We start from the raw sequence: 144,179 nt of genomic DNA on the forward strand, positions 1-144,179 counted from the left end.
AGACTCCCCCACCTGCCCGTATCATCGATGACCATCCGGCATACACTGTCCGAAGACAACTGGATGTGCGCCGTAGGGGCAGGGGTCTCCAATACCTGGTAGACTGGGAAGGGTGTGGTCCAGAAGAGCGTTCTTCATCCTAGACCCATCCCTCATCCAAGATTTTCATCGGGAACATCCAGACCGGCCTGGAGCATCGCCTGGCAGCTCCCGTTGAGGGAGGGGAGATGTCATGGTCCCTTCGGGCAATCGCCCACCTGGCTATTTTCCTCAGGAATTGGGCCTCAGTCACCTCGTTTAGTTCCCAATCATTCCCAGGTTCCACTAACTACAAACACCTGCTTTCCAGCAGCAAATGCAGTCTAAAAGCCCTGTGAGCACAACAAGGAGCTGCCAGTACGTTGGTCAACTCCGGTGTGAGTAACCTCGCTTCATGGTTCTTAGGACTACCAGTTCTAGGTGTAGCATCGCTCTTGGATACCGACTCCATTAATAACGACTCCCGACTCTGCCTCCGCATCCGTGTTCTGCACTTGGGTTCATCCACCGAGTAACACTCTTGCCTCGCTTTCACTCTTTCTCTATCTGAACAACTTTTTATACGATATTTTTGTCTAACTTACCTTAATTTTTAATCTTGTCTCTCCTGTGTGTTTTATTAGTTGTCTCCTGTTGTTTATGTAAAAGCTTTCCAATCCTCTCACTTCCCACTGTTTTCTTCCTATATTATATGACCCCACTTTTGCTTTGATCAAATACAGCAGAAAATCTGTCGATGTTGGAAATCCAAGCAACACATTCACAAAACACTGGAGGAAACCAGGAGACCAGGCAGCATATAAGGGAAATAGTAAACAGTCGACGTTTCGGACCAAGACCCTTCATCAGGACAGGGGAAAAATAAAGATGAGACGTCAGAGGAAGAAATGTGGGGGTGAAAGGGGTGGAAGAAGCGGTAAGTGATAGGTGAAACTGGGAGGGGGGATTAGTGAAGGATAAAACTCCTTAGGATAGAATTTCCTTCACGATTCTCGAAAGATCATTGCTAATGCCTCCACATCACTTCAGCTGCCTCTTTCAGGTCTCTGGGGTGTACATCATCTGGTCCAGGTGACCTATTTACCTTCAGACCATTTGCTTCCCAACAACCTTCTCCCGAGTAACGTGATTTTACACATTCTGACCACTGACATCTGGGACTTCCATATTCCTGTCAGCATCTTCGACAGATAAGAGTGATGTACAAGACTTATTCGGTTCACCTGCCATCACCTTGCACTCCCACCACATTACTACCTCTCCAGCATCATTTTTTAGTGGTTTGATATCCACTTTCGCCTCTCTTTTACACTATATGTACCTGAAGAAAAATTTGGTATCCTCTTTATTACTGGCTAGCTCACCTATGTATTCCATCTTTTACTTCTTAATTATTTTAGTTGCATTGTGTTGGTTTTTAAAAGCTTCCCAATCCACTAACTTCCTAGTAATTTTTGCTCTATGCCTTTTCGTTGTTTTTTATGCAGTCTCTGGTTTCTCTTATCTGCCACGGTTTTGTCACCTTACCTTTACAATTCTACTTCCTCTTTGTGATGTGTAAATCCCCTGCCTTCCGAATTGCTTCCAGAAATTTCAGCCACTGCTGCTCGGTTTTCATCCGTACCCAAGTTCTTTACAAATCAGTTTTGACCAATTTTTTCTTTTATGCCTCTCTAATTCTCTTTATTCCACATCTGACTTTAGCTTCTCCTTCTCTAATGTCAGGGTGAATTTGATCATATTAAGATCACTTGTCTTTAAGAGCTCTTTCAACTTCAGTGACCTAATTAATTCAGGTTCATTACAACACCCAATCCAGAATAGCTGATCCCCATCTGGGCTCAAGCACGAACTGCTCTAAAAAAGCATCTTGTAGGGATTCAAGGAATTCCTCCTCTGAGACCAACACCATCCTAATTTTCCTAATCACCTGGATGACAATTCCCCATGACTAGTGTAACATTGCCCTTTTGGTACGCATTTTCCATCTCCCAGTGTAACTTGTGGACCACATACTTACTACTGTTTGGAGGTCTCTATACAATTCCCATGAGGGTTTTTTTTTACATTTGCAGTTCTTTAATTCTACCCACAGATTCTGCACTTTCCAACCCTATGCCGCCTCTTTCTAATGATTCTATTTAATATTTTACCAACAAAGCCACACAACCCCACTACCAGCTTGTTCTTAGCTTGTTCTTACAGTAAACAGGTAGGGATCTGGGAAACAAGAGGACCTGCAAACACAAAGTACACTGCAGATGCTGTGGTCAAATCAAGACGTACAAACAAGCTGGATGAACTCAGCAGGTCGAGCAGCATCCGTTGAAAGAAGCAGTCAAAAAGAGGACCTACAGATGTTAGAAATCTAGAGAACATTACACAAAGTGCTGCAGGAGCTCAGCATGTCAAGCATCATCTATGGATGGGAATCAACATTTTGGGCCAAGACCATTCATCGGGGCTCTTGATTCCCACGTATGTGGAAAACCAACAAGAATAGAAAGTAGTGGAAATAGAAAAACCCTTTGACAAAATTTAGTTCAAGGCTTTAAAAAAATGCAAAACAGAGCTCAATAGTTAACAAATACAACAGAGGCAATACGAACTTTCATCAATACCGACATTAACTTTTTTAATAAAAATATATTTGTCCCATTTCATCAGTAAAATTTACAAAGATAAATAAGAATTTCAGAAAAGTCTATTGGCTTTTTTATAACCACTAGACTAACACTACCTTGGACAGAAGGAGGAAGAGAAATAACACACATGAAAAAAAAAATCACACAAGAGTCAGATAAAACTAAGTATATATTTTCATCAAAAATGAACAGGATTCAGTACTCCATGTGTGTATATGCAATTGTGATAAGTAACACAGACCAGGAAACTTCAATGTGAGGCCCACTCAGAAAAATTAATTATCACTATGGAAGGAAACATCAACCACTGGAATGAGAATGACCCTCCATGGGAGACATCTCAACGATCTGAGCAGATGAGATGTTCACAAGGAAGCATCGAGCACCTGACTGAGAGTTGGAGACCTCTTCCCAGAAACAGAGGGGTCCCTTGCAGAAAAACAGGACAAAGTAGTTAACAAAAGTAAGAAAAAAAAATCAAAAATACATTAAATACGACAAACAAGGCAATAAGTACAGAAAATGCCAAGAGAAACCAGACACAATCCAACACATTCCAGGATCCTGCAGCAGTTTAACTCAATCTGATTACTTACAAAGCAACAAACAAGTGGCAAATATCATTCACCAAAATCTTGCTTTAAAATACCAACTCATGAATGCCCTCCATCACTTCAGAAAGGCATCATGAATTCCAGCCTGATGCAGTTTTAGAGCCAAAATCTTACAAATTATATGATAATCAATACATTATTTCACATAGGACAATCCATAATAAACATCCGGATATAACATTACAAGATAAACAAGCAGGAACAACTTCTTCAATAGATAAAACCATTCCCAACACACACATGTTCTTCGACCAGTAGAGCACCTCACCACAGGTGTTGCTTGTGCCATCAGTCAGACAAACAAAAGATTTTCTCTGTCAATCAGCATCGAAATGTTTCCACTCTGTCATTTGTAGCCACGTCCCGCTGCTGATTCCCTTCTCCTCATCATACGTTCTTACCCCGACCATCCTCCAGTACACCAAAATCTGCCCTGTGCGGACCCGCCTCCGGTTTCTGACCTTGCTCAGTTGAACATCCAATTAATGGTTTCCATTCTGATTTCAGTCTTTAGAGGAGAGTGGTGTTTTATAACAACCCTGTAGAAGCAGGGAAAAGCCCTGAATAAGGAGGTTAACTACCAATGTCATTCTCTATCAGCGCAGAGATTTGAGGGGTGAAGAACATGTCAGGCAGAACTGCAGTCAGCTTAACTTCTTCAGTCTGCAGAAAATGCAAAGGAAACCTCTTCAGCCACAGGGTGGTGACTGTTTGGAATCCATCACCACAGGGAGAGGGAGAGATGAACAATAGGGGAGGATTTAAAAGGACTGCCCTGGAGCAGAATCACTGGCAGGGTCCAGCCGGCCTGAGTTGACTCTCTACTGTACACAAGGTGTGTTATAAATTCACTAAGTACCGGAAACCAAGTTTAAAATAGAACTGATTTGTTTGCCTCAGATCCAGAACATTAAACTCCAGTCCCATTAAAGGTGAATGTGCAGCAGAAGAAACTCCCCCCAAGTCCAGTGACCAGGGTGCAGAACTGGGAGTGGTGAGCAGCAGCAATAATTGCAGAGTTCAGCACCGACAGTCACTCTCGCAATTGCATTCAGCAACGGTGATGGACAAATATCCAGCATGCAGCTTATTGAAACTTTCTCCCTAGTGTGAATCCGGTAGTGTGTCACAATGTTAGATTACTGAGTGAATCCATTCCCACATTCGCAGCTGGCGAACGGCCTCTCCACAGTGTGAACTCAATGATGCACATTTGGTGGAGATTGCTGAGAGAATCTTTTCCCAAAGCCTGATTGGCCTCTACCCAGTGTGAACTTGCTGCTGTCTGAGTAGATAAGCTGACTGAATGAATCACTTCCCAAACTCACAGCACGTGAATGGTCTCTCCCCAGTGTGAACTGACTGGTGTCTCAGTAGATGAGATGACCGAGTGAATCCCTTCCCACAGTCTGAGCAGGTGAACAGCCTCTCCCCAGTGTGAACTCGTTGGTGACTCTGTAGGGTGGATGACTGAGTGAAAGTCTTCCCACAGACTGAGCAGGTGAACAGCCTCTCCCTTGCATGAACTGACTGGTGTCTCCGTAGGTGAAATAATAAAGTGAATCCTTTCCCACAGTCTGAGCAGGTGAACGACTTCTCCCCAGTGTGAAATCGCTGGTGTCTATGAAGGTCGGATGATCGATGGAATCCCTTCCCACAGTCTGAGCAGGTGAATGGTCGCTCCCCAGTGTGAACTGACTGGTGTGCCAGCAGATCAGATGACCGAGCAAATCCTTTCCCACATTCACAGCAGGTGAATGGCCTCACCCCAGTGTGAACTCGCTGGTGTATCAGTAGATCAGATGACCGAGCGAATCCCCTCCCACATTCACAGCAGGTGAACGGCCTTTCCCCAGTGTGAACTCGCTGGTGTGCCAGCAGATCACATGACCGAGTGAATCCCTTCCCACAGTCTGAGCAAATGAATGGCCATACTCCCGTGTGAACTGACTGGTGTGCCAATAGGGAGGATGATCGAGTGAATCCTTTCCCACACACTGAGCAGGTGAACAGCCACTCCCCAGTGTGAACTGACTGGTGTGCCAATAGGGAGGATGACTGAGTGAATCCCTTCCCACAGTCTGAGCAGGTGAACGGCCTCTCTTCAGTGTGAACTCGCTGATGTACCTTCAGTTTAGATGAGCATTTGAATCCCTTCCCACAGTCTGAGCAGGTGAACGGCCGCTCCCCGGTGTGAACTCGCTGGTGTGCCATTCGGTCAGATATGGCCTAGTGAATCCTTCCCCACAATTTCAGCAGATGACCAGCCTCTGCTCAATGTGAACTGATTGGTGTGCCCATAGCTGGAAAGATCGTCTGAATCCCTTCTCACACACAGAACAGGTGAATAGCCTTGTCCCGCGGGGTGTGAACTTGCTGATGTACCTTTAGTTGATATGAACGAGTGATTCCATTCCCAGACTGAACAGGTGAATTTTACCTGTGTAAAATAACGGGCGTACCAATCGGTCAGATGATAAAGTGAATCCCTCCCCACAGTCTGAGCAGGAAGGATGATTGAGGGAATCCCTTGCTCCACTTCTTAAATATCTGGACAGAGACAGCAAAACTGATGTGTTTTGTTTGAATTCCCATAGATTCCTTGTCATTTTTAACCTGTAAAAGGATTTACAAAATCCATCAGTGTGTGAAGGACATTTCAGATGAGATCACATTAGTTACCAAGGTGTGATCTGACATCACACTGTTACAGTGAGGTTCAACCCAAGTTGCAGAGAGAAATCATCTTGTAACTGGGCACATGGTTGGTGTCTGGAATGACCATCAAATTCTCTGATACTCTTCCAGTCTCTACAAGAATGGGGCATTTCTACCTTCTCCAATCAGTGAATTGGCTCAGTTTGACTCTCTCCATTGGTGTTATTCCCTGTTCCCACTGAGCTGCATGGGAGCCTGGCCCCACAGGAACTGAAGCACTCTCACACAAATACCCTTTGTTGACGTGCAGCTGGGATTTTCTTTTATATACTGTTAACTTAAAGTGCCACAGTTTTAACGCCATGTAAATATCTCCTACTCAGATGTATGGTTGGTCTGCACAGCTGTTAAAAGGAATTAGTGTGAATATTAGTATTATTTAAGATTCTTGTCACAGTCATAGAAAGATTCAGACACATTGGCCCATCTCGTTGGTGCCAAGCTATTTACGCTTTCCACTCCCATACCCCTACCATCCAGGTACCTATACCGACCTCTAACATGGTGCAATCGTGCAACCACAACATGGCCTCTGGTTGTGGTCCCACCCCATCTCAGTGGAAAAACCCAGCTTGCATTTACCCCAACTATGTCCCTCAAAACTGTGGTATACCTCCATCAGATATCCCCTCACTCTTCTACTTTCCAAGGAATAAAGTCCAGTCCAGTTCAATGTTTCCTTCTAACCCAAGTCCTCCAGACCTGACAACATCCTTGTGAATTTTCTCTGAACTCTTTCAACCTCTTTTACATCTTTCCTGTAGGTTGGTGATCAAAACTGCGCACAATACTCCAAATCAGGCCTCACCAATGTCTTGTACAACGTCAACATAACATCCGTCTATTGTTGACAGTACTTGAGTTTATGAAGGCCAATGGGCCAAAATCTTTCTCTCTATACCTTTTGAATTGTGACACCACTTTCAGTGAAATATAGACTTGTATTCCCCGATTCCTTTCCTCTACAAGACTCCTCAGTGCCCAACCAGTCACTGTATAAGACCTACACTGGTAGGTCCTACCAAAGTGCAACACCTCACACTTGTCTGCATTAAATTCCATTTTCCATTTCTCAAACCATCTTTCCAGCTGGTGCAGTTCGCACTGCAAGCCATGATAGCCGGCTCACAGTCCGCTAAACTCCCAGACTTGGTGTGATCCACATATTTGCTGATTCAGCTAACCACACTATCATCCAGATTACTGATATAGATGACAAACAACAACACATCCCACACTGATCCCTATGGCACACCACTAGTCACAGGCCTCCATTCAGATAGGCAACCATCTGCTACCACACTCTGGCTTCTCCCAAAGACAGTGTCTCATCCAATTTACTATCTCATCTTGAATGCTGAATGTCTGAAACTTCTTGACCAACCTCCAATGTGAGACTTTGCCAAGTGGCTTGCTAAAGTCCATGTAGACAACATCAGCAGCCTTGCCTTCATCCACTTTCCTGATAACTTCCTCGTGAGACTCTATAAGGTTGGTTAGACATGACCTACCCTGCACAAAGCTATGCTATCTATCCTTAATCAGTCCACATCTATACAAAAACTTGTATATCGAGTTCCTGCACTTACGTTCCATTAACTTTCCCACCACTGATGACAAGCTCACCAATGTACAATTTCTTAGTTTAACTTTAGAGGCTTTCTTGAACAGCAGAACAACATTGGCTGTCCTCCAATCCTCCAGTATCTCATCTGTCACTAAGGATGATTTAAATATCTGTGCTTGGGCTCCGACAATTTCTGCACTTGTCTTCCACAGAGTCCCAGGGAACAACTTATTAGGCCCTGGGGATTGATCCACACCAATTTACCTTAAGACAGCAAACACCTCCACCTCTGTAATCTGTACAGGGTCCATGAAGTTGATGCTGCTTTGCCTCACTTCTGCAGACTCTGTGTCCATCTCCTGAGTAAATACGGATGTAAAACTACTATTTAAAACCTCCCCCATCTACTTTGTCTCCCGTACAGATTAGCATTCTGATCACCCAGAGTGGGCATGTTTCTGCAGTTGCTGGAAAACTGCGACGCACACACACACACAATGCTGAAGGAGCTCTGCAGTTCAGGCAGCAACTAAACAGAGGAGTACACAATCCAGACATGCTGAAGGGGCTCGGCTAAAATGCTGTCCATTTATTCCTCTCCACATTTGCTGCCTGATTTGCTGATTATCTGCAATATTTTGTAGAAATTAACCAATTTGTTTTTCAATTAACCAGTTTCCAAATGTTTCTCATCTTTTATTCATAGCCAGATCCTGCTGGTCTGATTCCTCTTCCCTCCTCCCGCTCAAAACCTCCAGACCCCATCTTTTTCTGGAGCCCCAAAGCCCTGACTGGTGCTGGCAACTCTTTGGTTTCTGACTCTGCTCCATCGAAGATTCACTCGCTAGTCTGCTGTCAGACTTGAGAGATGCATTGCAACAACCCAGCTGTCTGACGCCCAGTCCTTTGAAATGAATGAAAATGGTTTAAGGTGCTTGAAGTGGTAGAGGCAGATACAATAGGGTCTGTTAAGAGAATCTTAGATAGGTTCATGGAACTTGGAAAATTAGAGGGCTCTGCGGTAGGGTAATTCTAGGCAGTTTCTAGAGTAGGGTACATGGTCGGCACAAGATTGTGGGCTGAAGGGCCTGTAATTTTTCTGCAGATTTCTATGATTCTATGAAATTCAAGGGAAGTCTCTTCTCCCACGGAGTAGAGACTATTTGCAACAGAGAGTATGAGAGAGAAACGGCAGATGTACACTTTAAAATACTGATATGGAACAGAAACATGGACTGGGACCAGATGGATTGAGTGGCCTCTCTAGTGTACATTGTGAGTGTAGTAGAGAGTGAGCGTAATATTAAACACCCGTCTAGTTTAAGGCTAACATCAGCAGAACAGACTCCTCCAATGCTCAGTGACCAGGGTTCAGTCCTGGTTGCGATGAGCAGCTGAAAGAACTGTAGAATCTGACAGTAACAGTCCCTCATGAACCTGCAGCTGCCTTCAGTCACCGTGATGGTTAAACATTTAACACAGAACTGATTTGAACTTCCTCCCTGATGTGAAGTTGCTGGTATTGCCGCAGCTGGGATGACTGAGTAAATCTCTTTGCTCACTCCGGACAGAAATGTGGCCTCTATTTATTGTGAACTCACTGGAACAACACAAGATGGGTTAACTGAATGAGTCTCTTCACAGACACGGAGCAGGTGAACGGTCGCTTCCGGGTGCGAAGCTGTTGGTGTATCTGCGATGGCCGATTGAATCCCTTCCAAAATGAGAGCCAGTGAATGACATCACACTGCTATCAACGCCATAGGATATTTCAGGTTTTTTCACTTATTGATTTCAGCGTGCTGTGTGTGTCGGAATGCCTGTATCTATTCAGTAAATCTAATTTGCATGGTTATTCTGTGATATTATATCCGGACGGGATCATGTATCGTCCTATCTATAATAACGGATCGGTAGCAATGCAATTGTTTGACTCCGACTCTAAAACTGGATCAAGCTTGTATTGATTGTCATCTATAGTATCTTTCATGATCGTCTCTTAAAGCAGGATTTTGGTGAAAGCTGCTTGCCACTTGATGGCGCTGTGTAAGCAATCAAACGGCATATTCTGCTTTAGAGCCCCGAGAGAGGCACAACACTTCGTCTTGAGTTTGTGACTCTTTTAATGTGCATTTTTGTTGTTTCTGTGTCAACCGCCTGGTCCTGTATTGACACAAGGAACTACGCAGTTTCTGGGAAGAGGTCTCCAGCTTTGAGCCTGACGTTGGACGCTCACCTCCTTTGCTCACATCGTGGGGATCTCATCCATGGACGATTATGCTCATCTATTGGCTAACTCTTTCTTCTATAGCAGTGTTTCCCAGCCTATTTTAGCCCTAGTGCCGCAAGTCAAGGCGAAATGCCGAGCACCCTCGTTGCTAATCCCCAACGACGTCTGTTAGGTTGGTAAGGTCGGACGAGATCGCCAAGTGTCAGACCCGTTGTGACGACGAATGCTCAAGGCCTGCAGCGCGATGCTTCTTCCTTTATTCCAGTGCCACATCCTTTTTGGAAGTACCTGCTCTACTAACGGTCGATCAGGTCTGATATCGCAAGTTAGAGGCAGCATTGCCCCGCCAGGAATCTCGAATGCCCCCCACCCCCGGCGAGTGCTATTTGCTCCTAAAGCCATCTTAGGACACGTAACTGCCCCCAGAGGGAATCACTGTTCCATTGTGATAATTCCTTCATCTTTCTGGGTTGAGCTTTCATTTCAGTTCAGAATAGCACACGCTCGCAGCGTGTTGAATCCTGCTTTTGTTGATGCAAATACATCCTTAGAAGAGTTACTGTGAGTGGGACAGAGGAAATGCAACTCCCTCAACACTGAGTGTGTGCAGCTCCCTCAACATCTTGCTCCTTCCTCTCTCCATAGTGCGCTCACCAGATCTGTCACTTCCTTTCTCCCTACCCCTCCCTCCTCTCAATCCTCAGCACACATTCCTCTCTGCTTCTCTCCTCCATCTACTCTCACTCTCCCTTTCCTGCTCTCCACTCTTATCTTATTAATACCTCTCCCACTTCCTCACCTCCCTCTCTTACTCTTCTCATCCCAACTTCCTCTCACTCTCACTTCTCTACTCCACTTTCTGTCTACAAACCACACCCCACCTTTACAGACCAACCCGGATCCTCGGCCCATGTTCACTCCATAATAGCACCTTTCAATGTGCAAGTGACGGCGGAACTTACTGGCATTTGGAGTTGGATGAAGCAGAGGAGGGAAAGAAAGAGACAGAGAGACAGAGGAAGAGGGAGAAGGAGAGAAGGGAAAGTGGGAAAGGGAGAGATAGAGAGAGTGGGGGGAGAGAGAGAGAAGAGAGAACAGGCTGAGTGGTGGTATTGAAAGAGAGGGAGAGAGAATCGAGAGACAGTAGGAGTGTTAGCGAGACAGACTGAGGAGAGATGAGAGGGAAGTGGCGGAGGCAAGAAACAGGGGAGAGAGATGGTGGCGACAACCAGTGAGGGGAGAGAATGGCGGGGAGATGGATGTGGGTGAGAAATAAACAAGGAGCGAGTGAGGGGGCAGAAGGAGGCGTGGGAGACAATGACTGAGGAGAGAGATTGGAGGGAATAGTGGAGGGAAGAGAGATGGGGAGTTAAACTGGGATAGAAACCAGGGATTGAGCCGGTGGAGATATACGAGGGAAAGGGACGGGCCTTTTGATATCTCTGTGGATCAGTGAGAGAGAAACTGACAGGATCAAAAAGGGCCACTCATTTTAAATGCAGACATATGGAATTTTCTAAAATTCTAAATCTTCCATGTAAATTCCTTTAGGATCAATGAAGTGTTTATCTATCTGAGTGTAGGTGGGTGGCTGGGTACATTTGAGCTGGAGATACAGGGGGAAGGGCACAGAAGCATAGATCAGACACGGCCATGCTGAATAAACATGATATCGTAAGACTTCCTCCTCATCTGAATTGATTTCCCTGTAGTCTGAGGGTGTATCCCTGGACCTGGGCTCCGTATTATGGAAAACATCCTCTCCATATCCTCTCTGTCTCGGCTTTACAGTATTTGGGAACCCCGCCCCCGCAACTCTACACCCCGCCCATAATTCTAAACTCCAGCAGGAACAGCACAGAGACATCAAATACCATGAGCTGTAGTCTTGTTAAGCAGCTTCAGCTGCAGCACCTTGTTCAGAATCATCTGAAAATCCAAACAAACAACACACACCACCTTTCTCATTTCACCAAAGAATTCTGAGTGATCTGTCTGGAAAGATTTTTCCTGAGGCCGACTTTGGCTGTACCGGGGAGGAATGAAAAGGACTGTCATGGAACAGAATCAGTGGCAGGGTCCAGCTGGCCAGAGTTGACTCTCTACTGTACACTAGGTGTGTTATAAATTCACTTAAGTACCAGAGACAGAGTTTAAAATAGAACTGATTTATTTGTCTCAGATCCAGAATATTAAACTCCAGTCCCATTAAAGGTGAATGTACAGCAGAAGAAACTCCTCCCATGCCCAGTGACCAGGGTGAAGAACTGGGTGTGGTGAGCAGCAGCAATAATTGCAGAGTTCAGCACCGACAGTCAGTCTCGAAATTGCATTCAGCAACGGTGATGGACAAATATCCAACATGCAGCTTATTGAAACTTTCTCCCCAGTGTGAACCCGGTAGAGTGTCACAAGTGTAACATGCTGCAAGGTTTCACTGCTAATGTAATGGCCTCTCTGTAATGTTTCACTGCTGAGGTAATGGTTTCTCTGTAGCAGCAATGTTTAGGTTAAGCCTGGAGATAACAGGGTTTTGGAGTGTGGGGCTATCCAACGAGAGAAACGTTCTTTCTTGTGAGTCTGGAAGAGGGAATTTATGGTCTTTCGCTAGGGAGAGATGAGAAGACACGAATGGAGAGAGCGGGCCATTCTTCTTTGTTTACTTACCTAATCCTGTAGTCAAAGTCAGAATTATAAAGCTCAATCCTTTAATCGTATATTGTGTACTGTTTGTAATTTCAGGGAACTGATTTGTAACAGGGGACACATCACACAGCATCCACCCGAACGAGATCTCACAAGTTTGGCCAGCCTGTGGGGATATCACCCCCTACATTAAGCTGCTAGCCGAAGCGAGAGTTACATAAGCCGAGATGACTAAGTGAATCGCTTCCCACAATCACAGCAGGAGAATAGCTACTCTCCAGTGTGAACCCAATGATGCACATTTGATGGAGATGGCTGAGAGAAACTCTTCCCAATGTCTGAGCAGGTGATCAGCCTCTACCCAGTGTGAACTCGCTGGTGTCTCTGTAGTTGAGATGACCAAGTGAATCCCTTCCCGCAGTCCGAGCAGGTGAACGGCTGCTCCCTGGTGTGAATGCGCTTGTGTGCCATTAGGGTGGATGACTCAGTGAATCCCTTCCCACAGTCTGAGCAGGTGAACGGCCTCTCTCCAGTGTGAACTCGCTGATGTACCTTCAGTTTAGATGACCGAGTGAATCCCTTCCCACAGTCCGAGCAGGTGAACGGCCTCTCGCCAGTGTGAACTCGCTGATGTACCTTCAGTATAGATGACCGAGTGAATCCCTTCCCACAGTCTGAGCAGGTGAACTGCCTCTCTCCAGTGTGAACTCGCTGATGTACCATCAGCTGAGATGAACAAGGGAATCCCTTCCCACAGTCTGAGCAGGTGAACGGCCTCTCTCCAGTGTGAACTCGCTGATGTACCATCAGTTGAGATGAGCAAGGGAATCCCTTCCCACAGTCTGAGCAGGTGAATGGCCTCTCGCCAGTGTGAACTTGCTGATGTACCTTAAGGTTAGATGAGCAAATGAATCCCTCCCCGCAGTGTGAGCAGGTGAACGGCCGCTCCCTTGTGTGAACTCGATGGTGAGCCATTAGGTCAGACGACCGAATGAATCCCTTCCCACAGTCTGAGCAGGTGAATGGCCTCTCGCCAGTGTGAACTTGCTGATGTGTTTTCAGGTTAGATAACTGATTGAATCCCTTCCCACAGTCCGAGCAGGTGAACGGCTGCTCCCCGGTGTGAACTCGCTGGTGTTTCATTAGGGAGGATGACTGAGTGAATCCTGTCCCACAGTCTGTGCAGGTGAATGGCTTCTCCCCAGTGTGAACTCGCTGGTGTACCTTCAGTTGAGATGACTGAGTGAATCCCTTCCCACAGTCTGAGCAGGTGAACGGCCTCTCTCTAGTGTGAACTCGCTGGTGCACCATTAGGGCAGATGACCGAGTGAATCCCTTTCCACAGTCTGAGCAGGTGAACGGCCTCTCTCCAGTGTGAACTCGCTGATGTACCTTCAGGTTAGATGACTGAGTGAATCCCCTCCCACAGTCTGAGCAGGTGAATGGCCTCTCTCCAGTGTGAACTGACTTGTGTACCAGTAGTTTAGATGACTGAGTGAATCCCTTCCCACAGTCTAAACAGGTGAACGGCCTCTCCCCAATGTGAACTCGCAGATGAGCCATTAGGTCAGATAAGCAAGTGAATCCCGTCCCTCGGTCTGAGCAGTTGAATGGCCACTCACCGGTGTGAACTCACTGGTGAGTCATAATGTCAGATGACAGAGTGAATTTTTCCCTACAAATTCAGCAGATGACCAAATTCTGCCCAGTGTGAACTGACTGGTGTGTCCACAGGTGGGAAGACCGACTGGATCCCTTCTCACACACAGAACAGGTGAATGGCCTTGTCCCAGTGTGAAGTTGCTGATGTACCTTCAGTTGAGATGTCCGACTGAATCCATTCCCACTGTCTGAGCAGGTGAATGGATTCCCCCATGTAAAATGACGCGGTGCCAGTTAGTCAGATGATCGAGTGAATCCCTCCCCACAGTCTGAGCAGGAAGGAAGATGAAGTGAATCCCTTGCTCCACTTCTTAAATATCTGGTCAGAGGCAGCAAAACTGGTGTGATCTGTTTGAGATTCCAGTAGACAAAATCCTGGTCATTTTCAACCTGTAAAAAGATTTACAAAATCCATCAATTGGTGTAGGACAACATTTCAGATGAGATTACTTGACTTGTCAAGGTGTGATATTACTTCTCTGATGCTCCTCCTGTCTCTATGAGAATGGGGCATTTCTGCCATCCCCAATCTGTAACCTGGCTCAGTTTGACTCTCTCCATTGGTATTATTCCCTGTTCCCACTGAGCTGCATGGGTGCCTGGCCCCACAGTAACTGAAACACTCTCACGCATTCCATGCACCCACCACTCTCTGTGTAAAAAAACTAACCCCTGATATCCCCTCAGTATCTATTTCCCAGCACCTTAAAACTATGCCCCACATGTTAGCCACTTTAGACCTGGGGAAGAAAGCCTCTGGCTATCCACACGATCAATGCCCCTCATCATCTTTTCACCTAAAATATGCTCTAAACATAAACAAGGGAATCATACATTGCTTTGAAGTTTTGTTAGAAGTATACCAAATGATTAGGGTACAGATAAGGTAAATGCAAGGAGCATTTTTCACTGAGGTTGGATGCGGTGATAACCAGAGGTCATGGGTAAGTAGGGTAGGTGAAAATTTAACAGAAACATTTGGAAAAGCTCTTCACTGAAATGGTTGTGTGAGTGTGGAATGAGATGTCAGCACAAGTGGTGAATATGAGCTCGGTTTCACCATTTCAAAGAAGTTTGGATGGGAGCCTAGATGGTAGGGGTATGGAGGGCGATGGTCCTGAAGCAGGTAGTTGCATTTGACAGCTTAAATGTTTTTTCAGCATTGACTAGATGGGCCAAATAGCCTGTTTCTGTACTGAACTTCTCCATGTTTCTATGACAGAGAAGCTGGACAAACTTGTTTGGAAGGGAAAAGGTAGGAGTGACAACGGAGCAGCAATGGCTGGAGTTTCTGGGAGCAATTCAGGAAATGAGTGATCGATACATCCCAAAGAAGTGGAAGTATTGGAAAGGCAGGAGGACACAACCATGGCTGAAATGAAAAGCCAAAGCCAACATAAAAGTCAAAGAGAGGGCAAACAAAAGAGAAAAATTATTGGGAAGCTTTTGGAAACCAACAGAAGACAACTAAAAAAAAGTCAGATGAAATCAGTGCATGGAATCATGATATTGTAGACATTAATGTGACTTGGTAGCACCCAACAGTCTGAGGCATTTAGAGGAATAACATATCCAGGGCCTCAATATCTCTTAAAAACCAAGGTTCCCTGCACCAGTTACCATTCAACCTTTATTTTGGCAGGCACATACAAACTCCACACCCTCAAAATTTCACTTCTGAAGGCCTCCCACTTACCAAGTACTCCTTTGCCAGAAAACAGCCTGTCCCAAGCCACACTTGTCAGATCCTTTCTGATACCACAAAATTGACCTTTCTCCAATTGAGAATCTCAGCCCGTGATCCAGACCGCTTTTTTTCCATATTTACCTTGAATCTCATGGCATTATGATCACTAATTTCTGTCACCAGCTCTGGATCATTTCCTAACAGCTTATTGCACACTTCTACGTCGGGAATTCTATGTACTGATTAACGGCACATTTGACAAACTTTACCTCATCCAGTCCTTTTACAGTATGGGAGTCCCAGACAATATTTGGAAAGTTAAAATCACTTACTGAGACAACCTTTGTTTCTTGGCAAGGTCTGCGATCTCTCTGGAAATTTGTTCTTCTAAATCCCTCAGACTGTTGGGTGCAACCAAGTCCCAGTAATGGCTACAATATCATAATGCCCTGTCCTCAGCTCATCTGGCTTTCCTACAATGCTTCTTGGATTGTGATATACACAGCTCAGCACGTTCATCGCACCATGCTCAACCATTTGATTGCTGACTCTGTCTGAGGTCTGAACAACATCTGAGTGGTGTCAAGAAAACAAACTCTCCCTCATTATCACAAAAACAAAGGAGCTGGTTGTGGAGGACAGGAGGAATGGAGGCAGACTAACCCCTATTGACGTCAATGGACCTGGGGTTAAGATGGTGAACAGCTTTAAGTTTCTCAACATAAACATTGCCAAGGATCTCAACTGGTCCGTACATACCAGCTGTGTTTTCACCTCAGATGGTTGAAGAAGTTTGGTTTGGGCCCCAAATCCTAAGAGCTTTCTACAGGGAGACAATTGAAAGCATCCTGACTGGCTGCATCACTGCCTGGTACGGGAACTGTACTTCCCTTAATTGCAGGAACCTGCAGAGAGTGGTGCAGACAGCCCAGTGCATCTGTAGATGTGAGCTTCCCATGATTGGTGGAAAAGAATAAAGTGAACTTGTGAAAAAGATAAGGTAATGAACTGATTGTGGTGTGGTTATTGATCCGGCGAATTTAAGTTTACACCGTAAAAAGTATTCCATTTGGATACATCACACCTTTGTACAGCTACTCTCTTCTGTTGACTTCAAGAAATAGCAGAAAACTGGGGACTTCGCAGAGCACATCATGGAAACAAGCCTCCCCTCCATGGACTCGCTCTATACTTCCTGCTGTCTCAGTAAATCAGGCAACATAATTAAAGATTCCCAGAACTCCAGACCAGACATTCTCAATTCTCAACCACCCATCGTGTCAAAGATAAATGAAAACATAAAAACAGAAAACGTACCACCAGGCCTAGGGACATTTTCCATTCTGCTGTTATAAGCAAACTGAATATTACTCAGCTTCCTTCTTGCATTGATAGGGATATATCATGAATATGATATGTAATAAGAAACATTGGCTGCACTTCGGCAAGTTGTATCAGTGGAATGGAGTCAATGAAAAAATGCCCACCCACAATGAGAGGTCGTGACAGATCTGGATCTCACTCCCTTGTCTGAATGGAATAAAGATTAAACTGCACAACCATGAGAAACAAACCCACAGACGTCAGACACCAGTGTAGAAAACCCATGCATGACAGCAGGCATGTGGAGGGGGGAGGGAAGGGGAGGGGATAGGATTTTTGGTTCCATGGCTCTCTTCCAGGGAAGGTGGGACCTGTACAGAAGGGACCACAACAAGAGAGAAGGTTCTTTGGAAGCTGAAGATCTGAAGGCAGATAAGTCACCTGGACCTGATGGTTTACACCCACAGTTCTGAAAGATGTGGCTGGAGAGATTGTGCAGGCATTACTAATGATCTTTCAAGAATTACTAAATTCAGAAATGGCTCTGAAAGACTGGAACATTGCAAAAGCCACTCCACTCTTCAAGAAGGGAGAGAGGCAGAAGAAAGGAAACTATAGGCCACTTAGTCTGACAGTGGTTTGAAAGATGTTGGAGTCGATTGTTAAGGATGTGAGTTCGGGGTACTTGGAGGCACAAGATAAAATAGGCCAGAGTCAGCATTGTTTCCTCAAGGGAAAATCTTGCCCGATGAACTTAGTGGAATGCTTTGAGAAATAATAAGCAGGGTAGACAAAGGAGAATTGGTTGACATTGTGCACTTGGATTTTCAGACCTTTGACAAGGTGCCACACACGAGGCTCCTTAACGAGCTCTGAGCCTGGTTGGGCGGCGATGAGGAAGGAGCTGATCTCGGGTTTACATTGTTATGTGTGATGAGAAAACCATGGGGAGATGGGGTCCAGAGTTGGCCCCCCGTGAACTATGCTGCTAACGAGAGGGAGAGATAAAGAGGAGGAGAGGCGCCATGCTGCACATGCTGATAATGAGAGAGACACAAGGATTTAAAATTATGGCTTCTTCGCTGATTGTTGACTTTACTCCCAAGGACTTTGCCTGCTTGTGTGAATCCTTGCTGACACAGCAGAGTGATGCCAGGTGCCTGCTGAGACAGGAGGGAGTGGCCAGATTGATGGACATGATCAGCTGATGGATGGCTGGAACCCCGGCTGGGGAGATAAAAGACGAGTCTGCTGAGACAAAGGCAGACACGCCACTGGACACTGAATGAGTGTTGTGCACCCACAGGAAGGTGGGGGCTTGGAGGATCGATTCGGGGGAATCGGTCCAAAGCTCTCAGTGTGTAAAAGCAGGCCAGTGGGGGCTTGTGTGTGTGTCCATTCTCATCTGGGTGACAAGTCCAGCACTGAAGAACGGTCTAGCCGGGAACGGAAGGGTCATAATTGATGACCACAACAGTACAAAGGAACAAGAACACAATGGATGGTTTGCCTGCTGATTCCGCTCATCTCTCGTTCGCTCTCTCTCTCTCTCTCCAATGTCACAACAGCAACTACCTCAACCCAAACTGAACTGAACTCTGCATTATCTGAAGACTATTCATTTACCCCTAGACTACGATAGAGCTCGGTTTTGATTCTTATTTCTACACTTCTGTATTTATCATTGCTAACCTGTTTTATATGTATATTTGCATTTTTGATACTGTATTACTTCATTTATTAATAAACACCTATAGTTAAAGTACCACCAGACTCCAACATGTCATTCCATTTCTCCTGGCTTGGTTACCCAGTAACGGGGTATGTGACAACGCAAATCGAAGGTCGGTTGCGAGGGAAAGGGTCGGGATGGAGCCAGACGGCTGGACAGTCTAGGCCTGGAAAGTAGGATCAGTTAGTTGTGGTTCCCCAGCAGTGAGAGTGGATGTTGGTGACATGAATCTGTTTGTGTGTACGGGTGTGGGGTAAATGGTGGGAAAGTTGTGGGGCTACTGGCCGGTGGAGGGAGGTTGGGGATGTGGGTTATCGGACACAGTGTGACCCGGGAGGAAGGGTCCGAGGGCAGATTACGTTGTGAGCAAGGGAGGATCTGGTCCATTGCATCAGACAGCTTTCAGGAAGCAACAAATATCTCTTTATATTAATCACTTTCTAATCTTGCTGCAACCATTGTGTTTGTCACAGAGCCCAGAGTCTGGAAACAGCTCGATGGTAGGAAGCAGATGGTGATGATGGGAGGCTGTTTATTAGAGTCAAGGCCCGTGCCTCCTGGAGCTTCCCAGGGTAACACCCATTGCTACTTGTCATCTATGTCAATAATCTGGTTGAGAATGTACAGGGTATGGGTAGTGAGTCTGCAGCAAGTAATTGCAAACAATTACTTCTTTTTGCAAGATAGTAAATATAAACACCCCTCTTTCCCTCTCCACACTCAGAACCGACCAAAACCTAATTCAGAAGTTGTAAGCTCTTCAAATGAGCAAACACTGAGGGAATGTGTGTGAGTTTAAAGAGCCGTGCTACTGACAGCACATTAGCAGATCTGGAGTGATTGCAACTGGGTCTGATAGAGGCATAACTGGTATTTCTGGGCACATTCAGCTCACTCCAATCATTCCCTACCTTCCTTTGTACAGTTATGTGAAGCCTAAAGGACCAGTGTTTGAGTAAATGAGACTCACCAAACTTTCTCCTGACTGAATCACTGGAAACTAAAACTCAGAAGGGTTTCTCTCCAGTCGGTGTTCTCAGTCCTCGGGCTGGTTCACGTGTTGCTGTTCCCTCGTCTTCAGTTGTGGTTTGCTTCCAGTTGTGGGTTTTTCTTCCAATAAATCTCTCACCCCAGGTGTAACTGTAACATGAGATATAAAGGAGCATGTTAACAATACAAAGGAGAACAAAATATTTCTGCTCACTGAAATCTAAAAACTGAAGACAAATATAATGATCCCACTGAACAAATCTGTCCCTGCCACATCACAAAACCTGATATGGGATAGGAAGGAGTCATCGTTCTGTCATGGTAAGACATAAGACGTAGGGACGGAATTGGGTGATTCGATCCATCGAGTCTGCTCCATCACTCAACCATGGCTGAGATTTATTCCAACACCATATTCCTGCCTTCCTCCTGGTACCCTGATGATACTTAGCAATCATGAGTATATTAATCTCTGTCATAAATATACCCAAATGGCAGCCTCAAACAACATCTGTGGCAACAAATTCCACGGATCAGCCATCTTTTGGCTGAAGAAATTTTTCTCATCTCAGTTTTAAGGGGAAGCATCTTTACTCTGACACTGTGCTGTCAATCGCAAACTTTCCATGTCCACTGTATCCAGGCTTTTCAGCATTTGGTAGGTTTACTTCACCATACATCCCTCCACCACCCCCACCATCCCGCATCACCATCCATCCGCGGACGGTGGGCACACACCACGTGATCATGCGTCCAAAGCGGAGGGCGGAGCAGATCTGCGGCGCACAGCCTCACGTGACCTGTTGGCGGGAGTTACATTTCAATTCTGCGGAAATAGACAGCCTGGGCTCCTGGTTTGGATCGTTTAATGCAGATTCAGTGAAGCCGACAAATTTCTGACGAGCCCAGATAACTGGGTACTAAATGAGAAATTGACCCTCGGTTCGGAGCTGATGGCCAACATCGGATCTCCCCGCTCGGGATCGCTCTCAGTACTCACCGATGGGAAAGTGATATCTTCGGCCCGCAGACAGTGATCCCGACCCCCGGCTCCCCACCCAGGAGGCGGGAACCCTTTGCCGATCCCGGAACAGATGTACTGCGGAAGCGAGCACGCCGCCCACCTGTAGACTGTGAGCATGCGCGAAGTAATTGTTGCATCATCAGGAGGGCGGGGCCTCGGACGCAGTCGCCCAGATACTGCCCATCTGCGGTTAAATGGCAGGGGCAAACGATATCAAGTGACCTGTGGGGGTCTCCCACCCCCAGACAAAGATCCAGCTACCCATCACCCTGTAAAGAAGCAAACGCTGTTCACATCGCCCCTCACCCTAAATGAGTTAGACATTTCAACCCGCAGGAAAAAATATATCGTCTGTCCACTGTATCTATTCCTCTCGTAATCTTATCAACGTCCATCCAGTCTCACCCCAGCCTGCGCCGCTCTGGAGTAAACAACACAAGTTTGTTCAACCTCTCGTTATAGCTCATGGCCTCTACTCCAGGCTATATCCTGGTAAACCTCTTCCACACCCTCTCCAAAGCCCCGACATCCTTCCGAGAATGGGGGCGCCCAGAACTGTCAGAAACACTCTAGATGTGGCCTAACTAGTTTTATAAAGCTGTGTTACGAACTGTAACGTTTGAGAAACGAACCAGCAGCAATAGAGTTCACACTGGAGTCTGGTTTTGATGTTAAACCATTTCTTTGTTAGTATCTACTTACAGTAACTTAACGAAATAAAGGAAAGGTAACAGTGTTATGTGTAAATATAACTCCCAAACTATCGAGCCTGAGGCAACAAAGCTTAGAGTCTTGAGATGGTAAAGTAGGAAAGTTCAGTAATCCCCGGAATAAATGATGGGAGAGAGATATTTGTAATCCAGGGTGAAACGTAGAGAAAAGGCCGTTACTTCGAAATAACCATCGTCGAAGTTCTTATCAGTTGAATCTGTCCATATACGAGTTATCAGCGAAAGTGACCTGTCACAGGAATACCGTCTACCAGGGATTACCACACAACATACCCAGGCAAGGGTTAACACAAAATATTCCACAACCCACTCCTATGGATTATACGAAGTGACAGCCACACACATTCGTTGTGGTTCCGTGTACCGATGATCAACCCACTCTTGTGGGCACAGGAGAGTTCCAAGCCTCAGCTGCGACAAACTGAAGCGATCAGCTTTTCCAGACTCTCTCTCTCTCTCTCTCTTTAGATTGGCCGACTGCCTGTCTGCAGATCGCTCTCTCTCTCTCTCATGATTAATCCACAGTTAGCGCCGTCAGCCTGTGCATGACGTCATAGTCCCGCCTCCTCACGCCGGCGCTCTTAAAGAAACAGTCACAGTACGACCGCAGGCTCGAAACAGCTGCAACACAACTTCCCGACTTTTGAACTCAATGCTTCAACTAATAAAGACAACCATGCCCTTTGCCTTCTTAACCACCCGATCAATCTGTGCAGTCTCTTTCAGAGAGCGATGAACTTGGAGTCTGAGATCCCTCTGATCATCAACACCGTTCAGGGTTTTGCATTTAACAGTGTGCTGTCTCTTTACATTCGACCTACCGAGCTGCCGAGATGATCATCACTGATCAAATCTCACTGAGATTTCTCAGGTCCTGTTGAATTTATTGCCAAGTGCACAAGTACGGGAAGGTACAGGTACAGAGAAACACTGAATTGTGGCAGCATCACAGGCAAGTACATTCAGATAACACACGGAACACAGATTATACGATTCTCTGTCAGTAACAATCTATAATCTATAAACATGTCATTAACCGTATTTTATATACAGTACATTCTGCCATGATCCACATTAAAATGTGCAATAACGGACTTGAACATGTTGAATTTGGTCACTGTTTCTATTCCTCTTGTAATCCACAACCAGCTCCTTTATTTTTGTCACAGTGAGGGAGAGGTTGTTTTCTTGACGCCACTGTGTCGGGGTGATGACTTCTTCTCTGTCGGCTGCCTCATTATTATTTGAGATTAGTCCAGTCAGTGTCGTGTCGTCAGCAAATTAGCAGATTGGAGCTGTGGGTGGCGACACAAGTCATGAGACGAAAGGAGGGGGCCAAGGAGACAACCCTGTGGGGTATGTGTGCTGAGGGTCAGAGAGACAGAGGTGAGGGATCCCACTCTTAACACCTGCTGGCGATCTGACAGGAAGTCCAGGATCCAGCTACACAAGGCAGGGTGAAGGCCGAGGTCTCTGAGCTTCTTGTCGATACTTCACGCCTTCGTATGGCTACTGCTCTGCTCGTGACTGCAAGGAACTGCAGAGAACTTTGGAGAGCGGAGAACATCAGAGAAACAAGCCTCCCCTCCATGGATTCTTCCTACACTTCCCCTGCCTCGGAAAAGCAGGCCATGTACTCAAAGATCCTCACAACCTGGACATTCTTGCTGCAAACACGCTCCCCCATCGGGGAAGAGATACAAAAGCTTTAAAGCGCCTACCACCAGGCTCAAGGTCGGCTTCCTGTCTGCGGTTATAAGCCAAATGAATGATAAAATGGACTCGAGCTCACAATGTAACTCGACGTGACCCTGCACCATATGTCTATCTGCACTGCACTTTCTCTGCAGCCATAATGCTTTGTTACAGTTATTGTCTTGTCGTATATCAACTCAATGTACTGTCGTAATGTACTGATCTGTGTGGCTGGTACGTCAGGCAAGCTATTCACTGTAGCTCAGTACGTGATAAGAATAAACAAATACCCCATTTTAATTGTGTGGAAATATTAGACAGACTGAGCTTCTGCTTTGGAACCTCAGAAGGAAACTTAACTGAACTGTTGTCATTTCTGAGGAATGCAAATAATTAGAAAAGGCTTCAATCTCGCATTACAATCTGCGGTAACTGGGATCAGGTGACCGGTGGTGGGTCTCCCATATCAATATCAGAATCAGCTTTAATAGCACCGGCATATGTCATGAAATTCGTTGTCTCTGCAGCAGCAGGAGAACTTAATTCATAACAATAGATGTTAACAGCTATGAATTACAAAAAATATTCACATTAAGTCGTTAAATGATATAAGTAGTGCAAAAATAAAAATAAATATGTAATAAACGTTTAATTGTGTGGAAATTCTGGAGCAGAGCTTAAGTAAACTGTACACATTTATGAGGAGCTCAGAAAAATAGAAAAGGCTGTATTCTCATATGAATAGTTCATATAACCAGAACTATTGGCTGCTCTTTGACAGGGCGAAACAGTGGAAAAGACAATAAGACCATAAAATATTGGAGCAGTAGTTGGCCATTCGGCCCAACAATTCTGCTCCGCCATTCAATCATGGGCTGATCCAATTCATCCAGTCAACCCCACTCCCCTGCCATCACCCCATAACCTTTGATGCGCTGGCTAATCAATAACCTATTTATCTCTACCTTAAATACACACAATGACTTGGCTCCACAGCCACTCGTGACAACAAATTCCACACATTTACCACACACTGATTTAAGTAATTTATCCGTATCTCTGTTCTAAATGGACGTCCTTTAATTCAGCAGTCATGCCCTCTTGTCCTAGAATCCCCTACCATGGGAAACCAGCTTTGCCATATCTAATCTGTTCAGACCTTTTAATATTGAGAATATTTCTATGATATCCCCATTATTCTCCTGAAATCCAGGGAATACAGCCCAACGGAATCATTCCCGTGAATTTTCTCTGAACCCTCTCTAATGTCAGTATGATGATGTGGCATCCGTCGGTCTCGAGAGACCATGGATCTGCGCCTGGAGAGTTTTGATTCAGCTGCTGATGGTGGTGCAGCGTCTGTTGTGGCTGTACAGGCCCACACGGGAGTGACAGTCTCGGTTGCAGCGATTGCATTTGAAGACGCTCTCCTCCAATGTTGCCGTGTTGTTGTCTTTTCGGCGAGCGCGCTTTTCCTCGGCGGCAAGCCTCAGTTTCTCTCCTCCGCGCTCCAGCCCTCTGTGTAGTTCTCGTCTCCAGCGTGAGCGATCGTTCGCGACGTCTTCCCATCTCTTGACGTCCAGGTCCGTATAATGTCAATATATCATTTCTAAAATTAGGATCCCAAAACTGCACACAATAGTCTGCGTGATATTACGAGTGCCTTAAAGAGACTCACCATCGCATCCCTGTTCTTATATTCTATACCTCTAGAAATGAATGCCAGCATTGCATTTGCGTTCGTCACCACCGACTCAAACTGGAAGTTAACCTTTAGGGTATCTTGCAGAAGGACTTCCAAGTCCACTTGTATCTCTGCGTTTATAATTCTCTCCCCATCTAAACAGTTGTCCGTCCGTTTATTTCTTACACCAATTTAGATAGATAGATAGATAGATAGATACTTTATTCATCCCCATGGGGAAATTCAACATTTTTTCCAATGTCCCATACACTTATTGTAGCAAAACTAATTACATCCAATTCTTAACTCAGTAAAAATATGATATGCATCTAAATCACTCTCTCAAAAAAGCATTAATAATAGCTTTTAAAAAGTTCTTAAGTAGTTTACTTAAATACATTGAGTCCGGCACTTTAACATATCTTACTCCTGGCGGTTGAATTGTAAAGCCGAATGGCATTGGGGAGTATTGATCTCTTCATCCTGTCTAAGGAGCATTGCATCGATAGCAACCTGTCATTGAAACTGCTTCTCTGTCTCTGGATGGTGCTATGTAGAGGATGTTCAGGGTTTTCCATAATTGACCGTAGCCTACTCAGCGCCCTTCGCTCTGCTACCGATGTTATACTCTCCAGTACTTTGCCCACGACAGAGCCCGCCTTCCTTACCAGCTTATTAAGACGTGAGGCGTCCGTCTTCTTAATGCTGCCTCCCCAACACGCCACCACAAAGAAGAGGGCGCTCTCCACAACTGACCTATAGAACATCTTCAGCATCTTACTACAAACATTGAATGACGCCAACCTTCTAAGGAAGTACAGTCGACTCTGTGCCTTCCTGCACAAGGCATCTGTGTTGGCAGTCCAGTCTAGCTTCTCGTCTAACTGTACTCCCAGATACTTGTAGGTCTTAACCTGCTCCACACATTCTCCATTAATGATCACTGGCTCCATATGAGGCCTGGATCTCCTAAAGTCCACCAGCATCTCCTTGGTCTTGGTGATATTGAGACGCAGGTAGTTTGAGTTGCACCATATCGCAAAGTCCTGTATCAGTTTCCTATACTCCTCCTCCTGTCCATTCCTGACACACCCCACTATGGCCGTGTCATCAGCGAACTTCTGCACATGGCAGGACTCCGAGTTATATTGGAAGTCTGATGTGTACAGGGTGAACAGGACCGGAGAGAGCACGGTCCCCTGCGGCGCTCCTGTGCTGCTGACCACCGTGTCAGACCTACAGTCTCCCAACCGCACATACTGAGGTCTATCTGTCAAGTAGTCCACTATCCAATCCACCATGTGAGAGTCTACTCCCATCTCCGTTAGTTTGTGCCTTAATATCTTGGGCTGGATGGTGTTAAAGGCACTAGAGAAGTCCAGGAATGTAATCCTCACAGCACCACTGACCCCATCTAGGTGAGAGAGGGATTTGTGCAGCAAATACGTGATAGCATCCTCCACTCCCACCTTCTCCTTATACGCAAAATGATGAGGATCCCGGGCGTGCCTGGTTTGTGGCCTCAGATTCTGTATTATCAGCCGCTCCATGGTCTTCATCACGTGCGACGTCAAGGCAACAGGTCTGAAGTCATTCAACTCCTTTGGTTGTGGTTCCTTCGGCACCGGGACAATACAGGATGTTTTCCACTGTCTGGGTACTCTTCTCTGCTCCAGGCTCATGTTGAAGATGCGCTGTAGTGGTTCTCCCAGCTCAGTCGCACAGGCCCTCAGTAATCGTGGGGATACTCCATCCGGTCCAGCCGCCTTGCTGGTACAGATCTTCCTCAGTTGACCTTCCACCTGTGCAGCCGTAATCCTGGGCGTGGGCAAGGTCTCCTGTGAGTGGCTATTTTCCTGTGAGGGAAGTAAGAGGGAGGACGACTAGAAAGACAAGCTTGGTGTGGAGTTCTGCGGTGAGGATGAGATTGTGTTGTCGAACCTATTGAAGAAGTTGTTCAGCTGGTTCGCTTTCTCCACATCTCCACTTATGTTTGCCCCCCGCTTTGCACCGCATCCGGTTTAGTACACTTTACAACTTAGTATTTCATTTGCCACTTCTTTGCCCGTTCCCCTAAACTATCTAAGTATCTCTGCAGGCTCTCCGTTTCCTCAACACTACCCGCTCCTCCACCTATCTTGGTATCATCGGCAAATTTAGCCACAAGTCCATTAATGCCATAGTCCAAATCATTGACATACATCGTAAATTTCTTAATTCAGCCTACAGCGACCTTCCAATCCTATGTCATCTAATTCCAATGATTTAATATTAATTTTTGTACTCAGGGCCACACCACTTCCTGTGCCCACTAACCTATCTTTCTGATACACCTTGTATCCTTGGACGTTCAGTTCCCAATGCCAGACATTCTTTAGCCAAGTTTCACAGATGGCCACAGCGTCAAATTTGCCAATCCTGAATTTGAAGATCGTCCATTTTATTCCTTATGCTGCGTGCATTCAAATACAACACTCTCAGTCCAGCATTTGTTGCTTTCTGTTTTAATTGCCCCATGACTCTATTGCCCTGTAACTCATTCCACTGGCTTTGATTAAGCTTTATTAAGCTTATTAACAGGCTTTATTAAGCCTGTTCTTTCTAAAATCTCTGTTGCACGCCATCATTGATTTATTTCTGTTTTCCCCTTCCTCAGCCCAATCACTCCGGTTCCCATCTCTCTGTCAAATTCGTTTAAACCCTCACTAACAGCTTTATGAAATCTGCCCGCCAGGATATTGGACCGCTTTGTGTTCAGGTGTAACCCGTCCATTTTGTACCAGTCGTACCTCCCCCGGAAGAGGCTCCAATTATCCAGGAATCTGAAGCCCTGCCCCCTACACAAGTCTCTCAGCCACACATTAATACGCCTGATCATGCTATTCTTTCATCGCTGACACGTGGCGCAGACAGCAATCCTGAGATTACTACCCCAGAGGCCCACAGGGGTCTGAGTTGGCAACGTTTCTGTTTACGTTCTATGTCAATGCATCAGATAACAGTATTGATGGCCCTGTGGCCAAATCTACAAACTAAGTCAAATATTGAAAGGCCTGGATAGAGAGGTTGTGGAGGGCTATAGTATCTGGTTATCACAATGCCATAAATACAACTGAAGTGTACAAACGGTAGGCTTGCTCCGCGGCTGGAGATTCTAAATTGGAGAATGGCGCTTTATTCACAAAATCCTCATAGCCCACAGTGACTGTGTACTGATCCCAGCAATGGGACCCGCCACTGCAGCCCCACAGTGCACTATGTACTGATTGCAAAGCTATGAAATTGCATGTGAATAGCCTCCCCTCCCCCAACTCCACTCGTTCTGCGTCACCAGCAGACTGGGACATCTCACATCTCGCTGCCTCCGCCAGGACATTAAACTGTGAACAACTGTGGTCAGGGACTGATCTCTGGGGTACTCCAAACGCTACCTCCTTCCAGTCTGAAAACGACCCACTCATCCAGACACACACTACCGGCAGTTTATCGATCTCCAACGAAAAAGCCTAATCACCTACTCCTGAGGGTCAATACCATTGCTGCCTCTGACTTTACCACCGTCAAATGCCAGGAGGGACACAATAATCAGAAAGTCTCTAGTCGCAGCCGTGTAAATAAAATGTGATCTCAGTGAGTGTGTGGCGCATGCTCAGAATGCGAAGGGGACATACAAACTGAGCCAAGTCACAGACTGATGAAGGGGAGGAATGATCCATTTTGATACAGAGAGGGAAGCGGGGAGTTTGATATTGACCCTGATGCCGGAACTGTGGTCAGTTAGAAGATGAAGTCTTGTTCCTCCAAATTGTTTTCAGCTGTGACAGTGTTTTTACCAGAAGGCACCATGGAGACTAAAATTATCTGAGTTGAAATGTTGTCCACCGACTGGCGTGCTTTGTAAACTTTTAACAGTGTGGAAATCTTAATAAGCTGATAAGGAAGGCGGGCTCTGTCGTGGGCAAAGTACTGGAGAGTTTAACATCGGTAGCTGAGCGAAGGGCGCTGAGTAGGCTACGGTCAATTATGGAAAACCCTGAACATCCTCTACATAGCACCATCCAGAGACAGAGAAGCAGTTTCAGCGACAGGTTACTGTCGATGCAATGCTCCTCAGACAGGATGAAGAGGTCAATACTCCCCAATGCCATTAGGCTTTACAATTCAACTGCCAGGACTTAAGAACTTTTTAAAGCTATTATTAATGCTTTTTGAGCTAGTGATTTAGATGCATATCATATTATTACTGAGTTAAGTATTGTATGTAATGAGTTTTTGCTACAACAAGTGTATGGGACATTGGAAAAAAATGTTGAATTTCCCCATGGGGATGAATAAAGTATCTATCTATCTATCTATCTATCTATCTATCTCTAAGGAATTCTGTATGGGAATCACAAACACAACAGCACGTCAGTTCACCAGCACTTGAATGCCACCGATCCTTGAATGCGGAGGCGGAGATGTTGGAGAACAGCGCCCCGAAGGAGAGCCCGAACACGTGTCCATGTCCGTGATCTGATCTGATACATTGCCACGGCGTTGATAGCAGTGAGAAGCCATTCGCTGGCTTTCATTTTGGAAGCGATTCAGTCGGCCATCTCAGATTCACTAACAGCCTTGCACTGGGAAGTGGCCGTTCACCTGCTCCGTGTGTGTGAAGAGACTCATTCAGTTAACCCACCGTGTGATGCTCCGGTGAGTTCACAATAAATAGAGGCCACATTTCTGTCCGGAGTGAGTAAAGAATTTTACTCAATCGTCCCAGCTGCCGCAATGCCAGCAACTTCACATCAGGGAGGAAGTTCTAATCAGCTCCGTGTTAAATGTTTAACCATCACGGCGACTGAAGGCAGCTGCAGGTTCATGAGGGACTGTTACTGTCAGATTCTGCAGTTCTTGCGGCTGCTCATCGCACCCAGGACTGAACCCTGGTCACTGAGCATTGGAGTAGTCTGTTCTGCTGATGTTTACCTTAAACTGGACTGATGTTTAATATTGTGGATCTGTGAATGATAAATCGGTTCTGTATCAAATCATGTGTCTCAGGTACTTTATGTCTCTACCACACTCACAATGTACTCTAGAGAGGCCACTCGGCCCATCTGGTCCCTGCCCATGTTTCTGTTCCTTATCACTATATCCAAATCTATTCTTGCCGTTCACCTCTCTCTCTCCCTGTGATAATAGGTTACAACTAGTCACCACTCCATCAGAGAAGAGATGTTCCTTGACTTTCAGAGAATCGCTTAAATCTACAACACACTACATGCCCTTCAACCCACAATGTTGTGCCAACCATTTAACCTACTCTAGAAACTGCCTAGAATTATCCTGCTGCATTCCCATCTATTTTTCTAGGCTCTATGTACCAATCTTAGAATCTCTTAAAATACCCTATTTTATTCGCCTCTACCACCGTCGCTGGCAGTGCATTCCGCACACCCACCACTCTTTGTGTAAAAAAAATTACCTGACTTCTCCCGTGCAACGACTTCCAAGCACCTTAAAACCATGCCCACTCGTGTTAGCCATTTCCGTCCCGGGAAAAAGCGTGTGGCTATCCACACGATCAATGCCTCTCATCATCTTATACACCTGCATGAATTCCCTGCATGATTTTCTCCAGACTAAATAAGGCGATGAGCTCACTGTGGTTTTGACGTTCCCCAGGGCTCCGGACTAAGGTGGTTAAACTCATTCTTCCCCGCTTTTTTTCAAAGTTTTGGGTCATTTTCACTAATCTCAATGGACTGTGCCTCAGACAGCTGGGTTGTTGCAATGCACCTCTAAAGTCTGACAGCAGATTAGCGAGTGAATCTTCGATGGAGCAGAGTCAGAAACCAAAGAGTTGGGCTTTGGGGCTCAGAGATGGGGCCTAGAGTTTACAAGGAAGGGGAAGAAGTGGAATCACACCAGCAGGATGTGGCTACAAATGAAAGATCAGAAACATTTGAAAACTGGTTGATAGATAAAAAAAAGTTGGTTAATTTTGCAAAATACTGGTGGAAATTAACAGATCAGGCAGCAAATGTGGAGAGGAATAAATAGACGTTTCGGCAGACCCCCTTCAGCATGTCTAGACTGTGTACTCCTCTGCTTTAGCTGCTTCCTGAACTGCAGAGTTCCTCCAGCATTTTGTGTGTATGCCTCTCTTTATTTCCAGCAACAGCAGAATCTCTTGTGTTTTCAATCTGCAAATGCTTTTTGGCATTAGACACGCAGGAAAGTTGCTGATTTTAAATTATTGTTTATGGGAGCTGCTTTCTGCGTTAAAAGAGCTGCAGAGTTTTCTACACAAAATAATAACTGAGGTATGAACATGGAACCAGAGCTTGTAGAAACTTTTAATGGAACCGTGATCACCCAGAATGCGATGCGTTCCATTTTTCGCCGTCGCTGAAGCACCGATCGAATGCGCAGGCGTTAGGGATATGGATGCTCCCGATTATTACGCATGCGCGCTGTAAACAAAGGCCTCGGTTAACCGGCTCCAGGTAAGAGAGGATTTTCGGTCTAAATTTTTTCAACACCGAATTCGGGGCCATTGCTGTGACCTCCGGACACTGAGGTCCGTTATCCCGGGACAGTCCTGCTCTTGACTTCCTCTCTCTCAGCCCGACGATCCCCACACGGGCCCCGGGGAGCTTCTCGCTGATGAGGGAAGACAGAGTTGATCTCCAGTTATCTGAGTGCAAGGATTAGGAACTCGGAGAAAGGGACCTCCAATCACAAACAAGAGAAAATGTGCAGAAATTGAAAACCCAAGCAACACATACAAAATGCTGGAAGAACTCAGCATTAGTACTATTTTCCATAGATGCTGACTGGCCTGCTGAGTTCCTCCAGCATTTTGTGTGTGTTGCTTGTTCTACCTCCTTTTGTTCTGAACTTTTCTGCCGGTGAGAACATGTTTTGACCCATTCTCTTTGGGTACAAAATGATATCAAACACCTTTGCCCTGGGCAAGAAGGAGCTTTCACATCACGAATGTGCCAGACTTCAATGAGATAGAAAACTGCCCTTCCCTTCATATTCATTGGCATTGCCATCAACGAGTTCACCATCGTTAGGCCGAGGGTTCAGGGGAAATATTTTTGTACAATACAGAAATTGTTGTTACCTGTGTGTATTATGGCAATGCAAAAGTTGCTGGAGAATTTGCTAAGTGGCAAGAAGTGGAGTGATACTTGGAAATCTGACTTTTTAAAGCATTTAGCAAGCAAATCAGATATGAATGGTGAGCAAAAGCTGGAGTGAGAAAATCCCTCATAACCCTCTACAGTCCTGCTACATAAGTTGTGTGAGAGTGAAGATGAACTTGATCAAACCCAAAGGATATCAAAGTTCTAATTAACTGTGATTTGCTAGCATTTAAAATAAATCCCTCTCTATTTTAAATTCAGTGTACACATGTTGTTGTCACTGGGTAAAAATTGCACAGCACAAGATTTTTTGGCACACTGGTCATTACAAATTAGATGGGACATTGGTGGGAAAGTGGGGAGACTTCCAGTGTCCTTGACACCCTCACCTACAAGATGTGCATCCAACTGTAGCTTGTAGCCCTGCACGTTAGGGAGCTGAATATGGATGAATTCCAGGTCATCTGGAAGTCGAAGGGGGTTTTAGACAAGACATGAAGAGAGGTGAGTTGCACCCAAGGTGCAGGACACAGGAAACTGGGTGAGAGTTAGGAAGGTGAATGAGGTTAAATAGCCATCACAGAGTGCTGTTCTGGTCATCACAAACAACACCAAATAGACCACATTAAAAACGGTAAGGGGGGATTACCTTGCAGAGGAATGTCAAAGGACTGATAGGGGATTAGTTAGTTTGGGAATTAAAACCAGCAGAGGTCTAATATCCTCGTAGTAAAGCTTGCTAGTGCCAGTGTGTGGTGGGGGAGGTTGTGTGGTTAATCTAAAGTTGCAGAGGGATTGGAGTCAGAATCCAGAACAGATAGTGGAGAGGGAGTATTGAATTGATTTATATCCTTCATATACATGGGGAGTGGAAATCTGTACATTACTTCTCCATCTAAATGTGCAATATGTAATATATAGTAATTATAGTAAGGACAGTCAATACAATTGTATCAGCACGAATCAATCAGTCTGATGAGCTGGTGGAAGGAGCTGACTTGGAGCCTGTTGAACCTGGTTTTTATGCTGTGGTACCGTTTCTCAGATGGTAGCAGCTGGAACAGTTTGTAGTTGGGGCGACTCGTGACCCCAGTGATCCTTCGGGCCTTTATGCACACCTGTCTTTGTAAATGTCTGAACAGTGGGAAATCCACATCCACAGATGTGCTGGGCTGTCCGTACCACTCTCTGCAGAGTCCTGTGATTGAGGGAAGTACAGTTACTATAGCAGGCAGTCAGGATGCTCTCAATTGTGCCCCTGTAGAAAGTTTTTAGGATATGGGACTCCATACCAAACCCTCTGAGGTGAAAGAGGCGCACAGCCACATACCACACGGCCGGTATGTACAGACCACATGAGACCCTCGGTGATGTTTATGCCAAGGAACTTAAAGCTGTTCACCCTCTCAACCCCAGATCCATTGATGCCAAAAGGGGTTAGCCTGTATCCATTCCTCCTGTCCTCACAACCAGTTCCCTTGTTTTTGTGACATTGAGGGAGAGGTTGCTTTCTTGACACCCAGACAGATGTTGTTCAGACAAAGTCAGCAGTCAAATGGTTGAGCATGGTGTGATGAATGTGCTGAGCTGTGCGGATCACAATGCTGGAAGCATCATAGGAAAGCCAGATGTGCTCAGGACAGGGAATTGTGATATTGTCGCCATTACTGGAACTTGGTTGCATGTAACAGTCTGAGGGATTTAGAGAAACAAATGTGTAGAGAGATTGCAGACGGTGCCAAGAAACAAATTTTGACATGGTAAGCAATTTTAACTTAACAAATATTGACTGGGACTCCCATACTGTAAAAGGACTAGCTGGGGTAGAATTTGTCAAATGTGTCCTTAATCAGCACGTAGAATTCCCAGCATAGAAGTTTGCCATAAGCTATTAGGGAATGATCCAGGGCTAGTGACAGCAATTAGCGTATGGGAACACTTTGTATCTAGTGATCATAATGCCATCAGATTCCAAGTAAATATAGAAAAAGAGAGGTCTGGAACACAGGCTAAAATTCTAAATTGGAGCAAGGTCAATTTTGATGGTATCAGAACGGGTCTAAGAAGTGTGGACTGGGACAGGATGTTTTCTGTGGAAGGAGTACTTGGGAAATGGGCGTCCTTCAGTAGTGGAATTTTCAAGGTGTGGAGTTTGTATGAGCTTGCCAAGTTAAAAGTTGAAAGCTAACTGGTGCAGGGAATATCGTTTTTCAGACAGACAGACAAACATACTTTATTGATCCCAACGGAAATTGGGTTTTGTTACAGTTGCACCAACCAAGAATAGAGTAGACATATAGCAAAGTAAAACCAGAAATAATTAAATATTAATAAGTAAATTATGCCAAGTGGAAATAAGTCTAGGACCAGCGTATTGGCTCAGAGTGTCTGACACTCCGAGGGAGGAGTTGTAAAGTTTGATGGCCATAGGCAGGAATGATTTCCTTCACTGGCCTTGTGAATGAGTTTGTTAATTCTGTTGGTGTCTGCTACCCTCAGCCTGTTCCCTCCAGCAGACAACAGCAAACATGATAGCACTGGCAATCACAGACTCGTAGAAGATATTCAAGAATTATTGAGGCCCTGGATATTTTATTCCTCTAAATGTCTCAGATCATTAGGTGCAACCAAGACTCAGTAATGACTACAAATCATAATTCAATGCCCTGAGCATACCTGATCTTTTTTCAGTTGTCTTCTGTTGGTTTCTAAAAACTTTCCAATAGTTGTTGTTCTATTATTTGCCCTCTCTTTGGCTTTTGCATTGGCTTTGGCTTCTCATTTCTGCCATGGTTGTGTCCTCCCACCTGTCCAATGCTTCCACTTCTTTGGAAGTGGGTGAGGCTATACGTGCTTTACATTCTGGTAAGACCTCAGGACCTGATGGCTTTCCTGGGGAGTTTTATAAAACTTTCACTATGTTACTTACACCTTATTTTTGTCCTCTGTTTTATCAGAGTCCTTTAAATCAGGTAAACTCCCACAATCTTTCTATGAAGCTTTTATTTCTCTTATTCTTAAAAAAAAATGAAAATCCAGCTGGATGTTCTTAATAAGGACCAATTTCTTTATTAAATGTTGATGCAAAAATTTTATCCAAAATCTTAACTCAAAGACTTGAAAATATTCTACCATCTATTATATCACATGCCCAGACAGGATTTATTAAAAATCGTTACTCACATTTTAATATACGTTGGTTATTGAATGTTATATACTCACCATCCAAAAAAATTCCAGAGTGTATATTATCCTTGGATGCAGAAAAAGTCTTTGACAGGACTGAGTGGAATTATCTTTTTCAGACCTTAGAAAAGTTTAATTTTGGGCCTAATTTTATTCGTTGGGTTAAATTAATTTACTTGTCTCCTACCACTCAGGTTATTACTAACTCCCAAATTTCTAAGACCTTTAAATTACAGCGGGGAACTAGACAAGTATGTCCTCTTTGTCCTTTACTTTTTGCTTTAGCTGTCGAACCCTTAGCAATAGCACTTCGAGAATCTAAGGACATTTCTGGTCCTTAGACCAGAAGGACAATCTAAGGGAAGGTATGTCTCATAAAATTTCATTATACGCTGATTATATTTTACTTTTTATCTCTAGCACTGAAACTTCTTTACATTTAGTTCTTTCTTTAATTTCCCAGTTTAGTTCTTTTTCAGGATATAAGCTGCACCTACATAAAAGTGAGTTATTTCCTTTAAATGACCTAATATCATCAAATGCCAAATTTCCGTTTAAAGTTGTTACAAGTCAATTTACATATCGAGGTGTAACAATTACTAAAAACTTCAAGAATTTATTCAAAGAAAACTTAAACCCCTCATTGAATTACCGGTATGTGAAAAAGACGCTTTCTTTATTCCTAATTGGCCAAATTAATTTGATTAAAATGAAGATCCTTCCTAAATTTTTTATATCTTTTTCAGGCCTTACCTATTTTTGTTCCTAAGACTTACTTTGATTCTTTAGATGCAGATTTAACCTCTTATATTTGGAATAATAAACAAGCTCGTTTAAGTAAAGTTTATTTACAAAGATATAAAGAGATGGGTGGATTAGCCCTACCCAACTTTAGGTTTTACTATTGGGCTTTCTGGTCCTATTATATTTATCATAAAGATTGCCCATCATGGGTCTCTTTAGAAGTTAATTCTGTAAAAAATTCCTCTATTGTCTCTCTTCTTGGATCATATTCTTCTTTTTCAGCAAATAAAACAACAGGTAACATAATTGTTAAGCAAACTTTAAGGATATGGTCTCAATTTAGAAATTTTTTTGGTTTAACAAATTTTTCATTATCACCTCCCATTCTCCTTAATTATTTTTTTATCCCTTCCATGACTGATAAAGTCTTTAAAGATTGGGATGTATCGATCACTCAGCTCCCGAATTGCTCCCAGAAACTCCAGCCACCCGTTATTCCTACCAGTTTCCCCTTCCAATCAAGTTTGGCCAGTTTCTCTGTCATAGGGACATGGAGAAGTTCCGTGAAACAGGCCATTCGGCCCATCCAGAAAGTGCTGAAAATATTTAAAATCTCTAATGCAACGTCCTGCACCGGGACCACAGCCCTCCGTACCCTTACCGTCCAGTTACCTATCCAAACTTCTCTTAAATAGTGAAATTGAGCTGGCAGGAACCACTTGTGCTGTCACGACCATTTCAGTGAAGAGATTTTCCACATGTTCCCCGTGACTTTTCACTTTCCCCACTTACCAATGACCTCTGGTTGTCATCCTACCCAACCTCAGTGCAAAAAGCCTGCTTGTATTTACCCTATGTATACCCTCCTAATATTCTATGCCTCTAACAAATCCTCAAAGCACTGTATAATTTCCTTATTTACGTTTAGAGCCTTGTTTAGGTGCATAAGATGATGAGGGGCATTGATCATGTAGATAGGCAGAGGCTTTTTCCCAGGGCTGGAATGGCTAACACAAGGGGACAGAGTTTTAGGTTGCTTGAAAATGTGTACCAAGGGGATGTCAGGGGTAAGTTTTTCCACACAGAGAGTGGAATGCACTGCCAGCATCGGTGGTGGAGGTGGATACAATAGGTTCTTTTAACAGGCTCTTAGACAGGTGCACGGAGCTTAGAAAAATTGAGGGCTATGCGTTGGGGAAATTCCAGGCAGTTTCCAGAGTAGGTTACATGGTCGGCACAACTTTGTGGGCTGAAGGGTCTGTAATATGTTGTAGATTTCTCTGTTCTATGTTAAACAGCGAAACATAGAAAACCTACAGCACAATACAGACCCCTTGGCCCACAAAGTTGTGCTGTACATGTCCCTCCCTTAGAAATTCTTAGGCTTAGCTATAGCCCTCTATTTTACTAAGCTCCATGTACCAATCTAAAAGCCTCTTAAAAGACCCTATCATATCTTCTTCCTCCACTGTTGCCGTCAGCCCATTCCACGCAGTCACTACTCTCTGAGTAAAAAATTTACCCCTGATATCTCCTCTGTACCTACTCCCCAGGACCTTAAACCTGTGTCCTCTTGTGGCAACCATTTCAGCCCTGGGAAAAAAGCCTCTGACTATCCACATGATCAATTCCTCTCATCATCTTGTACACCTCTATTAGGTCATCTTCACTCCAAGGAGAAAAGGCCGAGTTCACTCAGCCTATTCTCATAAGGCAGGGGTGTCAAACTCATTGTAGGTCACGGGCCGGATTGAGCAAAATGCAGCTTCATGCGGGCCGGATCAGTCGGACGCGTGCGAACGCAGCTTTCGTTGCCTCCGTTTTTTCAGCCTGCTCTCATGTGTCTCAGTCTCTGCTATAACTACAAAGTGTTTCACTTTACAAATTCCATTTCTTATGAAGAAGACTGCCGAATAAACACTAAAAATCCTGAAAACCTGGTACCTGAATAAACTCAGCATTAGCCATATCATACACCATAGGCGCTTCGATTACTGGGGCCAGCTTTAATAGTAATTAGATATTATCTCGCGGGCCAAAGATAATTCCACCGTGGGCTGGATTTGGCCCGCGGGCCTTGAGTTTGACATATATTTCATAAGGCATGCTCTCCAATCCAGGCAACATCCTTGTAAATCTCCTCTGCACCCTTTCTATGGTTTCCACATCCTTCCTGTAGTGAGGTGACCAGAACTGAGCACAGTACACCAAGTAGGGTCTGACCAGAGTCCTATATAGCTGTAACATTACCTCTCGGCTCCTAAATTCAATCCCACGATTGATGAAGGCCAATACACCATATGCCTTCTTAACCACAGAGACAACCTGTGCAGCTGCTTTGAGCGTCCTATGGACTCGGACCCCAAGATCCCTCTGATCCTCCACACTGCCAAGAGTCTTACCATTAATACTATATCCTGCCATCATATTGGACCTGAAAAAATGAATCACTTCACACTTTTCTGGGTTGAACTCCATCTACCACTTCTCAGCCCAGTTTGTATCCTATCAATGTCCCACTGTAACCTCTGACAGCCCTCCACACTATCCACAACACCTCCAACCTTTGTGTCATCAGCAAACTTACTAACCCATTCCTCCACTTCATCATCCAGGTCATTTATAAAAATCACTAAGAGTAAGAGTCCAAACAGATACCTGAGTTACTCCACTGGTCACCGACCTCCATGCAGAATATGACCCATCTACAACCACTCTTTGCCTTGTGTCATTCATTGTAAAACGTTGTAGACTTCTATGTTCTATGTTAAACAGCGAAAAATCATTGTCTGTTCTTCAGTCCTTTGGTACCTCCCCCTGTCACCAAGGATGATTTAATTGTCTCTGCTCGGGCCCCAACAATCTCTGCACTTGCCTCCCATAGATTCCGAGGGAGCACCTTGTCATACTTTGGAGATTTATCCACCCTAATCTGCCTCAGGATAGCAAACATCTCCTTTTATCTATACAGGGTCCACAATTTTAATGCCACTTTCCCACACTCACATAGACCCTGTGTCCATCTCCTGAGTAAACAGAGATGAAAAAGATATTTAACATCTCCCCCATCTGCTTTGGTTCCACACGTGGATTGCCATTCCGGTCTTCCAGAGGACCAACTTTGTGCCTTGCAATCTCTTGGGTCTTAATCTATCTCTAGAATCCCTGAGGATTATCCTTCATCTTTTCTGTGAGGGCAACCTCATTCATGCCTTCTTTTATCCATCCTGATTTATTTCTTATGTGTTCTCTTGCATTCCTTAAACTCCTTAAAAACCTACCTGATATCCCTGTTATGCAACTCCATTTTGTGCTTCACCAGGCTCTCAATATCTCTTGAAATCCAAGGTTCTCTACAGTTTCTATCTTTACCTTTTATTCTGACAAGCACATACCCACTTTGTACTTTCAAAATTTCACTTTGAAGGACTCCCATTTACCAAGCACACCTTTGCCATAAAGCAGCCTGTCCCAGTCCACATTTGCCAGATCCTAGTGTCATAATTCCTATGTTGATCCATGCCCTCAACACATCCACCTTTCCTACAATGCTCCTTGTATTGAGATATACAGGGTTCAGCATATTCACTGCATCATGCTCAATGTTTTTCATTCCTGACTTTGTCTGAGGTTTGAGCAACACCTGTCTCCACAAGCCCTCCACTATCTGTTCTGTTATTCAGGCTCCTATTCCCCCTGAGACTTTAGTTTAAACATCCATCCCCTACCCCCACCTCCCACCATGCATCATTAACACCCCTTTGGCTTTCCTATCCCAGATCAATAAAAAGGAGGTGTATACCAGGTACAGGCAAATAGGAACAAATGGGGTACAGGAAATTCAAGTGAACACTTATGAAAGAAATAAAAGAAGGTATGAGGTTGTCCCAGCAGACAAGGTGAAGGAGAATCCGGGGGGATTTTGCAAATACGTTAAGAGCAAAAAGATTGCAAGGGAAAAAAATATAATCCTCCGGAAGTTCAGAAAGGTAATCCATATGAAGAGACAAAATATATGGGGGAGATTTTCGATTTTTTTGCATTTGTATTTACTCAGGAGATGGACACAGTCTATAGAAGTGAGGCAAACCAGCATCAACTCCATGGACCCTGTACAGATCACAGAGGTGGAGATGTTTGCCGTCTGAAGGCAAATTACCATGGATAAATCCCCAGGGTCTGACAAGTTGTTCCCTGGGACTCTGTGGAAGACAAGTACAGAAATTGTCAGGGCTCAAGCACAGATATTTGAATCATCCTTAGTGACGGGTGAGGTACTGGAGGATTGGAGGACAGCCAATGTTGTTCTGCTGTTCCAGAAAGGCTCTAAAAATAAACGAGAAAATTGTACATTGGTGACCTTGACATCAGTAATAGGAAAGTTATTGGAACGTATGTGCAGGAACCGGATATATAAGTATTTGGATAGATGTGGACAGATTAAGGATAGATAGCATAGCTTTGTGCATGGTAGGTCATGTCTAACCAATCTTATAGAGTCTCTCAAGGAAGTTATCAGGAAAGTGGATGAAGGCAAGGCAGTGGATGTTGCCTACTTGGACTTTAGCAAGGCACTAATGGGGGTGAGTCAGAAAGGTTCAGTTACTCAGCATTCAAGTTAAGATAGTAAATTGGATGAGACACTGACTTTGGGAGAAGCCAGAGTGTGGTAGCAGATGGTTGCCTCTCTGACTGGAGGCTTGTGCCGAGTGGTGTGCCATAGGGATCAGTGCTGGATCTGTTGTTGTTTGTCATCTATATCAGTAATCTGGATGATAACATGGTTAGCTGAATCAGCAAATTTGTGGATGACACCAAGACTGGGGGTGTAGTGGACAGCGAGGAAGACTGTCATGGCTTGCCGTGTGATCTGGACCAGCTCGGAAAAATGGGTTGAGAAACGGAAAATGGAATTTAATGGAGACAAGTGTGAGGTGTTGTATTTGGTAGGACCTATGTCTTACACAGTGACTGGTAGGGCTCTGAGGAGTGCTCCAGACGAAAGTGATTTGGGAATACAGGTCCATAATTCACTGAAAATGGTGTCACAGTTCAATGGGAATAGAAAGAAAGATTTTGCCACATTGGCCTTCATAAACCAAAGTACTGAGTACAGTAGACGGATGTTATGTTGACATTGGTGAGGCCTAATTTGGAGTATTGTGTGCAGTTTTGGTCACCAATCTACAGGAAGGTGTAAAAGAGGTTAAAAGAGTTGAGAGAAAATTCACAAGGATGTTGCCAGGTCTGGAGGACTTGGGTTATAAGGAGCGATTGAACAGGTCTGTGCTTTATTCCTTGAAACGGAGAAGATTGAGGGGAGATTTGATAAAGGTATACCAAAATTATGAGGGGTATAAATAGGGTAAATACAAGCTGGCTTTTACCACTGAGATGGGGTGGGACTACAACTAGAGGCCATGGGTTAAGGGTGAAAGGTGAAACGTTAAGGGGAACATGAGGGGAAACTTCTTCACGCAGACTGTCATCCGGGTGTGGAATGAGCCAACAGCCCAACTGGTGCATGCAAGCTCGATTTCAACATTTAAGAGGTTTGTATAGGTACCTGGAGGCCAGGTGTACAGGAGTGGGCAGTTTATATAGTTCAACACAAACTGGATGGGCCAAAAAGTCTGTTTCTGTGTTGTACTTTTCTATGACTGTGACAAGAACCTGAAATAATACTAATATTTACTCTAATTCCTTTTAACAGCTGTGCAGACCAACCATACATCTGAGTAGGAGATATTTACATGGCATTAAAACTGTGGCACTTTAAATTAAAAGTACATTAAAAAAAATCCCAGCTGCACTTTGACAAGGCTATTTGTGTGAGAGTGTTTCAGTTACTGTGGGGCCAGGCACCCATACAGCTCAGTGGGAACAGGGAATAATACCAATGGAGAGAGTCAAACTGAGCCAGGGCACAGATTGGAGATGGCAGAAATGCCCCATTCTTATAGAGACAGGAAGGGCTGGTCATTCCAGATACCAGCACTGTGCCCAGTTAGAAGATGATTTCTCTCTCCAACTTGGGTTGAACTTCACTGTAACAGTGTGATTATCCGATCACACGTGAGCAACTAAAATGATCTCATCTGAAATGTTGTACTTCACCCATTGATGGATTTTGTAAATTTTTTTACAGGTTAAAAATGACAAGGAGTTTGTCTACGGGAATCTCAAACACAACACACCAGTTTCGCTGTCTCTGTCTAGATATTTAAGAAGTGGAGCAAGGGATTCACTCGATCATCCTTCCTGCTCAGACTGTGGGGAGGGATTCACTCAGTCATCTGACCGACTGGCACACCTGTTATTTTACAAGGGGAGAGGTCATTCACCTGCTCAGACAGTGGGAATGGATTCAGTCGGACATCTCAACTGAAGGTACATCAGCAAGTTCACACTGGGACAAGGCCATTCACCTGTTCTGTGGGTGAGAAGGGATTCAGTCGGTCATCCCACTTGTGGACACACCAGACAGTTCACATTGGTCTGGTCATCTGCTGAATCTGTGGGGAAGGATTCTCTCGGTCATCTGACCTAATGGCTCAGCAACGAGTTCACACCGGGGAGTGGCCATTCACCTGCTCGGACTGTGGGAAGAGATTCACTGAATCATCTAAATTGAAGGTACATCAACGAGTTCACACCGGGGAGAGGCCATTCACCTGCTCAGACTGTGGGAAGGGATTCACTCGATCATCTCACCTACTGCAACATCAGTTAGTTCACACTGCAGAGAGGGATTTCACCTGCTCAGATTGTGGGAAGAGATTCAGTCACTCTTCCACCCTACAGAGACACCAGTCAGTTCACACCAGGGAGAGGCCGTTCACCTGCTCAGTCTGTGGGAAGAGATTCACTCAGTCATTCCACCTGCAGAGACACCAGCAAGTTCACACTAGGGAAAAGCCTTTCACCTGCTCAGACTGTGGGAAGGGATTCACTCGGTCATCTCACCTACTGCGACATCAGTTAGTTCACACTGCAGAGAGGGATTTCACCTGCTCAGATTGTGGGAAGAGATTCACTCGCTCTTCCACTCTGCAGAGACACCAGTCAGTTCACACCAGGGAGAGGCCGTTCACCTGCTCAGACTGTGGAAAGGGATTCACTCGGTCATCTGATCTGCTGACTCACGAGCGAGTTCACACCGGGGAGAGGCCATTCACCTGCTTTGAATGTGAGAAGGGATTTGCTCGGTCATCTGATCTACTGAGTCACCAGCGAGTTCACACTGGGGAGAGACCATTCACCTGCTTAGTCTGTGGGAAGGGGTTCCATCAATCATCTAACCTTCATAGACACCAGTTAGTTCACACTGGGGTGAAGCCGTTCACCTGCTCAGACTGTGGGAAGGGATTCACTCAGTCATCCAATCTACAAAGACACCAGCAAGTTCACTTTGGGTAAAGGACGATCTCCTGCTGAGACACTGGGAAGAGTTTTTCTCATCCATCTCCATCAAATGTGCGTCATTGGGTTCACACTGGGGAGAGGCTGTTTACCTGCTGTGAATGTGGAAAGGGATTCACTCAGTAATCTAACCTTGTGACACACTACTGGGTTCACACTGGGGAGAAAGTTTCAATAAGCTTCATGCTGGATATTTGTCCATCACCGTTGCAGAATGTAATTTCGAGAGTGACTGTCGGTGCTGAACTCTGCAATTATTGCTGTTGCTCACCACATCCAGTTCTGCACCCTGGTCACTGGGCATGAGAGGAGTTCCTTCTGCTGCAAATTCACCTTTAATGGGACTGGATCTGAGACAAATAAATCAGTTCTATTTTAAACTCTGTCTCCGGTACTTAGTGCATTTATAACACACCTAGTGTACAGTAGAGAGTCAACTCAGCCCAGCTGGACCCTGCCAGTGATTCAGTCCCATGACAGTCTATTTAAATCCTCCCCTTTTGTTCATCTCTCACTCTCCCTCTGGTGATGGGTACAAACAGTCATCATCTGTGGGTGAAGAGGTTTTCCTTGAATTTTCTGCAAACTGAAGAAGTCGAGCTGATTGCAGTGCTGTCTGAAATGTTCTTCGCCCCTCAAATCTCTGGGCTGAGGAAGAATGACATTGGTAGTTAACCTCCTTAATCACAACTAATTTCCACATTACGGGTCATTTTCCCTGCTTCTAAAGGGTTGTTAGAGAACATCACTGTCCTCAAAAGTCTGAAAACAGAATGGGAAACCATCACTTGTATGTTCAACGGAGCAGGGTCAGAAACCAGAGGCAGGTCTGCACAGGGCAGAGTTTGGGGCTCTGAGCAATGGTCGGGGTACGAACGTATGATGAGGAGAAGGGTATCAGCAGCGGGGTGTGGCAACAAATGTCAGAGTAACAACATTTGGAAGCTGTTTGACAGAGACGATCACTTGATTGTCTGACTGATGACACCAACAATGCCTGTGGTGAGGTTCTCCACAGGTTGAGGAACACGTGTGTGTTGGGAATGGTTTTGTCTATTGAGGGAGTTGTTCCCGTTTGTTTATCCTGCAATATGATATCCGGATGGTTATTATGGACTGTCCTATTAGAAATAATGTACTGATTATCATATAATTTGTATGATCTTGACTCTAAAACTGGGTCTGGCTTGAATTTATGGTGCCTTTATTCAGTTATGGAGGGCATTCATGAGTTTTTATTTTTAAACAATGTTTTGGTGAATGGTATTTGCCACTTGATTGTACCTTTGTAAGTAATCAGATTGAGTTAAACTGCTGCAGGATCCTGGAATGTGTTGAATTGTGTCTGGTTTCTCTTGGCATTTTCTGCACTTACTGCCTTGTTTGTTTGTATTTCATGTATTTTCGTTGTTTTTCCCCCTTTTGTTAAACACCTTGTCCTGTATTTCTGCAAGAAACCCCTGGGTTTCTGGGACGAGGTCTCCAACTCTCAGTCAGGTGCATGGTGCTTCCTTGTCACCATCTCATCTGCTCAGATTGTCGGGATGTCTCCCATGGAGGGTCATACTCATTCCACTGGTTAATGTTTTCTTCCAGAGTGGTGATTTATTTTTCTGGTTTGGCCTCTCATTTAAGTTTTCTGGTCTGTATTTCTTATCATGATTGCATATAGACACATGGAGTGCTGAATCCTGTTCATTTTTGATGAAAATATATACTTAAAAGTTTTACCTGACTGTTGTCTGATTTTTTTCATGTGTGTTGTTCCTCTTCCGCCTTGTATCCAAGGTAGTGTTAATCTAAATGTGTCACTCCTGATGAAGGGTTTCAGCCCGAAACATCGTCACTACCTACTCCCATAGATGCTATCTGGCCTGCTGAGTTCTGCCAGCATTTTGTGTTTTTATTTATTTCCAGCATCTGCAGATTCACCCGTATCTGAGTGTGAATAGACTTTTCTAAAGTTCTTATTTATCTTTGTAAATTCTACTGATTGAAATGGGACCAAGATATTTTTATTAAAAAATGTCAATGTCGGTATTGATGAAAGTGTTTATTGCCTTTGTTGTATTTGTTAACTATTGAGCTCTGTTTGGCAGAATTTTTAAGTCTTGAACTACATTCTGTCAAAGGCTTTCCCTATTTCGCACTACTTTCTATTGTCTTTGCTTGTTGGTATTCCAGATATTTGGGTATCAAGAGTCTCGATAAAGGGTCTTGGCCCGAAATGTCGATTCCCATCCATAGATGTTGCCTAACATGCTGAGCTCCTCCAACACTTTGTGTGTAGTTCTCTAGATTTCCAGCATCTGCGGGTCCTCTTGTTTCACAGATAATTATATGTTTCTTGAAATAACAAGCTGGTAGTGGGGTTGTGTGGCTGTGTTGGTAAAATATTAAATAAAATCATTAGAAAGAGGTGGCATAGTGTTGGCAGGTGTAGAATCTGTGGGTAGAATAAAGGAACTGCAAATGTAAAAAAAAAGTCCCTAATGGGAATTGTATAGAGACCTCCGAACAGTAGCAAGTATGTGGTCCACAAATTACATAGAAAATGTGTGCCAAAAGGACAATGATACAATAGTCATGGGGGACTGTCATGCAGGTGATTAGGAAAATTAGGATGGTGTTGGTTTCAAGAGGAGGAATTCCTAGAATGCCTACAGGATGCTTTTTAGAGCAGCTCGTGGTTGAGCCTACTTGGGGATCAGCTATTCTGGATTGGGTGTTGTAATGATCTGGAAACTCTCAGGGCACTTAAGTTCAAAGAACACTTAGGGGCAAGTGATCTTAATGTGATGAAATTTACCCTGACATAAGAGAAGGAGAAGTTAAAGTCAGATGTGGTATTCAGAGAATTAGAGAGGCTTGAGAGAAAAAATGGTCAACATTGATTTGAGAAGAACGCAGGCAAGGATGAAAACAGAGCAGCAATGGCTGGAATTTCTGGAAGTAATTCGGAAGGCACAGGATATACACAGTGGCATGCTGAAGTTTGGGCATCCCTGGTCAAAATTTCTGTTACTGTGAATAGTTAAGTGAGTAAAAGATGACCTGATTTCCAGAAGGCATAAAGTTAAAGATGACACATCTCTTTAATGGTTTAAGCAAGATTGCTTTTCTTATTTCCATCTTTTACAGTTTCAAAATAACAAAAAAGGAAAAGGGCCAGAAGCAAATGTTTGGGCACTCTCATGGTCAGTACTTAGTAACACCCACTTAGCGATGTTTTATAGTGTGTAAGTGCTTTCTGTGGCCAGCTAAGTGTCTTTCAATTCGTTTTTGTGAATTTCTGGGTTCAGTTATTAGCAGCAAAACACTGACAGCAGAAATTACAGATCAAAATATTATAAGAGTCACAGAGCCCAGCAGTACCAAAACAGGCCCTTCGGCCCTTCTAGTCAATGCTGACCTGTTTTTTGTTGTTAATGCCTGGTTCCAACTATCTGCCCCAGAGCCTACATACACCTCCCATCCATGTCCTCACTCAAATTTCTCTTTCGTGTCTAAATCGAACCCACATCCAACACTTCTACTGGCAGCTCATTCCACTCTGACCAAACTGTGAGTGAAGAATTCCCCTTCAGGTTCCCCGAAAATAATTCACTTTCACCCTGAACCGATGTCCAATGTCAGGGTGAGAGGGCAGACAGTAAGGGCAGGGGGTGGTCAAGTGCGGAGAGGGAAACAGAGCGGAGAATTTATACTTAATATCTTCCAGAAAAACTAATTGTTTGAACTTACTGGCTATAACCCTACTATCCATGTCCTGTACGTTCTCAACCTAATTTTTGATCTAGATGACAAGTAGCAATGTTCAAAGTTCAAATTACATTTCATTATCAGCGTACACATTTGTCACCACATACGACCCTGAGATTTTTTTTCCTACAGGAACACTTGGCAAATCTATAGAATAGTAACAGGATGACACAATGAAAGATCAAGTAGAGCATAGAATTCAACAAACTGTGCAAATGAAAATATAATTAAATATCAATGAATAATGAAAGCAATGGGTGTAACCCTGGGGAACCTCACTAGGCCCGGGCCTTGAGTCCAATAAACAGCCTCCCACCATCACTCTCTGCTTCCTACCATCAAGCCAACTGTGCATCCAGTTAGCCAGCTCTCCCTGGATCCCATGTGATCTAACTTTCCACAGCAACTTCCCATGCTGAACCTTAGCAGAGGCCTCATTGATGCCCATATCGGCCTCGATCCTGGGACAGAGGTGTCACAGATCAAAATGCACAGATTTAAGCAGAGGATGAAGAGGTTTAGAGGGATCTGAGGAAGAGATTTTTCACTCAGAGGGTAGTTGAAATCTGGAACGCACTGTCCGAGGTGGTGATAGAGGCAGGTCCCTTCACAACATTTACAAAGTGGATGAGCATTGAAACTGCTGAGATACAGTCGGCTATGAACCAAGTGCTGATAAATGGGACCAGTGTAGACAGTGAGTGGATGGTCAGAACGGGTATGGCCGGCCAAAAGCCTGTTTCCGTACTGTGTGACCCTCTACTCTGGACACACTAAATTAACAATGGTGGCACCACAAGGGATTGATTTCAAAATCCCACACCCCTGTCCAACCTGAAATAAACCAGACTGCACCCCTTTGTCGCCACTGCAAGTATCTGTTTCTCTCAAAGTAACATAAATTGCACACTTCTGCTGAACAACTGGCAATTGATGAAGTTCCTGTGTCTTCTTCCATTAATATTGCTTCCTCACAGCAAAACTAACCCTCTCACTGTGACAGAATCAGTGACTAAATCTGCCCCCAAACACTGTGCTTTCATCCCTGCACATTGTGACTGGAACCATCTCACTGAGGGTCTGATGGAGACACAATGCCTGCCCCTGCTTCTGACATTTTAAATACCCCCAGAATGGTTTTCTGATTCAGTCTGAAGGTGATGGTACATTCAGCTCATCATCAGACCTGACAAACCATGTCTTCCCACAGCTGGTCCCACCTGTTGGTGTGTCCTCTTTCCTCCACCTCCGGCGAAGCTGCATCTCCACACAAACTCCTCACTTGAGACGACAGTCTGTACCCGTGCCACAGGAAATCACATCACTGTCACTATTCCAGCTGCCACCATCCCGGAAGTGGTACCGCAACATAAAAGGCCGGACCGACAGGCTCTGGGACAGCTTCTTCACCAGGACATCAGACTGATGAACGCATGCTGATTTGAGTGTACTCTATATTACATTGTCGGTTTTATTTATTATAAACTATTATAAGTTACTATCATTGCACGTTGCACATTTCGATGGAGACATAACGTAAAGATTTTTACTCTTCATGGATGTAAGAAATAAAGTCAATTCAATTCAATTCCTGATTCTGTGTCTGACCTACTCGCCTCTGGGTATCCTCCGTCAAGAAGCTTCTTCCTCAGTCACCACCTGTGAGATTACACACAAAAAACAATCAAAACGATCTATTAGACAGCTCCTGTACACCTCCACCCCTGAACATGTTTAAACTCTCTCCTCAGCCCCTTCCCTATTACCTTTCCCATTCAGACTCCCGATGTGCCAGCAGATCTCATAGGAGGCTGTACAAACCCGTGACCTTCTCTGATGTACAATTCAGTGACCTCGTTCCCTATCCGCACTCGCAGCCCATGACGACTGTCCTAGATTCTGGGGCTCTGTAACACACAATGTTGTAACACGTAATCATGTTAGTAGCGAGATTGGACAGTCATTAAAATGTTTGTTGTTTCCTGAAAAGACGCGAGCTAAGCTGTCTGATCCAATTCACCAGATCCCGCCTTGTTTACAGCTTACTTCGTCTCGGGACCCGGACCCACACTCCATTCATAATCTCTACCCACACACAGACAGAGCCGTCCCTTCACACCAAACCCCTCGGAGAACCACAAGGAATTGATCCCACAGCCGGGGCTCGGTCGCAAAGTCAAAACCGGGGCTGAGGAGAGCCTGGAGCCTCCAGTCGAGACAAAACCACACTGCCCACTCAGTCAACAACTGGACACAGGACTTTACATCACACAGCACCGGATTCAGTGCTGAAACCCTAATTTAATTTTGTTGTTCCACATCGTACGAAACAAAAGGTGTTTTAAAATTGAAGCGCTCCCCCTGACGTGACGTCACACAGGAGCCCCCACGCGCCTGACGTCACCCACGGTCTCCTCATACCTGCATCTGCTGTCACGAGCACGGTGCCTTACGTCACACACGCGCTGCTGTGCTCGAGCTTTTTCGGTTTAACGGCTGAGCAATTAAGCAAGAGCCAACGCCCCCGTCCCCGAACAGTCAACGGAGGAATTGAATTGATTGCAGAGCTGCGCTATTCCCATTGGTGCGAAGTGATGTCAATCACTGGTTACACCCAATAGTGAAGGCGGACCAGCCGAGCGGGCGTTGAGCCGTCTGCGGCTGCAGCTCGAACTGCACGTTAAAGCGGAATGAATTTCAAAGAAAATGTCCCGCTTTTTGATTTATATCTATTTCCATCCGAGGAAAGTTGGGGGCGTTTCTGAAGCGTCTCCGACAGCCGGAGTCTGAGGAGTAGTAGGAGACCACACGATCCGTCGCTTGATGCCGCTTCCCCGTGGAGGGATCAGACATAAAAAGTGAGGAGAGGCGGGATTTTATTGAAAGGATGAAGATGGTGAGACGGGTCGGACAGGATGTTTGTCCCGGTGGGGACAGGAGGGGCTGATCTGTGGAAATGTCTGAGCCCACGGTGGTGTCGATCAGAGGGATTCACCACATTGGGGGGCAAACACCGGCAGACTGTTGCCCTGCAAGCGGGGCCAATGGTCCGAGGCAAAGTGACAATTATTTGGGATTTGTTGAGACTGTCCCTGGAATATGGTGTAAAATCCCGCTCCCCATACAAACACGGGTTATACAGACCAAAGAACAAACTGCCGGAGGAACTCAGTGGGTCGGGCAGCATCTGTGGAGGGAAATGGACCGTCAACATTTCGGGCCGAGACCCTCCCTCTGGACTGAGAGTGGACGGGAAATAGTCAGAGAAAAGAGGTGAGGGGTGGGGATGGGGCAAGAACTGGGGAGTGAGAGGTGGATCCAGCTGAGGGGGGAAGTGGGGTTGGAAATAGTGACAGGGGTGGGAGTTGAGTGTTTGGCGAAACACGGGGCTACAGAAGATGGAAATTAATTCCATATAGGATTACCAAAGTTTTCAGAGAGTATTTGTTACAGAGAGTGCGATGAAGATTCACCAGACTGATCCCTGGAGTGGTGGGTCATCAGATGGAGAAAGATCAAATGCGATAACCCTTTCATTTAGAGAATCGAGGACTGAGAGGTGAACACATTGAAATGAACAACATCATTACCGGTTGCACCAGGGATCCCAGTCTCTGGAAAAGTGGGTGGGCTGTCTGGGACTGAGATGAGGGGAAATGTCTCCACTCCACGGGTTGTGAATGTCTGTAAATCCCCACCACACAGGGCTGTGAAGACTTGGTGACTGTCCTCACATAAAACTGAGGCTGGCAGGTGTGTGGAGACCGAAGGGATCGAGGAAATGAGGATCGGGGAGGAACGTGTGGCTGAGATGGGACAGCAGCCGTCATCTTGTTGATGGTTAGAGGGGCTGAGTGTCCCACCTGTTTCTCACTTGATGTCTCAGTGTTCCTGTCCAGTGAGGCCTGAGGAATGTGAATAGAAATTAGTGTTTATAAACATAGACTGATTTAAATGAAACCTGCACATTCCCTGTGTGGTCTGAATTGTGTGCTTGACCGGGATGGAAATCGAAACTCTAACTCCGAGAACTCTGTGACCTGGCGGTGTAGGGAAAGGGATTGGTTAAGATACGGAGGGAAAAAGTTAAATACGTATCCGGTGTACGTATGAAAATAGGATAGGGAAATAATGAAATGATGTGGGAAATGTGGCGGTGGATTGGGCAGCGTGTGAGGAGAGGAGCAGAGACTCCGGGTCACGTGGGAGACACAAAGTCACGTGACCATGTTTCACTGCGGATCCGCAGCACATTTTTTTTAAAGCTATTATTAATGCTTTTTGAGTTAGTGATTTAGATGCATATCATATTATTACTGAGTTAAGTATTGTATGTACAACAAATGTATGGGACATTGGAAAAAATGTTGAATTTCCCCATGGGGATGAATAAAGTATCTATCTATCTATCTATCTATCATTTGGGTTTGTTTCTGAGGCCCCGCCCACTGCCCGATGACGCTATTACAGATCGCGCATGCTCCGTTGTTTTTCGTTCTTTGTGGAAGCGGGTCGGCGGAGGGATCGGGATCGAGAGGGGTCCTCCACCCCTAGGGCGTGGAGCCAGGAACGGATTATTCTCTGCGGGGCAACACCAACAATTTCCCTTCGGTGAGTACTGAAGCCGGTCCCGAGCGGGGAGGTCTGACGTCGGGCAGTGAGTTAAACTCAAACAAGAGAAAATCTGCAGATTCTGGAAATGCGAGCAACGCGCACAAAATGCTGGAGGAACTCAGCAGTCCGGGTAACAGCTAGGAAAAGAGTACAGTCAACGTTACCGGCCGAAACCCTTCGGCGGGACTGGAGAATAAAAGATGGTGGGTGGGGGGCGGAGAGAAGCACAAGGCGATCGGTGAAACTTCAAGGGGGAGGGGATGAACTTCCCCGAACTGGCGGCCTCGCCTCGCTTCCTTCACAGAATCTGCCGGGGTCGGTCCGGGTTGTAAGACCTTCACACCGACCCGTCTGAGATGAGCCGCCGCTCAGCGCCTGTTGCTCTGGTCCTGTTAGCAGGATGACGTTAAAAGTATTTCTATCTCTTTACTGACGGAGAATTGTATAACTTATGTTCTGTGTTATCTGAATGTACTTGCCTGTGATGCTACTACAAGTCAGTGTTTCTCCGTACTTGTGCACTTGACATCAAATTCAGCAGGACCTGAGAAATCTCAGTGAGATTTGATCAGTGATGATCATCTTGGCAGCTCGGTAGGTCGAATGTACGAGACAGTATACTGTTAAATGCAAAACCCTGAACAGTGTTGATGATCAGAGGGATCTCAGACTCCAAGTTCATCGCTCCCTGAAAGAGACTGCACAGATTGATCGGGTGGTTAAGAAGGCAAATGGCATGGTTGTCTTTATTAGTTGAAGCATTGAGTTCAAATGTCGGGAAGTTGTGTTGCAGCTTTATAAAACTAGTTAGAACACATCTGGTCGCCCTCATTTTCGGAAGGATGTCAGGGCTTTGGAGAAGGTGAAGAAGAGGTTTACCAGGATATTGCCTGGATTAGAGGGCATGAGCTATAATGAGAAGTTGGACAAAATTGTGTTGTTTTCTCCGGAGCTGTGCTGGCTGGAGTGAGACTGGATAGACGTTTATAAGATTACCAGAGGATTAGAAAGGCAGCGTCCATTATTAAGGACCTCCAGCACCCAGGGTTTGCCCTTTTCTCAATGTTAGTATCAGATAGAGAGGTACAGAAGCTTGAAGGCACACACTCAGTGATTCAGGAACAGTTTCTTCTCCTCTACCATCCGATTACTAAATGGACGTTGAACCCCTAAACACTACCTCACTTTTAAAATATATAGTTTTTCTGTTTCTTGCACGATTTTAAATCTATTCACAGAAACATACAAAACCTACAGCACAATACAGGCCCTTTGGCCCACAAAGTTGTGCCGACATGTCCCGACCTTGGACATTTCTAAAGTTACCCATAGCCCTCTAGTTTTCTAAGCGAGTTTTTCTTTTTTTCTCTGATGTCTCCAGGTACCTATCCAAAAGTCTCTTAAAAGACCCTATCGTATCCGCCTCCACCACTATTGCCAGCAGCCCATTCCACACACTCACCACTCTCTGAGTAAAAGACTTGTCCCTGACATCCCTCTGTACCTATTCCCCAGCACCTTAAACCTGTGCCCTCTTGTGGCAACAATTTCAGCCCCAGGTAAAAGCCCCTGACTATCCACACGATCAATACCACTCATTACTTTATGCACTTCTGTCAGGTCACCTCTCATCCTCTGTCGCTCCAAGGAGAAAAGGTCGAGTTCACTCAACCTTTTTCCATCAGGCATGCTCCCCAATCCAGGTAACATCCTTATAAATCTCCTCTGCACCCTTTCTAAGGCTTCCACATCATTCCTGTAGTGAGGCGACCAGAACTGAGCACAGAGGGGTGTATCAAGGGTCCTATATAGCTGTGACTTTACCTCTCATCTCCTGAATTCAATCCCACGATTGATGAAGGTCGATACACTGTATACCGCCTTAACCACAGTGTCAATCTGCATAGCAGCTTTGAGTATCCTATGGACTCAGACCCCAAGATCCCTCTGATCCTCCGCACTGCCAAGTCTTACCGTTAATGCTATATTCTGCCATCATGTTTGACTTTACAAAATGAATCACTTTACACTTAACTGGGTTGAACTCTATTTGCCAGTTCACAGCCCAGCCGTAACCTCTGACAGCCCTCAACACTATCCACAACACCCCCAACCATTGTGTCGTCAGCAGATTTACTAACCATCCCTCACTTCCTCATCTAGGTCATTTATAAACATCACGATGAGCAAGTGTCCCAGATATACATATACTGCATATATGTCAAACTCAAGGCCCGCGGGCCAAATCCGGCCCGCGGTGGAATTATCTTTGGCCCGCGAGATAATATCTAATTACTATTAAAGCTGGCCCCAGTAATCGAAGCGCCTACCGCGTATGATATCGCTAATGCTGAGTTTATTCAGGTACCAGGTTTTCAGGGTTTTTAGTGTTTATTCGGCAGTCTTCTTCATAAGAAACGGAATTTGTAAAGTGAAACACTTTGTAGTTATAGCAGAGACTGAGACACATGAGAGCAGGCTGAAAAAACGGAGGCAACAAAAGCTGCGTTCGCACGCGTCCGACTGATCCGGCCCGCATGAAGCTGCATTTTGTTCAATCCGGCCCGTGACCTAAAATGAGTTTGACACCCCTGATACTGTAACTGATCTAGTTATTTATTTATATTGTTTCATTTTGTGTTTTCTTCTCTTCTGTATTATGCATTGCATTGAACTGCTGCTGCAAATTTAACACATTTCATGACACATGCCGGTGATAATAAACCTGATTCTGATTCTGAGAGGCACATTCAGACAGTTCAGAGGTAATGTACTGTAAACAGAGTACAATTTGTCCGTAAATGTTTGAAAATGTTTTTTTTTTCTGTGCACTTCTCTCACCGAATCACCTACTGCAAGTTCTAATCTGTGATTAAGACAGTGCGAAATTGTCACATCAGGGTAATGTTCCTTGAGAATTGTAGCAACACCAGATTTGACACTATGCATTACACTCACTCCGTCACTAGCAAAAGCTACAAGGTTCTGTTTCAGGTAAGAGTCATCAAACGCATGGTTATTGAGACAGTTCAATAGATGCTTAGCAATAGTTACAGCTTTCTGATCAGGCAGTTCAATTAGATCTAAAAACATAAAATGGGGACCACCTGCCTTATCACTTTCACATTTCAAACCACCTGCCTTATCACTTTCACATTTCAAATAATCTATTAGGGTGGTCTTAATGCTTGTTGATTCATCCATGAGAACAGAAAATTTGACATTTATCTGCTTGATATACTGGCAAATTTTCTTTTTCATGTTAATGGCCACAGTTAAAATGCAGAAGTTTACACACATTGTAGCCAATTACATTTAAACTCAGTTTTTCACAATTCCTGACATTTAATCCTAGAAAACATTCCCTGTATTAGGTCAGTTAGCATCACTATTTTAAGAATGTGAAATGTCATAATAATAGTAGAGGGTGTAAAAGAGGTTTACAGGATAATGTCTAGATTAGAGTACATGAGCTATAACGAGAGGTTGGACAAACTTGTGTTGTTTTCTCCAGTTACCCGGGCTCATCAAAAATGTGTAGACTTCTCTTCATTTGCATTCAGTGATCCAAACCAGGAGTCCGGGCTGTCTATTTCCGCAGAATTGAAAAGGAAGTCCCGCCAGCAGGTCACTTGAGGCTTTTTACCGCAGATCTGGCCTGCCCTCTGTTTTGTGATGCAAGATCACGTGGTGTGTTTGTACAGTCCCCGGATGGGTGGTGATGCTTCCTCTGTGTTGTGTTGGGACATCTGATGTTGGCCACTGAGTCCCGTTAACTTCCCTCAACTGGCCTCGCTTCCTTCAGCTTTATGGCTGTTGTTTCTCCCCAGTTGTGGTGGGTGAGAAAGAAGAACGTCCCAGGTTGTGGGGATCTTTGATTTCACTGCCTGCTTTACCGAGGGACTGGGAGGCCTAGGGGGGAGAATGGTTTCTGTGATGTGCTGATCCAAAGGTCTCTGTAGTTCCTCGCAGTCACGGGCAGAGCAGTTACCATGCAAAACCTGAACTGTTCAGATGGGAAAGTTTCTATGGTGTGTTGATAAAAATGTGGTGAGGGTCAAAGTATATATGGCAAAGTTCTTGTTGTTTGTTCTAACTTTGTCATTTTAGAATCTTTCATAAGGTAGTGTATGCTGTTAATTCAGTATCTGTGTATTGATCACTGATTGTCCTTGATCCCTTCTCCCACCTGGTTCCATCTGCTCATTCCCTGCCTATCTTGTTCAACCTCTGTCCAGTCTCCTCACTCCTGCTTCAGTGATATACATCAACCATCTGGGTCAACCTCGGTCCACCCTGTATCCCACCTCCGCAATGTTATATATCAGCAATCTTTCTTTTAACCTTTGTCTTCATTGTGAAGTGTTCTTTTGCACCTTTGGCCTTGCTGAGTTATTTCCAGATTGGTTTTTGTTAGCTGGAATGACAGAGGGTCATCAGGTACCAGTTGTGTTGTGCATTGGTGTGGAGGTGCCAGTTTTTGAATAATGACTGGCTGACACACTATAGCATTTTACTGGCAGCAAGGAGTACTGGGAGAGTTGGTGCTTGGGCTATAATCCTGCGATTGGCATTCCAGGCATATGGAACTGTTGGTGTTTTGGCTTTGACTTTGGTTAGTGCTTCTACAGATGGGGCTGGATGCTCGTCCTTCTGCAATGAAGAAGATATCTCGAGAAGCTGGACATTGGTTGTGGGGAAATCCCGGATTGCACTACCCAGTCTGAGATGTGCTGACGATGTGTGAGACTCTGAGGGTGGGTAAGTGGCAGGTTCAGCTGTGTGACTCTGTGAGGTTGGATATCACAGTTTTAGATCCAAGTAAAATGCCCTTGGGGATCAACCTGTCAGACAGTGGGAATCAAACAGAAACTCAAGATACTGGACATCTGTACTAAAAACTGAAAATATTTGAAGCCATTCTCATGAAACGTTATTAACCTGAATTGCAAGGATTGTTCCTCTCCCCACAGCTGTTCCTTACCTGCTGAGTGTTTCTGGTAATTCCAGCTTCTGTTTATTACATTCACCCTGGAATGGTTTATATTTCCTGAAATGGACCTGTTTGAACCTGGAAATGGAAATGGCTCGTTCTGTGATGGTAGAAGAGTGAAGAAAGCACAACTTTCCCTGTAAATTATCCTAGTACCAATTTGTCTCTTATTCCTGGAAATGTGTGCAGTACAGTTATTGCTAACAAGGTTTGCAAGAATAATATCAGCAATGATTGGCTTTATGTATGAGGAGCATTTGATGGTTCTGGACCTGTGCTCATTCGAGTTCAGAGGGACAGTGGGGGTGGTGGAGGGATGTATGGTTAAGTAAACCTACCGAATGCTGAAAAGCCTGGATACAGTGGACATGGAGAGGATGTTTCCATTAGACAGATAATCTGTGATCTGATAGCACAGTCTCGAAATAGAGATGTTTCTCTTTAAAACTGAGATGTGAAAAAATATTTGGCCAAAGAATGTCTGATCTGTGGAATTTGTTGCCACAAAGGATGGTTGAGGCTGCCATTTGGGTATGTTTATGAGAGAGATTAATATATTGATGATTGCTAAGTCACTTCAGGGTCACAGTGGGAAGGCAGGAATATGGTGTTGGAATAAAAATCAGCCATGGTTGAGTGGTTGGGCAGACCAGATGGACTGAATCACCTAATTCTGTTCTGGTGTCTTATGTCTAACCATGACTGAATGATGGCTCCTTCTTATCCCTTATCGTTTTGTGACGTGTGAGCGGCAATAAAAGATTGTTCATTGAGATCATTCTATCTGCCTTCAATGTTTACATTTCAGTGAATTTTGCTCTTAGTAACATTAAGCAGAAATGTTTGGTTCTCCTTTTTATTGTTATTGTTAACTTTATCTTCCATGTTAACGTTAGACCTACGGTGAGAGATTTATTGGCAGAAAAACTCCAAATAGAAGCAAACCACGACTGAAGACAAGGTAACATCAACAAGCGAACCTGCCCGAGGATTGTGAGCATCAACTGGAGAGAATCCATCTGACTCAGAGATTCCAGTCAGGAGAAAGTTTGGTGAGTCTCATTTACTCAATCACTGGTCCTTTAGAGATTGCATACCTGTTCAAGGGAAGGTAGGAAATAGTTGGAGTGAAACTGAATGTGCCCAGAAGAACCAGTTATGCCTCTGTCAGATCCAGTTGCAATCACTCCAGGTCTGGTAATGTGCTTCCAGCAGCCCAGTCCTTTAAAACCACTCCCATTCTGTGGAGGGCGAATCCAGATAAAGTCACTCAGAAACTGTATAAATACAAACTCTTTACTCCAAGCACCCAGGGCTTACTCAGTTAGACGCTCAAACAGGAACAGTCTATGACTGTTACCGCTCAATCCACTAACTGACTAACAATTCCCCTTACACCACAGATATATCCGTCCGGATACTCCCCACACAAGACAGGCTGGAGCCAAAGTTATTTACTACGTGACAGCCCCTAAAGACTATTTACAAAATAGTCATAATGGCTTACACACACAGACCAGACTGTAGCTGTCCTATCTCTACGCATGTGCTGAAGGAGATAACCATCTTGAACCCCTTGCTAGCTTACCTCAAGAAGAAATATGGCTCAGCATGGCTTAGCACATCTGTTGATCATCAGCAGTTTCTTTCTTGTTTAACAGGCTGCTCTTGTTTAACAAAGTGTTAACCCTTTTACATACATTATCATTCCCTCCGTTTGATCATTATGTACAACTATTGGGCCATAATGCAATATCATGCCCGACATATTACCTAACAGGTCTTCAACCCTTTGGTGAACCCCTGTAAATCCTGCCCTACTTTCTGGATGCTGTCAATCTCCCTGGCAGTGTGCTCAGAGAGGGATGTAATGTTAGTAGACTCATCAGGGATATAGGTGCAGCATTCTGTGTCAATAATAACACAGGTTCCCCCTTTCTCAGCAAAGATAAACTCTAAAGCCAAATGATTCTGTAGGACTGTTTGCCGGATTGCAATCATTTCAGTGGATATTTCTGTTACTTGGGCCTGTGTTTCTGTCAGGGCCCCTGCAGTATTGTGGCCGGCTCCTCAAGTGCTGTAGCCAAATTGATTATCTTTGGTGAATTCCTGGCTACTCCATAGGAGAGAAAAGTGATCATCCAAAATCACTCAGTCTCAGTTATTCCTCTCCGCTGCTGGGCACCTGCAAGTCTGGCTAGGATGCATGCTTCCCAGTCTAGAAAGTTGTGTTTGGTGGGGGCCTGAGGTACCATCCCTCAGAACACTGACAGCCACAGTCATCTCTGACTGGACCACAGTTCCTCACCTCACTTCCACGGGTATCATTTGTGAAAGCCCAGGCTGAGAGTTCCTCACTCTGGTTGTGCGGGATTACTAACATTGGAATCATAGTTTTACCATGCTGTGGAATTTTGACACAAACCCAGCAGGACCCTAGTTCTACCTGTTTGGCATCGGTGTGACAGAGAGACAGAAAGGTGTTAACATGGGGGGCCCCGGATGTTGAGGTGAGCCCTCTCAAAGACATAAACACGAACACCATAATCAACCAATACATTTTCCTTTAGTCCGAGAGAGTCCTTCTACTCAGTTCCTTCAGTAACACATTTGTAGTCTGTTCGATGTATCCACTGAGATTGCTCTTCAGTCTCAGAGCCGTGGAGTGGTCAGTAACACCTGATATGGTTGTCTCCACAGAGGTGCGAGTTTCCCACAATCCCAGTTCTTGATCAGGACAATATTCCTAGGTCCTATGGTGGGATAGTCACTCCTCTGTGCAGGGTAGTTCTCTTCCTTGTAAGCCTGTTGTACCTGTGAATGTAATGCTTGGAGAATCTTGGTTGGTTGGCATATATATTTCCCCATCACTTCCCCACAGGTATGCAGATCCAATTTTGCTGGTAGACTTTCTGGGAGCAATGGTACACAAGTCCCCAGAGTGTCCTCATGGGCTGTCCATAAATGATTTCAGCTGGTGACAACCCTGTTTTCCCTTGTGGGGTAACCCTCATGTAGAATAGGCTAGCAGTATGATCTTCAACTGAGTGAGTCCAGTCTCCAGATGTTGGTTTGGCTAATTTACTCTTCAGAGTGCCATTGGTTCTTTCCACTATGCCAGTGGCCCATGGGAGTTGTACACAGTGGAATTGTTGCTCGATAGCTAGTTTGTTACATATCTCTTCATTTACTTTCGCCACAAAGCGTGGGCCATTGTCAGAGCTCAGCATCTGCGGCATGCCATACCTGGGAGTTATTTCCCATAATAATACCTTCACAACAGTCATAGCAGTATTATTGGTAGTTGGAATAGCTACAATCCATCTACTAAACACATCTATAATAACTAAGCAGTATCTATAGCAATGTACTCTAGGCAATTCAATAAAATCAACTTGTAGACACGAAAAAGGTCCACCTGTCAAGGGAGTCGTACCCAGTGTGCAGGGTACAGTTTACCAACCATTCCCTGCTTTCCCAGATGTGTACAATTACATATATTATCAACTAATATTGGTAAAAGCTGTGTAGGAACACATACCTATCCCGCTGGGGTGATCCAAAAACCTAGTTCAGGGTCTTTCTGGCACCCCATCTCGGACCACAGTTTGCGCTCCGCCTCAGAGGCGTCCCCTGAAAAGTACGTACCTCCCATATGTCTGGCAAACCCTTTCTGCTTAAGTCACGGAAGGTTGATTGACTGGAACCCTTGTTTCGTCCAGGTGTAAGCGAGGAACCCTAGGGTTTTGGCTTGAACCCAGGACAAACCCAAACGGTGGTATGGGGAACCACCAGTCCTTTCTGTTGCCAAAGGAAATCCGGAACTTTGGCCAGAAATGCACTGCCCTCTCTTCCTTTAACCTCTCCGAACACCGTGACTGGGTTCTAACGGCCCTCGAGGGGTGCATAGTATTGGCTTACCTCAGTTGAGCACCCCATAAGGTCGTACCACAGAGTCAAATGATAGTTGGCCGCTGCCAGAAGGGGTTCAAACGCAGTGGAGTCCAGATTAAGTGCCCACCACTGGGTGGTCAGAAACTAGGGAAGATGTCGGGTGTTCGCTAGTTCCAGGGTGATACCCTTGTCCGTGCATAGAATCTCGAGTTTCAAAGGATAGAGCATGCTTTTTCCTGGTGGATTACACCCCCGACTGATGGTGACTGTAAGTGAAACCTCACGTCGGTTCTCCTGGAATTCCACCTGTAGTGGCTGTGTATGTGAATTCGTACGTTCCGTGCCTTCGAACCCAGACAGACTGATTGTAGCGTCTGATACCTGGAATCCCTTTTCCGATACTATTTCCTGATTGAGAGTGTTTGTGGTTGCCCCACATCAATCAGAAACAGAATTGGAATTCCAGCAACTTGCAATATTACATTGGGCTCTTCCTGCTGGGTGGTAATCACGGTAGGAAGCATCATTGATTGTCAATTTCTAAACAGGTTGTTGCCCCCACCTGTCCCTTGGTAGGTTTTTGTTCCCATTTCTGATCCTCAAATATAGCCCGCTCACGTCCTTCTTCCCACTGAACATATTTGCCTTTAATATTAGTTCCCTTCGGGATTGATCAGGATTCGAAAGTTGTGTCCCAATAATTTGTCCAGGCTCATCACATTTGATTTCAGTCATTGTCTTGACAATCCATATTATTTGTTTCAATCATGTTGGCTAACTTCATTGGTAAGCGTTGGAGCAGTAAGGCATTAAACTGAGGGGACGGATTTCCACCATTAAAGGCTTGATCTCCTGCGAAAGTGCCGTAGCAGGCCACAAGTCACTCCTGATGGTCCTGATTCCCCAGGCTAAAGTTTGCATTCAAGTACTTTAGTGATGTTTACAGGTTGCTGGAGAGCCCTTTTGAAGGCTTGAATAATCTGGTCTGTCTGTTCATTCTCATTATGGTTTCCCATCTGTAACTCCTGATAGGTTTGGTATCTCAATTCTGCCTTCCATTTCCGCCCCTCATCAGCTGAGAGAATCATGCAGCAGAGACCGAATAATTCTTGCGGGGTGGTATTACACATTTGTATAGTACTGTGGACACACTGAACAAACTGTGTTGGTTTTTCTTTTCTATCTGGGGGCTGATTCATGATCATTATCATTTCTTGAGGCTTCCAGGGTGCAATCACAGGAATGACTGAGGGCTGTCCCTCCTTCTCGTGGATTGGGCAGCATTCAGGTGGGCAATTGTCTTTGTAGAGCCATTAACTCTGGAGTTTTTTGGATTCTTCCCTCCCTGTCTCGGAGTAATCCTTGGTATTCCCTTTCTGGATCTCAGGGTGTAGGGACCGCCCCTTCCCCATGCCGCTGTTTTACCCGGGTGGCCACCATATCTGAGTACTGGGAGGATTGGGGTTCGGGGGCACTGGCAAGGTGGAGGAGTACGGTGGGTGCCCGCTCCTCATCATAGTCACTGTCCTCAAAGAGGGTCGGTATGCCAGACACGAGGAAATCTGCAGATGCTGGAAATTCAAGAAACACACACAAAATGCTGGTGGAACGCAGCAGGCCAGGCAGTATCTATTGGGAGAAGCACTGTTGATGTTTCCCGCCGAGACCCTTCGTCAGGACAGCCAGACGGGTTCGGGATCCCTTGTTTCCCTATCAGTTTGAACTTCAGACTGACTTTCCAGCCCTGCTGTCCTATCTAGACCGGCTCTGGTTTGCTTATGTTGTTTTTCCTGCTCTTGTTTTTGGTGCCCATCCACCTATTCACGTTCTGCTGTTAGCGTCTCTCAACCTTTGGCCTTCTGCAGTACATACCTCTATCCCTTTGTCACATGCATTATTCCACCAACTTGCTAATAATATACTGTTCCACTTTGCATCTGCCTTTTCTTCCATTCCCTTTTCAACAATTTCCACTTCTTTCCACAGTTCCTTTTTCCATATCAAATTTACTGCCTGTTCTCATGAGGTAATATTGCTGGTTCCTCCGCCACATTTTCCCCCAAATTTCGCAAATCATTTTCCTTGTCTGGTAAACTCTCACACATATTGTGTAGGGCTGCTCCTGGCCCACTCGTATCAATCGACTGCAATTGACCCATGTTCTCTATCTATTTTACCCGGCACAAAGCCTCCTGCTCAATTAGCAATCGGATAAATTTACTTGACTTGCACTTCCTGCCCACTTAATAAATTTACCCGGCTGGAACCTCCTGCACAATTGATACATTTACCTGGCACATCTTCCTCCTGCCCACCTCATAAAATTTACCCAGTACTGCCTCCTGCCCATTTAGTAAAATTTACCTGATACCGTGTCCTTTCCACTTCATAAAATGTTGCCTACTTTATAGGAGTCTTCCAATAGATTCTACCCAATCCTGTCAAGGTATGTGATTAGCCTTGGGCGAGGGACTAATGGAGAGCAACAAAATGTAATATACTTATTGGGTGACAGACAGATGTTCATTCCTGTCCTTATCAGTGAGTCCTCCTCTCTTTATTCAAACGAGGATACAATGTATAATGTTATCAACTCTCAGTGTGTTTCTCTGCAAGTTGCAGTGAACTGGTAGTGAGCCTGTCTTGTTCATCATCGTCATCATCGATGAAGACCTCGACGCCATTATGATGATGATGGTGTCGAGACTAGAGCATGATTTGGATTTAAGTGAAGGAGAGTTGCGCAGTGTCAGCCTCACTCTGTCTTCCCAATTCCCATCTGGATCCAGTGGCAAGACAAGAGTTGAGATGACTGGAGATGAGAGTAGGCACAGTGGATGACCAGGATGTCTTCTGTGTCTTGTCCTAGTCTACAGGTTCCACAATGTGTGCAGAGACCGCCTTTTTGACTGTTGGACCTTCCATTGGTCTCGTACCCTCAATCCGCCAGAGTCTGTCTTCACTCCCTATCCCACTGTGCATTTGAGACCCGTCGGCTACCCTCACCTGGTTTAGCTGGCTTGTTGTAGCCATTGCCCGGGGTGTAGCCACTGTCGCTTGCAAACAGCTTTGGGGAGCCACAGGTGAGATCTGAGTGCCAGGTGGGGACGAAAGATGGGCTAACCACCTTGAAAAGAACGTGACATGTTCCCCCACCAGAGGTGTTTCCTCTCCCTGAAACCCCATACACCCCAATGATCCTGTCTTAGCTAACTGCTGAAGACAGAGTTTACATCAGTTCAAAAATTCCAATTCAGTCCAATTATTCTTTGTAACCAGAAGTTACATTGGTTCAAAATGATTTTGATATATCCTCAATTCCTCAGGAGGGTTCAAGGGAAATATTTATGTCCGTTTAGAAACTGGTGTTACCTGTGTGTATTGTGGCGATGCAAAATTTACTGGAGAATTTGCAAGTGGGAGGAAGAGGAGTGATACTTGGAAATCTGACTTTTGAAAGCATAATTTAGCAAGCAAACCACATGGACAAAGTGCAAAAGCTCTGTTAAGAAAATATTTCATTACCAGTTACAAGCCTGGGGAACAGAACAAGAAGGGGACTAATATCTTAGTGGTAAGGCTTGCTAGAGCTAGTGTGGGAGTGGGGGTGATGTGGTTAATATAAGTTGTAGGGGAAATGGGAGCCAGAATGACAGAACAGATAGTGGAGAGGGTGAATTGAATTGACTTTATTACATACATCCTTCATGAACATGAGGGATCGAAACCTTTACATTATGTCTCCGTCTAAATGTGCAATGTGTAAATTATAATAGTTTGTACATAGGACAGTCAATATAACATAGAAATGCAACAGTATCAGCATGAATTAATCAGTCTGATCACCTGGTTGAAGATGATGTCCTGGAGCCTGTTGGTCCTTTTGCTGTGGTACCGTTTCCTGGATGGTAGCAGCTGGATCAGTTTGTGGTTGTGGTGAATTGGGTCCTCAATATACTTTGGGCCACTTTTAAACAACTATATCTGTAAATGTCCTGAATCATGGGAAGTTCACATCTACAGATGTGCTGGGCTGTCTGCACCACTCTCTGCAGGTTCCTGTGATTAAGGGAAGTACAGTTCAGATACCAGGCAGTGATGCAGCCAGTCAGGATGCTCTCAATTGTCTCCCTGCAGAAAGCTCTTAGGATTTGAGGCCCATACAAAACTTCTTCAACCATCTGAGGTGAAAAAGGGGTTGCTATACTCTTTTCACAACACAGCCAGTATATACAGACAATATGAGATCCTTGGTGATGTTTGTGCTGAGGATCTAAAAGCTATTTACCCTCTCAACCTCAGATCCATTGATGTAAATAGGGGCTAGCTTTTCTCCATTTCTCCTGTAATCCACAATCAGCTCCTTTTTTTTTTGTGCCAATGAGGGAGAGTTTGTTTTCTTGACACCAGTCAGATGTTGTTCAGACCTTAGACAGAGTCAGCAATCAAATGGTTGAGCATGGTGCGATGAATGTGCTGAGCTGTGTATATCACAATGCAAGAAGCATCGTAGGAAAGCCAGATGAGCTCAGGACAGGGAATTATGATATTGCAGCCATTACTGGGACTTGTTTGCACCCAACAGTCTGAAGGATTTAGAGGAACAAATTTGTAGAGAGATCGCAGACTATGCCAAGAAACAAAGATTGATTCAGTAAGTGATTTTAACTTTCCATATATTGACTGGGTCTCCCATAATGTAAAAGGACTAGATGGGGTAGAGTTTGTCAAATGTGCCCTGGATTATTATGTAGAATTCCCGATGTAGGAGCGTGCAATAAGCTGTTAGGAAATGATCCAGGGCTGGTGAAAGAAATTAGTGATCATAGTGACGTAAGATTCAAAGTAAATATGGAAAAAGAGAGGTCTGGCCAACGGAATGAGATTCTAAATTGGAGGAAGGTCAATTGTGTGTTGCAAGGACGTGGCGATGGATTGAACCCAAGTGCTGAACACGGGTGCAAAGGCCGAGGAGGGAGACGCTGTCGTTGTAGCGAGCGTGGAAAGGGTTCCAAGGGGGTTTTACCCGGAGTCTTGCTCTTGGTAGATAATTGAGGAACAAGGTTAGACTTAGAACTGATAGTACTAAACACCATGGAGCGAGGTTACTCGTACACGAGTCGACCAACGAATTGGCACCTTCTAATAGTGGTCACAGGATACTTATACTACTCTGGTTGATCGAATGTAGGTGTTTGTAATTATTGGATCCTGGGAATAGATTGGGAACTGAACGAGGTGTTAAAGGCCCAATTTCTGAGTAAGACAGCCAGGTGCCAGAAGGGACCATGACAGTACCCACCCCCTCAATGCGAGCCTCCCGGCAATACTCCATGCCTGTCTGGATGGTCCCGATGGAAGTCCTGGATGAGGGAAGGGTCTAGGATGAAGGAGTGGGGGACCCATGAACACTCTTCAGGACCGTACCCTTCCCAGTCCACCAGGTATTGGAGGCCCCTGCCCCAACGGCACACATCTAGCAGTTGTCGGACGGTGTATGCCGGATGGTTGTCGATGAGCCTGGCTGAGAGGGAGGAGTCTCAGCTGGGGGAAAGAAATGGCTGACAGATACTGGTTTTAACTGAGACAACATGAAAGGTTGGGCGAATACGCATGGGCTTTGGCAGCCTGAGGTGGAATGCTGTGGGATTGATAATCCTTTCGACCTTGAATGTTCCCAGGAAGCTGGGGGCGAGTTTCCTAGGTTCACGTTTGAGCGGGATGTCCTTGGAGGAAAGCCAGACCATCTGCGCTGATTAGTACTCCGGTGCTGGAGTTCAGTGTCGGTTGGCCGTTCTCTTATTCCTATTGGTTGATCTGAGTAGGGCCGTGCGAGTCTCCTCCCAAACCTTCCGGCACCGATCAACATGGTCCCGAACCAACGGTACAACGATCTCTAAGCGGGGAACAGCGGGGGTTGGTACCCAAGGGAGCACTCGAACGGGGGCCTCCCAATGGCAGAGCTCACCAGGGAGTTGTGGGCGTACTGAACCCACGGGAGATGGTCGCTCCACGTTGATGGGTGGTTTGCCATTACACAGCGTAACATCGCCTCCAGGTCTTGGTTGACCCGTTCCGTCTGCCCTTTCATCTGGGGCTGGAAGCCGGATGACAGGCTGACCATTGCACCTAAGGCTTGACAGAAGGCCTTCCATACCTGTGAGATGACTGGGGCCGTTGATCGGAGATGCTGTCTGCAGGGATTCCGTGGAGGCCGAAGACATGGTGGACGAGCAGATCTGTGGTTTCTTGAGAGGATGGGAGTTTAGGGAGGGCCACAAAGTGCACCGCCTTGGAGAATCGGTCTACCATGGTGAGGACAGTTGTGTTTCTGTAGGAAGGGGGTAGACCGGTGATGAAGTCTAGGGTGATGTGCGACCAGGGACAGGGTGAGGATGAAGTAGACCCGCCGGTGGTCGATGAGAGGCCATTCCCCGGGCACAGATGGGAGGAGCCGAGACATAAGAGTGGGTGTCCCCCTCCATGGACGGCCACCAAAAGTACCTCCTCAGGAGAGCCAGGGTCCACTCTCTCCCGGGGTGGCAGGCAAACCAGGATGTGTGCTCCCATTGAAGGACCTGGGGCCTGACGGAGGCGGGCACGTACAGGCGATCGCCGGGTTCACTTCCAGGATCGGGGTTGTCCCACTGGGCTTCTCTTACTTTCGCGTCAATCTCCCAGGAGAGGGTGACCACCACGCAGGTTGGAGGGAGGATCGTCTTGGGACTGGAGGTGTTCTCCTTGGAGTCATGCTGGCGGGATAGCGTGTTCGGCTTCCCGTTGTTGGATCCTGGACGGTACGTGAGGACAAACTGGAACCGTCCAGAAAACAATGACCAACGGGCCTGATGGGAGTTCAATCGCTTGGCGGTCTTAATGTACTCCAGGTTCTTATGGTCCGTCCATACCACAAACGAGTGTTCTGCCCCCTCCAACCAGTGCCTCCATTCTTCCAGTGCTAATTTGACCGCCAGTAGTTCCCGATTCCCCACATCGTAATTCCGCTCGGCGGGAGACGGTCGGCGAGAGTAGGAGGCGCAGGGGTGAAGCTTTTCGTCCGAACTTGGGATACGACTGCTGCTGCCCCGGAGTCGGAGGTGTCCACCTCCACGCTGAATTGACAGGATGGGTCTGGATGAACCAGAATGGGGGCAGTGGTGAAATGCCCCTTCAGGTTTGTGAATGCTGAGTCTGCTTCGGAGCCCCAGCAAAACGGTGTGGTAGGTGAGGTAAGCTGGGTAAGGGGAGCCGCCACCTGACTTTAGTTTCTAATGAACCGGTGATAGAAGTTCACAAACCCCAGGAACCGCTGAAGTTGCTTGCAGTCCGTGGGTTTGGGCCACTCCGCCACAGCCCGGATCTTCTCGGGATCAGCTCTCACCTGTCCCCTCTCGATGACGTACCCTAGGAAGCTGACTGAGGGGACGTGGAATTCGCATTTCTCCACCTTTATGAATCATTTATTCTCCCACAGCCTCTGCAGGACTTGACGGACGTGGCGCACGTGATGATGGGGCTTGCTGGAAAAGATCAGGATGTCTTCCAGGTAAACAAACACGAAGCGGTTAATGAAGTCTCTTCGTACATCATTAATCAAGGCTTGAAAAACTGCAGGGGCATTGCTGAGGCCAAAAGGCAGAACTAAGTACTCAAAGTGGTCTAAAGGGGTATTGAAAACCATCTTCCACTCGTCTCCCTCCCTTATCCGGACCAAATGGTAGGCGTTTCAGAGGTCCAGCTTCGAGAAGATGGTGGCTCCGTGAAGTGGCTCGAACGCAAAACTTATAAGAGGCAGTGGGTACTTGTTCTTAATGGTGATATGATTTAGGCCTCAGTAGTCGATGCAGGGACGGAGAGAGCCATCTTTCTTCCCCATAAAGAAGAACCCTGCACCCCCTGGGGAGGATGAGGGTTGAATAATGCCCGCCTCGAGAGATTCACTATGTAACATTCCATTGATTGCTTCTCTGGCCGGGGCAAGTTATATAGGCGACTGGTGGGTAGCGGGGCCCCCGGGAGAAGGTCAATTGCACAATCGTATGGGTGGTGCCGGGGCAGGGAAAGGGCCCGCTGTTTACTGAACATCTGTCCTAAGTCATGGTACTCCTTGGGGATGCGGGACAAGTCAAGGGGTTCCAAAACAGGTGGTGTCACGGTAGCTTCTCTGGGAGACAGGGCCGACCTCAGACAGTTGGTATGGCAGGATGGGCTCCATTTGGCTATCCTCCCGGTAGACCAGTCAATACAGGGATTGTGTTGGTTCATCCATGGGTATCCTAGGACTACTGGGGCTTGAGGTGATTGAATGAGGCTGAATCGTACTTCCTCCCGATGGTTGCCGGATAGAATTAAGGGCAGTGGGTCACCCGAGGCAGCAGATTTCTGTCCAGAGCCCGGGCCTCCGGGGGGGGTGGTTAATGGCTCGCGGGGTATTCCGGCATGGGCGGCTATCTCTTCGTCCAGCAGGTTGCTCTCAGCACCGGAATCCACCAAAGTAGATAGGTATAGGGACAATTGTTGGCAGCTCACCGTTGCTGGAACCTGCATCCGAGTCTGGGAGGCTGAGGGGAGTGTCGTCGGACCCACCAGAACAGTAGGAGCGGGAGCTCTGTGAGCAGCGGTGAGGGAGAGAGGTTAGGGCTGGTTGGAGAAGGTAAGGTGGACCGTGGGGTGGCCCGACGAACGGGGTAACCGGTCTTCTCTCTCAAACGTTCGATAATCTAATCCGATGGCTAGCCAGATCAGAGAGTCCAGACCGTCCGTGACATCCCTCGTGGCCAACTCATCCTTTATCTGATCTGAGAGGCCCTGTCGAAACACCTCTCGTAGGGCCTCGTCATTCACCCGGAGTCTGCGGTCAATGTCAATGGAATACTTGGCTGTACTTTGGGAAGCCTGGTGAAGAGTATGCAGCCGTCTTGCGGCATCCTTGCCGTGAATGGATTGTTGGAAAACCCTCCTCATTTCTGCAATAGAGGAGGAGTAAGAGGAACAAACTTCCGGCCGGTTATCCGACACTGTGGTTGCCCAAGCCGAGGCATCCCCTCGTAGCAGCCCCATGATGTACGCGATCTTCGATTTGTCGGAAGCGTGGGTACGTGGCTGCAGCTCGAAAACCAGGGAGCATTGTAGCAGGAAGGCCCAGCACCTCCCTAGGTCCCCGGTGTCGGGTTCAGGCTCAGGCACAGACATTTCTCGAGGGGATGGGGTTGCGGACTCCGAGGGCGAAGCCGTCCCGAGCGGTGCAGTTTGGGTAGCTGGGGTTCTTGGAGGGGGTGGGGAGGCAAAAGCGGAGACCCAGTCCATTCGTTTAGTCACCTTCTGCACATTCATGGTCAGCGTCCGAAGGATGCCTGTGGTCTCCCGAAGTAGGTGGTCGTGGGCACCCAACAGGTAGCCCAGGCTGGTCAGGGCCTCTTGTATGGGATCCGTGTCTGCCGGGTTCATCGTGGCCAGTTCGTTCTGTCGCAAGGACGTGGCGCTGGATTCAACCCAAGTGCTGAACACGGGCGCGGAGGCCGAGGAGGGAGATGCTGCCGTCGTAGCGAACGTGGGAAGGGTTTCAAGGGGGGTTTTACCCGGAGTCTTGGTCTTGGTAGATAATTCAGGAACAAGGTTTGACTGAGAACTGATAGTCCTAAACACCATGGAGTGAGATTACTCGTACACGAGTCGACCAACGAATTGGCACCTTCTAATAGTGGTCACAGGGTTCTTATACTACTCTGGTTGATCGAATGCAGGTGTTCGTAATTATTGGAACCTGGGAATAGATTGGGAACTAAACCAGGATTTAAAGGCCCAATTTCTGAGTAAGACAGCCAGGTGTCAGGCGGGACCATGACATTGTGATGGTATTAGAAAAGATTTGATGTGTGGTTTGGGACAGGTTGTTTTCTGGCAAAGGAGTACTTGCTAAGTTGAAGGCCTTCAGAAGTGAAATTTTGAGGGTGTAAAGTTTGTATGTGCCTGTCACAATAAAAGTTGAAAGGTGACGGTTGCTGGGTACCTTCATTTTCAAGAGATATTGAGACCCCAGCTATTTTGTTCCTCTAAATGCCTCAGACTGCTGGTTGCTACCAAGACTCATTAATGACTACAATATCAGAATTCCATGCTCTGTGCTCATCTGACTTTTTAAAATCATCTTCTATTGGTTTCTAAAAGCTTCCCAATAGTTTTTGCTCTTTTGTTTGTCCTCTCTTTTGCTTTTATGTGGGCTTTGGCTTCTCATTCAGCCATGACTGTGTCCTCCTGCCTTTCCAATGCTTTCACTTCTTTGGGATGTATCGATCACTCAGGTCCTGAATAGATCCCAGAAACTCCAGCCATCTCTGCTCCATTGTCACTCCTACCTTTTCCCTTCCAAACAAGCTTGACCAGCTTTGTCATAGAATCATGGAGAAGTTCGGTTTGGAAATAGGCTATTTGGCCCATCTAGTCAATGCTGAAAAAACATTTAGGCTGTCTAATGCATCTACCTGCACCGGGACTATCACCCTCCTACCCCTGCCATCCAGGCTCCCATCCAAACTTCTTTTAAATGGTGTGTTACGGATTCAGCAACAATAAATATATGAGTGAGGCAGGGTTTTTATAACAAACAAAACGTTTATTAAACACTGAAAAACAAACCCCCAAAAGTAAACAAACAACTAACGTAACCCGAAGTCAGCTGCTGTGCGGCAGCTTAAACAGTTCTTAAAGCGATGAAGCTTAAGCAGTTCTTAAAGCGATGTTGCACAAACAGTTCTTCAAAGTAGTATTGCAAAAGTTCAAAATGCTTGCAATCCATTTAAGGAGAGACTTAACGATTTAAATTCTCTTTCACGTCATGTTCCTGCGATTCCCAGTCGAATTATACTTTTCCCACGAAGAATTTACGAAGCTGGAAAATGAAATGGCTTAAAGGCACTGACCTTTCCTTTACAACACTGTACTCAATCCTTTCTGCTATTTCACAAGGATTAACACGAACACAGTCAACGAATTCCTTCCGAATAAGCATCAAACAAGGTCGAACCTGTTTTACCGTGAAAATAGACTTTCCTCGATCTTTTAACTCCCGAACTCCGATCTTCACTCTCCACTGATTCTCAACTAGCAGTATTATAAAGAAACTGCTGGCAATGACCTTTTAAACTTTAGGCATTAAATAAAACTCCACCTTCCAACTAAATTGCATCATAACATTAAATCATGCAGGGGGGCATGAAGTCAGCATGGCAAATCTAGCCACGAACTGCCTCTCCTCACAGGGTGGGGTCCTCCTCTTATACCCTGTAAAAAAAAACTGTCACATGACCTCTACTGGCGGGAAAATGACGTCACTCCACCATCACAAGACCATTACCTCAAGTCCAGTATAGTTTCAACACCAGTCACGTGACAAGTACACCACTGTCACGTGTCATGGGTACGTAACAGGTGAAACCGAGCTCATATTCACCACTTGTGCTGGCATCTCATTCTGCACATTCACAACCATTTAATTGAAGATCTTTTCCAAATGTTCCCGTTAAGTTTTCACCTTCCCCACCTACCCATAACCTCTGGTTGGCATCCCGCACAACCTCAGTGGAAAAAAACTATTTGCATGTACCTATCTATACCTTCATAATTTTGTATACTTGAAACAAATCCTCAAAGTGATGTATAATTTCCTTGTTTATGTTTCGAGCCTTTTTGAGGTGTATAAGATGATGAGGGGCATTGATCCTTCGTGCTTAAGGTATTTACCTTTGTATACACCTTTGTATTTAAGGTGTTTGGAAATACATACCGAAGGGATGTCAGGGTTAAGCTTTTTTAGACAGAGTGTGGTTGGTGCGTGGAGAATATTTCAGTTCCTGTGGGACCAGGCATCTATGCAGCTCAGTGGGAACAGGGAAAAATATCAATGGAGAGAGTCAAACTGAGCCTGGTCACAGATTGGTGATGGCAGAAATGATCTCATCTGAAATGTTGCCCTACACCCATTGATGGATTTTATAAATCTTTTTACAGGTTAAAATGACAATGAAGTTGTCTCCGGGAATCTCGAAGACAACACGCCAGTTTTGCTGTCTCTATCCAGATATTTAAAAAGTGGAGCATGGGATTCAGTCGATCATCCTTCCTGCTCAGACTGTGAGGAGGGATTCTCTCATTCACCTGACCGACTGGCACACCCGTCATTTTACAGAGGGGAAAGGCCATTCACCTACTCAGACAGTGGGAATGGATTCACTCGGTCATCTCAACTGAAAGTACATCAGCACGTTCACACTGGGCAAGGCTATTGACCTATTCTGTGTGTGAGAAGGGATTCAGCAAGTCTTCCTACCTGTGGACACACCAGTCAGTTCACACTGGGCAGAGGCTGGTCAGCTGCTGAATTTGTGGGGAAGGATTCACTCAGTCATCTGACCTAATGGCTCACCGGAGAGTTCACACTGGGGAGAGGCCGTTCACCTGCTCGGACTGTGGGAAGGGATTCAATTCCTCATCCCAACTGAAGGTACATCAGCGAGTTCACACTGGGGAGAGGCCATTCACCTGCTCAGACTGTGGGAAGGGATTCACTCAGTCATCCCAACTGAAGATACATCTGCGAGTTCACACTGGGGAGAGGCCATTCACCTGCTCGGACTGTGGGAAGGGATTCTCTTGCTCATCCCAACTGAAGGTACATCAGAGAGTTCACACTGGGGAGAGGCCGTTCACTTGCTCAGTCTGTGGGAAGGGATTCACTCAGTCATCCCAAATGAAGATACATCTGCAAGTTCACACTAGAGGGAGGCCATTCACCTGCTCAGACTGTGGGAAGGGATTCACTCGATCATCTAACCTGAAGGTACATCAGCGAGTTCACACTGGGGAGAGGCCGTTCACATGCTCAGACTGTGGGAAGGGATTCACACAGTCATCCCATCTATTAGCACATCAGTCAGTTCACAGTGGGGAGTGGCTATTCACCTGCTCAGTCTGTGGGAAGGGATTCACTTTCTCATCACACCTGAAGATACATCAGCGAGTTCACTCAGGGGAGAGGCCATTCACCTGCTCAGAGTGTGGGAAGGGATTCACTTTGTCAGCTCAGTTACTGAGACACCAGTCAGTTCACACTAGGGAGAGGACATTCACCTGCTCAGACTGTGGGAAGGAATTCACTCAATCATCTGATCTACAGATGCACCAGCGAGTTCACACTGGGGAGAGGCCATTCACCTGCTCAGTCTGTGGGAAGGGATTCACCCAGTCATCTCATCTGAAGGTACATCAGCGAGTTCACACTGGAGAGAGGCCATTCACCTGCTCAGACTGTGGGAAGGGATTCACTCAGTCATGCCACCTAATGTCTCACCAGCGAGTTCACACTGGGGTGAGGCCAGTCATTTGCTCAGACTGCGGGAAGGGATTCACTTGCTCATCTCAACTGAAGGTACATCAGCGAGTTCACACTGGGGAGAGGCCGTTCACCTGCTCAGACTGTGGGAAGGGATTCACTCAGTCATCCCAACTGAAGGTACATCAGAGAGTTCACACTAGGGAGAGGCCGTTTACCTGCTCAGACTGTGGGAAGGGATTCACTTGCTCATCCACCCTACGGAGACACCAGTCAGTTCACACTGGGGAGAGGCAGTTCACCTGTTCAGACTGTGGGAAGGGATTTACTCAGTCATCTGACCTAATGTTTCACCAGCGAGTTCACACTGAGGAGCGGCCGTTCACCTGCTCAGACTGTGGGAAGGGATTCACTCGCTCATCTGAACTGAAGGTACATCAGCGAGTTCACACCGGGGAAAGGCCGTTCACCTGCTCAGTCTGTGAGAAGGGGTTCACTCAATCATCCCAACTGAAGGTACATCAGCGAGTTCACACTCGGGAGAAGCCATTTACCTGCTTAGACTGTGGGAAGAGATTCACTTATTCATCCACCCTACTGAGACACCAGTCAGTTCACACTGGTTAGAGGCTATTCACCTGCTCAGTTTGTGGGAAGGGATTCACTCAATCATCTAAACTAAAGGTACATCAGCGAGTTCACACTGAGGAGAGGCAGTTCATCTGCTCAGATTGTGGGAAAGGATTCACTTGCTCATGTAAATTGAAGGTACATCAGTGAGGTCACACCGGGGAGAGGCCGTTCACCTGCTCAGACTGTGGGAAGAGATTCACTTATTCATCCACCCTACTGAGACACCAGTCAGTTCACACTGGTTAGAGGCTATTCACCTGCTCAGTTTGTGGGAAGGGATTCACTCAATCATCTAAACTAAAGGTACATCAGCGAGTTCACACTGAGGAGAGGCAGTTCATCTGCTCAGATTGTGGCAAAGGATTCACTTGCTCATGTAAATTGAAGGTACATCAGTGAGGTCACACCAGGGAGAGGTCGTTCACCTGCTCAGACTGTGGGAAGCCATTCACTCAGTCATCTAACCTTATGTAACTCTCACTTCAGCTAGCAGCTTAATAATGGGGGTGATTGCCCCCCCCCCCCCCCCCCCCCGAGCCTGGCCAAACTTAAGAAATCTCATTTGGGTGGATTCTGCTTGATGTGTCCCCTGCTACAAATCAGTACCCCGAAACAACAAACAGTACACAATATGTGATTAAACGATTGGGCTTTTAAATCTTACTTTGACTTTAGGGTTAGTAAAGAAAATGAAAATAAAAGAAAAAGGGCCCAGTCTCTCCATTCACATCTTCTCATCTCTCCCTGGCAAAAGACCACGAAAATCTCTCTTCCAGACTCACAAGAAAGAACAACATTTCTGTCATTGGATAGCCCCACACTCCAAAACCCTGTTATGTCTAGTCATACCCTAAACATTGCTGCTGCAGTGAAACCATTACCTCAGCAGTGAAACATTACCAAGAGGCCATTACATTAGCAGTGAAACCATACAGTATGTTACACTTGTGACACACTACCATGTTCACACTGGGAAGGAAGTTTCATAAGCTTCATGCTGGATATTTGTCCATCAGCATTGCTGAATGCAATTTCGAGAGTGACTGTCAGTGCTGAACTCTGCAATTATTGCTGTTGCTCACCACACCCAATTCTGCACCCTGGTCACTGGGCATGTGTGGAGTTTCTTCTGCTGCATATTCCAATTTAATGTGACTGGAGTTTAATATTCTGGATCTCAGACAAATAAATCAGTTTATTTTAAACTCTGCCTCTGGTTTTTGTTTAATTTATAACACACCTAGTGTATAGTGGAGAGTTAACTCAGGCCGGCTGGACCCCGTCAGTTATTCTGTTCCTTGACAGTCCATTTAAATCCTCCCCTGTTGTTCCCTTTCGCTCTCCCTGTTATGATAGGTTCCAAACAGTCACCACTCTGTTGGTGAAGAAGTTTCCCTTGATTTTTCTTTCTTTCTTTTTACAGTTTTTATTCAGAAGAAGAAAAAACAAGACTTACAGAGTGCAACACATAGATACATCTCAACATGAAGTGTGTACATTCATATATTGTAATAAAATGCTATAGCACATCACATACCACTCCGTAATCAAAAACTTAAAGATAAGTCATACATAATAAAAGAAACTTTTATGTACAAAAAATCAACGCCCTACCAACTACCAAAGAAAAAAGCTGATAGATGATAATGGATAATTAGAAAAAAACATATTCGCTTAAGAAGAAAAGATAGAAATATACATAAAAGTTGTGCACTTTTAAGCTTTATAAATTGGAAAAATATTTAAGGAAAGGTCCCCAGATATCATAAAAAGCTTGTTTCGAATTTAAGGCTGAGCAGTGGATCTTCCTTAAATTTAAAGAAGACATAATATCACGTAGCCATTGAAGATGTGTAGGAGGGGAAGACTCCTTCCATTTAAGCACGATTGCTCTCCTTGCTAAAAGAGAGGTAAAAACTAAAACCTGTAGATTAAAAGTAAAGGTATATCTTCATTTGCAATAATACCAAACAAGACATTATGGGGATTTGGGTCAAATTGAGCCCTAAAAAGTTGTGAGAAGGTATGAAATACTTCCTGCCAAAACCTTTCAATTTTAGGACAAAGCCAAAACATATGAATTAAAGAGGCATCAGCAGAGTTGCATTTATTACAAAGTGGAGAAACGCTCGGGTAAAAACTGGATAGCTTCTGTTTAGAGATGTAAACTCTATGAACCACTTTGAATTGTAGAAGAGATAGACGAGCACAGAAATATGATTTATCTTTTTTTATTTTATCTAAAAAATCTTGTCTAGAATCAAAAAGTTATAAATATCGGTAATAAAACCATTAATAAAAGGTTTTAAATTTAAAAGATCGTCCAGTAACTTTTTAACAGGACCTATAAGAAAAGTAGTTAATTGGGAACGTAAGAAATCTCTAATTTTGAAGGTATCTGTAAAATTGTGTTTTGGCAGTGCAAATTTAGTTGACAATTGGTCAAATGAAGCAAAAGACCCTGAGATAAACAGGTCCCAAAAACACTTAATAGCTAATTCTTTGCAATCCTTGTAAGTCATGGAAGGGATAAAAAGAATAATTAAGGAGAATGGGAGATGATTGGGAAATGTTTTTTTCTGCAGACTGGAGAAGTCGATCTGCCTGCAGTTCTGTCTGAGATGTTCTTCGCCCCTCATATCTCTGGGCTGAAGAAGAATGGAGGAAAAATGGAGTCAAGTTAGGAAAAGGGGAAGTACAACAAGATCTAGGTGTTTTTCTACATCAGGCAAATAAAGCAAGCATGTAGGTATAGCTGAAGAAAGCTAATGGCATGCTGGCCTTTATAACGAGGAATTGAGTATAGGAGTAAAGAGGTCCTTCTGCAGCTGTCCAGGGCCCTGGTGAAACCCCACCTGGAGTAATGTGTGCAGTTTTGGTCTGCAAATTTGACAAAGGACATTCCTGCTGTTGAGGGAGTGCAGCGTTGGTTCACAAGGTTAATTCCCGGAATGGCGGGACAGTCATATGTTGAAAGATTGGAGCGACTGGGCTTGTATACACTGGAATAGAAAGATGAGAGATGATCTGATTGAAACATATAAGATCATTAAGGGATTGGACGCGCTGGAAGCAGGAAGCATGTTCCCGCTGATGGGTGAGTCCAGAACTAGAGGCCACGGTTTAAGAATAAGGGGTAGGCCATTTAGAACAGAGAAGTGGAAAAACTATTTCACCCAGAGAGTGGTGATATGTGGAATGCTCTGCCCCAGAGGGATTCTGGATGCTTTCAAGAAAGAGTTAGATAGAGCTCATAGATAGCGGGGTCAAGGGATATGGGGAGAGGGCAGGAACGGGGTACAGATTGTGTATGATCAGCCGTGATCACAGTGAATGGCGGTGCTGGCTAGAAGGGTCGAATGGCCTACTCCTGCACCTACTGTCTATTGTCTATTGAATGACATTGGTAGTTAACCTCCTTATGCACAGCTCATTTCCACATTATGAGTCATTTTGCCTGCTTCTAAAGGGTTGTTAGAAAAAACAACTGTCCTCTAAAGACTGAAAACAGAATGGGAAACCATTAGTTGGATGTTCAACAGAGCAGGGTCAGACACAAGAGGTGGGTCTGCACAAGGCAGAGTTTGGGGCACTGGACGATGGTCAGGATAGGAACGTATGATGAAGAGAGGGGAATCAGCAAAGGGGCGTGACTACAAATGACAGAATAGCAACATTTGGATGCTAATTGGCAGAGAAAATAATTTGCTTGTCTGACTGATGACACGAACAATGCCTGCAGTGAGGCGCCCCATTGGTGGAGGCACATGTGTGTGTTGAGAATGATTATATCTATTGAGGGAACTGTTCCTGCTTGTTTATACTGTAATATTATATCCGAATGTTTCTTTTAGATTATCCTATCTGTACTAATGTATTGATTATCATATAAATTGTGAGATTCTGTCCCTTACTGCAGCAGGCTTGAATTTATGGTGCCGTATTGAAGTTACTGTAGTCATTCATGAGTTTGTAATTTCAAGCAAGATTTTGGTGAATGATATTTGCCACTTGATTGTACCTGCATAAGTAATCAGATTGAGTTAAACTGCTGCAGGATCCCAGAATGTGTTGGATTGTGTCTGGTTTCTCTTTGCATTTTCTGCGTATTGCCTTGTTTGTTTGTATTGTATGTTTGTTTTACTTTTTGTTAATCATCTTGTCCTGTATTTCTGCAAGGAACCCCTCTTTTTCCAGGAAGAGTTCTCCAAACCTCAGTCAGGTGCTCGATGCTTCCTTGTCAACATCTAGTTTGCTCAGATTGTTGGGATGTCTCCCATGGGGGGGTCACAGTCATTGTTAATGTTTTCTTGCCTATAAATGATTTATTTTCCTGTGTTAGCCTCTCATTTAAGTTTTCTGGTCTGTATCTCTTATCACAATTGCATTCACACACATGGAGCGTTGAATCCTGCTATTTTTTTATGAAAATATGCACTGAGTTTTATCTGACTGTTGTGTGATTTTTTTTCATGTGTGTTATTCAGCTTCCTCCTTCTGTCTAAGGTAGTGTTAATCTATTTAAATAGAGTTTGAGTTTAAATAGGCTTTTCTAAAGTTGTCATTTCAGTTCTTACTTATCTTTGTATTTTTTTTCTGACTGTAACGGGACCAAGATATTTTCATTTTAAAAAGCCATTGATGGAAGTGTTTATTTCCTTTGTTGTATTTGTTAACTATTGAACTCTGTTTGGCAGGGGTTTTTTTTTAAGCCTTGAACTAAATTTTGTCAAAGGTTCTCCTCATTTTTGCACTACTTTCTATTGTCTTTGCTTGTTCATTTTCCAGATACGTGAGTATCAAGAGTCCTGATCAAGGTTCTTGGCCCGAAATGTTGATTCCCATCCATAGATGCTACCTGACATGCTGAGCTCCTCCAGCAATTTGTGTGTATTTCTCTAGATTTCTAGTATCTGCAGGTCCTCTTGTTTCCCAAGTATTTATAAGTTTCTTGAAAGAACAAGCTGGTAATGGGGTTGTGTAGCTCTGTTTCTAAAATATTAAATAAAATCATTAGAAAGAGGTATCATAGGGTTGGAAGGTGTAGAATTTGTGGCCAGAATTAAGGAACAGCAAATGTAAAAAAAAAAGTCCCTGATGGGAATTGTATAGAGACCACCCAAGTAGTAGTAGAGTATGTGGTTCACAAATTACAATGGCAGATAGAGGGTAATGTTACAATAGTCATGGGGGATTGTCATGCAGTTGATTAGGAAAATTAGAAAGATCCATCAACAAGGCAGTATCCATTATTAAGGATTTCCAGCACCAAGGATATGCCCTCTGTGCATAACACCATCAGGGAGGTGGAACAGGAGCGTGAGAACACACATCAACATTTTAGTAGTAGCTGCTTCCTCTCTTCCATCTGATTTCTGAACGGAGCATTAACTCATTGACACTACCTCAATATTTTGATCACTTTTTGCAGTATTTATTTTACAGCATATTTCTTCATGTAGTTATTTACCTGGGCACATCGATCCTTGTGGAGCACAGACCATTAACGAAATCCGATCTCTATCGTTCTCTGAAGTCGTGACATGGCTGAAGTTCATCAACGCTTCTGCAATGCATTCCATCGGCTTTACAGGCGTATAAGAGCCCTGTGGTCCGGCCTTGCCCGCTTCCACCCCTCACGACGCAGACGTAGGATATTTCTTATTGCAGTGAATAATGTAATATTGCTGTGAACTGCTGCACAAAACAAGACCTTTCACGACATATGTCAGGGGAAATAATCCTGATTTTGAATGTGAGATCTTCAGTATTCACGCGTGGAAATCATAGACAGGGTGCAGAGGAGATTTACAGGGATGTTGTCTGGTTTGGAGAGCAAGTCTTGTGAAAGCAGATTGGATGAACTCGGCCTTTTCTCCTTGGAGCGACGAAGGATGAGAGGTGACCCGATGGAGGTGTACCTGAGGGAGGTGTACAAGATGATAGAGGCATTGAAATTGTGGCTTCTTCCCAGGGCTGAAATGATTGCCACAAGAGGACATAGGTTTAAGGTGCTGGGGAGTTGGCACCGAGGAGATGTCAGGGGTACGTTTTTCACTCAGAGAGTGGTGAGTGCGTGGAATGGGCTGCCGGAAACGTTGGTGGAGGCAATACGATGGGTCTTTTAAGAGACTTTTGGATCGGTACATGAAGCTTAGAAAAATAGGGGGCTACGGATAAGCGGCGAATCTAGTATAAAAAGAGAGCTTTGGGGACATTCCAGAGACCCAGTCAGTGTAGGAACAGAGCTCTTCGAATTAAATAAAAGTATGGAAGGGGCAAGCGTGATGGCATTGTCTTGTGTAGGTCCCCGGTGAGACTAGGGGCTTCATGCTTTGTCTCATGTGGCGTGGACGAAAGGAAACAGAAGCCAAAGAAACACATTAGAGAACTTGGTCGTGGTTGCCCATTGTACAAAGCAGGCAGGATGGTAGTGGAATGCTCCTCCTGTAGGATGTGGAAAATCATGGAACCTCAGGATCTCCCCGATGACTACACACGCGAGAAGAGCAGCCAACTCCAGCTCATGAAATACCGCAGAGCATCGGGAGACAGAGCATCTAATAGATAGGACTATTAGCCAGGTCGTTACACCCAGAGGGCAGAATTCGGGCAATCGATGTATGAACACCGAGAAAGGAAAAGGAAGAAGTAAGTGCAAGGTCTTTCTGTAGACCTTTGGATACTGCTGAGGGCGATGACATAGCTGGACACTGTGGTCAGCTCTGATCCTCAGAACTGTAAGGTGGATTCAAGCGGAACAATAGACATAGGGGATTAGATAATTAGTGGGTCTGATAGGAGATTCTGCGGCAGCAAAAAGGACGCTGGACTAGTGTGTTGCCTCCAGGATGTCTCCGGATGTTTGCAGAATGTTCTTGAAAATGATCCAGAGGCCGCGGTACATGTTGGTACCAATGACATAGGCAGGAGAGAGGTAGAGGCCTGGGCAGTAAGTTTAGAGAGTTATGAGGGAGGCTGAAGAGCAGGGCCTCCAAGGTGGTAATCTCCGGATTACTCCTGGTGCCAGGAGCTGGAGAAGGTCACAACAGGAATATAGGCAGATGAATACGTGACTGAGGAGATGGTGCAGGGTTTCATATTCTCAGATCATTGGAATCCTCTCTGGGAAAGGAGTGGCATTTACAAGTGAGACGGGAGGCATGTGAACTGGAAGGGAATCAATATCCTGGAAGGGAAGTTTGCTGACGCTGAAGTGAAGAGGCAGAGGATGGGGCGGTTGGCGCAGAAGGAATGACAGATATTGAAGCACTGAGCTCGATGGTTGGAAATGTGACTATTTTAATGCAGGTCGAACCATAAACAAGGCAGGGCGGATGAACCTGGATCAATACGTTAAACTATGATATTTTGGCCATTACCGAATGTTGGATCTCTCGGGGCAGGAATGACTGCTGAGTGTTCCGGGAGTCAGATGTTTCAAAAGGGGCAGAGAGGGAGGAGAAGAGGTGGGACAGTGGTACTACTAATCAGGGCTATTATCACGGCTGCAGAAAAGGTGGAAGTGATGAAGGGACTGTCCACTGAGTAATTGTGAATGGAAGTCAGAAACGGGAATGGGAAAATAACACTACTAGTTGTTTTTGTAGTTAACACCCTAACTCCGCAATTGTAACAGAAGCATTGAGGAACGGTTGGGGAGGCAGATTCTGAAACGCTGCAAGAATAATAGGGTTGTTGTGATGGGTGATCTTAACTTTCATAATATTGACAGTCACCTCCTTAAAGCAAGCAGTTTTGATGTAATGGAGTTTGCTAAGAGTATTCCGAAAGGTTTCCTGACAGGATATGTAGGTAAACCAATTGCAGGAAGGGCTGTATCTGATCTGGTATTGGAAAATTAACGTCGTCTCGGTGGAAGAGAATTTTGGAGGTAATGATCGCAAATCTATCTCCTTTACCATGGTGCATGAGCGAAATAGAAGCAGACAATTTGCGAAAAGTTGTAGAAAATCTAGTTAAGAAGAGAAGAAATGCTTGTGAAAGTTTCAAGAAACTATGTACTTTTTCAACTCTAGAAAATTATAAGGGTGCCAGGAAGCAGCCCAAAAATGAAATTAGGAGAGCTAGAAGGAGCCACGAGAAGGCCTTGGTGAGCAGGATTAAGGAAAACCCCAAGGCATTCTACAAGTATGTGAGGAGCAAGTCGATGAGCCTTGTGAGTGTAAGACCAATCAGGAGGGAAAGTGGAAACATGCGCATGGAGCTGGAGGAACTAGCAGAGGCCCTTTAAGAATACTTTGCTTCAGTAGTTACCAGTGAAAACGACCTTGGCAATTGTGGGGAGGACTTACAGCGGACTGAAACGCTTGAGTGTATAAACATTAGGAAAGAGGCTGCACTAGAGATTTTGAAGCTATTAAGTTAGATAAGTCGCCGGTACCGGATGAGTTGTACACCAGACTACTGTGGGAAGCGAGGGAAGGGATTGCTGAGACACTGGCGGTGACTTATCGGCAGCAGGAACGGGAGACGAGCCATAGGATTGAATGCTGGTAAACGTTGTTCTTGTGTACAAGAAAGAGAGAAGAGATCATAAATTATAGACCAATGAGCCCTGCTTCAGTGGTGGGCAAGTGATTGAAAAGGATACTGAAAGCCAGGATTGATGAGCATTTGGAGGGACATAATGTGCTTTAGCATAGTCAGCATGGCCTTTTCAAGGGCAGGTGCCTAATGAAACTGTCTGAATTATTTTGATGATGTAACAAAGCACATTGATAAAGGTAGAGCAGTGGATACTCTAAGGATTATAACGATTTCAGTAACGCACTTGATATGGTCCCCCATGCGAGGCTCATTCAGAAAGTAATGAGGCGTAGGATCAAGGAGACATTGCTTTGTGGATCCAGAATTAGATTGCCAAAAAACGGAAGTGACGATTGTCCATGGTTCATATTCTGCATGGAGGACGGTGACCAGTAGAGTTCCACAGTGATCTTTTCAGGAACCTCTCCTCTTTGTAATTATTATAAATAACCTGGATGAGCAAGTCGAAGTTGGGGTGGGGGGGGGGGGGTGTGGGTGGGTAGCAAGTTTACTGATGATACAAAAGTTGGTGTTGTACTGGATAGTCTGGAGGTTTGTCAGAAGTTACAGTGGGGCATTGATAGGAAGCAGAACTGGGCTGGGAAGTGGAAGGTGGAGTTCAGCTCAGATGTGTGAAGCAGTTCATAATGGTAGGTCATATTTTAAGAAAATGTTTTATTAATAATAAGTGTCTTGGCAGTGTTGCAGATCAACGAGAGCTTGGGCTCCCTCCCCATAGGACAGGCAAAGCTGCTGCGCAGGTTGACAGTGTTGATAAGAAGGCGCATAGCGTGATGGTCCTCATCAACCGTGGGACTGAGTGAATGCAAGAGCCTTGCGGTAATGTTACAGCAAGGGAAGACCATAGTTAGACCCCACTTGGAGTACTACGTTCAGTTCTGATCATCTCTCTGCAGGAAAGATGTGGATATCATGGACAGAGTGTAGAAGAAGTTTACAAGGAGGTTGCGGGAGTGGAGTGAATTCCTTCTGAGAACAGGTTGAGTTAACTTGGCCTTTTCTCCTTGAAGCGAGGGAGAAAGAGAGGTGACCTGACGGAGGTGTAAAAGAAGCTGAGAAGAATTGATCGTGCGGATAGCCAAAGGCTTTTTCTCACCCAGAGCTTAAATGGCTACCATGAGTTGGCATAGTTTTAAGGTGCTTAGAAGAAGGTAGACAGGAAATTTCAGAGGTATATTTTTCACACAGAGAGTGGCGGGTGAGTAGAAAGCACTGCCAGGAAAGGTGGGAGATGCTGATTAAATAGGTTCCTTTAAGAGAGATAAGTAGATGAAGCTCGGAAAATAGAGAGCCATGCTGTAAGGAAATTCTCGGCAGTTTCCTGAGCAGTTTATATGATGGGTACAACACTCTATGCCAAAGACCCTATAATGTGCCGTAGATTTCCGAGTTTCTATGTTTTCATCAATACGTCCGTTAGTGGGAACAGAGCAATAGAAATTAAAAATCTGAAAATCAGCATATTCATCTTTCTGCATTGGAGGAAAGGACATGCTGTCAGTGTACTACATTTTATTTGATGTGAAATCAATACTGTAAATAATAAAAGAAGTTGTGCACTTGTTTATAAATTTGGCCTGCCAAATAAATCAAAGTTATTTCTTGTTGTATAAAAGGGATTGCAATTAAATTCCAATACCGATAAGAATAATATTTTCGTGAATATATTAAAGTGTCCAGATTTTAAGTGTGCAATGTAATAGCACTGACAGTGACATTCTTTAAAATGGATTACAAGCATCGCTAAAGTATGCTACCTCAATAGAAATGTGCAATTTAATTCAAAAGCATCATATGGAATTCTTCCCTCATTTATTATAGCAGTTCCAGAGCCTGTCGCTAATATTTGACTACGGCACACTTGATTGTGCCTATATTGAACAATTCTACAACAGCGTACTCCACAGACAATAACATATAGAAAGTGCAAGCAAAAGAGTTTGTTTTTCGGTCTTCATCGGGCTGATGTGAAGGATGGGAATAAACAGTTGACGATTCGAGCTGCAAGTGACTTGGAAATCCTGAACTGTTGTCGTTCATTTCATCGTTGTTGTCAGTCGAAGAGAAAACACGGAAAGCCAGACGTAAGCGAACCTAGGACTTGGGCTCTGTTATAGAGAAAATTACTGGCGTCAAATTGAGCACAAAACACAGTTTCACCAAACAAACAGCACACACAAACTGCTTGTGGAACGCAGCAGACTAGGCAGCATCTATAGGGAGAAGCAGTGTCTACGTTTCGGGCCAAGACCCTTCGTCAGGACTAATTAAAAGGAATGATAGTAAGAGATTCGAAAGTAGGAAGGGGAGAGGGAAATGAGAAATGATAGGAGAAGACCGGAGTGGGTGGGGTGAAGCTGAGAGCCGGAAAGGTGATGGGCAAAAGGCATACAGAGCTGGAGAAGGGAAAGGATCATAGGACGGGAGCCCTAGGGAGAAAGAAAGCGGGAGGGGTGCACCAGTGGGAGATGGAGAACAGGCAGAGTGATGGGCAGAAACAGAGAAAAAAAGAGGGTGGGGGAATCTAAATATATCAGGGATAGGGTACGAAGGGGAGGAGGGGTATTAACTGAAGTTGGAGAAGTCAATGTTCATGCCATCAGTTTGAAGGCTACCCAGCGGTATATAAGGAGTTGTTCCTCCAACCTGAGTGTGCTTTCATCTTGACAGTAGAGGAGGCCATGGATAGAAATATCAAATTGGGATTTGTCTATCTGATATCTGATATGTCTATCCATGGCCTCCTCTACTGTCCATTCCCATTCTGATATGTCTATCCATGGCTTCCTCTACTGTCCATTCCCATTCTGATATGTCTATCCATGGCTTCCTCTACTGTCCATTCCCATTCTGATATGTCTATCCATGGCCTCCTCTACTGTCCATTCCCATTCTGATTTGTCTATCCATGGCCTCCTCCACTGTCCATTCCCATTCTGATATGTCTATCCATGGCCTCCTCTGCTGTCCATTCCCATTCTGATTTGTCTATCCATGGCTTCCTCTACTGTCCATTCCCATGCTGATATGTCTATCCATGGCCTCCTCTACTGTCCATTCCCATTCTGATATGTCTATCCATGGCCTCCTCTACTGTCCATTCCCATTCTGATATGTCTATCCATGGCCTCCTCTACTGTCCATTCCCATTCTGATATGTCTATCCATGGCTTCCTCTACTGTCCATTCCCATTCTGATATGTCTATCCATGGCTTCCTCTACTGTCCATTCCCATTCTGATTTGTCTATCCATGGCCTCCTCTACTGGTCCATTCCCATTCTGATTTGTCTATCCATGGCCTCCTCCACTGTCCATTCCCATTCTGATATGTCTATCCATGGCCTCCTCTACTGTCCATTCCCATTCTGATTTGTCTATCCATGGCTTCCTCTACTGTCCATTCCCATGCTGATATGTCTATCCATGGCTTCCTCTACTGTCCATTCCCATTCTGATTTGTCTATCCATGGCCTCCTCTACTGTCCATTCCAATTCTGATTTGTCTATCCATGGCCTCCTCCACTGTCCATTCCCATTCTGATATGTCTATCCATGGCCTCCTCTACTGTCCATTCCCATTCTGATTTGTCTATCCATGGCTTCCTCTACTGTCCATTCCCATGCTGATATGTCTATCCATGGCCTCCTCTACTGTCCATTCCCATTCTGATATGTCTATCCATGGCCTCCTCTACTGTCCATTCCCATTCTGATTTGTCTATCCATGGCCTCCTCTACTGTCCATTCCCATTCTGATATGTCTATCCATGGCCTCCTCTACTGACAAGATGAAGCCACACTCAGCTTGGAAGAACAACACCTTATATACCAGCTGGGTAGCCTCCAACCTAATGGCGTGAGCATTGCCTTCTCTGAGCTTCCGTTAATGCCCCTCCTCCTCTTCTTAACCCATCCCTGACATATTTAGTTTTTCCCCGCCTAGCGGAATATCAGGACAACCACTGTCCGTAATTTTCACACAGTCTAAGAAATAATTTATGACACTCACAACATCATTGCGATCGTCAGGAACCAGGTCAGGGAGCGATTATATATAAAGCATTATTTCCGACGATTGCCACTGTGCAGCAAATTACTTGGGATGATGACCTATTTTGTCATACTGCAAGTATGCTCGTTTATTTCATATTTAAAGGACTATAATTCAAAGTGATTTAAAAGGGGTAAATCAGACCTTTGTTAAATTGAATGCTGACTACAGGCTTTAATAACACGCTTCTTGTAAAGCAAGACCCTCACAAAACCACGAGATTGTTCAATCACATCAATACGCACATGTGACGACAATTTTCTTTGCCGGTTTATGATCACAGACAGATTGAACTAAAGTACAGCAAAATGAAAATAAGTGTACCGACCGTGTATACTGGAAAACAAACCTTCAGGGTCTTGTGGAGCATGACATGTACTGTATAGATCGTCGTCGGTGTAATATTCGACTTCATTAATGGAATGAGTGGATCCAGTAACTAAAATTCAAAGAAATAGATATTCAAGATATTTATTTGGTATTTTTCTTGTTTTTGTAATGAACACATCATTCAATCATTACATCAATGACAGTATCATCATTACCATACATGGCATAATCCTTGAATACTCTTCAATGGAAGATAAAAGGAAGATGTGTGTTCCGCCTTGAATTGATAATAAAATAATCTAAATGTGTACATGGAATCGATTTTATTGCGAACTCGTGTGCGTATTGCTTTTGGAAACGCTATCATTGACGAATGAAGATAACTACGGCAATCCTGCGCAGGTGAATGAGAACAATATATAGAATGAAAGATAGATAGACTGATAAAGTAATACGATGAAAGGGTACTTATCACGGCTTTTCTTTAAGTGGGGACAGTTAACGTTCGGTTACAGTTCAGTCGATATACTAAGTAGAAGTAAAATAAGCTAAAGTGACTGAAGTCGTCATCCAGTTAGCAGAACATGTTCAGAGGGAGAATGAGTTCACGTTTCTAGTTAATGTCTTCTTACTAGAATGTGAGTAGGCATGACCCTGGAAAGTTTGGAAGAGTGAGCCATAGTTCGTGGTGGGTAAATTATTCGGGTGGATAGTCTGTGAAATAATTTACCTGATTAAATCACGCTTAGAATATCACATTCACTTCTGGTCAGCTCATTTTTAGAACGGCATGAATCCTCAGAGACGGTGTAGAAGAGATTTAGCAGAATGATGCCCGAAGTAGGGGGCGCAATTTTTAATTACAGATTGTTCGGTATAGAGTGCTCCTCCTCAGAGCCTTTTCCAAGATCGGAAATGGCTGATATGAGGGAGCTACCTTTAATCTGATTCGAAGAAATAATGCAGTGTTGTCAGTGGTAATTTTGCTAGGGGTGAAAGCGGGGAACGCCCTTTCGAGGCTGGTATTGGAGATAGATATATTAGGGCAATTTTGAAAACTTTTTATGTGGCCACGTGTGGTCAATTGCTTTATGTGAAAGCAACTAAAGAATGTGTAGGATGGGAGAGCAAAATTGATCCCGTGTAAGTTAACAGGTCGGCACAACATCGTGAGCGTAATGAACCGTACTGTGCCATGTTGCTCCATGTTCAGTGCTCTCTGTTCCACATTCTATTGCCGAACAGAGAAAAGTTTCGAACGAAGGCTCTTCGAACTTGCTGAAAAAAATCCTAGTTGTTTCAGGAAAGAGGAAAGGAAATGCCTCTAATACTCTGGGGACTATATCAGCAGATGCTGGCAGTGTATGCTTCAGATTTGTATTATTCATTGAGGTTCCGTACAATGATCATGAGTGATATCATACCACTCCAGACTCCAGACTGAGATAGCTGAAACCTGGTTCACAGCATCCCTCACAATTCATATCTATTGTGCTACGGAACAATGGATATGCATTTTCATCGTCTATTTACCACACGTATTTATGCCCTCGAAGCTTCTGACTTAATTTCCCACGTGCCGTAAGGTTTCCTTGCCTCTCATCTGGTCTCGCCTATCACCAACCAACCTGCCCTCCTTTCCCATGCTCCAGCTCCTTATTTTGGCTTCTGTAACTCCTTTACAGAGCCAATAAAATGTTTTGGTTCTAAACGTTGACCGTTCATTCTCTACCATAGGTGCACCTTAATCTGCTGACTTCCATTAGAATACTGTGTGCTTTGCTCAAGATTGTCAGCATCCGCAGAATCTCTTGTGTTTATTGTATAATGCCCCATTATTATTTTTGTTACAATTTCATTTCTGAAGTACCTACAGAGCCGTGAGTTTTTGTTGTTCCTTGATTTTGATAACAATATTGGATGAATTGAGACAGTATCAATTTTTACATCGCGGATTTTGTGTCATAATACAGACCTGAATCTTGCATCTCAGAAAAATTCTTGATTGGTGGAATATTCTCAATTTCCTCATAAATTGCTTGGTAAAAGTCAATAGGTAATCCTTGGCCACTCATTAGTGTACCTAATGAAGAGGGAGTTGAGATGAACATCGGCATCAACGAATTTGTACACGAATATTATGATTAAATTAAAATAAATTAAAATGATCTTAGTCAAGTTGAAGAGTCAGGGAACGTGATCGTTGAATCGGACTGATGTGTGCATCATAGCCCTGGCCAATCAACCGAATAAATTTGACATCAGAAGGACGAAGGGAAAGGTACAGAAGAACGAGTATATTTCCGATCTTTGTTTCATAATGAATACACATCACATTTGTATCGAAGACGAGTTTAATATTATTATTAGATAGATGTAGATGCCATCAGTATGGCAGCGGATGAAGACAGGATGGAAATTCACACGTCACTCCAGCACCTAACAGAGAAAGTTTGGCTGTGTCAAAGAAATTTAAGAGCATCGCAAATATTCAATGATAAAATGATAAGAAGAAAAGGAATGGGGAAAATGCATTCTCTTACTTCGATTGGGAGAACCGAATCAGAATATTCGAGAATACACAGCAGATTTTTGAAACTTATACGTCCAGATGTTCAGCGCATGGATGTTTTACAGTGAAATAAACAGTGAAGCAGCTACTTACCAAATCAGATTTAACCTTCAATTTCCATTACTGCATAATGAAAATTTATCATTAATCCACGAACAGTAAGGGACAGTGAAAGCCACCATTATAAATGTCTCACAGAAGTCAAATTAATTTCGAACTAAAGCGGTGAAAACATATTTAATTTAGTCTTTTCTGCACAAAAATATTTTTTGGGAAGACCCCAACAAACTGAAAGCGTCACAATAAAAGGTCGATGTAAAGATTGCCCCTCACCACTGATTGCCGATCGTCTCCACGTAATCGTGAACAGTATTAAAAACTCAATGATGAATATTAATCCAAGAATTATGCAGACAGTAACCATGATGGATGGGGTCCAGTTTCCAAAAGCTTTAAACGAAACGTAAAAACATATATTTCAATAAACAGAAAACAAACACTATAGATCCAATGCATCGAAATTTTGAGCGATGTTTAATGAATTTAATCATATATTCAGTCATTACGATTTTTGAAAGTTATATCCCTATACATTTCATGAGAGAAAGAGCGGAGCGGAAACACAAGGACTATTTCACAATAAAGCCGGATATGTCAGAAGTATTTCCCAGAGCAATAAACGTTCTCTCCAGCCACCTGGTATCAAATCAGGATAAACACCCCAAGCAACGTCGTGTTCAAATTCTATTTTCCCTCACATTGCTGGATTGGAACAGCAAGAAGGGAAGTGAGTGTAATTTTATGAAAACAATTCCAGGAAGAAATTATTTCAACGTACTTATCTATGGTTTTTTTTCTCTTATCCGCCTCTAATCAGCAAACAGAGATTTAGCTAATAATTAGCTAATAATTTAGCTAATAATTTTAAAGATAGTGTCACTCTTGGACCTCCGTTACTCTCCTTTCTTCCATCACCTACCACATTCGCCTCAGCTGTGGCGAAGAGGGAGGGCCACAGGGGTTAGGAGGGAACTGTGGAAGGGGAGTGAGGTGGGACATTGTGGGAGTGCTGAGGAGAGAATGCTGTGGGAGTGGAGTGAGCTAACTCGATTAAGGCAACCCATACGACACGCAATGGATCCAGAAAATGTTGGTAAGCTGCTGATTATTACTGCTGGCAGTCTGTATGTAACTAGCAGTAGTGCAATTGATTTCATTCCAAATATGCATTTATAGGCCAGGTCCACATGCGATGTTGGTCTTTGTGAAGTCAGAGCAAAACAGAGGAAATAGGACCTCATAGCCTTGATACTTCTTCCTGAACGCATGCATTAAGGGTTCAAAAATAAGACTGAGCACTTGCACTCTTACAGATCGTCACCAAATCTTGAATATTATTTCGGGTCCAAAATATTATTCAACTATACTGCCGTTGAGCACACATTACAAGCTGCGCTGTCGCAGGATGACTAAATACTCATCAGGCCATGCACTCTTAGCGCTGATGTCATCAGGAAGAATGTACCGGAGCCTTGGGTTCACACAACTGGGCTCAGGAATAGTTATTATCTATCAACAGCCATGATCCTGCTAGGGTGCGTAACTTCAATTATTCTAGTGGTGAACAGATTCCACAATCTATATTTTCTTTCAAGGGTTACACAACTCTTGTTCTCAGTATTAATTTTTACTGATCCATTTGTTGACATTTTTGCTGGTTTTCCATTTGCGTACTTCGTTGCCTTTTGGTGTTTGTTATTTTTCCGCGCTTGTTTTTGAGAATTTCTTTAGAATTTCTGTTATGTCTCTATGTATGTACAGTGAATGCCGTACGAAAATGAATCTCAAGGCAGTATATGACGATATATGGATATCTGATAACAAATTTCCTTTTAACTTTAATTTTTACTATCTGCAAAAATCAAAACTTTCTCAAGAGTATCGAATGTGCTACAAGTTGAGTCACAAAAAATGTTTGAACGGGAGTGGAGTTCAAATTTTTAAGAATTCTGCATATTCCTGCTTAAAATTATTGGCGAGACAATCAAGGTCCCATGCAGTTTCCAAATCATCTCTTGTGAACTTAGCAGTTAGGAAATACGAATAATCAATTCTTGATATCTGCAGCATAAATGCGATATTTAAGCGTCAAAATCCATACCTGAATTGTTGCGTTCAGCAGGAGTCACTCTGGAACCTGTGTACAGATTGAAAAGAAGTTTCAACAAACGCATCTCTGTTGGTGTTTATATTTGATGTTTCTAATTACGAAATTTACAAATCAGTTGGAGAGAAATTGAAATGTCAGACAAAGCCCAAAGCATACCAGAACAAAGAACGATGACATCTTCTTTGTGATCACAGTCGTGTTGACCAAATGATGAGGAACGACAGCTGGACAGAAACGATTCACTTCCGGTGCATTTTACTTCATCAAGCCAGACAGCAGCGGCTACCTGGGTCATTTTAACATCTTCTGGAGGCCAGAGAGCAAGGCCACACCCTAGCTGTCTGCAGACTACATTGGCATCGGCCAGATCCCAAGAGTCGTCACACACCGTGCCCCAACTTTTATTAAACCGTATCTCAAGCTTTCCGGAGCAGTTGTGACTGCCGCCAACAAGTTGCAATGGAACATCTAGGTATGAAAGAATAAAATGAAAATGTATTTAATACTTAACCTTGGAATCTGAAGTTCGTCAGAGAGAAAATAGAACTAATTATAGAACGCAAGGGCAGGCACCTCGGCACACCATTTCTTAATCCAACACTATGCAAATTATGCCACCTCTCTTCCGCCTCATATAATCGATATCGCTCAAATATTTACACTTGTCTACTCCAGCGGAAAGCCTATCAAAGACGGTAATTGTAAATATTTCTATATCACTCCTCAAAGCCCGTTCCAAGCAACATCATGCTCAATTTACGAATAAAGGTTTTCCTCTAACACTTCATTTAAGCCGTCGTCTGTCACCTTAAATACGTCCGTTAATATTTGGTATTTTTTTTACAATGATTCAGACTCTCTACCTGACCTGTCTCACCTAATATTATGCATCTATTAGGACTAATTTTAGGTCCGCAGAATGAGTCTGAAGTGTTTCCGTCCTTTCGTATCCAGGCAGACTTTGAGTACGTCTCATTTATAGCCCCCACATGCTTCTTGAAATGCAACGAATGGCAATATAAATAATGTGAAACCATTGCCTTACATATCCACAAACACTTTTTGCAGTCAATTCCTTGCTGAATGAACACGCAACATATCTTATTCTTACCATCAGTGTCCGATTAATGAAGGCAAGTCACAGACCTTCCTCTTCAATTCATACTTCATCACGAAATGCTCAACCAGACCATGAAGACACTATCAGCCGCCGTTTTTCTGTCTTTAGTTCATCCCGGCGAAGAAAATAGTCGGATACAGCTCATGCATATCTTTCAACTCCAACCATAAATTGTAGGCTTTGAACATACGTCGCCCTATGTTCCATCTAGTTAACCACTTGTGTTAGTTTGGTAATGTAACACAAAATGCCTTGATGTTTCCTTTTCTCATATTTCCAACCAAATAGATATCTTTATCTATTGATCGCAGCCTTTATTCATCTCTCTATATTGCCTGTAGCCCGACCGCATTTATGAATCCCTCGGTTTACATATATTTGCTTCATTTATTTTGATCAAACCAGCAATGTCTCTCACCTTTTAATATCCCCATACATTCCATCGTTCACTTCCCTCCTTCCCAGGTAATTCCGATTCCCAAGTCCGTCCAGCTGGTCATAAGACAATTACTGCATATCATTTATAATCTTGCCAGATAACAAATTCTCCCAATTATTTCCAATTAACTCCCTCTATCTTCTGTCTGGGAATGGAATTTTTCACTAGACACTCCCATTTGGCAGTGCTGAACAGAGTCAAGGGAAACCAGGATTCTAGTCAATGCGGGCACAATTTCGTAAAGGGCAAAAGGAACGAAATTCATTTTTCTAATAGCGACGTTTATACAAGGTTTTCTGATTTCAGCAAAGGCGTTTCGAATTCGTTACCTTCTGAAGGAAAAGAGGAGAATGTGTTTTCTTGCAAGCAGGCTTTTTCGGTGAATCCTTCCGTCATGTTGGTTTCTGTTGGCAAAATAGATATTTTGACGATTTTATACAAAAAGATGTAAAACGTAAATAGATATAAGACTCTCTTATTTACCCTCACATACAACTCCTCCGTCATCCGAATGGTCACACTGGTGTTTTCCCCACGGTTGTGACTGACACTGCCAAAGGGTCGATTCGTGTGCAGTACATTCAATCTCATCCAACCATATAGGTCCAAGTCCCTTTCCAAATTGATATGAGCCAGGATAAAATTTTTTTATTGGTCCACATTTCATTTGTTTGCAAATCACATCTGCAGATTTGGCATCAAGATCCGTGGAGCACACTGTTCCCCAGGTCCCGTTGTACCACACTTCAATTCTTCCTTCGCATCGACTACCTCCGTTCTGCAGGCGCAACTTTTTGTGCTCTGATAAGGATGCATTTGAAACAAAGGTTTTCGAAAATTAGAATACAATGGTAATCGCGTTTTTTCTACTACAGCAAAAGAAATTAGCCGTCTTTGTGTGTGTGTGTGTGTGTGTGTGTGTGTGTGTGTGTGTGTGTGTGTGTGTGTGTGTGTGTGTGTGTGTGTGTGTGTGTGTGTACGTGGTGTGTAGAGCTAGGACAATCAAATAAAATGTGCATATTCAGTAGGAAGTGATAGATTAGCAAAATTAAGCGAAACCAGGACGCACGGAGTGATATATTGTGCTGAATTACTTAAAGGAGAGAAGTGGTTTGTGACGGAAAATTAAGGAATAGCTGACTGAGTGTCTGATACTGGAATCTCATCGGATTCGCCAACAATTGAGAAAGGTAAATATTTGAATTCCTTAGGGGAAGAAGTTGAAGAGCAAGGAGAAACTGTCCATCCTCAGTCCTTAACGAAAAGTGTGAATTGAGTCGTTGGAAATAAGTGGACCGAGACAAACCGTCACTTGCTCTTCGGGGCAAAAGCGGTACGTGATTAAATGTGTTGACTGTACCTCAGTACCTTATTCTTAAGACTGCACCAACTAAATCCAGACTAATAGCAGACTGTGATGAAATAAAGGTGAAATTACAATATTATTTTCATTTATTCTATCCCCCGATTCAATAACAGTATTTGAAACAGATTTTAGGATTGATTTAAAAAAAAACCATTTTATATGTATTCTAGTCATTATCTTTGGAGATTCTAATGTGATCACCTACACTATTTTGAAAAGAAAATAGTGTTTTGAGTTCAGAAAAGCTGACCTCACATGAGCTTCTGGCTTTTTGGCACTTTACTTCATTATGCCACAACTACACTGATCGTGTTATCTCACGTTTATTCTTCTCTGCTGCATTAAACTCAGTAGAAAATTTGTCTTCTCTGGACACATTACAACCTTCCAGTCTCAGTATCAAATTTCTAACGTTGGCTCCTCTAGTTGATTTTGTTTCGAGAGGTACGTTTACTTCAGATTTTTTTTTTTACCAATTGCTTTAATAAGTGAGAAGCAGAGGTAAAGAAACATGGGGAGAAAGGATCAGTGGAAATTGAAAAAACAACAACGGCATGGTTTTGAATTCAATTAGTTGTTTTTTTTTGGATTTTATTACGTGGAATTTGGATTTTCCAGTTTGATAAATTGTATTATTCCGTCTCTCCTGGTTTGGATTGCTATGTTACTTCTCGTCACCAGCTGGCTCTGCTTACTTGTATGTTCACAGCTCCTACCCAGTGCATGGCTAAGTAATTGAATTTCCTCAGGAGATCGGGCATTTAAGAGTCGCTTGCATATTTTAGTCAGGCGCACTTTTCTATGGGTCGAAAGAATTTGAATCAACATCTGGATTCAACATTTGAATCTATCTTTTGTAAGAACGCCTCACAGTGCAGTCTTTCTCACAGCTCCTTGAGTAGTGTAAAGAGTTGGTGAATAATCAGTCGACCATCAAACTGTATCGATGCATAGACAGGTGATTCTTTACTTGCCTAGCTTGAGTAAAGAAAACGGGGAAACACTGGATCGAGGGCAGAAGAGTTATTAGGCAGAATCAATACTGAACTCAGGGTGATTAATGTTATGACATTAGTAATGGGAAATATGAACATTCCAGATACGTAGGGAATAAGTTGATTGTTTCTGCGTAGGTGTGCTCTCACGCATTATCAACATTTTGACAGTTCATCCTGGCCCAATGGTCTCCTTTCCTGCTTTGTTTATTTATTACAATTCCGTAGTCACTGCGTGCTGCAAAATTTTAACAAATTGAAATTTTCTTTACCAGAGCATGTTAATGTCACAGCTTCTTTTTGACTGCAGTCATGTTCGCCCCATGGTGCTGATGGACATTCCCAGAGAAACGTTTCGTTACCCGAGCATCTCATTTCATCTAACCAAACTGGGAGAGAGCGTCTTCCGCAGTAAACGTGAGTTTTATCCTCCAAAGCATATCCACAACCCAGTTGTCTGCAGACCACGTTAGCGTCAACCAGATCCCAGGAGTCATCGCAAACCACGCCCCAAGATCCACGGTAATAAACCTCTAGCTGACCAGCACATGAATCTTCACTTCCGGAGAGCCGTAACTGCAAGTGGCCTATCGAACAGAAACATGGAAAATAAATCAATATATTGGAAATTATAAACATCACCAGTTTGTCGTTTCTAAAGATGTTTCTGGAATTATTAGTATTACTCTTTAAAAGTATTGTGCCGGGATGTAACAATTATTCTGGAATTTTAAAATGTTTGAAATCTAAACATAAAATGTAAGTTTGGAAGAATAGAACATATCGATAAGCGTAGAGTTGCTTCTCTCATTAAGGACGGAACTCAGCGGCTGGTATTTTGACGTTTTATCACATCTGCTGCCTTTCCATTTCCCTGCCTTTTGTACAAACGAGGAAACTACAAGCCAGTTAGCCTGATCTCAGTGTTTGGAAATATATTGAAGTCTATTATCAATGAGAATGCAGAAGATAAACAAATGTCTGACAAATCTGTTGTAATTATTTTGAAGAAATAATAAGCAGGATAGACAGAGGGGAATCGGTTGATTTTGTGGTACTTGGATCTTCAAACGGCCATCGTCAACTTGCCACACATGTGGCTGCTTAACGAGTTAGAGCCCATTGTATTAAAGGAAATATTCTAGGATGGGTAGAACTGTCGCTAATTGGCAGTAGGCAAGGATCGGGAATGAAGGGACTCTTTTCTCGTTGGCCGCCGGCGACACGTGGTGATTTTAATGATTTTGGACCAATTCATTTTATGTTCTGTGTCAATGATTCGGATGATTGTGTTGATGACATTGTTCAGAAGTTTGCAGACAATATGAAGGCAGCTGGAGTGTCAGTTAGATTTGAGGAGGTGACAGGCCACAGAATTACAATTTTTTTTTAAGAGAGCGGACAAAAAATTACAGATGCAGTACAGTTTCGGGTAGTGTATGGTCATGCCCTTTTCTAGAAAAAAAACGAAAGGTTTGACTGTTTCCTAACTACTGGAGAGAAAATACAAAACAAAAGAAGCGCAAAGGGGCTTGGGAGCCCTTGTGCAGGATTCTCCAAACGATAGTGAGCTTGTGGATATTAAGGCAAGAGCAATGGATGTAATTTTGAGATTATTTGAAGCTCTGGTGAGACCTCACTAGTAATATTCTGTGCCGTTTTGGGCCGCTTATCTCAGAATGGATCTGCTGAAAATGGAGTGGGCCAAAGGAGGTTCACTAGAATGTCATTTCATAAGAAGAGCGTTTGATGGCTCTGGGTTGAGTTCACCAGAATGACGGGTGACTTCATTGAAACCTATCGGATGATGAAAGGCTTTGACAGAGTGGATGTCCAGAGCATGTTTCCAATGTTGTTCGTGTCTGAGACCAAAGGACACTGCTTGAGAATATAGGGCAATACAGCTGTGTCATTGTTGATTATCAGCGAGGAGGAGATTTTGTTTTCGATCCTACCTGTTGTCCCCGATGAGGAAGTCAATAATCCAGTTGCAGAGGGAGGAACAGAGACCCAGGTTATTGATCTTGTTTATTAGTTCTGGGTTTTTAGTACAAAATTAATCTATTATCAAGGTACGTATATGTCACCAAAAACGACGCTGAAATTCGCATATTTAGTAAATTGATTTCCACTTCCTTTTGTAGGATTTGCCTTCAGTAGAATTGAGGTTTCCATACCTAGCTGTGATATAGCTTGTTAATATACTTTCTACTACAATCCTTTCGATTTTTTTTGTTTTTTTTTTAAAATACCATGCCGAGTCTTCGAAGTCTCCCAAGAAACTCGGGACTCTGTGTGCTGTCGCTGTAATTGCAGTTATGTGTTGCGTCTCCGACAGGTCCTCCGAAAAAATAACAGGATGTAATTGAAATTTCTGACCATCTCCGCATCTGATGCTCTGTTGAGGCCTGACTCATGGACCGCTGGTTTCCTCCTCCTGAACTGAATACCTCCAATTTGTCATGCTGACTTTGAGGAGGAGGTTGGTGCTGTGGCACCACTACTCCTGCTTTTTTAATATCCATTTAAAATGCTGTTGTGTCATCAACTTTGATTCGGTGTACGTCAGTAGGGTCGTCAGCAAATTTGAGAATGGCAGAGGTGTAGTTTAAAGCGAATGAAACACGAAGCTGTGCCCACAAACTTTTGGATCACCAGTGGTGATGGAGATTTTAGACTAGACCTTGTTGTCATTCGGAACATATTGTCTGGGTCTGCAGTGCAGGATACAATTGTACAGGTAGTTATTGGGATACCGACTTCAATTTTTTGATCAGTTGTAATGGGATGGTGGCATTTTATGCTGAACTGCAGTGAAGAAACAACCCTGTAATGTGTGTATCTTTCCTGCCCAGGTGTCCCTGGATAATATGAAGAGCCAATAAGATGGCATCTTTAGTGAACCTATTGCTCTAATAGACAAATATGGGATGTCATGGTCCTTTCTGTCAAACCGCACCTTTACCTCCGGAATTGGGCCTCACTCCCCTCGTTTAACTTCCAATCATTCCCAGATTCCACTAACCATGCACTCCTGCTTTCCATCAGAAAATGCAGGATAAAGACAACAAAGAGCTGCTAGTTCTTTGGTCGTCTCCGGTGTGAGTAACCTCGTTTCATGGTTCTTAGGACTGTCAGTTCAAGTCTAACATCGCTCCTGGATTTTCTCCAAACCCAGAACTCAGGGTAAAGACTCTCCCGGATAACGATACAGACTCTCCTCGATACGTCAATAACGCCTCCCAAATCTGCCTCCGCGCCCGTGTTCTGTACTTGGTTTCGTCCACCTACACGCCTGTGTAACACGGACTTGTGTCCTCTGAGGCAGAGGTTGATATGTTCCATTAACAAATTCTCAAAACACTTCCTCATTGTTGCTGCCATTGTAACTGACCGATAGTTCTTCAGGCAGATCATCAGGTTCTCATAAGAAATCGGTATGTGACGTTTACTTGTACCTCTATCAGACTGCCGAAGCAAGATGCTGACGATCTCCCTGAGCACGCCAGGCAGTTGATCAGCTCAGGTCCGAACTACTTGGCCAGATATCCCTTCTAGTCCGGATGCTTTTGGTGAGTTTGCCCTCATGAACGGTAAATGCATGTCAGCCTCACAGACTTAAATCACAGAATTATCGGGGGCTTCGGGAATTCTTGATTTCTCGTCCAGATTTTGACAGTCAAAGTGGGCATAAAAGGGATTGAGCCCAACTGGAAGAGAAGCTTTTTGCCCACTACGTCGCTTGATTTTACCTTGTGCAAACCCTGCCAAACTTGTCAAGCTTCCTTCGTGGGTTTCAGCAAGGCATTTAGAAAGGTACAATAAGCAAGGCTTAATGAGAAAATAAGGAGACAGGGGATCCAAGGGGACATTGCTTTGTAGAATCAGAACTGGCTTGCCCAAAGAAGGCAAAGACTGGTTGTGGACGAGTCCTATTCTGTATAGAAGTCGGTGACCAGTGGTGTGGCTGAGGGATTTGTTCTTGCACCAATACTCTTCGTGATTTTTATAAATGCTCTGGAGGAGGAAGTGGAGAGATGGGTTAGTAATTTGCTGATGAAACAAAGGTTGGGAGTGTTGTGGATAGTGTGGAGGTCTGTCAGAGGGCACAGCGGGACACCGATAGGATGCAAAACTGGGCTGAGAAGTTGCGGATAGGGTTCAACCTAGATAAATGTGAGATGGTTCATTTTGGTACGTAGATCAGATGCCACAGCAGAATATAGTATTAATGGGAAGACTCTTGACAGGGCGGAGGATCACAGGGATCTTGGGGTCTGGGTCCTTTCGACAATCAAGATGCTGGACAGTTTGACTCCGTGGTTAAGAAAGTTTCCAGTGCATTGGCGTTCATAAATCGCGGGACTGAGTTTAGGAACCGACAGGTAATGTTGCAGTTACATTGGAAACTGTTCATACTCCACTTGGAGTATTTTCCTCATTTATGGTCGCCTTACCACAGGAAGGATGTGAAAGCCTTGGAAAGTGTGGAGAAAAGATTTACAAAGATGTTGCTGATGTAGGGAGTGGCGAGTGTGTGGAATGGGCTGCCGGCGACGGTGGTGAAAGAGGATACTTTAGCATCTTACAACAGACTCCTGGACAGGTGCATGGAGCTCAGAAAAATAGAGAGCTACCTAGTTAACCCTAGGTAATTTCTAGGGTAAGGACATGTTCGGCATTTCAGAAGAGATAATAGATGCATCGGCCGTGACCTTCCAAGAATCACTTCATTCTGGCATGGTCCTGGAGGAAGGAATGATGGTAAATATCACTCTAAGAAAGGAGGAAGGGAAAGGAGAAAGAATTATAGTCCAGTTTACCGATCCACAGTGGTTTGGAAACTGTTGGATTCTCTTATAAATGATGATGCTCCGAGGTACTTGGAAAACAATGATAACATAAGTCAATGTCAGCATGTTTTCTGCTGAGGGAAATCTTGTCTGATATATATGTTAGAGTTAGTTCTTCGAAGAAGCAATAAGTAAAGTGGACAAAGGTGAGGCAGTGGATATTTACTTGGACTTTCGATGTCATTTAATAAGGTGCTACACAAAAGGTTACTTAACAGGATTAAATCCCATGGCGTTTAGGAAAGGAACAGAGACGGATAACGGAATGGCTGATCGGTAAGAAGCATCGAGTGAGAATGAAAGCGGACCTTTCTGATTAGTTGCCAGTGACGCACGGTGCTCCTCAGGGGTCAGTATTGGGACCGCTGCTTTTCACATTGCTTTCAGTGATTCAGATGATGGATTTGATGGTCAAAGCTTGCTGATATTACGAAGAAGTGTGTAGTGGTAGGTAGTGCTGAGAGTCCAAATGTATGATAACGCATTTCGATAAAAAGGAGCAATATGCGGACTATTATCTAATTGGGGAGAAGTTTCAAACATTAGAGGTGCAGAGGGAATTAAGAGTACACGTGAAAAACGACCAGAGGTTAATTTAGAGCTTCAGTCTGTGGGAGCAAAAGACGAATGTAATGTTGACATTTCTCTCAAGTAGAATAGAATATAAAAGCAAGGAAATAATATTGTACCGTTATAAGACACTAGATAGACCGCACTTGGAGTATCCTCAGCAGTTTTAGCCCTATCTCTCTGAAAGGGTGTGCTCTTATTGCAGAGAGTGCAGTGGAGATTGACGATGCTGATTCCGGGAAGGAAGGTGTTAACATAAGAGGTGTGTCCGACAGGTGGATCTATACTCACAGGTATCTCATTGATATCTACTGAGTGTTGACGGGACAAGATAGGGTGGGTGTGGAGAGGATGTTTCCTATGGTGTGGGTTTCCAGAAGTAGATGACAGAGCCTCAGTTTTGAGGGGCGCCCGTTTAAAAGAAGGGTGCAGAGGAATATGTTCAGCCATCTAGTAGTAAATATTTGTAATGATATGCCACAGACGGCGGCGGAGGCCAAATCGGTACGGAGAGTTAGGGCGGAAGCTCATCGTTACTTGATCAGACAGAATATCAAAAGATATGGCCAGAAGGCAGGTGTTTGGTGTAGATTGGAATCCGAGATCAACGTTGATAGATGCGTCGCAGATTCGATGGGCTGAATGGCCTAATTATGTCCCTATGTCTTTTTTATGCGATAGCATCAAATTTGCTCACAACCTGCTGCAGCTTTCAGGATGACTCAAAGTGCAGCAAAATATCACTGACGGAACAAATATTATATTCAAAATTCAGTGTAGTGACTGGAACAAGTACTAAGTCAGTCAAACAGGAAGAAATCTATCGATCACACTACATGAAAATCAGCTAGAAGGTACGGCTCACTTTCGCTAGATTATATTCATGAAGACGTAAAAGTACAGCATTTCTGTTACAATGGTGTTGAACGATGAAATGCAATGGCCAAACTTCAGCTGACGTGGGTATTGCTACCACTTGGTGTGCGGACCTTGGTAAGTCTGATACGATTTGCATACAGTGTGACATCGCTTGTTATTGAACTATGTCACATTTCCAGTCAGGTTGAAAGTAAAAAGGGTTCTCAATTTAATTGTGCAATTGGCAGATTGCGTCCTGCGTTGTCAATGGGTAGCATGTATCTGCACAAGGAGAATATCAGTAATACAATTGTACTTGTCACATAGGCTGCACTGAGCTACAAGCCAGTTAAGAGTCTATGCATTGTAGCGATGTATTTCGTTTCCTCTTTCTGTCAAGCCCTGTCTACCAAAATGGAATAAAATTGATTTTGCAAGGACGTATCAGTTTAGGTAGCTGCGTGCGTAAAAAAGACAATATGTGCATTTATCATGATATTTCCAACGGGTTTTCCTATTAAAGTGTCATTCCTTTATAGTTCATTTTCCCTTTTTATACCGATTGATATTCATTACATTTATGTCCAGGGTAAGTATCACTTTTATATAAAAGGATAGCACTGAATGCACCAGACAACAAACAACCAATTTCATCCCATGCATTGACTCATCAAGGTTAGAGTTTCAGAGAAAATCTACGGAATATAGCAAACAATTAATGTTGGTTCAGAATTAATATCACAAAATTGATGTCTCTCAGACACTCCAGGTGACTAGACCTACTGATGCGCAAAAAAAATAATTCCATGAAAATCGGTATTAGTGCACGGACAAAAATATCACCAAACTATTTCATTAAAAGATGCAGCGAAAAATATTTGAAGTAAAAGACAGTTATTTCCGTCGTATTTGAACGTTTATTTGAGTCCATATCTCTAATGGTTCCGATCAGAAATAATGCCAGGCGTCAGTACCATCGTTTGGTTTTGCACTTTCTTGCAAATTTCTTCTTTCAAATTCCACCTCCAGAACCCCTTCCCTGCGCAACTAAATGCTGAAGTTCCTTCTTTTGGAACATAGAACAAAGAATATAGATGGGCCCAGCGTGTAACCCTCTCTATGAACTGCATATAAATGCCCTAACACATAACACTCTATTTTTATAAGGTCAAAGTATCTATCTAAGCGTCTCTTAAAAATACCCTATTGTATCCGCATCGAACACTGACAGTGCATTTCATGCACCCATCACTCTCTGTAAAAACTTACCCCTGACATCCCCTCTGTATCTACTTCCAAGAAGCTTAAAACAGTGCCCTGTTATAGTACCATTTCACTCCTAAGAAATGACACAAACTATAATTCCTACAATCTTTTTATGCACCTGTATGGTCACCTCTCACCCTCCGTCGCTCCGTCACTCCAAGAAGAAAAATCCTATTTCACTCAACCCACTCTCATAAGGTATCCTCGCGAATCTTTGCACACTGTCTACAGTACCCGCATTTTCTCTGTAGTAAGCTGACCAGAACTTAACAGAACTTAACAAGTGGAGAATGACCAAGCTGTAACATTACCTCACGGCACTGGATTGTGCCATTGCTATAACTTTGATCATCATAAATTGAGACCCGAATAGAAGTCTGAATTTGGACAGGATAAACAAGGAGACTAGCACTAAAACAGAGGGAATAAGCGAGGGATGTGGGTGGGGCTGGGGAGAAGAGAGAGAGAGAGAGAGAGAGAGAGAGAGAGAGAGAGAGAGAGAGAGAGAGAGAGAGAGAGAGAGAGAGAGAGAGAGAGAGAGAGAGAGAGAGAGAGAGAGAGAGAGAGAGAGAGAGAGAGAGAGAGAGAGAGAGAGAGAGAGAGAGAGAAAGAGAAGGCAGGTAGAACTCTTGGTATTGAATTGTAATCAATAGCAAAATTTTTGAACTTCCAGGACGATCCCGTTCAGTACATATCCCAAATTATGGATAAATCATTGAAAACATGGGGCAAATTCGCAGTTCTATCGAGGCAGAATTAATGCCGAATCTCTATGCGAAGTTTGCACATTTTGCCCAGATAAGTACGTTTTTATTCATCCATGCTCATTTTTCTATGCGCCCTCCCAACTTGTACTATGTACAAAGTTAATTGAGTACTATAAATTTGCTCGTATGTTTTAGGAGCGGGGCTACCGTAGGAGCTGTGGGTGACTATATAAATTGGAAACATTGCAAGAGTGTATATGATTGTCAACGCCGATTTGATGAAACAAATGGAGATTTCAATATCGGCAAGTCTCAGTGTGTCTAAATTTATCTATATATAATTAATAGCCACACGATATTACAAATAAAAAAATTCCACTTTTCCATGCTATTCACCTGAACACAGGACGCCAACGCCGATGGTGTCGGAGGAAGACCGATTCAATATGGATGTCCTGCAATTTTCGAGATGTGATTCGCTTCCTTCACACTGAAGGTCGGTCACCCACACGGGCCCTTCTTTCGCTCTGTGCCCCGAGGCGATGTAGGAGGATGTGGCCACACCGCAACGCAGTTGCTTACAGACAACGTTGGCTTCATCGATATTCCAGAAGTTATCCTGAATTCTGCTCCATCTGCCGTTCTCATAAACCTCCACCTGGCCGTCGCAGCGGCTTCCCCCGTCGGTCAGTCGCAGAGACCAAATGTCATCTACAATATGGATGGGATTGTGTAAAACAGTTAATAATTAGCCAATGTATCCCCGATATGTTCAGCTATTAGCGGCAAAAAATAATTTATACACTGATTTCCTACAAGGCAATCACCCCAGAAGCCATTAAACCTCTCTTCTCAATCCGCAGGATAAAAAAACACACACACGTAGCGGTCCCAGGTATTATTCCTACTCGCCGAACATAAAGGAAGCCATTTATTTATTTTTTAATATGTCATCGTTTTTTTTCAACAGTTCATAATATGAGTTAACTCACCTGCAAATATTACATCTTTATTTTTACAGATTTTAAAATGGTACTAAAATTACTATCTTGACAACAATTGCCATAATTCTCTGCACTTCCAAATATTTTCTCCTCACATTTTAGTTTTATTCACTGTGTACTCAAGGTCTGGATATCCACAATAAAACCGTGCAAATTGCAAACACAGATCGTTGCCACAAAAATTCAAAATCGTTACCTAGTTTTGTCGGAAAATTTTGGATACATTCAATTGTTATTTTTTCTTATTTTTGTCTCTGTTATGGATATCTCTACGACCAAAGAAAGGTTTCATTCAGACAAACGCTTCAACAACTCACCGGTGCAGATCAGGCTGGCGTCATCTCCATGCGAACAGCTGATCTGACTCCACGCTGTGACTTGACAATCAGCTAATCGGGACTCATTGCCCAAACAAATGTAGTCATCCTTCCACATTGACCCGTTTCCTGTGCCAAAGTATGCATCTCTGGGAGTTGCATTTACTGCACCACACTGTAGCTGTTCACAGACCACGGCAGCATCTTCCAAGCTGAAGTACTCATCACAAAGTGTTCCCCACTGGTCCCCGTGCCGAACTTCCACCCGGCCGGAACATCTGTTGTCCCCATCAACGAGTCGTGCTACATCATTCCCTGTTTTATTAAATAAAGAAGTCAGTTAATTAATCGCAACATAAACTAATTGAAAGAACTTGCACAGGATAGGACCGCCATCCACTCCGTCTGCTCGGCAGAGCCTCGCGAAAATAACAGCGTATAGCACTATGCAGACATGTTATTTTTTAATCTGATTGGCCCGCAATCATTTTTCCAAAGTATTTTCAAAGTGTTGTGAATAATCTGCATATACCACGACAGGAATCTCGCGTTTTTGAAGGTTTTTAGCAGAATGAATACCATTGTTTCAAACATTGGGCCATGCAGGTGAAGAAGGGTTTCCTTGTCTGATTTCTATACAGTACTCCTGATTCTGTTGATCGTTCAGTTTCATGCCCATCACTCTAAATGTTATATTCTGTCCAAGTTGAAAATACCGTTATTCAGCACCATATCCGACCCATGCAGTTCTTGCCCACTCAATGGCCGATATGAATATGTATTATATTTATTTATTTTCTTATTTATATGCTTCATGCATTCAAATATTATGCACTCACACGGAACATTTTCGAATTTCTTTTTAGTTATTGGTGATTAAATTGATGTTTGTCTTTGGTTGTGATGTATATTTTCTTTGCACTTTTCCATTATCTATTTCCATCTTTGTTTATTTAAATGGCGACTCATTTCTTAGGTTTCATAAGCAACTTTCAAACTGTTCATCACGTTCGGTCCCAACAAGTGTCCGCTGATGATTATAAACTATGGAAATTCACAAGCTATCTTTCGTTCAACTAACAGCTATATAGTTGATATTTTATTTATTCTTCTGCTTTTTTATCATTTTACAGTCGTTATGTCTAAATTTGTAGCAGTAAAATCCGAGGCTGTTGGAACAAGTTATCTCGCTATAATCATGTATTTTCTATACTGGTGCAGATGCACGCTTCGAGGTTGTGCGGCAAAATCAATGGTTTGTATTCATCTACAGTTCCGCACCAATTCATCTGTGTGGTTCCGTTCAGAAGAAAGGAGAATTGTTTCGGGCAATATTCAAAAATCCGTCAACATATCAGTACTGAAATAAATCATATTTAATTGCTTTGTATTATTAGAGATAGCCGTTATAGAGCTGCAAAACCAGCTGGGAATTTTAACGTTTCATCAGTTTTGTGTCTGTATTCAGACATGTGACAAGATCCAGTATCATTAAATTTATTCGAATTAGTAATTTTCGCGTTCAGGTGTACGGTATAATTTGAAAGATGTGCTGAAAAAACTTCACACTCAATTTCTAAAGGAAAATACCATTCCGCATTTTTTAAATATATTTTCCACTGCGATGATGTATTGTTTTTAATTTATAATAACGCTGCATGACGAGCTATTTTCCTACAAACATAGAAATGCGTATGTCTCTCCATGCTTATCTTTGTGTACTTAACGAATCTTAACCTGCACGTTTTTGTGAGAGTTGCATCATCGTGCATAACGCCTGCCATTAAGTCCCCCGCTGAAACAAATTCCACGTTATTAAGGACACTCAGTGTCTTGATGCAGAAGTAAATGGGCGAATCTACAAACTTCCTTTGCTCTCGGCTTTGTGGTTTTATCAGCGAAATTGCTGCGCTATTGTTGGTGATTTTTGTTTTCAACTTATTAACAAATATCAAATATCCTAATTTCATTCGTTGAAACCAAATTGAAGTCAATCATTATTTTATTCTTCCGGCACTTTCACCCTGTTAATCTGCCCGTCGATGTCAGATGAAAATCATATCGAACAGTGCTCTGCTGATGCAATTTGTAAATCGCTAATGGGAGAATTGTCGATAACAGATATCTGGATTCTAGGTACTTACCAGAGCAGATCACACTGACATCATTCCCATGGGTGCAGCGATGAGTTCTGGAGGAAAATGGACAGTCCCATAGCCTCGACTCATTACCCTGACATTCAAAGACATGAGTCGAAACATGTCCTGTTCCTTCCCCAAAATAAGCTCCTCCCCGCACAGCAACAACGACTCCGCATTGAAGCTGACTGCACACCACGCTGGCATCATTCATATCCCAGTGCAGATCACACACCGTTTTCCAGGTGTCTCCGAATTGCACTTCCAGTCTTCCCGAGCATTCATCATTTCCGGACACCAATCTTGGAGCTCGGTGGTCTGAGGACGATATGAAACAGAGTCAGGAAAAAGAACTTTTGAACAATGTGCAGCGAATTCCTATTGCGTTCATTGTATATAAAGTCCCAATTGGTTCTCAAACAGATGACATGGTTTTCCATGTCCAAATTTCATAATGGGATATCGGAACTGAGTATCAAAATTACTTTCTCTCTTTGTCGTTAATTAAGGTTAGATAATTATTCTTAACACGTTTATTTTTTTATATCCTCTTTTTACTACAGGAAATTATATTTTCTTTCTTATGTTACGAAAACAAAGACATGGAAGTATCATTATAATTATGGAAAAAGTAAGAACATTTATTATTATTATTATTATTATTATTATTATTATTATTATTATTATTATTATTATTATTATTATTATTATTATTATTATTATTATTATTATCATCGTCATCATGATCATGATCATCATCATCATCATCCCCATCATTTCCAGATACGGTGACGTTTGTATCGGAATTCCAAAAGCATCATTCACTTTTCTCAAAGAGAATACGTGGAAATGGAATTGTTAAAATATATATTGCAACTTCTCCATTGTTGCCCCATGGTGGAGCCAAGTATTCACTGAAAAACGTGTGTACAAAAAATGAAGTAAGCATTATATATAGGAGACAAATACTTCAAACATGAAATAAATAAATCAGATGAAATCAAGTCAACATTTTCGACGAAGAGAACTTGGCTAGATAATAGCATTCCGCATTCATTATTTCTCATTCGGTATTCTTTAAAGGCGCAGAATGCAAGCACGGTAATTAAGTTAAATCAAGACTGACAGCATATTGATCTGGATTTGATGGGAAGGAGAATCGCCTGTTTAACCGACAGCACTGTCATTCAAAGAAATAATGGTTGGCGAATTTTGTCAATTTTGTTATATCTAATTCATTTTCCTCAACCTTTTGCCTCACAGGTAGATTAGGTAGTTAACAAAGCTTATGGGGTGTTAGCTTTCATAAGTCGAGGGATAGAGTTTAAGAGTCGCGATGTAATGATGCAGCTATATAAAACTATGGTTAGGCCACACTTGGAGTACTGTGTCCAGTTCTGTTCGCCTCACTATAGGAGGGATGTGGAAGCATTAGAAAGGGTACAGAGGAGATTTACCAGGATGCTGCCTGGTTCAGAGAGTATGGATTATGATCTGAGATAAAGGGAGCTAGGGATTTATGTTTGGAGAGAAGGAGGATGAGAGGAGACATGATAGAGGTGTACAAGATATTAAGAGGAATAGACAGAGTGGACAGCCAGCGGCTCTTCACCAGGGCACCGCTGCTCAGTACAAGAGGACATGGCTTTAAGGTAAAGGGGAGGAAAGTTCAAGGGGGATTTTAGTGGAAGGTTTTTCACTCAGAGAGTGGATGGTGCGTGGAATACACTACCTGAGTCAGTGGTGGAGGCAAATACACTAGTGAAGTTTAAGAGACTACTAGACAGGTATATGGAAGAATTTAGTGTGGGGGTTATCCTGGAGGCAGGGTTTGAGGGTCGGCACAACATTGTGGACCGACGGGCCTGTAATGTGCTGTACTATTCTATGTTACTATGTTTTCTACAAAAGCGCCATTCCAAAAGATCTCGAACTTCCCCCGCACAAGCAGCTGCAACGCAGCGATAACCCCACCCACCAACAAAAAACATCAGCAACCTCTATCGACCACTCAAGCGTGCAGCAAACTATCAATAAAGACCCAGAATTGCAGTATCCCAAAAACGACGTGCACCCGATAATGTGTCATATCACAGGCTCGCTCTCTCCCTAATTAGGGAACAAGAGTGTCCCCGTTTCACAGTGAGAGGGGACATAACAAACAACTCGCTGACTTACGATTTTAGAAGTTTGTTCTGTCGCTTTTCCCGAGCACTCCGGCAAGTGAGTCGGCAGCAGAAAGGCGCTGCTTTCCGTACAGACAATCCACGGCATTTAACCCGCTGCCGAACTTCTTGTCTATGCGACGTGTCATTTTTAAATATGCGCTATGGGGTAATATCTCAGTCCGCGTTAGTGAGAAATAGCTTTATCTATTGTTAAAAGATCTCAAGCTGTCCGTGCAATATCGTTCTGATGCTTTTCTACATCTTGTCAAGATTAATAGTAGCATTCACTTATCACGTCGATTATAATTGAAATAAAATTTTAAAAGTGCATTGGCATGAAGATAGCGTACAGCCTTACCTCAGCAATATCACGATCGAAACCTCGGCCAATGATGCAAATATACTATGCCAATTTCTAATTGGCATGTCATTGCCGGTAAGCAAAGTACTCATTACTGGCTCTCTATTTTCAGCAAAAGACCTCAAGATCTATATAATAATTCTATATCAACACGACTGAATCTGCAGATGATGGAAATAAATAAAAACACAAAATGCTGGCAGAAATCAGCAGGTCAGACAGCATCTATGGGAGGAGGTAGTGACGACGTTTCGGGCCGATGAAGGGTTTCGGCCCGAAACGTTGTCACTACCTCCTCCCATAGATGCTGTCTGGCCTGCTGACTTCTGCCAGCATTTTGTGTTTTAATAATTCTATATGTTCCGATCGACTATGCATCTGAGTTAAATTCTTAAAGTCATTCATTTTCGCACATTCCCATTTGATCCAATTCCAGCTGTAAATGCAGGCAATATTCTTAACAAACCAATGTATCAGTAATTTGATGTCATCAACAGAGCTAGTAATTATTATATTTGGATAGTAACGTAATTCCTTAAGCGATACGAGAGACGCAAGGAAAATGATTTTCCTGGGTCGCAAAACTGAAAGATAAAAACAATACCTCAGTGTGTCTCTCTGTGTCCTATCAACAATAAAGTTTAGTGGTGAAATAGCTACCCCAACAACTTTACCACGTGAGTTAACTTTATGGACTAAACTTCCATTACTACCATGACTCATCGGTTCTCTTGTTTAGCTTTTCGAAAACCTCAGTTTCATGATACATGACTCCTCGAGGACAAACGTCAAAGCGCATAATACAAATTCCATACAAACCCTCACATAGAATCCACCTCCAATATTGCACATGTAATACACTTCACGGTTTCACTACTAAGGCTAATGCAATGGCTTCTGTGTAATGTTCTACCGTTAAGGTAATGGCTTCTCTGTGGCAGCAATGTTTGTGTTATGACTGGTGATAACGGGACTTTGGAATTCAGTGGCAGCTAATAAGAGATTGTTGCTGTGTTTTGTGATTGTGGAAGCAGTTGTTTTCGCGGGCTTTTGCCAGAGGACGAGAAAGGGATGAACAGAGAGGACGCGATTGGGGAGATTCGGTTGGGCGCCAGACGGAGTGGACTCCGAGCGGATGCCCGTAGGTGGGTGACGCTCGGAGTAGATCGGATGGTGGAAGGAAGACTACTGACTGAGCGCCAACGATTGTGCACAGACTGTTTAATAGGATTGGCACCCTTTTTCTTCTATATTTTGTTTCTCTGCTAACCACATAGTCAAATTAAGAGTTATAAACTTAATCATTTAATCGCATATTGTGCATTGTTTGTTTTTTCGGGTTACTGATTTGTAACAGGGGACACATCGCGCAGCATCCACCCAAATGAGATTTCCTAAGTTTGGCCGGAACGGGGGTTAGCACCCCCGAGATCAAGCCGCTCGGCGAAGCCAGTGTTACACACCTTTCATACAGTTTATTGTTCTCAATACTTGTTTGTCTTTGCAGCCAACATAAATCAAGGCTTTGCTTTAAACTCCCCGAATCTTCAGCTGCATCTCCTTTAACTAACGAAAAGGTATTCATCTTTGCCAAGGTTTGATATTTCTGCATTTGTTTACCACGTCCTTTAGGGATAGCATTCCGAAATTAACAGAAAAATATAGTTTGCAAGATACAACCAAATCAGAAGAGGTAGATTTTTTGTTGTTTTTTTTCCACATGTTGACATTTTATCTTTGGCAGTACATTCAAGATGTCATTCAGAGTCTGTCAGGCAAAACATGTCCCCATATTCACATACGATTAAATATCGTAATACGATAATCAGCGCCAACGACGACGATCTAATTCCCTCCATGGTCTGTAAGGTGTTTCTCCGTCCTGTCAAAGACCGCGCAGGCTTCTTCGGGATGTTCCGGCTTACTCACATTCAAAATATGTTCAAGTTATTCAGGGTTGGTGAGTGGAGAACATGCTGTGTTGAATTATGGCCGATGTTCGTCTTCAACTTATAAGACACGTTTCAATGAATGTTTCTGTGATTCAATGTACCGATGATCAACAGAGAAACTCTTTATTCTATTTTTTTAACTTAACTTTCTGAATATAACGTTTTCCCAGGTTATCTAATCTGTCTTCCTCATTAGGTTACTCAATTCCCAGCAATATTTCTGTGTCACAAGTGTGGATTAAGCACAGCTGTATAAAGTTCTGGTTAGTGACAATATTCTCTTTTTATCCATATCCTGTTTTACTATATATTAGATATCTATCAATTTCGTTTCCTCTATATAGTTGATAATCTTACGACAAGCATTTATTACCTAGTTATTGATACACATCGTACACATCGGAAGTTCAAGCACCACCCTTTGGATGCAACATTGGTCACAGATTAACAATAAGACAAACATTGTTCTATCATTGAATTCTGTCTCCTGCATCGCAGCGCAATATCAAAATGATTCAGCTTGCCTTGCAACCCGTGTGCCTCACCTTTACGAAAGACTGTTATGCAAATCCCTGTGCAAAATATCTTTAATGTGTACAGTTGTGCCATGAAAAAATTCTCAATTACCTGAGCAATCAATATAGGTAGATTAGAAACACGGGGTTACCCCATCACAACGTTATGCAGAATATGCAGAATCAGACCCTGCCTTTCCAACAATCTGCTTTCCCCAGTGAATACAAATATCGTCCTGCGGAGTTCCTGTCGGTTGACGACGTTAAGAGAAGGCAGCAACGGTTCCAGACGATGGAAGCCCAGCAAGCCAATGCAAATACCAGTTTTAGTAAAGGTTACTTAATAATTAAGGACTGTTAAAATTAACTAATTAGAGGCTAGTGAAGTCGAAGTATCATATTAAAAAATATTGCTAGGCGGTATATTAATATATATTAGGCATGCTGTCCGGATTTTATGAGAACAGATTCCCTCTCAAAGGCGGACAAATACTAGGGCTCAGTTGTACAAATTGCTACTGTGTAAACCGGGTTTGCTTCATGGGATTTGATGGAGACTTTGAAACGCAGTCATGAAGAATAGATTTGAATAACTTTCAAACTATTAAGTCTTTCTCACCGTCCGCTACAGAGAGACAACTTCAAGGATCTCGTAAGCTGCAAAAAGTTCTAAATTTTGTCAGTCCCATCATGAGAACTGGTCTCTATAATATCGAAGACATCGTCAAGGAACGGTGCCTCAAAGAGGCGATGTCAATCATTAAAGAGACTCCCTCCACCAAGGGCATGACAATTCTCATTGCTAACATCAAGAAGCGGGTACAGAAGCCTGAAGGCACTCACTCAGCGATTCAAGGGCAGCTTCTTTCCATCTGCCATCTGGTTTCTGAATGGTCATTGAACCTATGATCACGACCTCACTATTCTTAATATCTGCTTTTGCACTCTTTATTTAAATTAACTATTTCATACACACACACACACACACACACACACACACACACACACACTCACACACACACACACACACACTCACACACACACACACACACACACACACACCATGACATATATGGAACAAATGGATTAGCCAGGATGAACTGCCGGAGTGAACTTGATTGCATAATGTTGCTCTGATATTATATACCTAATGCAGTTCACAATTTTTCTATATTTTCATGTACTGCATTCTACTGCTGCTACAATGTTGACATATTTCAAGACAAAGGCCGGTAACATTATTTCCGATTCTAATTCCGGAAACCCGATGGTCGAAGCAGTATCTCTCTAGAAACGGCAGCATATACTACGGTGCAATTTTCTTTTCCACTGTTCATAGAAACCCCTTCCAGCCGTATCTCCAGTTTTACGAGGTCGAGAACTCCCTCTGAATCCCTTGCGCACTGGTTCCTGTTCAGGCAATCTACAGCATTGCCCCTAAATGGAACGGTGTTGTTCATATTTTTTTCTATATACAGGACTGGTGATTATTTCAGTTCATTCAGCGGTTTAAATTTTGTTCAAGTTTCCTGCAGTCCCGATAGCTTTTGATACACTCAAGTGTGACAATATCTGGGAATAATCTTCTATGAAAAAGTAAATTCGGAATTGTATTAACGCCACTTTTTTGCACGTTGTTTTCATACACTGTAGGTTCAATTACCGGTTCTGCGAGACAATGGCAGTTACACAACGGCAAAACTTACTTCATTTGAAACTTAAAATGCGACACTGCAGTTAATACAAATCTGAACCAAATAGAAAAAAACACAGAAGCACACAGACGGCATCATCAACGCAAAGGGGAGTACACACACGTTCTGAGGTCGGAGATACTTCGTTATAACTAAAAAAGCAAACGGTTCTTTGTAATGATACCAAGCAATAGCGATGGTCTGAAATCATGTTCATATTTTCTCACAGAATGAATGTGGAATCTAATCCGGAGGGACGTTGGCATTCACAATGCCTTCAGGTAACCATAAGACCATCAGATATAGGAGCAGAAGTAGGCGATTCGGTCCATCCAGTATGCTCCGCCATTCAGTCATGGCTGATCCAATGTTTCCAGTCATCCCCACTCCGCTGCCTTCCCCCCAAACGCTCTGATGTCCTGACTAATCAAGTACCCACCTACCTCTGCCTTAAATGCACTCAATGACTTGGTGTCCACAGCCGCTCGGAGCAACAAATTCTACAGATTTAACATCCTCTGACGAAAGTAGTGTATCTGTATCTTCGTTTGAAATCGCCCTTCAATCTGTTCAGGAGTTTTAACATTCCGAATGTTTCTATAAGAACCTCCCTCATTCTCTGGAACTTCAGGGAGCACAGCCCAAGAGCTGCCCTTCAATTCCTGGAATCATTCTCACGAATCTACTATGAAACCTCTCCAATGTCAGAATATTGTTTCTAAAATACGGAGGCCAAAACTGCGCACAATACATTGTGTGGTCTGCAACTAACTTATAGAACGTCAACATCACATCCCAGCTCTTATATTCTGCACCTCTAGAAACGAATGGCAAAATTGCATTTGCCGTCTTCAGCACCACGTTAGCCTGAAGGTTAACCTGATGGTATCCAGCACAAGGCCTCCCGAGTCCCTTTGTATTTATGCATTTTGAATACTCTCCCCATCCAAATAATAGTCTGCCCGTTTATTTCTTCCCCATGCACTTTCCAACATTGTATTTCATTTGTCACGTATTTGCACATTCCCCTAATCTATCTAAGTCTCTAAGCACTATACGCTCTTCCACCTATCTTTGTATCGTCGGCAAATTTAACCACAAGTACAGTAATTCCATAGTTCAAATCATCGACATACATCGTAAAACACAGCGGTCCCAACACTGACCACTGTGGAACTCCACTGCTAATCGTAGCAGGCCTGAATAAGATCTGTTTTCTGCCGAACAGCCAATCCTCCACCCATGCTAGTAACTCCCCTGTAATTCTGTTGTTCTTATCTTGCTAAGCACCCTCATGTGCGGCACCTTGTCAAAGGCCTTTGAAAATCCAAGCACAGCATTTCTACTATATCTCCTTTTTCTAACCTGCTTCTAAGTTCCTCAAATAATTGCAATAGTTTAGCCATGCAGGATTTTTCTTTCTTTCATGAAACCATTCTGGCGTTGGCCTATCTTATAATGTGCCTCCAGGTATTCCGTGATCTCATACATATTAATCGATTCCAACAACTTCCCAATTACTGATATCAGCTAACTTCTTAAATTGTAACGTAATATTTTCAATTCTCCAGTCATGCAGCACAATGCCAGAATCTTTCGATTTTTGAAAGATCATCGTCGTTAAAGGCTGCACAATCTCTCCAACTAAATCCTTCAGAACCCGAGGGTGCATTATATCATGTCCAGAAGATTTACCCTCAGCCATTAAGCTTCCCGAGCACCTTCTCAGTTGTAATTTTCTCTGTACATACTTCAATTCCATGACACTCTTGAATGTCCGATATAATGCAGATCACTCCCTACTTGTACATAGTTATTTCCTTTTGCTTGTTTTTTTTTCTTTCCACTCTTTTCTATAAGTGTATACCCCAGATAAATACTTTGTGGATATTTTGTGATGTATATGATTATATGATATATATGTACCATGTCTGAAATACAACTTATGGAAATATTTTTCGCAGAAACTCCAGCCATTAATGTTCTGCTGTCCTTTCTGCTGTTGTCCATTTCCAGTCACCTTCTTCTGTTCCCTTCTCATGCCATTGTAATTTCATTCACTCCACCCAAATACCAACACATTGGGATTTAGTTTCTTCATATCATATTGCAAAGTGAACTCCATCATATTCTGATCACTTTTCCCTAAGGGTTCCTTAACCATAAGCTCTCTTATCACCGCCAGATCATTGTGCAACACCCAGTTCAGCACAGCCGATCCCACAGTGAGCTCATCAACAAGTTGTTCTAAAAAGCTATCCTTTAGACATTCCACAAATTCTCTCTCTTGACGTCCAATACTAACCTAGTTTCCCAATGCACTTCCGTGTTAAAATCCCCAACCAATATCATGACACTACTCTTCTGACATGGCCTTCAGAAATCTCCTGCTGCAATTTGAAATCCACATTCTGGATGTTGTTTGGAAGTCTTTGTAAAACTGCCAGTAGATTCTGTCATACGGGAGGTGTTGGAACGGACACAAATGCAAGACACAGACACTGAAGTACTAGGGAGAAGACTAGGTGTATCAGGAAAACAAGGGAAGTGGGGAAGAAACGACTTTGGACAAGTCACAGGCCCCGAACGAGACTAGGATACAGGGGCTGGGCGAAAACTAGACTAGGAAAGTGGGAATTGGAACTAGGACCTGGGAACTAGGAACTAGGAACCTGGACAAGGACTCCGAGCCAGAGACTGGACAGGGACCCGGAACCTGAGTTTTGACTCGGTCTCGGACTCCGGATCTAGGCAAGGAGTGGACGTGACAAGGCAACAGGACTGGACGTGGGGGCAGGACGCGGGACTCCAGGACTGGACTTGGGGGCAGGACGCGGGACTCCAGGGCTGGACGAGGACATGAAGCTCAGACTAGGTCTTGGTGGAGCGACAGCAAAGCAGAGGCGGGGAGTGGCGTAGCTGGACACGGACACATCCCTGTACGAGACCAGGAATCAGGGACTGGGCTACGACTTGGACTTGGACAGGGACTGGAACCTCCTCGGAGCCTTAGACACGAACGGGATCCTCCTCAGAGCCTTGAACACGGACTGGGAATCTCCACGGAGCCTTGGTCACGGAGTACAGGAAAACCGTGCCTTGGACTGGAGCACAGGAACACTGAGCCTTGGACTGGAGTACAAGAACACTGAGCCTTGGACTGGAGCACAGGAATACAGAACACTCATCCAGGACCCTTCCTTTGGGACAGGAATAAGGGCCGGAACTCATACACGGACACTAAACACAGGGACACAAAGAGACAGTTCCAAGTTCAACGATAGATAGTTCCTTCTGTTGGCGTGGCAAGGCTCCGGTCTCACTCGGACGCCTGAACTTGACGGCGAAGCAGGCGAGGATGCAGACGAGTTTGCCGGCAAGGCTTCAGACATTGGTTGCGGGCAAGGCTTCAGGTGTAGGTTGCAGCAAAGGCTTCAGAGGGAAAGACGGCCTGACTTGCCCAACGGAGGCAAGGACAGGAAGGGACAGATCCAACTGTTGTGTAACGACAAGGACTGTCTGACTTACCCCACAGAGGCAAGGACGGTATACCGATGAGACGAACCAGCAACCACACTCGATCCCAGGGCCACTTATAATCCAGCCCCAATATGAGAATTAGGTACCTGATTAAGCCCAGCTGAAACAACGGACGGCCAGAAGACCCGGAGTCCGGTGTCTAAGGACCGAACTGTGAACCGGAATGCCAAACATCGAGTTTGGTCTATATTCGTCCTGACGACTACATACTGTATTTTGTTACCCACAGATGTCGCTTGACCGTTCAATCGTTCTGGTGGCTGTGCCGTTTGTCATGTATTTACGTATTTATGTAGGTGTTTGAAATCATAATGCTATCTGAACATGACAGTATTCATCTCTAAACAGATAGATTTAGTTCCCGATCTCTCGCAGCGAGCGGTAAGCTTGTGTTATTTTGATTCTCGGACAGCCCGGATCAATAAAGACAGGGTGTACCCAGAGAAAAAGGGCTCAATTTACCTGCGCAGATAACTCCGGCATAGTCGGGTCGAGGATGGGTGTAGAAACTCCATTCTTCTGATTTACACTCCCGCAGAGCAGCCTCGGTGCCGTCGCAGGTAACATTATAGGTTATAATGCTTCTAAAAACCTTTCCAAAGCGAGATTCGTGTGGGGCTTTCAGCGCGGCGCCGCAGCTCAACTCTCTGCACACCACAGTTGCATCCAGCAGATCCCAGCCGGAAGCACCGACAGGTCGCCAGTATCCTTCATGGTTCACTTCCAGTCTCCCGGTGCATGGACTGCCACCTTTTTCCAGTCTCACCTTCCTACTTTCTGGAATAAAAAGAAAGATTAAACGTTAACACGAGAGTTTTTGAATAGGCTAGAAATGTTCAGCAACAGACACAAAATGCTGATGGATCTTTCTACATCAGTCAGCACACAAAATACGAACATTGATTGTTCACGCTGAGGAATGGCCTAAGCCCGAAGCATCGATTATTTGTTGATTTCCACATATGTTTTATTTAGATACAGGGTAATTGAGATCACTGCTGGGGGAAATATGACTTTTGCCAAAGTGCTGGGCTGCGCCTGAACCCGAAGGGTGCCGATATCCTCGCGGTGAGATCATTGGCTGACTGCTAGGAGGCAGCGAGTGGGAAAAGCCATTTTAGTTGGGTGCCATTGTCTAGTGGTGTTTCGCAGGGTTAGGTTTCTGGATTGCTTCTTTTTACGCTGTATGTCAATGACTTAGATGATGAAATACATGGCTTTGTTGTCAGGTTTGCAGATGAAATGAAGGCTGGTGGAAGGGCAGGTAGTGTTGAGGAAACGTTTAGGCTGCAGAAGGACTTCGACACATTTGGAGAGCAGGGAAGAAAGTGAGAAATGAAATACAATGATGGAAAATGTATGTTCATAACCTTTGGTAATAGAAATAAAGGTTCAGACTATTATCTAAACGGGGAGAAATTCAAAACAAACTCTGAGCTGTCAAGGGACCTGGAGGTCTTGGTACAAAACACCTGAAAAGGTTAACTTGCAGGCTGAGTCGGTGGTGAGTTAGGCAAACGCATTATGTTGCTCTAACGTCTTCATTTCCAGACGACTGGAATAAAAAAAAAGAGCAGGGATGTGATGCTGAGGCTTTATACGCACTGGCGAGGCTTCACCGTGAGCACTGTTAACAGATCTGTGCTCCCATTCTGAGAAAAAGATGCGCTGGTATTGAAAAAGTTTCAGAGGAAGCTGCGACGATGAGTCCACGAATGAAAGGATTCTCACAGAAGAAGGTTTAATCCCACGGGTCTGTACGCGCTGTAATTTAGAAGGATGGGGAGGGGATCTCAGTGAAAATTTCAATTAAAAATACGTGAAAAGGACGATTCTCGTGTCGGAGGATTCTTGGACAGGAGGGAAAAGCCTCACGAAAGAGGGACGTCCATATAGAACAGAGATGCTGAGAAGTTTATTTTGCCAGACAGAGGCATATTTGTGAATTTATTACGAAAGACTGCGCTGAGAGCCAGGTCGTTGGGGATATTTAACACAGAACTTGATAAGCTCTTGATGGACACGGCAAGAGAATTTACAGAGAGAAGGCCGGGGAGTGGAGCTGAGGAGGGGGGAAATGATTAGCCGTGACTGAATGTGTAGCAGACTCATTGGATCAAATAGTCTAATTCTGCTCCTGTGTCTCAGGGTCTTACGGAGAATTTCTCTCCCACCACAGATGCTGTTCGACCTGGTCATATGATTGTGTACTTGTACAGATTAACAAGTATTTTTATTTTGGTTAACATCAGTACAGGATACGACATCACGAATAGTAACTCCAACATGACGAAAATAATCCCCACACAAATATGATTTAGATTGAAACCGAGGACGTTCTGTTCGAGTTAGTGATATGCCGGAGGACATCAAAATCGTGGGACCGCCGATATAAAAACCTGACTTTTACCTTTACAAACAACAGCAGCATCCTGACTGTGTGAATAGCCAGTGTCACCCCATGGATCTGATTTACACTCCTGAAGAGCGGACTCGCTCCCACCGCACTGAACGTTCGTCGTGAAAACAGGTCCGGATCCTTCCCCATAGTCACCATTAGCATAGACTTGCACTGCAGCGCCGCAGCCCAGCTGCCGACACACCACATTCGCGTCCGGCATATCCCAGGAATTACCATTCACTGTCCCCCAGTTTCCCTTGTAGTGAATCTGCAATCTCCCATCGCATCGACTGCCGCCATTCACCAACCTCAACTTCACGCTTTCTGCAAAATATCAGAAAATAACCACCCACGGTAAACAGCGGTTTAAGCTGGGGGCAATTGGCGCTCGGTACATCGCGTACGCTACTAAACGACGCCTGAAAGTTCCAAATTCTGCATGGAAAATGTGTGATCAAGCGGGAGGTCAGGATAGAGAAACCCCCTTTGAGCTGCTTAACGTGACAGAAAGACAAGAAACTAGTTGATGACTGAGAGCTAGAGGCAGTCTGTCGTCCCAGGAGAAGAATCGGGTCTCTCCCCAAAAGACACGGGTATATGCATTCTTCGGAGAGCGGCACATCTGCTAATCTGTCATTGTCAGACTGCACACAGTCCACATGTATTGGGTAATAGAAACCAAAATTTGCTGGAAAGAGTCGAACTGAGACTTCGCGTGTCGTCAGCATCAGCAGCAAGAGGATGAATTTAACAATGAAAGCTTGTTTAAACCTGGGGAATAATAAGTTCAGGGGAAATACTTTTTCAGCTCTCTGCCCTGTCTGGAGATGACTGATTATCGTCCCAAGTAAAAATAAACTCCTATTTCCTTACCGGAAAGACACTGGCATGGGCAGAGGAATGACTGACAGGCAGGAGGCAGCGTCTTGGAATAAATGGTGTCTTTTATTTTGGCTGCCAGTGGTGATCCTCGTGGCTCAGTATTGGGGCCGCTACTTTTCACATTGTTTGGCAATGAATTAGATAACAGAAATTATGACTTTGCGACAAAGTCTGACGATGATACGAAGATAGTATAGGAGCGGTTAGTGCCGAGAAAGCAATGCGTTTGCAGAAGAACGTAGACACATTGGAAAATCGGGCAAAAAAGTGGCTGAGACATTATGTTGGGAATTGTATGAGAATGCATTTTGGTAAAATGAACAATGGTGCAAATTATTGTCTAAATGGTGAGAGAACTCAAAACTCAGTGTTTATGCAAGACTCCTGCAAGATTCCCAGAAGGATAATTTATAGATTCAGTCTGCGGCAAAGAATGAAAATGGGCCTTTATTTCAAGGGTATTAGTATAAAAAACAACGAGATAATACTGAGTTTTTACAAGACACTAGTCAGGCCCTCTTGGGGTATTGTCAACTGTTTGGGCTGCATGCCTCAGAAAGTATGTGTTGTCATTAGGGAGAGTTCAGATGAGGCTCACGAGGGTGATTCCCCACGAACAATGATGAGCGTTTGATAGGTTTCCGTCTGCACCGACTGCAATTGAGAGGAATGCGGAAGGGCAGAATCTCTTTGACTCCTACCGAATGTTGAATGGACGAAGGTGGACGCAGACAGGATGGTTATATAGTGGGGTATCCACAACTAGAGCGCACAGCCTCAAAATTCAGGGACGACGTTTTAAAAGAGAGGTATGAGGGGATCTTTTTAGCCAGCTGGTAGTAAATCTTTGCCATGCTCTGCCATAGACTTCGGCAGAGACCACTCTTAGAACGTAGAACATAGAATAGTACAGCAGATTACAGGCCCTTCGGCCCATAATGTTGTGCCGACCCTCAAACCCTGCCTCCCATATAACCCCCCACCTTAAAGCCATGTCCTCTTGTACTGAGCAGTGGTGCCCTGGGGAACCACTTGGTTATATTCCCCAGGTCTTTATTATATTTAAAGCAGAAGTTGATAGTTTTCTGATTAGTCATAGCATCAAAAGTTGTGGCGAGAAGGCAGGTGTATGGGGTTGAGTGTGATCAAGAATCAGACATGATGGAACGGCAGAGCAGACTTGATGGGTTGAATGAACTATTTCTGCTCTTAAGTGTAATGGTCCAGTCGCCGATCAGCCTGAGTTTCAATAGCAATTAGTTGTGGTTACCCAGCATTCCGCGCAGTGAAAAGTTAGCAAAGTTACCTGATGGTTCTGGTTGACAATCCCCGAAGCGGCCTGAAATGAGAAATGCAGAATTAGATTTGTTTGTGAAGTAGTGGGTTGAGGCTGTTTGGTCATAGGATGTTAGGCGGGATATGCAACAGAAGAGAAGTAAAGTCAAAAACACAAGACAGATTAAGCTGTATCTGCGGACAAGAGTTATTTGGTTTTTTTCCTAATCATTGATATAGCGCATTCTGCCTGAACGTTAAGTGGATTTCCCATTTCTTTGGTGCACCTGTTTCCCTGGGTGTTTCCATTTGATACAGCAGTCAGGTATTAAACATTTTATACAAAGTACTTCAAGGAGGTAAAACAAAATCGTCGCATGTTCTACGAGAATCTAAATCATAATTTAAACCAAGACAGAGTAAGAATATAAATTTCAACATGTCACTAACTGTGCTTCGTCGCATCCATGCACTGAACACAGGAATATGAACTGCAAAACAAAATGTTTTGTTGCATTTCTCCTGACGCGCAATAAAAGGGAAAACTAAATATAAAATGTGATATATAATGTAATATAAGATCAGAGATAACGAATCACATTCCAACACTGTATGGTGGATTAAAACTACAATTCTTCGAATGATTGAAGAATAAAACCAAAGTTATTAGTAAATGTTCATTGTATTGCAGAATCGTTTCAAGTATGTAAAACTTTTCCAAAAACTGAGTACATTTTTCAAATTCCTTAACTTGAATATGACACATGGTGGCACATGTGTCAGCGAGGGCTGTAACTAATAAATAACAGTCACAGGGTTGTGCAGAAGCCTTCAGCCAGGAACAACAACAGCTTTGGGTGCTGCGCACATTCACAGAGGAATTCATTCCGGACGCCGATGCGAAGATTCCTAACATCGACTTTCCCCAGTTCTAATCAATTCCGATTTATAATCTGTTTGGAATATCATTTGACAACAGCCGCTGGTTTTCGGAGGGATAATTTCTGAGACGAGACACCTCCCTTAGTGTAGGTGCATTTTCAGAGTGAACGGTTTCTCAAAAACCTTAATAGTAGGTTCAAACGTGTAAGTCCATGTAATTAATGTTATCTAAAGTCAGCGATTCCAACGAGAACTTGCTTAAACAATTGAATTAAAAAAAAAAAATCATTCTCCTATTTTCATCGTCATGAACTGCGAACAAATCTGTCCTTTACACGGGAAATTCTTAGGGGAAATATATGTTTTAACATTGCGTAATTTAAAGTTATTTCTGTGTTTTTCTTTCCATTCCACTCAATATTCAGTAAGGGTGCTATAAACGTGCGCATGTGAACAGTTTATTAATAATAACATATATCTGTTCGTTGTCCAATAATTTACATTTTCTTAATATACTCACTGGTCCAGATATGCATCATCGTCAGTGCCACGACAGAGTGCAGCATTATTGCGGTGGTCATTTAGAAACGTTTCTCCAGAACGTTAAAGGAGCCGGTACTTTTGACAGCTAAGAATCTCTCCGAATGCTTCTCACGCTCAACTTGATCTGAACTTTTTTTTTTCTTTGAGTACTCAGTACTTTTCTCTGAACTGTCAAATTTCTCATATTGAGTTGTGAACTGCAATTTGTTGAAACACACCAATGAGATAAATTTTGCCCTTTAATGGACAAATTGGGGCCATCGTCTTTCATTGGCTGTGAGAAACCAATGAGCTGTGAGAAACTGAAAAGGCCATGAATCACCGACCCGATGTGTGCATCGGAACATATCCTGTCCTGTAACTTTGTTTGAGATCTGGTAAGCTTTCTCTGAGACCAGATTACTCAACTCGACCTCATCCTGATCAAGATATTTTACACTTGTGAATACTGCAGCAAAGTATTCATTTAGGAGCTCCCCAATCTCCTCCGCCTCCAGGCACATGTTGCCTTCTTTATCCTTTAGCGGTCTCACATTCGTTCTCGTCATCCTCCTATTCTTCACATACGCATAGAATGCCTTGGGGCTTTCCTTAATCCTACATGCCACCCCCTTCGAGCTCTTCTAAGCCCTTTCGTTAGCTCCTTCCTGGCTACCCTATATTTCTCATGAGCCCCTCCTACTTCCTGCTTCTTATATCTAACATATTCTTCCTTTTTCCTCTGACGAGTTGCCTCACGTGTTTCGTCAGCCACGGTTCCATTTTCCTAGCATTTCTTCCTTGCCTCAGTAGGACAAACCTATCCTGAACCCAGCTCAAGTGGTTCCTAAACTTCTCCAACATTACTGCTGTGCTTTCCCCTCTGAACATCTCTTTCCATTTTACTCTCGCTAATTCCTGCCTCATCCCTTCAAAGATTACCGTTCCCCAGTTAAACACTTTACCATTTCGCCTGATTTTATCCCTTTCCATAGTTCTACTGAAGCTAAGGGAGTTGTGTTCATTCTCACCAAAATACTCCCCCACCAAGAGGTCTGTCACCTGAGCAAGTTCATTACCTGGAACTAGATACAGTATAGCCTCTCCTCTCGTCGGCCGGTCCACATACTGTGTCAGGAATCCTTCTTGAACACACCTAACAAATTCAGCCCCATCTATCCCCCTTGTACTCAGGAGGTGCCAGTCAGTATGAGGGAATTTGAAATCACACATATTTACTACCCTGTATTTCTTGCACCATTCTAAAATCTGCCTGCTTACCTGCTCCTCGGTGTCCCGAGGGCTATTTGGGGGCCTATAGGCTACTCCAAGCACAGTGTTTGTTCCCTTCCTATTTCTGCCTTCCACCCAGACCGACTCCGTCTGCACTCCCTCTGAAGCGTTCTCCCTTTCTATAGCTGTGATACTATCCCTGACCAGCAATGCCACTCCCACCCACCCCCTTATCTACCTCCCAACCTATTCCTTTCAAAACACCTGAACCCCAGGACATGCATCATCAAATCATGCCCTTCCTCCAACCAGGTTTCAGTAACGACCACAACATCGTAGTTCCACATACTAATCCATGCTCTAAGTTCATCCTCCTTGTTCCTAATACTCCTAGCATTGAAATAGAACATTTCAACCCCTTTAACTGGCTACAATTATGTTCTGTCCGCTGCCTGTCGTTCCTCATCCACTTAGAACTCTTAGCATCATGCCCTTGTTCTTCTACCTTAATCCCTGCACTCACTTATGAATTCTTACCCCCTGCCAAACTAGTTTAAACCCTCCACTACAAAACTGTCAATCCTGCCCGACGGTATGTTGGTCCCCCTGGGATTCAAGTGCAACAGTCCTTTTTGTACAGGTCACACCCGCACCGAAAGAGGTCCCAATGATCCAGAAATCTGAATCCCTGCCCCTGCTCCATTCCTTCAGCCACGCATTTATCCTCCACCTCATTATATTCCTATTCTCACTTCATCTGGCATCATCTTCAGGTACACCAGAAAGCCAGATATCTGCTTTCAGATATCAGACTTCATTATAAAGGGCAAGTTGCAACAATGTAGCAGCAAAATAAGTTGCTTTCTTCCCCTATTTATTTGTTCCTTTCCTTGGGTTTTGTTTTGTTTGATGAACTGTAATGGGATCCGTAGAGTGATGTGATCGTTCTGTCAGTTTTGGGAGATGACGGAGCAGTGGAGCATCTTCGATGATTACGTCTGAAGATATACCTTCAGATGAAGCTCTTCTGAGTCATGATGCGGTGGATGGAATGAAAGCTGGACACATCGACCAGCTGGAAGCAGAGATAATTGCAGGTAGCCGATTCAGGTATGTAGCAGGCCATTATAGATCTATGTCTGACGGGGGATGTGTGCGGCTTGCATGCATTGATGGGGTGCCCTGGGCATATGCAGATCAGAAACAAATATACCATTTATATGTTGTTGAGGTACAGGCCACCTCAGGAAAACTAACAGCAATAGTAACACAGAGGAAACACGAGGAAATCTGCAGATGCCGGAAATTCAAACAACAACACACATAAAATGCTGGTGGAACACAGCAGGCCACGCAGCATCTGTAGGGAGAAGCGCTGTCGACGTTTCGGGGCGAGACCCTTCGTCAGGACTAACCGAAAGGAAAGATTGTAAGAGATTTGAAAGTAGTGGGGGGAGGGAATAATGCGAAATGATAGGAGTAGACCGGAGGGGGAGGGTTGAAGCTGAGAGCTGGAGAGGTGATTGGCGAAAGTGATACAGAGCTGGAGAAGGGAAAGGATCATGGGACAGGAGGCCTAGGGAGAAAGAAAGGGGGGGAAGTACCAGAGGGAGATGGAGGACAGGCAAAGAACTAAATATGTCAGGGATGGGGTAAGAAGGGGACGAGAGGCATTAACTGAAGTCAGAGAAGTCAATGTTCATGCCATCAGGTTGGAGGCTACCCAGCCGGTATATAAGGTGTTGTTCCTCCATCCTTAGTTTGGATTCATTCTGTTATGAAGGATGAACAACTCTGATGGGCAGAAGAGTACAGAGTTGCCCATGTCCCTCCCCCCCCCCCCCCCGGAGAATCACAAACTGTTACTGTTACCACGCTGCTAATGAGAGAGAAAGAGAGACAAAGGGAAAACATACTGGGACTGGAACATCTGCTTCAGATAAGGGAGAGCTAACAGCGGGAGAGAGAGACTTGTTGACCCACCATATTATGACTACTGAAAGTCTTATGGCTCCGGAGAAGGCTGTTTACTTGGTACCATTCTGTTCATTATAATTCCTCAGTGGACAGCCGGCGTGGGCTGGTTTGATGGACTAAGCCATTCAAAACTGATTGACAACTGAGAGCCCGTGAGTGGGAATAAAAGTGAGGTCTGGGGAGACACCCCTCAGACAAACCAGGAGAGTTGAGTGCTTGAGTGTTGGAACCTACGTGAAGTTGTGGGGCATCGGAGACCGAACAAAGGAGAACGGTCTAGCTGGAGGACAGAGGGGTCATATCTAAATGGCCACAACACATCGACGGATCAAGAAAGTAAAGGAAATTTTGGCTGACTGTAGTTGTCACTGTTTGCTTGCTCTCTCTCTCTCCAACGATTAAGACACAAGAACCAACAACTACCTCAGCACGTAAGAACTGAACTGAACTTTATATTCACTTATGACAATTCATTATCCCCTAGACATCGACAGAGCTTGTTTATTAATGATTATTATTATACCCACACTTTTAGGTTTAGTATTTCTAACGTGTATTATCTATATATTTGCTTTGTTGATGTTGATTGGTATATTTTACTAATAAACACTGTTTGAAAATAGTACCACCAGACTCCAACGGACTCTTCTATCTTTGCTGGTAAGACACCCAGTTACGGGGTAAGTAACAAATTGGAGCCTCGTCTCGAGATTTGATTACCAAATTGGGGGGGGGGGGGCAGTGAATCAAGCTATAAGTCCATTATTTGATCTGGTTCTGTGGATAACCAGACGAGAAACCAGCAAAGATGGATATAGACAAATTTATAGAAAACCCGACTTTGAGGGCGCTAGAGAGTGCCAAAAAGACGGACTTGGTGAATATTGCGAAACGATTAAATCTCCCAGAGGTGAAGTCGTCAGTGAAAAATTGGGAGATACAGAGGGCCATAGCCCAGCATTATATATCCGAGGATGTGTTCACGCCGGGGGTATTGGAACTTATCCCTGAGAGGAAATCAGCTGCTTGAGTTGTTCATTTAGACATGGAAAGATTAAGGTTGGACGCAGAACAGAAGAAAATGGAGTATGAGCTCCAGCTAAAGGAGTTAGAGGCGAAAAGGGGGCCGGGAAGAGCTGCATGGGAGAAGGAAAGAGCTGAAAGGGAGATGGAGGAAAGGGCAAAGGAGAAACAGAGGCAGCATGCTCTGGAAATGGAGAGGTTGAAGCAACAGGGAAGATGCCGAGTGGAAGGCTCAGTTGAGAAGTTTAATGTTAGTAGGGAGTTTAGGTTAGTACCTCCGTTCGAGGAGACGGATGTATATAGTCACTTCTTGCATTTTGAAAAGGTGGCAGTGAATCAGAAGTGGCCCAGTGATCAGTGGGTGGCGTTGTTACAATGTGTATTAAAAGGGAAGGCTCAACGGGCATATGCGGAAGAGTCTAAGGGTTATGAGGAAGTAAAACAGGCTATCCTTCGGGCCTACGAGTTGCTACCTGAAGCGTATAGACAAAAGTTCAGAGATTTAAAGAAACTGTGGAATCAGACGTATGCAGAGTTTGCCTATTAAAAGGATGTGCTCCTGGATCGCTGGTGTGCTGCAGAAAGGGTGGGGGAGGATTTCCCTCGTCTCAGAGAGTTAATTCTGATTGAGGAATTTAAAGGTTGTCTTTTGGATAATATCCGGATGTATCTGAACTAGAAGACGAATAAGTCTATATCGGAATTTGCCAGGCCAGCAGATGAATATGCCCTAACCCTCAAGACAAAACATTCCTCAAATAAGAGTTACCAGAAAGGCAGTAGGGACGGTAGAGAAAATACACCGGTTAAGGTTGAGAATAATCCGGGAGCTAGTGGTAAAGGTAATGAGGAGTAAAAGCAGGCTGGCAGGAAGGTTCCTGGCTTGACCTGTTCTCATTGTGGAAAGGTTGGGCACATTGCAGCTACGTGCTTTGCTCCGAAGAAGGAGACAGGAAAAGGGAAAACAGCAGTCCCTACAGGGTGTATTGAGTCGATCAGCAAATCGACGAGGAAGGCAAAGGTAGATAGAGTACGAGAGGGCCGTGAGAAATTTATTTCGGAGGGGACAGTGTCTGTGAAAGAAGGAGAAACCCCAGTTTAAAATGTGACCTGGTATCTGGACCAGTCGAAGTAGGGGTGCGGTCAGAATTACCGAGAGACGGCGTGGACGTCCTTCTTGGTAACGATTTAGCAGGTGGTGACGTGTGTTCAGCACTGAAGCTGACAACCAAGCCTGTGAGTGCTGAGGACCCACCCCTAAATTGTAAGATCTATCCCGCATGCGCTATCACTCACAGCATGTCGAGAAAGGCGGCTGAGAAAGAGAATAGTTTAAATGAGTCCATTGTTGATTTGGCTGAGACGTTTTTACCGACCCTGTACCAAGAGGGGTTAGGGGATGGTAAAGCAGAGAATAGGGAGATGAAAGCTGGTGATATGAATATTATTGAAGGAGAAAGGAAAGGTATTGTTCCTAAATTGAATAAAGAAAATTTAAAGTTTGGATTGGTTTTAGAAGCAGTAACCAGGCTGAAGGAACAATGGTTTGTTAACAAGGTGCCTGTGAATCAATTACAGTTTGTTCTGGAATTTAAAGGTAAACAACTTGCAGATGGTAAACTGAAAACTAATAGAATGAAGAGACCTGAAGATAAAATTAATGACTTGCTCAAAAATAAAGAATTCTGTGGAAGTTCAGAAAATGGGCTTGATTTGGAAAACATTAAGATAACTTCTATGAAAGGAGTCTGTGAAAGCCTATTCCACACTGGTGAGCAAACTAACCACGTGAGAGTTAAGTGGAAAAGGTTGACAAAATGCCACTTTAAATAACAGGATCTGGTTTTGAGGGAATTCGACAATGCGTGTAAATAATAAAGACAAAACCATGGAAGATTGACTGTTAAGTTTAAAAGTAAAATAGAGATTAGTATTTGCACAAACTTTTGTAACGTACTACAGTATAATCACACCTGTATTTGTTCACATTTTGTAATATACACTTAAGCTAAGATCATAACCCTTTAGTTTTTTTTTGCTGACGAAAAGGAAAAAAAATAGGAGGTTATTAAATTGGAGTCTGATGCTACATGAGTTTGATATTCAGATACAACATATTAAAGGGAGTGACAATGTAATCACTGACTGTATATCTAGATGCTAAGTTGAAGGTATATCTGTATTGCTTTGTAGTTAAAAACACTTCTGTAATATGCTAGATTCCGTAATTCTGTAAGACGCTGTATTAGTAAATTTTCCCCTTTGGTGAAAATTCCTAGAAGGATGGGGGCGTTATGGAGGATGAACAACTCTGATGGGCAGAAGGGTACAGAGTTGCCCATGTCCCCCCCCCCCGGGAGAATCACAAACTGTTACTGTTACCACGCTGCTAATGAGAGAGAAAGAGAGACAAAGGGAAAACATACTGGGAGTGGAACATCTGCTTCAGATAAGGGAGAGATAACACTGGGAGAGAGATCATTGATGACCCACTATATTATGACTCCTGAAAGTCTTATGGCTCCGGAGAAGGCTGTTTACTTGGTACCATTCTGTTCATTAAAATTCCTCAGTGGACAGCCGGAGTGGGCTGGTTTGATGGACTAAGCCATTCAAAACTGATAGACACCTGAGAGCCCGTGAGTGGGGATAAAAGTGAGGTCTGGGGAGACACCCCTCAGACACACCAGGAGACACACTAGTGAGCACTGCTTGAGTGTTGGAACCCACGTGAAGGTGTGGGGCATCGGAGACCGAACAAATGATCGATCAGTTTAACTCACAGTGTTTATAGCAGGGCCGGTGTGGGCTTGTGTGTGCGTGTCCGCCCTTGCCCGGGTGACGAGACCACACAGAAGAACGGCCTAGCTGAAGGACAGAGGGGTCATACCTGAATGGCCACAGCACATCGACGGATCAAGAACGTAAAGGAAGGTTTGGCTGACTGTAGCTGTCACTGTTTGCTCTCTCTCTCTCTCTCTCTCTCTCTCTCTCTCTCTCTCTCTCTCTCTCTCTCTCTCTCTCTCTCTCTCTCTCTCTCTCTCTCTCTCTCTCTCTCTCTCTCTCTCTCTCTCCAACGATTGCAACACAAGAACCAACAACTACATCAGCACGTATGAACTGAACTGAAATTTACATTCAAATATGACAATCCATTGTCCCCTCGACATCGATAGAGCTTGTTTATTATTGATCATTATTAGACCAACACTTTTAGGTTTAGTATTGCTAACGTGTATTATCTATATATTTGCATTGCTGATATTGATTGGTATATTTTACTAATAAACACTGTTTGAAAATAGTACCACCAGACTCCAACGGATTCTTCTATCTTTGCTGGTAAGACACCCAGTTACGGGGTACGTAACAATTTTGACAGCAAAGCAGGCCATGGACAGACATATCAGAATGGGAATGGGACGTGGAATTAAAATGTGTGGCCACTGGGAGATCCTGCTTTTTCTGGCGGACCGAGCGTTGGAGTTCAGCGAAACGGTCTCCCAGTCTGCGTCGTGTCTTACCAATATATAAAAGGTCACACCGGGAGCATCGGACGCAGTATACCACACCAGCCGACTCACAGGTGAAGTGTCGCCTCACCTGGAAGGACTGTCTGGGGCCCTGAATGGTGGTGAGGGAGGAAATAAGGGCAGGTATAGCACTTGTTCCGTTTACAAGGATAAGTACCAGGAGGGAGATCGGTGGGAAGGGATGGAGGGGGCGGGGGCGTGTGGACAAAGGAGTCGTGTAGGGCGCAATCCCTGCGGAAAGCGGACGAGGAAGGGTGGAGGGAAAATGTGTTTGGTAGTGGGATCCCGTTGGAGGTGGCAGAAGATACGGAGAATTTTACGTTGGACCTGGAGGCTGGTGGGGTGGTACGTAAAGACAAGGGGAACCCTATCCCGAGTGCGGTGGTGGGCGGATTGGGTGAGGGCAGATGTGCGGGAAAAGTGAGAGATGCGTTTGAAAGCAGAGTTGATGGTGGACAAAGAGAAGCCCCTTTGTTTAAAAAAGTAAGACATCTCCTTCGTTCTGGAATGAAAAGCCTCATCCTGAGAGCAGATGCGGCAGAGACGGAGGAATTGTGAGAAGGGGATAGCATTTTTGCAAGAGACAGGGTGGGAAGAGGAATAATCCAGGTAGCTCTGAGAGTTTGTAGGCTTATAGTAGATATCAATAGATAGGCTGTCTCCAGAGATGGAGACAAAAAGATCAAGAAAGGGGGGGGGGGAGTTGTCGGAAATGGACCAGGTAAATTTGAGGGCAGGGTGAAAGTTGGAGGCAAAGTTAATGAAGTCAATGAGCTCAGCATGCGAGCAAGAGACAGCGCCAATGCAGTCGTCGATGTAGCGAAGGAAAAGAGGGGGATGGGTACCGGTATAGCCTTGGAACATGGACTGTTCCACAAAGCCAACAAAAATACAGGCATAACTGGGACCCTTACGGGTACTCATGGCTACACCCTTGGTTTGGAGGAAGTGGGAGGAGCCAAAGGAGAAATTATTGAGAGTAAGAACTAATTCCGCTAGACGGAGGAGAGTGGTAGTAGAGGGGAATTGGTTAGGTCTGGAATCCAAAAAAAAAAGCGAAGAACTTCGAGACCATCTCGGTGGGGGACTGGACGTCTATGGTGAACATAAGAAGGTGGGGGCAAGGGAACTTAAAATCCTTGAAAAAATTCAAAGCATGAGAAGTATCACAAACATAGGTGGGAAGAGATTGAACAAGGGCAACAGTCTCGCAGAGGAACCAGGTAGGTCATTGCTGAATTGCAAGGCAGACAAAGGCCAGTCGAGCAAAGGCGAGAGGAAATTCTAAATTCAGAGTGACAGGAAGAGATTTCTGTGATCGCAAACCAAAATTCAGAATGGTATGTTGCCTCACTTGCTCCAGAATAAACGATATCTCTGAGCGGGCATAGGATATTCTGAAGGAGATAGTGTGCTGTGTTATACGTTTTTCATTTTGAAACCAAAGTAATGGCCATGAAGGAAGCTGTAGATCTGCTAACGTAATTTCGGGAGTTAGACTGGAGTTTAATGGCAGAAAATCCAGAGTTGTATTCGGAGTATTACTTTCTGTACCTTGTTCTGACAATGTAAATAATTAAAATAGAGTGCGGAACGGGGGCTTTAGAGATATAGGCTAATAGGCGTTTAATGAAGAAGCAGGTAATTGTGTAGGAAAAATGGGCTGCAGCTAAACTGGTAGGGTTCTAAGGTTCTTTGTTTGTATTCATGAGTACAGTCGGCCTGACAAATAAATCTGAAATGAAAGGCAGGCAGGGAGCGCTTAATGAATATAGTGGGCATTATAGATTGAAGTAAGTTTATCTCTAATCAACGAGTATCACAGATTAGGCTGATGATTCAGAACCTAGATTAATGCTTTAAAATATAGCGTTCACTCCATGATAGAGCCATGGTTGATATTGGGACAAGTCTGCCCACTCAACGTCCCCTAATGTCAATATGCTGGAAGTGATACGATGGGAAGTAAAAATATTAGAAAAATTCTGCGGGTAATCAGATAAAATGTTACTGCTCAACTCAGAGAAGACATTCATCCCCTGAGGCAAAGTGGGTAAATCTGAAATTATTCACACTGGTCTGATTACTTTATTAATTCCCAATATCCCGTAGAAGCATAGGAGCAGGAATGCAGAGTATGACTGATTTAAGTGAGTAAAATATGTTGTCGTGTTTAACTTTAACTTACCAATATTGGTGGGTACAGCATTGCTTCAAAACCAAACAAACAAACAAATCAAGAATCAAACTTTTTTTAAGGCAGAGTTTTTCAGCTGCATCCAGGAGTGTTTTTTAAGCATATGACAGTGTTAGCAGTCGGAGGATGTCGGCAAAGTAGTAAATCAGTTTTCTGCATTTATATTCACGAAGGGGAATGATACAGGGAAAGTGAGATCAGAGTGTGCTATTAGAATAAGCTACTGAATCGTGAAACAAAGAGGTAGATGCTATTAAGTGATTTGAAAGAAATTAATATGGACATATTCCCCTGGCCTGATAGGACATCCTAACTTATGAAGATGCACGTAGGAAGAATGTTGTGGAATTTATGAAGATTTCTGTAATTATTTTCCATTCAGCCGAGCTGGCAGTGAAATGGAGCTCAATGTTGCTCCCATGTCTACAAATGCGAACAGGCAACTGAATCTCCAATGAGTGCTTTGAAATTAGTGGGGTAGACTGCCAAGGGTAAGATTAATTACAGAAAATAAACAACATATAATAGGAGTGGCAACCAGCGTGTTTGTTTAGTGTGGAAGAGGACATCGCAGAAAAAGTGAATATAGAATTGTAGAAAGCGAGTTCAGTGATTTATGGGATCCGTCTTGCGTGATTTCTGCATGCTGATTAGGGTTGCATCTGTTAATGCTTTCTATGGTGGGTTGAACATGAAGATTAAGATACACAGGATGCCGAGCCACTTGGAAGTTTGGCTTTAGAATTCGACAGACTATGGAGCTTGCAGCGAGAGATTCCAGCTTGAAGACTGTGCCTAGTGGTGTTCTGCAAAAGGCTGTTTTAAGACTGTTTGTTCCTTTGGAATAACATAAAGTTTGCGGTTAAATTTATGGACGATACAAAATGGCGAAGGTCTGAAAAATGAGGAAGATCGTCAAAACATTCAATAGAACATTATTTAAAGTTATGGCTGAAGGGATTTTAAAAATAGTTCAACCAGCAAAAAAAAATAGAGGTTTTGTACCTAGCGAGGACACTAGTATCCAGAAACAGAAATTTGTTGCACGTTAGAGAGATTAGAGATATGGCAGCTTTGTCATGGTCCGGTCCGTGTAGTCCGCTTTCCCATTTACGGTCCAGTCCGTGGACACCGGACTCCGGGTCTTCCGGCTATCCTTTGTTTCAGTAGGGCTTAATCATATGCACCTGATACTTGTCTTGGTGCTGGGAATTAAACTGGACCTGGGTTCGATTGTGGCTGCTGCTTCGTCTCGTCAGTATCCCGTTCTCGCCTCCGTGGGATAAGTCAGGCTGTCTTTGCCGTTACCCTGCGGTCAGATCTGCCCCTTCTTGTCCTTGCCTCCATTGGGTAAGCCAGGCCGTCTTTACTGTTACCCTGAGGACGGACTGTTCCCTTCGCTTCCCCTTTCTTTTAAAACCTTGCCTGTTTCGCCATCAAGTTCTACCGCTGAAGCTGTGTCAAGATGATAAACTATCTATCGTTGTTTGGAACTGTCTCTTTGTGTCCTCGCCTTCGCTAGGTAGGTCCAGCCGTTTGCCGCGACCTTGTGTTGGGAACCGTTTCGCCGTGTTTAGCATTCTGTGTTTGAGTCCCGGCCCTACGCCCTGTTCCCAAGGAGGGACCCGGCTCGGGTCCTGTCTCTGAAATCCAAGGCTCCGTGTTCCCGTGCTCTAGGCTAAGGCTTCGAGCCCCCAGTCCACTTCCAATGCTCCGAGGTCCGTGTATCCCAAGACCTGTCATGTCTTCGCCTCGGTCCGGAGTCCGTGTCCGAGTCAAGACCCAGATTCTGGATCCTTGCCCAGTCTCTAGCTGGGAGTCCAAATACAAGCCTCGCTTAGTCCTGTAGCCACGTCTCGAAGAAACCAAGCCATGTCCAGTCCTGCAGTCACGTCATGTGCTCGCCTAGTTCCGGAATCCGAGCCCGAGTCAAACCCCAGTTTCTGGGTCATTATCTAGCCTCTGGATCGCAGTCCAAGCCCGGTTCCAAGTTCCCAGTTACTTGCCCTGGTTCCGCTTTTCTAGCTGAAGTCCTAGCCTAAGTCTGTGTTCCTGTCCCAGCTCCAAGTCTGTGTCCAGTCAAGTCCGTAACTCTCGTCCAGTCTAGTTCCCAGTACGTTAGTCTCTGTGTCTTGCATTTAGGTCCGTTCCTGCCCCCAGCCCATGACAGAACGAACCAGTCATACATGGACCCAGCAACGTAGACACTGTCGTCTAACTCTCGTCATCCTGGGTTTCCTCCTGGTTGAGTAACTCCCCCAGGTCGTTCTTCGTCCTGGAGAGCCTGTTTGGTCGCCGGGAGGCTCCCATAGAGGTGGGGGGAGGGAGGTGGGGGTACTGTCATGATCCGATCCGTGAAGTGCGCGTTTCGGTTCACGGTCCAGTCCGTGGACACCAGACTCCGGCTCTACCGGCTGTCCCTTGCTTAGTTTGGGCATAATCATAGGCACCTGATGCTCGTCTTGAGGCTGGGAATATAAGTGGCCAGGGTTTGAGTGTGGGTGCTGGTTCTTATTGTCAGTATCGCGTCCTCACTTCCGTGGGGTAAGTCAGGCCGTCTTTGCAGTTACCCGGCGGTTGGATGTGTCACTTCCTGTCCTTGCCTCCATTGCGTAAGCCAGGCTGTCTTTGCCGTTACCCTGAGGCCTGACTCTTCCGTCCTCCTCCTTTTCCTTCTGAAGTCTTGTCTCACGCTTTGCCTGTTTCGCCGTTAAGTTCTGCCGCTGTCGCGGGACCAGAGTCTTGCTGTGTCAAGGTAAGAAACTGTCTATCGTTGTTTGGAACTGTCTCTTTGTGTCTTCGCCTTCGCTAGGTAGGTCCGGCCGTTTGTCGCTACGTTGTGTTGGGAACAATTTCGTCGTGTTCAGCTTTCTGAGCATGCCTCCCGACCCTACGTCCTGTTCCCTAGGGGGTGTCCCGGCTCCGTGTTATGTGTTTCAGTCCCGGCCCTACGTCCTGTTCCCAAGGAGGGGTCCCGGCTCTGCGTACCTTGTTCCTGTCTCTCAAATCTAAGGCTTCGTGTTCCCATGCTCTAGACTAAGGTTCCGAGCGACTAGTTCTCGTCCAAGACTCCGAATTTCCTGTCTCCCAAAACCACGCCATGTCTTCGCCTCGTTCCGGAGTCCGAGACCGAGACAAGACCCAGCTGCGGGTCTATGCCCAGACTCTGGCTCGGAGTACATGCCCAAGCCTCGAATAACCCAAGCCTCATCTAGCCTTGCAGCCAAGCCTCGAAGAACACAAGCCATGTCCAGTCATGCAGCCACGTCATGTCCTCGCCTAGTTCCGGGGTCCGAGTCCGAGTCAAGACCTAGGTTTCCAGGTCCTTGTCCAGTCTTTGTCTCGGAGTCCAAGCCCAGGCTCCTGTTTCCCAGTTCCTGGTGCTGGTCCCGCTTTCCTAGCAAAATTCCTAGCTCAAGTCTGTGTCCCAGCTCCTAGTCTGTGCCCAGTCAAGTTTCTAACTCTAGTACAGTCCAGTTCCCAGTACTTCAGTGTCTGTGTCTTGTATTTGGGTCCACTCTCAACGACCCCCTTATTTCAAGTTTAACTTTAGGCTGAAAGGAGAGATGGTGGTGAGATGGCTGAATTCCCATGATTCATCCTACCTTTAGGGGATCAACGTGGGCAGATTGCTGGGGAATAGACGGAGATTGCTGTATTTACTGTCCAGACCGCTAAGCTGCCAGTGAACTGGGGCTAAATGTTTGTCCCTTGACTAAGTATGCAAAGAAACAAATTAGACTCTGATCAGTGATCTGAAATTAGTGGGTGCATTGTAAGGGCTAGGATTAATTACAGTCTGTAATACACTTTGGATAGGAGTGGGAACCGTTATAGTTTATTTGTGGAAAAGGACATCTCATTAAAAAATAACTAAATTGTTAATTGTAGAAAGCGAGTTCTGTGATTTTAGGGATTGTGGTTGGATGACGTCTGCATGATGTAAGGTGTTGCATCTGACAGTGTGGTCAGGTGGGTTGAGAAAGACGATGGAGATACATAGGATGCCATGTGGCATGGAGGTTTGGGTTTAGAATTCGACAGGCTATGGATTGAAGAGAGATATTCTGATATGAAGACTGTGCCCAGTGGTGTTCTGCAGGGGCAACGAGAAAGTTTGTTGTTCAATTTGTGGCAGACACAAAATGGTAAAGGACTGGGGTGTGAAGGAGATCCTCAAAACGTGCAACAGAATATCATTAAAATTTATGGCTGAAGGGATTTCAAATTTGGTTCAACCGGGACAAGTTTGAGGTGCTGTACCTTGGGAGGACAATCGTATCCCAGGACAGAAACTCTTCCCCATATTAGAAAGATCAAAACCAGAGCAGCTAAGCTTTAGGCTAAAAGGAAAACACGTTTGAAGTCAATGTGCAGGGCAAGCTGTTTAATCAGCAAAGAGAGATACGTCTAACATGTTGTTGAAGCTACCAGTAGAGGCAGATACGACAGTTGCGTTCAAAAGACTTTCAGATGGGAACAGGAACATGATGGGGCTGGTTTGACAGTAAATATGCTAGTAGATATGGTGTCTGCAATTTTGTGTGGATTTCACTACAGATATTATTGGCTCAAATATCTGCTCCTGTTGTCTAGCTGTTTACTTTCTATTTCCTCCGGCTAAGGCACTTACTATACTCGTTTTTAAAGTTTTTGCTGTTTTCTATGCCCTCATCAGATTTTGCTTTTTATGGGACATAATGACATACATGTATCTCAAGATTCTTTTTTTTCTTTTCGTATGACTCCCCGTTTCGAAATTTAAAGTGGTCTCCAGAGTATAGTGGGAAACCATTTTCTGGCAGATGGCTGATCCTCCCCGTGTCCTGGAATCATATTGGTAGCAGCAATCTCAACACAGCAAAAATTAATAAAAACAAAGTCAAAGCTGAGATGAGCAACTAAACGCTATTACAAGGCAAAAGGAGAACAAACCACGTGCGAACAGCTGGGAACATTCAATGGGCCCAGCGAAACTTGTAGACTATGAACCAATCATGCATTTATCTATCGAATTTCTGTTTTTAGGAATAAATTGCGTTCAACGTGAAAATTTTTAAGTCAGTATACTCTTGATGAAAATGCGAATGGAAGTTGAGGAATTTGGAAAAAAAAGACATATCTGAAATCGCAGAATGAATGTCATCAGCTTTTATGTGAAAAATTGGGCTGTGACGAAGCACAGTGAACTCAATGCTGAGTTAGATAAACATCCAATGCACCAAGTAAAAAGACGGAGCAGAACAGAATACTAAAGAATGACAGTGAAGAGGGCAGATGAAAACAGAATAGATTGTTTTTTATTCCAAAATTCAGCATTCTGTTTTTAGAAACTAAAAAAGCAAGGAAGTCCGAGAAAATTTGAAGTATTTTGTGCAGAATGGAAGATGAATGTCCAGCTGGATTGGACGCTGCCTCAAGCTGTGCTTTCCCGATGCCAAAGTTCCTTTGATAATGATTTCATCATATTTACTTCTGGATTGTATGCAGTGCATCGATATACAGAACAGCAGTAATCGAGATACATATCGAGATACACGATGGTACTGTATCATAAAATAACCCTGAGAAATAAGGACACACAACATATGACAATGGTCTCGTCTTCGACTCATTTCAAAACTAAGTTACCACAACATGTATTATCTATTTGTAACGGGTTACCACTGATTCCAATGAATATTGTTTTGCTACTCCAAACCCAGATCACCAAAAGCATTTTCCACAATTTCAAAACAGTGTTGGTGTTATATTCTTAACAGTACTCTTTGTATTTCTCGCACCAGTCATTCCTGAGCACAGATTTGGGACTGCACTAAGCAGTACAGAAATTCAAATAATGCAGCAGGTGTTTATGTCTTCAATCATATATTTAAGGTTAAACCGATTGTTCTGTTAATTTACAATAGCAATTTGAAAAAAAATTCTGCTGTATTTGTCCATTCAGGTTGAGCTAGTTGTTTATTGTCAGATCCTGCACTCGAGTTATTTTATGTTCTGGATGTTAGCAGAGATTTCATTGATTCCAAAATTTGCCAATGTAATCAATTTCTCCTCTCCCTCCCCCTAGCACTGTTGACACTAAGAACTGCTTCAGAACTAGAACATCTGTTTTTTTTTCTTTTAGTTTTCGTGGCATCTTGCCACGACTTTAAGGTAACGTAGTCACTCCAACTTTGAAATAGCTTTTCAAAATGTGTCTTGCATCCTCTTGCCCCGAGGAATGTCCAGAAAGAATATTTGCACTGTAGTAATTGAATATAGTGTCTAATATTCATTCATTCTTTGTATATATAATCTGTCTTGTCACATTCTGCAGCAATGTCTCTAAAAACTGTTTTTTTTTCTGTTGAGCTCACAGGAAACACCTGCTGTTGTACATATCTCAGATACTTCTCCTCTGAAACACTGATATGCGGTTTCTATATTTATTTTGTAATTAGCTTCTGACTCAATTTTTATGGGCCTAATTTTTGTTCCAGATTCTTTATCCAAGACATCGCTGTGAGTAGGTTTAGTTTGAGTTTCTGAATAGTTATTGAGGTGAATTTACTGAGCTGGCCTAGGAGCTACATAACAATTATCGACAATTCAATTCTGAAATGGTACGAATCTAGGAACGTAAGTCATTTGCAGTCGTATTATTTCAAGAGTTAAATTATACGGACAGTGTCCAAAAGCCTGGAACATTGTTCTATTGATGCAACTAGGCAATGTTAATTCACGTAATCACATAATTATTGAAGGGAAACTTAAATGTACTCGTGAGAATTCTGAAACAAATATACTGTTGCTGCAACCCACCTCACTACAGAAAAGGATCTTGGCGATTGTAGGGATGACGTAAAGCGGACTGAAAAGCCCGAGCATATGGATATTAAGGATATTACGAAACAGGATATGCTGGAACTTTTGGAAAGCCTCAAGTAGGATAGGTCAATGGGACCGGACGAGATGGAGGGTTGAAGAGTGGCGAATGTTGTTCCCTTTTCCAATTTAAGACTTTTATTGGAACAAATTACGGGAATAAAACTTCCTCATAATCCAATATTACTTTTACTAGGTGATATTGAAGGGACAAAACCAAAACTCAAACTTAATAAATATCAGAAAGAATTTATAAAAATTGCGCTGGCTGTAGCCAAAAAGGCTATTGCAATTACTTGGAAATCAGATACATATTTAAGTATAGATTGTTGGAAAAAAGAAATCTATGGCTGTATTCCATTAGAAAAAATTACTTATAACTTAAGAGATAAATATGAAACATTTTTGAAAATCTGGGGCCCTTATTTACAAAAGACAGGATTAAATATATAGGTGCTCTGAAGAGAAAATTAATGGCTACTTGGGGAAAGAAATAAATACATATACTAAAGTTATTAAGAACTCCATGGAGCATGTGGAGACCTTCCAACAACCAGGCACTCTTTCTTTCTTTCTTTTCTTTCTTTCTTAATTTTTTTTATATAGGGAAGTTAGGGGGGAGGGATTAAGGGGAGGGGGGAAGGGTCACATATCCTTTTTTCTTCACTTGTAATCATTTAAAAATTTAATTAAATAAAATTTAGAAAAAAAAAAAAAAAAGAAAGGGAGTAGAGACAGCCCAGGAAACCTTAGAACTTGATTGATTCAGTATTCATCACATTAAAGTCCGTATTTAGTAGATGCAGCTTTGGCAGCAATTGCAGCCTCAATTCTCTGTGGATAGTTCTCTAACGGCTTTGCACTTATGGACACTGCAATTGTCACCATACTTCTTTTGGAGAAACTCGGAGGCTCTGTAATACTGCATGGGGCGCATGAGTGCACATCCTTTTGCAAGACCATCCAGACATTTTCAATTGGATTGAGGTGTGGAATCAGACTTGGCCTCTGTAGGACATTAATTATGTTATTTTAAGCTATTCCTGTATAGCTTTGGCTTTATGCTTGATGATGAGGAGGTGAATTGGATTAGTAAGTATGCAGATGATACTAAGATAGGTACCGTTATGGATAATGAAGTAGGTTTTCAAAGCCTGCCGAGAGATTTGGGCCAGTTAGAAGAGTGGGCTGAAAGTTGGCAGATGGAGTTTAATGCTGATAAGTGTGAGGTGCTACATTTTAGTAGGACTAAATAAAATAGGACATACATGGTAAATAGTAGGGCATTGAAGAATGCAGGAGAACAGAGTGATCTAGGAATAATGGTCATAGTTCTCTGAAGGTGGAATCTCATGTGGATAGGATGGTGAAGAAAGCCTTTGGTATGCTGACATTTATAAATCAGAGCATTAATGTAGGAGTTGGGATGTAATGTTCAAATTGTACAAGGCATTGGTTAGGTCAATCTGGACTATTGTGTAATGTTCTGGTCACCAAATTATAGGAAAGATGTCAACAAAATAAAGAGAGTACAGAGGAGATTTACTAGAATGTTACCTGGGTTAAAGCAGTTACAGAGAAATTTACAGAGAAAGGTTGAACAAGTTAGGCCTTTATTCTTTGGAGCATAGAAGGTTGAGGGGGGACGATAGAGGTATTTAAAATTATGAGGGGGTAGATAGAGTTGACAAGGATAGGCTTTTTCCATTCAGAATAGGGGAGATTCAAACAAGAGGACATGAGTTGAAAGTTTAGGGGTAACACGAGGGGGAACTTCCTTACTCAGAGACTGTTGGCTGTGTGGAACGAGCTTTCATTAGAAGTGGTAGAGGCTGGGTCGATATTGTCATTTAAATAAAATATTAGATAGGTATATGGATAGGAAAGGAATGGATGGTTATGGGCTGAGTGTACGTGGGTGGGTCTAGGTGAAATTAATCGCTCGGCACAGAATAGAAGGGCCGAGATGGCTTGTTTCCGTGCTGTAATTGTTAATTGTTATATGTCATTGTCTAGCTGGAAGACATATCTTCTGCAAAGTTGCATTTCTCTTGCAGACCTGGTCAGATTTTCCTGTAGGATTTCCCTGTGTTTGTTAGCAATCATTGTACCCTTTACATTCACTCGCTTTTCAGGGCCCAGTGCAGTGAAGCCTCCCCATGGCACGATGCAGCCAAATATAACGTTTAGTCTGTGGGCAAAATAATCTCATTTTTGTTTTTATCAGACCATAGAACTTTCTTCCCGCTAACGTCAGAGTCTCCCACGTGCCTTTTGCACACTCCAGCGGAGATTTCATGTTAGTTTTTTGCTCAGATGTGGTTTTCTCTTTGCCACTGATGCGGCTGCTGAAACACTCGGGCAACAGCTGTTGTATGCACAGTCGCTACCATCTCAGCCACTGAAGCTTGCAACTCCTCCAGTGTTGTCAAAGATCTCTTGGTGGTCCCCCTCACTAGCTCCCTACTTGCACACTCACTCAGATACTGAGGACAGTCTGCTGTAGCCAGATTTACAACTCTGTCATATGCTTTCCATTTCTTGATGACTTACTCAACTGTCCTCAAAGGGATATTCGGTGATTTAGAAATTACCCTGACTGTTGCTTTTCAATAAAATTTTCGCCGAGCTGCATGAAGTGCTTTTTTATCTTCATGCTGTAACTGTTTTGTGTGTCAAGATACTGACTTACCAGCAGCTGGACCTTACAAATACGGTTGTGTTTTTACTGCATTCAAGCGAAAAAACCCTGACTGAACACGGTGATTTCCATTTAACTAATTATGTGACTTATGAAACCGACTGACTGCACCAGTGATGATTTAGTGTGTTACATTAAAGTGGGTGAGGTTGATACTTATGTAACTAGTTATCTTGTATTTTACATTTGTAATGAACTTAGATCACCTTGTAGAGATCTGTTTTTACTATAACTCGAAAGTGACTTACCATATTCTTTTGATCAGTATATAAAAATAAAAAGAAATCAATCTTTACATTCTGTTCAGATTGTATACCTTCCCAGTATGGTAAGGGTCAATTTTGACCCTGGCCCAAGATTCCCTCTGTAACAGGTGCCTATAACAAATTGTGAGCCACTCATCTATTTACGATGTCAGAGTAG

At 43.9% G+C, this 144,179-nt stretch overlaps 3 protein-coding genes across 5 annotated transcripts; 1 reads left to right on the forward strand and 2 right to left on the reverse strand.

Annotated features, from left to right (window-relative positions):
- Positions 1–11,965: 11,965 nt before the first annotated feature.
- LOC140724400 (uncharacterized) lies at positions 11,966–21,230 on the reverse strand. 2 transcript variants are annotated; one of them, XM_073038848.1, is made up of 3 exons: positions 20,854–21,230; positions 19,834–20,003; positions 11,966–14,511 (listed from the first exon to the last, which is right to left on the reverse strand). In XM_073038848.1, exon 3 carries the CDS (start codon positions 14,020–14,022, stop codon positions 12,817–12,819), a length of 1,206 nt encoding a protein of 401 aa, XP_072894949.1. In that variant the 5' UTR covers positions 14,023–14,511; positions 19,834–20,003; positions 20,854–21,230; the 3' UTR covers positions 11,966–12,816. The 2 variants fall into 2 exon arrangements, with proteins under 2 accessions (XP_072894949.1, XP_072894950.1); XM_073038849.1 differs by lacking the exon at positions 20,854–21,230 and adding an exon at positions 20,448–20,550.
- A 30,504-nt stretch (positions 21,231–51,734) lies between these two features.
- Positions 51,735–75,909, forward strand: LOC140724393 (uncharacterized). 2 transcript variants are annotated; one of them, XM_073038840.1, is made up of 4 exons: positions 51,735–51,854; positions 57,747–57,902; positions 68,219–68,290; positions 72,751–75,909. In XM_073038840.1, exon 4 carries the CDS (start codon positions 73,157–73,159, stop codon positions 74,696–74,698), a length of 1,542 nt encoding a protein of 513 aa, XP_072894941.1. In that variant the 5' UTR covers positions 51,735–51,854; positions 57,747–57,902; positions 68,219–68,290; positions 72,751–73,156; the 3' UTR covers positions 74,699–75,909. The 2 variants fall into 2 exon arrangements, with proteins under 2 accessions (XP_072894941.1, XP_072894940.1); XM_073038839.1 differs by lacking the exon at positions 68,219–68,290.
- Positions 75,910–81,536: 5,627 nt separating this feature from the next.
- Positions 81,537–120,884, reverse strand: LOC140724395 (scavenger receptor cysteine-rich type 1 protein M130-like). Its single transcript, XM_073038842.1, has 12 exons — positions 120,674–120,884; positions 118,726–119,040; positions 108,127–108,351; positions 105,896–106,210; positions 104,971–105,285; positions 96,593–96,907; positions 94,443–94,760; positions 94,289–94,363; positions 92,557–92,868; positions 92,392–92,427; positions 90,564–90,680; positions 81,537–81,649 (listed from the first exon to the last, which is right to left on the reverse strand). Exons 1-12 carry the CDS (start codon positions 120,882–120,884, stop codon positions 81,537–81,539), a joined length of 2,667 nt encoding a protein of 888 aa, XP_072894943.1.
- Positions 120,885–144,179: the final 23,295 nt, after the last annotated feature.

This window comes from Hemitrygon akajei, unplaced genomic scaffold, assembly GCF_048418815.1.
Source record: "Hemitrygon akajei unplaced genomic scaffold, sHemAka1.3 Scf000204, whole genome shotgun sequence".
NCBI lineage: Eukaryota > Metazoa > Chordata > Chondrichthyes > Myliobatiformes > Dasyatidae > Hemitrygon > Hemitrygon akajei.

Bases quoted from the DNA above. Each gene is read 5' to 3' on its own strand.
- LOC140724400 (XM_073038848.1), bottom strand. From the start codon at position 14,022: ATGGCTCATCTGCGAGTTCACATTGGGGAGAGGCCGTTCACCTGTTTA.
- LOC140724393 (XM_073038840.1), top strand. From the start codon at position 73,157: ATGGCTCACCGGAGAGTTCACACTGGGGAGAGGCCGTTCACCTGCTCG.
- LOC140724395 (XM_073038842.1), bottom strand. From the start codon at position 120,884: ATGCCGGACGCGAATGTGGTGTGTCGGCAGCTGGGCTGCGGCGCTGCA. The intron at 106,211-108,126 runs GTAATGAGTCGA...TTAATAAAACAG, and splicing joins TCATGTCTTTGAATGTCAGG to GGAATGATGTAGCACGACTC. The intron at 94,364-94,442 runs GTAAATAAGAGA...TTTTGCCAACAG, and splicing joins CGGAGGAGTTGTATGTGAGG to AAACCAACATGACGGAAGGA.